Consider the following 134,516-nt stretch of genomic DNA (forward strand, 5'->3'; position numbering starts at 1 on the left):
TCCGTGGTCCTGCCCTTTGCCAGGAAACTCACACTATTCTGAGCCTGCAGAGCCCCCGGCATTCTCACACCCGAGGGTGCTGACGGTCCCCCCAGGGCAGCTTCTGCCTCCTGCCAGCTCAGTGCTGCTCAGTCGCCTCGGCTCACAGGCTGCTGTGCGTGGCCTGGTGGCCACTCGGGTCCGTGGGGCCTGTCGGTCCTCACAGCACCCGTGGGCCTTTGCAGCATTGCAGTAGAGCCTGCCGGCCACTCCGTGCGTTTGCTCCGCAGCCCGGGGTCGAGTGTGTGGGGAGGGGGCGCTCACGCGTGTTGGGGGAGCGTGGGGTATGTGTGTGCTGCGGGTTAAGAGTGCATGTGGGGTGCCCACACACAGGACACAGTGTTTGAGGGGGCATGTGTGTGTCGGGGTGCTCGCACGTGCGCCGATACGCTCTGGGGTTCGCGGCGGTGGTGGAGGGGTCCGCCCGCCCCCCTCCCCGCTCCCCCCTCCGCGGAGCCTTCCTGGAGGCCGTTCCGGACTCCGGAAGCTTCCTCCGTGAATACCTGGCTGTGCAGGCTGTGCGTCTTGATCCAATTTTTCTGATTTATATTTTCCATAATTCCGTTGGGTCAGGATTTTCAAATTTATTACACAGTGTGCACTGTGTTCTCTTATAACATAGAAAGAGCGGTCTGTCTGCCCGCTGCTCACACCGAAACGTGCTTTTCCGCCTGTTTCCCTCGGCGGGTGGGGCCCTCCCAGAGCCCCCGGCTGCGCCCCCCACCCGGTACGGATCTCCCTCGGCCCCCACATTTCTGGGGGACGTTTGTAAAGTCTCCCACTGGGTGCCGGGCCTCTCCAGTGGCAAACGCGTCGGCCCCAAACCGGCCTCAGAGCTGACCCAGGGGCCCAGGACCGAAGGGGCTTCTCGGGGTGGAAGCCACGGGCAGAGCCAGGCGGGAAGCCCAGGCCCCGCATCCATGCAGAGTCCGGCCACAGCCCCCTGGTCTCTCTCTCACAGCACCCAGTGTCCCCTGGGCCCCCGGTGCTTCTGTCCCCTTTTCACCCCCCACCCTGCACCCCCACAAGGAGCCAACGCACACCAGGTGGAGGGGAGTCTGACAGCTTTATTCACAGACCCCGGGGGACAGGGGCAGCGAGGACAGAGATGTGGAGGGTGCTCCAGAATTAGCCCCCCGCCCCCAGGCCTGGGGGCCAGACGCCACCATGGGGGCTGCACCGTCCTGTGGTCTCTGCCTCGGGGGCCCTCTCTGGCTGCTCTACTTCCAGCGCCCGCCGACTTTGCCCTTGGCCGTGGCCCCGGCCTTCTTGCTGCTGCAAGTGGGAAGCAAGTTGGTCTTGAGCGTCAGGGTGTCCAGGACCCTGGCTGAGCCCCCTCCCAGCCCCTGGCAGACCCCCAGCCCTCACAGCTCTGCCCACCCAGAGCGAGGGGACTGTCCTGTCCCCTGAAGCCCCCGGCACACATCCCTGGCTCCATCCACGTAGCAGCGACTCACCTGTACCTGGCCCGGCTGGGCCTGGGCGGCTTGGTGCCGAGGCAGTTAGTGTGGTTAGGAGAGGGGCTGGCACAGCGTGTGGGGGGCACCTTTCCCCACCTCCCTTCCTGCCCCAGGGGCCCCGCTTAGGGACTGTGCCCTGGAAGGAACGAGCCCCCTGGTCCTTCACTCCAGATCCACAGTCCCGACCTTATGGACTCAGGACCTGGGAGCCTCTGTTTCCCTCCAGAGTCTTGGTCACTTGGCCACTGGCTAGAGCTGGACCCTAGGATCAGGAGGTCACCACCCCTGAGGCGGCGGTCCTTAGGGGCCTACCCCTTCTGTCTGAGGCTCTCTGCACCCCAGTGAGCCAGGGGCAAGCTGGGTGCTGGGTTAGGCGAGGTGGGTGCAAGGACCAGAGTGTGTGAGCCTGGAGGCCCCCTTTTTGGACGACTGGCTGGGGAAAGCAAAGTTGCTCCCAAGGGTGGCTTCAGGAGAAGGCCGGGTGCTGGTGGCCGTGCCCATGTCCCGTGTCCCACAGGATCCAGCCTGCGAGCTCTTACATGCATGTACCCATCCACACACACACACACACACGGGTGCACACACACACATGCATGTGCACACCCAGTTTAGTGGCCCGCTCTGGGGGCCTGCATCAGCCCCTGCCCCACGCAACAGAGCCAGGGAGGAGGGGCCCATCCAGGGAGCAGCAGGAGGCAGAGAAAAACCTTAAGCTTCCCAACTCCAGGCCGTCCATGGGGCACTGCACTGCCCGGAGTGTGACTGCCCAGGGACCAGGCCTGGGGACAAAGCCGCAAACCAGCAGCAGCCAGGCCCAGGGGTGGGCACTGGCCCCTGCAGGTCTTCCCAGCAGCTGTTGCAATGGGACCAGTGGACTCGGGGGCTGATCTTACAGATAGAGATTCACTGTCCCGAGGATCCAGGGTTGCAGAGGACCTGGTGACAAGGCCCAGGCCGCCTCATCCCCTGTCCCAGGTCACCTTGGAAGTGACACACTGCTTGGACGCCCAGGAGCCCAGGCTGCCTTTTCCAGGCCACTCAGAAGGCCGCCCAGAACCGCCCCCAGGCCTGCTGCTGGCCTACCCTCCACCCCTGTGCCATCCTCCTGGGCTCTGGGGCAGCGTGGAAAGGAGACTGGGGGTCCCGGGGTGCAGGCCCCACATGCTGGCTCGAGTGGCTGGCGGTTAGTCCTGTTACTGCTCTGCTGAGGGCTGGCCGCCCCGGGGACTGGCTAAAATTGCCCCGTGGGCAGGGGCAGCCGTCCCCTGGGGCCGTGGCCCCGAGCAGAGCGCAGCTCGGGCAGGCTACTCACTGCTTCTGGGCCTGGTCGATGCGGCTCCTGAGGTTGGTGATCTGTAAACAACACGGACAGCTTACCGCGAGGAGTCCAAGCGGGGCCCAGCGGGTGTGGGCCGGCGCGCCCTTCCTCGCCGCGGGCCTCCTCGGCGGCCCTGGCGGGCCTCGATGCCACACGAGGGCCACTCGCTCCCTTACTGTGCCTGACTCCTGGCTGGCGGACACCGTGCCTCGGCCCTCGGGCTCTGACTTACTGTTGGTGGTGCACTGGAGGCCTGGGCTACGACACACAGCAGCTCCGAGCTGGCCACTTACCTTCCAGCCTGCGGCAGGATGTGGGGCCGAGGGCATGGGGCGGGAGGCGAGGCTCGCAAACAGAGCCCCTGGCCCCGGTAGCCCCTGAGCTCAGAGCCACCCTCCCGCTCCTTGACCCGCCTGCTCCCTCCTCCTAACGGCCCAGAGAGGAGGCTGAGGGGAGGGCAAGGCCCTTCTCCGTCTGCCAACAAGGATGGCAGGCCAGCCTCGGAGCCGCCGGGTCGCAGGCAGAGGGGAGCAGGCGAGGGCCGGAGGAGAGGGGGCGGCCTCCATCGCCTCCATGCCTTCTGCCGCCAGCATCCGCTACGACCTAGGGTTTTGCCATGCGCGAGGCTCACCGAGCACCACGTGCCACTAGCCTGGGCCTGGGTGGACCCGGCTACTTACAACTTGGCCAGCATCTCCACTCTGGCCCGGGCAGTCATGATCTGGAAAGACCAAGACAGTTACAGGGCTGGGTGGGTGGCCGAGGCCTAGGTTTGCCTCGCACTGGGTTTGCCTGGGCCAGGACCCTCATGGCTCTCCCAGCCCCGGGACCCTCGTGGGCTGTGCCTGGACGTGTCTGGAGGCCAGGGCCGGTCTGGTTCTGGGGGCCTGACGCCCATTCCTGCAGGCAGCCCACCCGGGAGTATCGAGAGAGAGCCGCTGTCCCCGTGCCCGGGCCCTGCTGGCCTGCGGAGAGTGTGTGCTCCTGGGGGCGGCCGGGAGGAGTGTGATGGTTGTCCTTCTGTTAGAGCTGAGGAAACTGAGGCACAGAAGGACTGGGCGACTCGCTCAAGGGCACAGGGCTCCTGAGAAGGAGCCAGGATTTGCCCGGTTGTCGGTCCCGGTCCCCCAACACCCTCTAGTCAGTGGCTGGCAGGGTGGACCGGCCTCCGGGGGCCCTGGGAGAGTGAAGGGCGGGCACTGGGCCCGTGGTGCTGAGGCTGAAAGTGCCTGAGTTCAGGAGCAACAGGTGTCACTGGGACTGGCACCCTCCCCAGGGCCCGTGTGGACTCCGGTCCGGTGTTGGCACAGGGATCTGTGAGCCCCTCTCAGGAGACTCCAAGTGGCAACCTCCAGGGAGGTACAGTCCCGGCCCCCCGGCCCGCCCTCTGTGAGCTGAGGAGGGGACCCGGGTGGGGTCCCCGGGGGCTCTGAGGAGGCAGATGTCTCGGGGTCTGTGTGGCTGGGACTTGGGTTTGCAGAGAAGGCTTTAAGGGGAGGACACCCCAGATCCAGGGGAACCTAGTGCCACCCTGGGGTGAGTTCGTGACTTTGGGGACTTTCTACCAGCCCTGGGTGGTTCAGAAACTGGACCCAGGGCCTCTGCCCGCTGCTCCCTGTGTAGCCCCCAGAGCAGAGCTGGCAGCTCAGGGCACCAAGGCCGCCCAGAGGAGCAGGGCCTGTGGGGACCTGGGGACACCGCTGGCCGATGAGACCCGGGGCCCGAGGGCCCAGGTGCCTGTACTCACGTCGTATTTCTGGCGTTTCAGCTTCTCGGAAAACTCAAACTTGTCGGTCTCCAGTTGGTACAGGGTGTCCCACAGCTCCTTGGCCTTGTCCCTGGGGAGTGGCAAAGGTCGGGCTTGGCCGGATGAGCCCTGGCCACCCGCTGTCCTGTCCCGAGACCTCAAGGAGACCCCGAGGCTGGCAGACTCGGTGAGGGCACCGCCCCCCTGCCCCCGGGTCAGGCCCCTCACCTGAGCTTGTCCTCGCTGAGGTGGTCGATGTTGAGCGGCTTGCGCCTCTCGGCCAGGACTTTCTTCTTCATCTCCCGGGCCGTCTGCTTCTTGCCTCTCTTCTGGTCGGCCTGGGGGGACACAGCCCAGCGGCCCGGCCTCAGGGGGGGACGCGGCACGGCCCAGCCCGCAGGCCCAAAGGCGGGAGGCCGGGGATGGAGACAGAGGCTGGCTGCCCCGGGCCTGAGCCCCTGCACTCACCTTGGCCAGGTAGCTGCTGTAGTTGGCGCCCATAGAGGACAGAGCTTTCTTCTTTTTCAGGTCGTCCTCGGCTCTCCTCTTGGCATCTTCCTCCTCCCTCCGGGCCTTCTCCTCCTGCGGAGACCCCGTCCCCACGGTCCTCAGGGCTGGGCCAGGCTGCCCCCTCCAGGCAGGCCTCCAGGACCCGCCCGGACCTGGCCCTCTCTCGAAGCTCCAGGCCCTGGCCGGGGTCTGCCCTCTCCCGGGGGTCTCTCAGGGCTCTGGTCATTGGCCAGCGTCGGGGTACCCTCAGGAGCAGGAAGGGCAGGGACCCTAGCGTTTCCCAGGGGTCTGGAGGGCTCTGGGTCCTCACCGCCAGCCGGTTCTGGCGCTCCCTCTCCTTCTCGGCGCGGATCCGCTGCTGTTCGGCTCTCTCAGCCCTGCGCTTCTCCTGCGGCCCGAGAAGCGGGTCAGCCCAGCCCGGGCAGCCCCGGCCCCTTGGAAGGCGACCGCGGCCCCCGCCCCCTCCCGGACTGCCCCACGCACGATTCTCTCCTTGAGCGCGATCAGCTCTTCCTCTTCTTTCTTGCGCGCCTCGAAGTGGCTGTCGATGAGGGCCTGCAGCTCCATGAGGTCCTTGTTCTGGCGCTTCTTTTGGATGTCCTGTGGGCGAAGGGGCCGTCAGTCCCGCCCGGCCCTCCTGCGCTGCAGCAGAGCAGCCCTGACTCCCCCGGTCGTGGCCGCGCTGTGAGAGCTGCGAGCGGCAAGGGATCCCGGGGCTACAGGGTCGGATGGGACCCCCCCACCTCGTGGGTGAGTCCCTGCGCAGCCGTGAAGTCATCAGGACCCCCGGGATGGACTAGCTCTGGCTAGGCCCTGTCACCATCCTGAGATGTCCTGCACGAGCCAGGCAGAGAGGAGGGACACCTGGGTGGACGGATGGGAAAGTGAATGGTGGGTGGATGGGTGGGTTGTGGATGGACGAATGGAAGACAGGACAGGTGACCGGCTGACGGATGGATGGGCGACGCATGGATTGGTGCCTGGGTGAGTGGATGGAGGGAAGGGAGAGAGATGTCCTGAGGGAGGACTTTCCTCTGGTCCAGGAGTTGCCTGGGGTCGGGAAGCCCTGGCTCTGGGTGATGGAGAGATGACCTTCTCAGGCCTGGGGCCTGGGGTCGGGAAGCCCTGGCTCTGGGTGATGGAGAGATGACCTTCCCAGGCCTGGGGCCTGGGGTCGGGAAGCCCTGGCTCTGGGTGATGGAGAGGTGACCTTCTCAGGCCTGGGGCCTGGGGTCGGGAAGCCCTGGCTCTGGGTGATGGAGAGGTGACCTTCTCAGGCCTGGGGCTGGGCCTGGGGCTGGGGACATGTTGCCCCAGGTCCCATAAACTTACATCGAAGTCTACTTTCTCCCCTTCCGGGATCTTAGGAGCAGTGAGTCTGAAGGAGAGAGAGAGGCCCGTGAGCAGGGACACGTGGGGACCCCACCGGGAGCGTTGCCTGGCCCCAGGCAGGCCCTCCCGCCCCCTTGCCCGGCCCCTGGTCGAGGGCACGTCGCCTGACCTTTGTCTTATCAGATGTATAGCCCACTGTCCCCCAGGGTGGCTTGACCCCTTCGGGAGGCTTTCAACCTCTTAGCGTCCCTGTGTTTTGCCAACTTCTGGACATCCCGAGGGCTTTTCCAACCCCGTCTGTCCAGGGAGGGCACCCTCGGGCTCCTTCTCAAACAAATAAGCACACGCCACGGGGTCAGACCAGAGGCCGGGTGGTCACCACTGGCCCCGCGGGGGGTCACGGGCCTCTGCGGGTCAGGAACGGCCCTCTCGGCCGTTTCCCTTTCTGTGGCCCCACTTTCATCTTTCTTTCTGGGGGCCCAGAGAAAGGGAGCTGAGCAGAAAGCAGCCCGAAGAAGAAAGAAAGGAGCCCCCTCCCCACGCTGGGCGGCGGGCCGAGGTACCCGGCCACCAGCCCGGCGCTCTCCCCTCCCCCGCCCCAATGCATTCCAGATGGAGCGAAGAGTTAAACCGACAACAGCGATTTTTAAAAAACGAGCCTTAGAAGAAAGTGGAACTGAGTATCGATCAAGCCGCTGGACCGGGAAAGGGTTTTCTGAGCTCAGAAGGTCCCGCTGAGGGAAAGATGGCAGATGACTTGCACGCAAATGAAAAACTTATGTATGTAAAAAAAAAAAAAAAAAAACGGCAAAAATTGAAAACGGGGTGGAGGGGTGGGGGGTGAGGGGGGAAGAAAACCCAATCCAGACTAGAAAAATATTTTCAGCAAATACAGAGAAGACTTATATCCTTATGCAAACGGACGATTAAGAAAACAGAGCCCTGCCTGCGTTAGATAAATGGGCAGAGGCCATCGGCCGCCGATTCCCGAGAAGAAAGAAGGCCCGTTCACAAGCCGGGGGGAGCTGGGCCTGCAGTAATCAAAGGAATGCAGGGAAAACAGCCCTGAGAGGCCCCTTCTCATCCATCAGCGCTCCCCGGGGCGCAGCGGTGTGGGGCGCAGACCCGCTCGCGTCCACGTAGGAGACCGCGCTGGCAAGCCCCTCGCGGAAAGCCATTTGGCAGGGACGCCGAAAACCTTAAGAGCGTTCATACTCTTTGACCCATTAATTCCAGTTCTGGGAACCGGGCCTAGGGAAATAACCCGAGAGACAGAAAATGCTTCCCACCCAGTGTTATTTATGATAGTAAAATACTGGGGGACGCCGGCAGGTCCTGCGCCAGAGGAATGCTTAGGAAAATTATGGTTTCTCCAATTGATGGAATATTATGTGGCCATTCTAAATATTTAAGAAGACTATGTAAAAACATGGAAAAATACTTATGAATGGTGCTACATTTTTAAAGAAAGCAGAATTCAAGGCTGTATAGACAGCCCGGGGTTTGAAAAACAGCTCGGGGGTTTAGATCTTTTTTTCCGAGCCCAATGCATGGAAAGAGCAGGAAGAAACGACGCTTTTCATTTCCACCCCCCTTTCCCGCAGTCTGGCTGGCTGGGTGGGAGTTATAGATGATTTTTTTTTCTTCTTCTTTCTTCAGTGGACTTTTATGTATTTTCCAAATTTTCTTTAATGAGGTGTTTTATTTTCATAATGAAAACACAAACATTTTTTTAAAACTAGAAAATATCTTGTGATCCGGCAGCTTTACTTAAAATTGCTGACAAATAAAGTGGCGGGGATGGGAAAGTGCTGGCTCCGGGCTCCTCCGGGGGGCCCGGCCGCCCCCGGTGGGAGCCCGCGCGGGCGTGGGGGCGCCCGGCATTCCAGCAGAGCACACGGGGCGGACGTGCAGTCACGTACCGAGGGCTGTGGGCTGACCTGCTTATCGCACAGAGAAGTCAGAACACTCGGATTAAAAAAACATCTCTGCTCGCTCGCAGATGCGATAAAGGAGGGAGGGACCCTCCCTACCGGGACGTGGCTCCGGCCCGAGGGGCTCAGAGGGCCCAGGGCATCGAGAGGTCACCGAGCCTGGTCTGGGCTTACCGCTGCTCCAAAGTGGGTCTCAGGGGCGAGACCCTCCTCCCATGCACCCCGCTTTTGGGTCTCTTTCCCATCTCGGGTCCTGGGAGACCCCACAACACAGGAGGAACGTAAGGGGGGTCCAGGGAGGGCAAGTGGAGGGCCGTGGGGCCCCCTTTCTCCCTCTCTGTGCCCCTCTCCCCCAGCTCCCTGTCTCCCTTCCTTCCTTGGACCCAGCTTTCTCCTGCCCGAAGTCCCCTTGCCCACACTGGACGACCCAGGGCAGAGCTGTACCCAACTGGACGCCAGAGTCCGGTTGCGCTAGGTGGGGTCCGGTCCCCGACTGTGGGGGAGGCACCGGCCGCCCCGGATAATCCCCTGCTCACAGAAGGCCTTCGACAGATACCTGGAATGTTCACCTCCGAGCAGCGACGTGGAGTCTTTCTCTCGGGGTTTTAGGGGCCAACTCATGCCTCACAGGGCCTAACGCAGTGTCTCCCTCTACGGGCCCCCGGGCCCCAGCTCTGGGGGTGTCGGTTTCCTGCGTGACCTCAGTCCCATCCAGCCCGCACACTTGCACAGGCCCCAGGCCCCACACGCCGGCCCACTTCCTCCCACCCTGCACCCAGACCTGCCCGGGTCCCACACTCACTTGGGTCTCGGCTTCTCCTCTGGTCACCACAGCGCCAGCCAGCGTGGGGAGAGGGGAGAGAGAGACCATGTGAGACTGGGGGCCCACTCCTGCCCACGGGGCCCTGGGGTCCACCTAGCTGGGGGCTTTCTGGGCTCCGGCCTGGTCTCTCTCCAGCTGAGCCAGCCACCCCCCCAACTGACCCACCAGGACAAGAGGGTCTTGTCCCCACTCTGGGCCCGCAGAAGTCCCCGTGGGGTCCGAGGAGGAGAGTTGGGGTGGGGGGACCAGGACACGAGGAGGGAGAAGGGGTGAAAGAGAGACGGAAGGAGCAGAAGCGGGAAGTACTCGGGGGTCAGGGAGACCTCGAGAGGCAGGGGCCAGCGCAGGAAGCCGGGCGAGAAGCGACGGTCTGGCCCGAGGGGCAGAGACAGGAAGGAGGGGGAGAGCCAGCAGCCCTCGCCCAGGCTCCCGGCCTGCTGGCCAGTCCCCGAGGCCACCCCCTCTGTCCCTTCCAGGAGCTTGGAGGGGACGGCGCCTGTGAGGCCCCACAGCCAAGCCTGTGACAATGGCCATGCCAAGCGGTCCGGCCTGTCCCTAGGAGGGAGACCCAGCGGGCAGCGGGCAGCAGGCAGGCCCGTCCTCTCCCTCTCGTGGGCACCCCCGCAGGGCACCGGGGCCCTTACCTTCCTCTTCCTCCCGCTCCACCTCCGCGGCGTCTTCTGGGCAAAAGCGCACATGCAAGAGAAAAGCCAGCCGGCGAGGCTGCGGGCGTTGGCGGGGCGAGGACTCGGGCATGGGGGGACGCGGGAGGCAGGCAAGGGCAGAGCCTGCACCCCATTAGTGCCCTCAGCTATCTGGGGAGGGGGTGCAGGAGCGGGGTGTGGCCATGCTGTGGGGCCGGGGTGGCCTGGGAGAGACCCCCACGCACCCGGGAGGCCTGGTGGCCAGAGGCGGGCCCTCGGTGGCCCGTGGGTGCTGGCCGCTGGCTGTTTTGAGCGTTTCCTCGGTGGCTGGCAGGGCCTACCCTGGAAAGCCGAGAGCTTCCCCCCCAGGGTGGCCTCAGCGCTGGGGGTGGGCGGTTCTGGGGGCCTCACTGCTGGGTTTTGCTGGGTTGAAACCCAGTGGGTCTAGCAATCAGGTTGAAAGAGCTGGTCGGCGCCTGGGGCCTGTTGGTTCCGGCCAGGGCCGTACCCCCTGAGGCTGGAATGTCCACTGTGCATCCCAGGGCCTTGAGCCTGGGCCTGCTCACCCCTAAGGGTGGGGGCCGCTGTGTCCCCAGGGAGCCTGCCCCTGACCTCGGGGAGCCTCCCTTTCCTCCCACCTCTGCCTCGCCACCCCGGGGCCTGCGGGTCCGAGCTGCCGGGGCTGCTCTGGCTACCCTCACGTGGGGCTGCTTCCTTTGACCATCGCCACCCAGGGCCCCCGAGGTCCCGGCTGGGCGGGCCTCAGCAGGGGGCCTGAAGCCAGTCTGGCAGCACCTGGTGCCTGGCCCTCTGTTCCTACCGGGGGCCCTTTATTGGGGCCTGCAGGGCAGAGAAGCCCGGCTGCGAAACCACCTCTGGCCACCAAGCTCCTTCCTCTGCCCTTGGCCCCAGCCAGCAGGCCCCTCTGGGAGTGGGGTGGGGGATCCAGCCTCTCCAGCCCCTGTCCTGTGTGTGCTCTGGGCAGATACCCCCTTCGTGTGCCCCCAGCTCCTGGATCACTCGGGTCACTTAGGAACCAGCCAAAGGCCTCTGCAGGTGGGCCTGGTGCACCCTCAACCAGCACCCTGGGCCGGGATGCAAGCTGTGGAGCTGAGCCAGTGGCAGGGGCACTCGGGGAGCAAAAAGCTGGCCAAGGGGCAGAAGGGGGGCTTGGGGAGGAGCGGAAGTGAGCTTCGGGGCGCCTGGCTTTCTGTGGGGGCCTGGCTGGGCCAGGGTCTGGGGTCTGGGAGGGCAGGGCCAGCCAAGAGCTGGAGGGAGAGCGCTCGTGCGGCCGACCTCCCCGGGCAGTGGGCGACAGTGTCCTGGCACCCCATCTCCCGTCTGCCTGCCTCGGCCTGGTTCGGGTGGCCTGGTGACCTGACAGCTCCTGCATCCTGTTCCCGGGACGCCTTTTGCCTGCTCGGCCACCACCCAACGCCCCTTTGTCTCAGAGGCAGCCTCTCTGAGTCCAGGGAGGGGAAGAGATCATGCTTGGGGTTCAGGCCCAGCTGGGAGGCCCCCGGAACCCTGACCGAGCAATCATGTGAATGGGGGGGGGGCAAAAAAAAGTCCACGTTGGGCCCCTGACTGGAACCTACAGCTCCCTCCCCGCCGGGGGCTCCTCCGGCCTGGGCGCTTCTGGCTCTGACCCAGGGGACGGGCCGGTCTCTGGGACCTGACGCTTGCTTAGTTTCACACAAGTGCCCTGGTTGGTCTGGGGCCGCCATCCCCACCGCGGGCCTCAGCCCGACTTCATGCTTCGCCTCCCTGTTCCCCCACCCGCCCTCCTGCCCTCCCCGCTCCGGTTTGCCATCTGGGACAGGGCATAGGCCACCTGCCCTGCCTCTGCCCCCTCCTCCCCACCCCATCCTGGCGGATCCAGGGGGCCTAAGGGAGCCCCAGCACCATCCTCCCAAGACCTTACCCTAGGCTTGGCCTCCAGACTGGCCACCCCCAACTCCCTGCTGGTGGCCTGGGAAGGGCCTCACCCCACCCCTGCGTGTTCTCTGCCAGGGGGGCCAGGAGGAAGCCTGCACCCCGTCAGCCAGCGCCGCCTGAGCCAGAACTCGAGGCCCGACCTGTCCCCACTCTGTCCCAGCCCAGCGCAACGGGGTGAGAGTCACACAGGCAGGCAGGCGGGCAGGCGGGGAGGGCGAGACAGGATGGAGGGGGAGCGGGCCGGGCTCGGAGGGAGCGACATACCTTCCTGGACCTCCTCTGCATGGGCGCCGCATGTGGGGAGAGAGGGGAAAGAGCCGCTGTGACTCGGGGCAGAGGCCGGGCCGGGGCAGGGCCGGGGCAGGGGCAGGGCAGGGCAGGGAGGGCAGAGGCAGGGGCCAGAACCACGTTGTGAGTAGGTTACGCGGCCTCAGGGCCGGGCTCCTGCTCCACCCACAGGCGGCCACGTGCGCTCAGGCGCCCACATGGGACTGAGGTCCCGGCACGTACCTGGTTCGGGAGCTTCGGGAGCTTCGGGGGCTAAGGAGGGCGGAGGGCGAGGACCGAGAGGCAAGACGCGGGTCAGAGGTCAAAGGAGAAAGGATCCGAGGTTAATGGACACAGCCGGTCACCACGCGGGAGGGTCAGTGGCCGTGGCCGAGGCCGAGGGGGGAGCATGCGGGAGGCGAGCAGGATACGGTCAGCGTTGGCCCTGGGAGCCGTCACACCCCAGGCCTAGCCCTGCCTCGCGCACGGGGAAACTGAGACTGCAGGGTGGCGTTTTTGACCCCTGGCTCTGGCTGCTGTTATGACATTACTGCTCTGGTCATGGGGACATTGGGGCTCCTGCCTGTCCTCAGGCCCCTGGGAGGGTCCCTATGCCGGGCACAGAGGCCATGCTCAGGGCCGAGCTGCGGGGGGCACTAGGCACCAGGATGGATGGGCCCACTGGGGCGGGTTGGAGGGGTGGAGGGACAAGGGTCCCTGCTTGGGGCCAATGGCACTGGCTGGGGGCACAGCCCTCACTCCAAGGCCAGGCTGCAGGAGCTGTTCCTCTGTGGCTCTCTGCTCACCCAAGATCTGGCCTGAGCCCTGACCCAGGTGGGGGGTCAGAGGTCATGTGGACTCTCAGTTGCCCACCCTGGGGCAGGGGGCTCTTTTCAGAGCCAGCCTTCATCTCACATCTGGTCCAGCAGCCCTCCAGTGACAAACCCAGGGGACTTCCCAGCCCTCAGGGTCTCCCCGGTCTGGTCAAGCGTCGGCTGTGGTTAGTGGGTTATGTTGGGGGCCACATGTGGGGGCCCCTTGGCTGGCTGGTGCCTCGCTATGTCTGGACCCTCGCCCCCACCCCTGCGTGGGCTCCAGCCAGGCCCCGGGCCCCACATGGGGACCAGAAGTCCTGTGTGTTCATACCTTCCTCATGGACTTCTGCGGGCGGAGAGGCACCGGACACGGGGCAGGAGGAGAGAGGAGAGGGTTAGGCCGGGAGCACACTGCACGTCCTTAGGGGTGGGGTCGCTGAGAGCGCCAAGGTCAGTGGGCACATGGGCTGGAGGAAGGCACCGGACCCAGCTTACTCACCTTCCTCCTGGGCCTCCTCCTGAGCCTCCTCTGAGCCCAGGGCAGCAGGGACCGAGAAGGAGAGAGAAGCATACACAGTCATTAGTGGGGCGAGCGGGTGGCAGGGAAAGGCTGGCACGAACCGGGGCTCGGAGCCCCGAGCCTCAACCCTGCCTCTGCGGGGCCCCCTCCTCCGGGCTCCAGGGGGCCCCGGGTCCCTCTCTGCCTGGGGACCTGCCGCTTTTCCTGGCACTGAGGTGCGTGTCCACCGAGGGCCTGGCTAGTCCTGCTCTGCGGGTCCCAGAATTGAAAAAAGGGGACAAAATCCTCGAGCTACGAGAGAACACCGACCCCAGGGAGAAAGTCGGCCTGGCTGGGGCACGTGACCTAAGGTAACGGCCACCCTGGGGGTGTCTTGGGCACGCAGGGGACCCTGCCCACGGGCCGCATTGCAGTCCAGGAAAGAGGTGGCCCCTGGGACCACGTTTCCTGCTCAGAAAGTCTTTCCACCTTTTCAGCAAAAAAAAAAAAAAAAAAGAGTGTTTTGCTCACGTTGTCAGGGGAGCCAAGTGTTTTCAAAATATTTTCAAAACATAGCACCCAGAGGCCTCCCAGCAGAGCCCTGCCCGTGAGGGTGCGTGAAAGTGTTCCCAAGGTTGAGCGGGTGCCAGGGCCTTCGAGGGCCTCCCATCCGAGCCTGAGAACCGCCTCTCCGCACCGTTCCCAGGTGCGCCTGCTTGGGCACGACCCGGAGGTTCCCACGGTGGCACGAGGGAGGGGGCTTCGGATTCCACCCGAAGGTTATACAGGGCAGGGGGCTGGGGGAAGGGGTTGCTGAGAGAGACAGAGAGACGGGGGGGGGAGAGACGCAGGCAGGGCCTGCGAGCCAGGCCCTCGATGTTAATGAGGGGGAGTGTTACCGGCCGGGCCCCCCTAACTGCACACAGCACGGGCTCCTCGAGGGTGAAAGATTAATGAATGATTAATGAGTGTCCGTCTATTAATCAGTTAAAGAGATGGGAAGTTAGCCGTGACCACAAATGGGAATTAATGGTGAGGAAGGTGGATGGTTAATTGTCGAGCTCCAAGGGGCCCCGGGGTTCCCGGGCCGAGCGGATGGAGCGGACCCGGGTTCACAGGGAGGCCCAGGCGGGGGCCTCCGGGGGCTGTGCACTCACCTTCCTCCTCGTATTGCTCTGGAAGGGGGGATAAGAAAGGACAGGAGCCTGTTAGCGGGGTGACCCCCACCCCAGGGCTGGCCGGGAAGGGAGCAGGACCGGTGCCAGAGGAAGAGGAACCTCTGGGGACGACAGCGGCTTTCGGGGAGGGTCTGGGACCCCCGGCGCCTCTGTCCTACTGGGGAGCAGGGCAGAGAGCGGTTGGGGCCTGCGGAGCTCCTGGGACCAGTCTGCCCCCCGCAACCTTGCGGAGCGGGCTGGGTGGCGTGCAGGGCAGGGCAGGGCAGGGCAGGGCACAGGGCTGGGCTCAGGTGGGACCACATCCCAGGGATGTCACCTTCGAGAAGGAGGAGACCTTGGGTGCAGGGGCAGGCGTGAGGAGCCCCTTTTCAGAGGGGTGTTGATCTGGGGCCCACTGAACAGGGCAAATCTAGGGCTGCCAGCCCGGGGTCCCCAAGGAGAGACGTGTGTCCTCTGTGGGACTAGTGCTCCCCCGGGGGCCACGCAGACAGAGGTTGTGGCTTCGACACTTACCCTCCACCTGTTCGCTGTGGGGGAGAGAGGGGGAGAGCGTGAGGGGCTTTTACTCGGCTCGGGGGGGGGGGGTCTCACAAACACAGCCGAGGCCCGGGGGTCTCGGGTGCTGTTCGGGCTGCTACTCACACTTCTTCGTCTGACATGGTGGCGGGCGGCTTCTGCAGGGGAGACCAAGACCCGAGTCAGGAGTTGCCTCGGTCCAGAGGTGTTGGGGTGGGTAGAGGCTGGGTGTGTGGGGGCACATCTGTAGTCTTAGACCCACGTCACCCCCTTTTTCCTGCCCTGGCTCCAGCCTGGAGCTTGGAACCCAGCGCTCGATGGGATGTTGGAAGGTCCGAGAGTCCACCCCCCGCCCGGGAGAAATGCTCCGCGGGGTTCCCCCAGGAGGGTCTGCTCGCCCAGGCCAGGGAGCGCCGTCCAGGCTGCCCTGGACACAGCAGTCCCGCTCTGCTGACACCTCTTGGTGGTCTTGCCTTGGGCCAAGGTGGGGGCTCCCTGGTCCTCCCGCCCCACTACCCCCACAAGGGCCCGCATTCCTGGTGTGAGCTCCAAGCTCCCTTTTGACCCACGGGCTCCTGCACGGACCCGCTTTCTCTTACGAGGGCCTGGGGTCCCCTGCGTGTCCCCACAGCCCTCTGCAGGGCCCTCTTTCCAAATCACAGGGGTGCACACGCTGTCTCCTTGTCTCTCCCTCATCCCACCAGGCAGCAGCCCGGGCTCCAAGCTCGGGGGCCGTTTCCCTATGTGTCCCCCCCCAACACACACGTGCTCTGCAGAGCCGAGCGGGGGAGCCCCGTCCCGCCAGCCCCCCGCTCCCCCGCCCGCTTTCCCAGGCCCTGCGCGTGCTCTTGAGTTTGTCAGTGTCTGCAGGGAGCTCTGCCCGGGCCGCACGTGTCCAGGTGCGGCCGGCCCCGGGCCAGCGCGCTCGAGGACCGTCTTCCGGTGAGCTGGCCGCCGCGCACGCCCGGGGCGGCCGGGGCCTGGGAACGCTCCGCGCAGCTGCGCGAGATTGCCGGCCGGGGGATTCAAACGGCCCAGTGCGTGACCGCCCATTACCGCTCGCTTGAAGACAATAGCTGTGGCCCCCACCCCCGGGGAGCTTTCTATAAGAAAAACACGAGTTCATCACCGAAAAATGCGTGCACGTCGCATTGCTAAGGTGGGAGCAGTTGTGCAAAGCCTCGGTCAGGAATGTTGATTTTCCCAGAGCAATTTCAGCTCCACGCATCATTAACTGGCGGAGCTCTGAGAACCCCTCCGGGCGGCGGGGCCCTTCCCATCCCCACGTCCCTTCCCGACCCCACTGCTCTCTCCAGTTACAACCTCCGGCCTCATCCACAGCGGGGGCCTCACTGTTCCCCTGGCCCCCCGGACCCCCGGCTTCCAGCCTCGGCCCTGGGGCCACGCTCTGGAGGGTCAGCGAGAGCCAGGGCCTCGCCCTGCTGTGCCCACCTCTCACCCAGGCAGCGCCCAACACCTGTCAGCCTCCTTCAGGGGGGCGGTCATAGCCCGAGCCTGGGTGCAGGTTATTTTTAAGGAGCCAGTGGCAGCTGAGGTATCTGGAAATAGGCACCCAGATCAGCCAAGACTCCTTTGCCCAGAAACCGAAGACGGCGGGAGGGGGGCTACGGGGCAGCTGCCGGCTCAGGTCTTAGCCAGGCCTCCCTGCTCTGTCCCCCCCTTGGTCTCCCAGGCCGGCTTGAGTTCCTCTGTCCTTCTGGGCGGGAGCCCAAGGGGCACCCAGGAGGGCTCCTGAACCCCCAGTCAAGGTGCCCCTAGGGGTCCCTTGCAGTGTGAAGTCCCCCCTCCAAGCGGGGAAACTGAGGCCCCTGGGGCTCCTGCACCTCCACCCAGCAAAGGGCTGACGGCAACCCCACGGGCGGCTCTGTGCCCCTCATGTCCTGTTCACCGGGAAGGGGCCGAGGGTGGGGTGTGCTTGGGGACAGGGGATGGCATTTGGACAGCTGAGGAGGAAGCCAGCTGTCCACCTAGTGTCCTGTCCTCGGAGGGACAGGGGTGAAAATAGCCTGTGAGGTCAGCGTTCCTTGGGAGACGCTCACCCTCCTTCCCAGGTGACAAGATGTGGCTGGGGGGGGGACACAGGAGGCCCTGCCACTCACTTGCTGTGGGGCCCTGACCACGTCCCCCCTCCCCCCGCCCAAGCCCTGTTCCATCCTGTCCTTGGGTCCTAACCGCCCGCCTAGGGGCTCGCTCCTGGGGGAAATTCGCTGTCATCTGTACAAATGGTGGCATGGCCATGGCCACTTGAGGCCCAGAGCCCCGGGCTCCTGGGAGGAGCTGGCCAAGGGGCCCTCGGCTTCGTGGAGCCCGGGGGGGAACCCACCGCTCCTGGCCACTTGGTCTCGAACCCTCAGTTCTCTCCAGCTCTGGCCTGGGGACGGCCCCTCCCACCATGGACCTTCCAGAAGGCCCCCCCTTCCTCCTCGGGCCTCCGCTGCCCCGTGTTCTGATGTGGAACGGCCTCTTCTGGGTTCAGCCCCGGGGGCCTGGGGATGCCGTCCTGGGGGCTGCCGGGCTCAGAACTGAGATGCGTGGGGTGTGGCGTCCCGGCCCCTCAGCACCGGGCCCCGCCCCCCAGGCCACTGCTCCGGCCGTACCCACCTGCACGGAGTCCGGAGAAAGGGCTGGAGCTCCCTGTGGACAGGACAGGACGGGTTCAGGCGCTGCCCTCCCGGCCTCACACCCTTATGTTATAGTGACATTTGATCTTTCGCAGCAGCCCATTGGCCAAGGGCTGGGTGGCCCGGGCCATGCCCATGCGGGTCCCTTACCAAGTATAGGAATAGCCGAGGAGGCCCAAGGAGGTGAGGATGGGGAAGCATCTGCCCAGGAGACAGTCCGCCCTCCGCCCCCAGGAGGTGTCAGCTTCTATTTTTACTCCCCCCACAGCAACAGCGGCACATTCTTGATGGCTGAGGGGGATGAAGGAGGGTATTGGGTGGCCCCAGGGACCCTGGCTCCTTGGGCCAGCCTCGTGGGTCCCCAGCCCAGGTGCCCCTGTGTTCGAGGTAACTGTGGGGTGCACTTTGCCCAGGAAAAGGGTTACACTGCGCATTGTCCCCAGCCCACCTGCCCCCCATCAGAGGAGGTGGCCGGGGCTTAGAGACCCCCATGGGGTGAAGGACTTGGAATCCTCAGCCAGGACCCTCACGTCCAGGCCACACCAAGGCTGACTGGGTCCTCTGGGTGCATGCCGTTGGGGAATGGGGAGTACACAGGCAAGGGAACAAGCAGCCACTGGGAGCTGGCATCTCCCCTCTGGCTGGTGCCCGCCAGGGCCAGGGGCCACCCTTCTGCCATCAGCCGGGATCTCCCAGTTTCGGGGTCCAGACCCTTCAGGCCTCTCTCCCAAGGACTGGGCTCAGTGTGCCACTCACAGTGGCCACCGATCCCGGCCTTTCTTTTTGGAATTCCAGGTAACACCATCCAACCAGTAGACATCTCGCTTGGGCCTCCGGTCGTCCCCACGCTGACCAGTGAGGCCACAAGCTCCCATAGTAGAGTAACCAAGGCACGGAGTAGGTGAAAGCAGCCTGGCACCTCCTTCCAGACGCCCGGGCTCAGACAAGGGGCCCGCCAAGCGCAGATGTGGGCTCCGTGGAATGAGCTGGTTCAGGGCAGCAGCTGGTAGGCTGGCACCCAGGGCAGGGCTGGGTCCTGGGAGACACGGATGAGGTCCCTTCTCTCTGGACCTTAGAGGCAGGGATGTGAGGCTGAGCTGCCCCGGGGAGTTAACCTGCCCCAGCTCCACCTGCTCCACCCCACTCTGGGTTCTCAGAGGCTCCTGGAAGACTTTAGTTGCACCTCACTCAATCCCTGCAAGTTGGACATAAGCCCAGGGACCCTAGAGGCAGGGACGTGCCCGTGGTCACACAGCAAGGGCAGTCAGATGGAGCCCCTGCCCTGCCCACCTCCCTCCAGTGCCCAGCAGTGGGAAGCCCAGAGACCGGAGCTGCTGGGGACATCCCTGCCCTGCTGACACCTTCGCCTCCACCTGTCCAGGTCTTGGGATGGGCAAGGGCTTGGTAGGTCACATGTAGTCCTGACCCTTGGCCACTTTGGGCCCACTTTATGTCCAGTGGGCTCTCTGCACACACCTGAATGGCTCATAGACTCCCCTGCTTGTCTCCCCAGGGGTGGGGGTACCACCCCTTCTTAGGCTGGTTCCCCTCTTTCTGCTTACAGAGACCCGAGGACCTCCCCAGAGGCACCAATGCAGGTACACACACGGGGACAGCGTCAGGGGCAGCTGGCCGTGTCTATAGGTCATGCCGGAGCTCGGCCTGGGAAGCCCTATGTACCCAGCCCCACTCAGACCCCGGGGTCATCACTCTGGGGAGCTGCGGGCTGCACCCTACCCCCTGCCAGGCCCAGGGTGCTCCCAGGGGCTACACCTGCAGTGGCCCCACTCGGCCAGCAGAGGAGGGTGGCTGCCCGCTCAGTGGCTTTGGCCTCTGGCAGGTGCTCCCCATGTTCTGGCTAAGCCAGAGAGCGGGCGCTGAGGTCAGAGGGACAGGGAAGGTTTTATTTCGGGTATCAGTGACCTCCCCCTCAGGCGCCAGGCCCTTGGTACAGCAGGGCACACTAGTGGACATTGCTGGACAGACGGCCGGCTGCTGAGGGCCTGCGGCAGGTAATCCACACCCGTCCCCCATCCTGGCCAGGCTGGGGTGGGAGGAGAGGGGGCAGGGCAGGGGCCTCGGCCGGGGCAGGGAGGGCACTGGAAGCAGGGGACAGGGTGGCCCAGCCTGGGCAGCAGTGGGGACTTTCACTCCAGGAAGAGTGTGAGAATTGACTGCATGGCCTCGGCCCAGCCCAGGGATAGTGGGGGGTGGGCTTCTGAAGTTGGTGAGGCTAAGCCGAGCCAGGGCAGGGTGGCCCTCTGAGCGTCTTGGTTCCAGCTGTCCTTGGGGGTGACCCCAGGATGGTGGGGAGGGCAGGGGTCCCTCAGTCTTGGCCCAGCACCAGTGTGTGTGGTTGCGGGGGTGGGGCCCAAGGAGCTTGCACATTGCCTGATGCCAGCCTGAGCTGCGTTTGCCAGGCCATGGGCTCCGGCTCTGCCAGGCCCAGCTACAAGCTGCCGACACACCACTGTCCCAGCCCCGTGCCCCACACAGGTTGCTCTGGGCAGTCCATTGATCAGGGTCCCTCTTCCTCCTGTGTGTGGAGCCCTGGTGCCCAGAACAGTGGAGCGGAGGCGTAGGATGAGGCCTCTCAGGTAGGAGAGTGGATGGGGGCCAGTTCCTGGCAGCCCCAGCCAGCTACCCCTTGGGCAGTGGTCCCTCTGAGCCTCAGCCTCTGTAATAGGTAGGCACTGACCTCCGGTCCCTGGTCACTGCAGGGGTAGGCGTCAGCAGCGATACTCACACTGGGCCAGGTGCCAAGAGGGGCTGGGGAGGGTCAGGGCAGCAGGGCTGGTGGCCTACCTGGCACCCTCCACCCCACCCGCCTCACCCCCCTTGGGTTGTCCACCCTGGTCCCAGCTCCCCGCCCAGATGTGGGCCTAGGCTGCCTCTGCCTGCTGTCTTCAGCTAGTGCCCCACCCAGTGCAGGAGGAAAGAGGGCACCGTGTCCCCTGGATGCGGCCTCAGAGGCGGGCCAGAGCGAGAAAAGGTGCCAGGCCCTTTCTGAGCTTTAACACTTCTGAGCCCTCGTGTTCACTCTGTCTGTTGGGTGGTTGGCAGATGTTGACCATGAAGACTTCGGAAAGTGGAGGCTCTGAGCAGAGCCCAGCCTAGAGCCTCAAAGGTCCAGGCCAGCTCTGCGAGGGAGGCTCCCAGACACTGAGGGCAGCAGGGCCCAAGTCAGACCCCAGTGCAGGTCCGGGGAGAGGAGGGGGAGCAGGGGAGGATCCCCACCCTGTCTCCCACTTCACACGTGTGCCCATTCACCCACGTACACATTTACTTTCATACATCCATTCCCACACCCACTGTCTATTTCCCTCCCTTCCTTCCTCTTTTTCATCATCTACCCACCCACCCACCCATCCACTATCCGCCCACCCACCCATCCATCATCCACCCATCCATTCACCCATCCATCTATCCATCCGTCCATCATCCATCCATCATCCATCTATCTATCCACTCACCCATCCATCGTCCACCCATCCACTCATCCATCCATCATCCATTCACCCATCCATCCATCCATCCATCCATCCACCATCCATCCACCATCCATCTATCCATCCATCATCCACCCATCCACCCATCCATCCATCCATCCATCCATCCATCCATCATCATCCATCCATCGTCCACCCATCCATCCATCCATCCATCCATCCATCCACCATCCATCCACCATCCATCCATCCATCCATCCATCATCTACCCATCCACCCATCCATCCATCCACCCATCCATCCACCCATCCATCCATCCATCTACCATCCATCCATCCATCCATCCATCATCCACCCATCCACCCATCCATCCATCCATCTACCATCCATCCATCCATCATCCACCCATCCACTCATCCATCCATCATCCATCCATCCATCCATCCATCATCCACCCATCCACTCATCCATCCATCATCCATCCACCATCCATCCATCCATCCATCCATCATCCACCCATCCACCCATCCACCATCCATCCATCCATCCATCCATCCATTCATCCATCATCCACACACCCACCCATCCATCCATCATCCACCATCCGGACATCTGTTCATCCACTGAACCTTCACTGAGCAACACCTGGTACTGGGATGGGGGATGACCCCAAGGCAGCTCTTGTTTTCAGGGGGTACACAGACCAGAGATGCACACTGTTTTGGTGGCTATGAAGTTTCTATCAGGCCGGTCAAGGGAGGAGACATCACAGACATTCAGGAAGAGGAGGGTTGAACCCCACCCCAACTTAGGACACCACATACCTCAGATCCCAGAGGCTAATCCCAGAAGCCATGGGAAGGGACAGGGTGCCTGAATTCAGAGGCCAGAGGTCCGAGTCCCACCACCAAGCTAGGGGATGATCGCCTTTGCCACCTGGCCAGCCCTGCTCCCTTGCCCATCCCCCAGTTAGTGAGCAGCAAAGGGCCAGCACATGGGGCATGGAAAGAGCTTTTATTGCACAAAATGAAGGGGCTGCAAGCAGGAGGTGGGGAAGGGCCTGGGGCCTGAGCATCCAGCACAGGCGCCAGCGGCTCTTGAAGGGATGTCCCCTGGCAGCTGCGCTCTCTCTGCACAGGCCGTCCCTTTCTCGTGAGCGTGTGGCCTCTGCGGGCTGATCCCCTTAGCCAAGCATCAGTGAGGATCCCTTTCCTCGGGGCTGTGAGAGGCAGAGCTGGTGGGTCTGGGAGCAGAGGGGAGAGGGGTCGGAGGTCCAGGGACAGAGGTGGCAGCAGTGGCAGGTGTTGGAGGGGCATGGGCAGCCAGGCGGGCAATAGGGAGCGGCTTCTTCGGCAGGGCTGGGTGGGCATCTGGCTGGACTCTCCCCGGGAGCATGGAGGGGGGTGTGGAGGGAGCCGCCTGCCTGCACCCGGGCTCAGGACCGCTGAAAACACAGGCGGGTGGGAGCGTTAGGCTGCGGTCCCAAGAGGTCCCCTGCCCCTCCCAGCCTGCAGCCCCTCGGGTACCACCCTGGCGCGCCCACACAGCTCTCCCCCACCACCTGGAGCAGCCTCCCCACTGCAGTCTCTAAAACCCTGGTCTGCCTCCACCCTGGAGGTCGGCTACCTGAGGCTGAGCTCGGCGCCCCAGGTCTTGCTCAGGACTCAAGGCCCAGGCAATGCTGCCCGTCGCTGCTGGCCTGGCAGCCCCCCAGACACAGACCTGGGGTTCTAGGGTGGCTGGGGTCCCAGCCGCCCAGAGCAGACAGCAGCCCAGATGGAGCCCCAGGGCAGACCCCTCGGGCCCCTCCCCAGGCTCCTCTGCTCCTGCCTGGCAGAGCCTGCGGCCCCCGGGCCTCCCTCCTCCCCCACACAGGCGGCCTCTGGCTCGGCCCAGACACCATTTGTCAACGTCCTTGCAAGCACGTGGCGCCCAGAAAGCAGGGCGGGCGGGCGGCTTGGCCGGGACCACCCGAGCCTGGAGGTCTGCGGGAAGACCCGTTTAGCGTAGCTCAGCGAAAATTGCTCCCACCTCCAGGCCACTCGACCTCTCATGATGCAGCCCGGCGCCCCGAGCCCCTGGCCGCCACCCTCACCGCTGGCTCGCAGCGGACGCGCCTGTGGTCGGGCCGGCGACGGCACGGCGCCCCTCACGCGTTTGCGGGCGGGCGCTCTTCCTGCCCTCGCGGGCGCCTGGCCCAGCACGTGCCCCCCACTTGGAGCTGGCCCGTGGGTCTCCCGGCCGCAGCTGTGCTCCAGCCCTCGTTCATCACCCACCAGTGACTGGGCCTCTGTAGGCTCGTCTCTAACCCTGGTGATGGCGCAGCCGCCCACAGAGTCGCTGGAGCACACAGACCTGCCTGGAGAGCACCTGGCAGGTGCCCAATGCGCAGGAGGCCAGGCACCGAGGGTCAGGCAGACGCTCCCAAATGATGGGGGGCCGTTGTTCGGGAGGGGGCCTGGGGGTGAAGAGGGCTGGCTGACGGCTGTCCCTCCCCACCCCAGGGTGCAACGATGCTCATCTCGGCTGCCTCGGTGCCCCATGGAGCGGTGGGCCTGTGCCCCCAGGGGCCCCCTGCGCCCCCACCGCCCCTGCTACCAAAGCCCGGGAAGGACAACCTGCGTCTGCAGAAACTTCTGAGAAAGGCAGCCCAGAAAAAAGGGATGGGGAGTGGGCCCTCGGCCCCCCCAGGAGCCTTCCGCACCTCCCTGTCCCCCGTGAGCGAGGCCAGTCACGACCAAGAGACCACAGCTCCGTGCTCCACCGAGGTCCCTCTCATGGCGGCCACCCTGTCCCACACCCCCAATGTCCCCATCACCCGCCGTGTGACATCACCCCTGCAGAAGTCCACTTTCTCCCTCAGCCTCACCCAGCACAGGAGCCTGACCACCCACGTCAAGACCCCAGGGCCGCTGCTCATGGCCCCTGCCCCAGAACCCGCCTGGTCCCCCAGTGGCTTCGCCCGCATCTCAGCCCCCGCAGCAGGTGACACCCACATCAGCCAGGTGCACATCCAGCTGGTGCCGTCCCCGGGGGCTCGGACCCCTGAGCCTCCCCAGATGGCCCCCGATGCAGGTTCTGGCGGCCGGTGCCGAGACACAGCCACTGGCCCTCATGGAGTCCAGCCCTTGATCCCGGTTGCCCACATCCACCCCCTTCCTACTGGAGCCCAGGCTGCCAGGCCCTGGCCTGAGGCACCCCCTGTGCCCAGGACACCCCCTGGTTTCCAGGCCCCGGGGCCCAGAGAGGCCAGTACCCGAGTCGTGGTGCCCGTAGCCCCCACCTATCGCTCACCAGGGCCCTCGCCATACAGGCCAGCCCTCGGGACCCCCGCGGCTGAGCGCCTGGAGGAGCCCCCCACTGCTGGCCCCGCCGCAGAGGCTAAGCAGGTCTCTAGCCTTCCAGGGGCCTTGTCCCCCGCCTCACCGCCAGGCCCCCGCCCTTGCCCTGTCCCCAAAGTTGCCCCCAAGCCCCGGCTCAGCGGCTGGATGCGCCTCAAGAAGCAGCTGATGGAGGAGGCGGAAGAGGCCCCGTTCCTGAGGCTGGAGCAGAGCCCCGAGCGAACGGAGCAGGAGAAGACAACCCCTGCCGACCAGGAGCCCAGGCCCCCCGCTGACCCGGAGCCCAGGCCCCCCACCAACCTGGCCCCTCAGCCCCCCACCAACCTGGCCCCCCAGCCCCCCACCAACCTGGCCCCCCGGCCGCCTGCCTCCCGAGCCTCCAAGCTGTGGGATGCTGTGTTGTACCGCATGTCCGTGGCCGAATCCCACAGCAGCCCCGCAGCGCCCAGGGACAGGGTGTGTACCCTGACCGGCCTCGGCCGCCTGCCCTTTATGTGCCGACCCCGCTTCAACGCCCGGAAGCTGCAAGAGGTGGCCACCCGGCCCCCTCCCACCATCCACTCCGTCCTGGAGCTGGGCCCCCAGCCCAAGAACTTCAACCGCACAGCGGCCGGCTGGAGGCTCCGGTGAATGGCCGGACGGGGCGGCCCCAGGGCCCAGGCCTGCAGGCGGACAGAGGAGCCACAGCCAGTGAAGAGGGTTGCAGGCCACATGGACTGGGAAGGGCCAGTGAGGACTGAGGGAGCCTCAGGAGGGGCAGGTCGGGTGGACAGGAGCACGAGGACCAGGGATGTGGGACAAGTATGAGAGCAGGTGGGGCAGGGAGGAGGCAGTTTCCACGTGTGGGAACTGGAGGGAGTGGAGTGGGGGGCTTGCAGCGGGAGGGAGAGTGCCCAAGTCCACTGTGGGCAGGGATTGGGCAGTGCCCAGTGCTTGCTGGGCCTCCTGGGAGGAAGGGAGCCAGGGAGGGAGAGCTGAGCTGAGCCCCTGCACACTCTGGGCGGCCACTCTGGGGTGGGTGGGAGAGGGGCACAGAGGGACTTGGGGACGCCTGCAGCCATAGCTGCTAGAGCAGGACTCAGGAAGGGGGCAGAGTCGGTGGGGGCCAGCTGCCCACTCACCCCAGGGCACAATGGGTGCTATACATGGATCCTGGGACCCAGGCCACTAATAAAAGTATGTCACTCCAAAGCACACTGGGTCACTTTTCTGACTATGCACCAGCTGATGGGAAGGGCCGTGGAAACCAGAGAGGCCCCCAATGGGACAGGAGAGCAAGACCAAGGTCCTGGCCCCTTTCAGACCTTCAGCCCACCACCAGGTGGGCTCTGAACTCCCAGCTCTGTCTCAACATCCCACTGACTTCCTCCAACACCAGCCCTGTAGGGGTCCCGGGCAACCTCACCTGCCCGAGGAGCCCGACTGGGACCTTGTGGCCCCTTCCTAGGAGGGAGGTGTGACCCCCCCCCTCAGAGGTGGCTGACCAGGCTGAGGCTGCAGAAGAAATGGGGTTTGGTGTGAGATGGGGGGGACCCAGTGGAGCTAGGGTCTGGCCAGCTCTGAGGCTGGGCACTGGGCCTGCACAGGCCCCTTTGCAGCCTGTAATATGGACAAGCAGGCCTGTCTACGCCACCACACTCCCGGGGCAGCCCCTTTCACACTCGACACAACCTGCTCCGCCGCTGCGCAGGACTCACCAGAGGGAAGGCTCAGGGCGCCGAGCCCTCGTCCATCAGCACCTTCTCGTACTTCCCATGGCCGGTGGCCACAAACTTGTACCTCTTCCCAGATGGGGTGCTCTGTTGGGGAAGGAGACCGACGGCAAAGGTGAGCATGGCCGAAGGGAGACGACGTTGCCTCCAGGAAGCCCTCCTGGGTGCACTGAGAATGGTCCCTCTTTGTTCTACCAGCATCAGCTCCAGTTAGACTCTACCTTAACTGTCGACGATGTCTTGGAGCCTCCTTTCTGCTCCCAGAGGCTCTTCTTGCTCATGTCTCCAGCTACAATATCCTGGGGGCAGAAGGGGGACACGGCACAGCTGCAGAGAGGGGACGGGGCGCTCGAAGCCTGGCCAGGGGCTGGGGCCTGCCTACCTGCCTGCTTGTATGAGAGCCCAGGGAGAGGCAGGGAAAGGCAGGCTGCACCTCCCACCTTCACCTGCACTCTGCCAGGCAACTTTCCCCACACAGCCTTCCACACTCAGGGCCAGCCTGGTGAACCCCAGCTCCCCTGGACGTCCCAGGACTCCGTCCACGATATAGCCTGGACGGTCTCACACTTGCCTCACCCGGGAGCCCCGCCTTGTCATAGGACGGGTCCTACCTTGCAGGAGGGGCTCCTGGCAGCAGACTGAGCCTGCACCTCTCCCGTCTCCCACCGGCTCTTGGTGCTCGCCACGGCCATGCTGGGCAGCTCGATGGAGGGCTGCCGAACTAGTTTGGGGTTCCGGCCAGCAGTCTACAGAGGAGACAGATGCCAAGACCACTTCAGTGGGGAGTCCCATGGGCCCTGTCGGAGAGGCCATTAGAGACCTTCTAGCACACAGAGGACATCCTCTATCTCTGCATTTCCCCAGCAGTGCGTTCCCCACGCAGGCAGGAGCAAGGCACTCCGAAAAGATGTGCGTTCCTCCATCGGTTACTTATGAAACACCCCGGTTCTGGTGACGTGGGACACGAGACAGATGTGGGGCTGTCCTCGTGCTGCTCATGTCATAGGGCTGGAGGAGCATGGGGTGGATGGAGAGTTGTTTGTTGGATGGAGGGGTGTTGGTTGGATGGAATGGTGTTGATTGGGTGGAGGGTTGTTTGTTGGATAGAGGGGCGTTGGTTAGATGAAGGGGCGTTGGTTGGATGGAGGGCTATTGATTGGATGGAAGAGTGTTGGTTGGATGGAAGGGTGTTGGTTGAATGGAAGGGTGTTGGTTGGATGAAGGGATATTGGTTGGATGGAGGGGTGTTGGTTGGATGGAAGGGTGTTGGTTGGATGAAGGGGTGTTTGTTGGATGGAGGACTGTTGGTTGGATGAAGGGGTATTGGTTGGATGAAGGGGTGTTTGTTGGATGGAGGGGCGTTGGTTGGATGGAGGGGTGTTGGTTGGATGGAGGGGTGTTGGTTGGAAGGAGGGGTGTTTGTTGGATGGAGGGGCGTTGGTTGGATGGAGGGGTATTGGTTGGATGGAGGGGTGTTTGTTGGATGGAGGGGCGTTGGTTGGATGGAGGGGTGTTGGTTGGATGGAGGGGTGTTGGTTGGATGGAGGGGTGTTGGTTGGAAGGAGGGGTGTTTGTTGGATGGAGGGGCGTTGGTTGGATGGAGGGGTATTGGTTGGATGGAGGGGTGTTAGCTGGATGAAGGGGTATTGGTTGGATGGAGGGGTGTTGGTTGGATGGAAGAGTGTTGGTTGGATGGAGGGGTGTATGTTGGATGGAGGGGTGTTGGTTGGAAGGAGAGCTGTTGGATGGAGGGGTGTTGGTTGGAAGGAGAGCTGTTGGATGGAGGGGTGCTGTTTGAAAGGAGGACTGTTGGTTGGATGGAGGGGTGTTGGTTGGAAGGAGAGCTGTTGGATGGAGGGGTGCTGTTTGAAAGGAGGACTGTTGGTTGGATGGAGGCCTGTCGGTTGGATGGAGGGTTGTTGGTTGAAAGAGGGAACAGATGCATGAATAGAGGAGAGACCCCACAGAACGGGGGGCCCGAGCGTACCTCAATGGCCTGGGTGTACTGTTCCAACCTCTCATCGATCTTGGAGATGGGCAGAGCTGGCTGGGACCTCTTCACACTGTTACTGGAGGGTAGGAGAAGGGTCACACCCCATGCACCCTCATTAGGCTTCTACACCCCTCCCTGAGCCCCAGGAGAGCTCTCTCAGGCCCCGGGCCTCCACCCCTCTCTCCACCTCTCTTGGAGACCTTGAGTCCTGGCCTGGAGAGGAGCCAGACATACCTCTTCTTGATGGAGCGGTTCAGGGACTCGGTTCTATCCATGAGCTGTGTGGGGCAGACAGAGACGTGAGCCTTGGGAGCCAAGCAGGGCCCACACTCCCCCCCTGCCCTGGTGCTGCTCCCCTTGGGTGCTGGGTGTGGGGAGGGAAGGAGGGACAGAGGGCCAGGGGAATGGCAGGGAAAGAGCAGGAGTGCTCCCTGACCCGGGGCTGAGGGGGCTGCTTCTGGGGTGAGGAGAGAAGAAAGGCAGCAGGCTTTGGGGCTCGACCTACTTTGATGCTGGGGCTCAAGGGGGGTGAGCTTGGTTCAGTGGTCTCCTCCAAGGCCAAGGGACTAGGTGTCCTGGGCTGCTGACATCTCTGGTGCTAGGAATGAAACATCTGAGCTTAGGGACCTAGAGAACCACCCCCTTTTCACCCCTCCTGCCCCACCTGGGACCTGCTGGAGCAATTCTCTCCCTGCCTGGGCCTCAGGTCCTGCCCAGCCCTGACGTGCTTTGGTTCTGGAATTCTCTGCAGCAGGGCTGACCATGCAGAGTCCTCAAGCCACACAACCCTCTGAAAATGTGGGGGCTACACACTGCCCACTGTCTCTGGGCGGGTCCCAGCAGGCCCACCGAGGGAGCAGGCCTCAGAAACAGATGCAGCCGGGACCCTGAGGGACACCGTCATCACCTCCTCAGGCTCCTCGGCCCCCGTCAGGCCCGGGCTGGCCCGGCCGGTCTCCTCTGGGCCAGCAGGCTCGGTCTGCTCTGACCCCAGGCCCTCCTGGGGCTCCGAGCCGGGCTGCAGATGCAACTCCTCCAGGCAGACTCCGGCGGGGCTCAGAGGGTCACCATCCTGGTTCCCACAGGGCCTGTGGGAGGAAGGGGGACGCAGTCTGACCAGGGGTCATTTGGTTGCTTGGTTCAAGTCCCTTCCTCAGTTTCCCCATCTATAAGACGAGATGGTCAGACCAGTGGAGTGCCGAGGTGCCCTGAGACCCAGCCCCTCTGGGGAAGCGGGGTCAAGGACCTACGAGCCAGCCCCTCTCCCTGGGGCCCCTTGGGGAGCAGTGCCCATGCCCCAGACCCACTGAGGGCCACCCATGCGCTGAGGCTGGACCCCGCCCCCGGCTGCCTGGACAGGCCCCTGCCGGTGTCCTGCTTGTCCCTGTCCACCCCACAGCCTAGGCTGCCCCGCTCCATGTGTGGCCAGTGGGCCTCAGGGAAAAGGCTGTTGTGTGGGGGTGAGGTGGGGTCTGTGGGTGGTCTGGGGGTTGGTCAGCTGGCGGCCAGGCAAGAGCATGTCCCCGCTAGGATGCACCCCTGAGGAGAGGGGCTGACTGAGCTGTCCCCGGGGAGGGAGGCCAGCCCGCTGGCAGCCGGCCGCTTTGCAGTTGAGTGGGACTGGACCTGGAGAAGGTGGGAAATTCTCGACTTTTCCATGATTTCAGGCCCCTTGGTGTTCCTGCCAACCAAGACCCAGACCCACCGCCCAGGGTGGGCCGGGGTCCAGCCACCGGCAGGCACACAGAGGGCCCATTCAGTGCGGTGTGGCCGCCGTGCCTGCGCGGGGCCAGGCAGGTGTGGGGGTGCAGGGAGGAGAGCCCTGGGTTCAACAGAAGAGCCAAAGCGCCCCCTGCTGCTGGGAATGGTGGCCTGCCTGCCGCTGGCCGGGGAGGAAGGCGCAGGGCAGGCCACCCTGCAGACCCCAGCCCCGCTTCAGAAATGCAGAGCGTGCCCCAACTCGCAGAGGCAGAGGGGGGAAACGGGGCCTGGAGGGGTTGCTGGGCAGAAGGCCAAGCCAGGACCAGGGCCCCAGCTCGGCAGACGGCTTGCAGGATGGAGAAGAGCTAGCTGAGCCCCGGGAGGGGTCTCAGCTACAGCTCAAGGCTGCCTGGAGGGGCCCCGAGGTGGCCCAGAGTGGGGAGAGATGGGGGTCTGCTCGCGCTCAAGGCAAAGGGAGACCCTGCCCCCCAGTTGGAGCTCCTAAGCAGAACTGGGACCCTGAGCACATGGGGGGGGCCCTTGAGCATGGCCTGCAGAGTCCAGAGAGGGGCTCAGACCCCTGAAGTTGGGTGAGGGGCACAAGGCCCTGGGAGCAGCCCCCAGCCCTGGGCCCAGGGGCGCTTTGGCCCCCACCCCCACCCGCCCCGGTTCAGACCAGCAAACACGTCTGCACATCTGGAAAGCTTGTCCCCCAGGCCTCCTCGCGGGCCCGCACATCTGGAAATACCTGCTCCCCTCCGTGGGAATGGAGGCCAGCCAGCCCCCAGGGAGGAAGGGGCGGCGCGGGGGCCAGAGCCTCCATTACGTAAGTGGGCTGCAGATGTGCGCTGATGTGGCAACACCATGGCCGCAGCTGGTCTGGATGGGGCCCAGGGCCCTGGGGAGCCCAGGAATGAGATTTCCTCACCGCCGCTCCCGCAGCCCCTCGCCGCCGCCTCGCCGTCTCGCTCTCTTCCTCCCTTTCCCCCTTTCCCCCCTCGCAGCCGTGGGGCCAACTCGGGGGGCTGGCTGGGAAGGGGAGCGGAGGCTATTGCTCAGGCATGTGTGGGGGGCTTGCAGAGCCCCTGCCTGGAGGCCCCTCTCCCGGCGTTAACCCCTACTTGCCTGTCGCCCTCCTGCTCCCTCTCCAGGCCCTGTCCCCAAAGGGGCTGCTGCAGCTCTGGCTTCTGGGACCAGTCCCCGAAACCCTCGTCCTCCTCTGGCTCCGGGGCCTCCGAGGCCGTCAAGCTGATGGAGAGAAGGGCACAGGGCTCGAGCGGGGCCAGGGCGCAGGACAGGGCACCTCCACCCGCCTCCTCCCTCTCGGACCCTGTGCCACGGAGGCTCCGCACAGCAGGGCCAGGTCTTCCCCTTGTCAGAGCTCCAGAGGGCAGGATGTGTCCCCACATCGCCTGGAGGTGCCTGAGGCCAAGGCTGCACCTCACCCCATTAAGGGAGGGTTCCCCAACACAGGGTGTCTCTACCCATGAGATTACGATTTCCTAAAAGTTGGGCTGTGTCTCCCTCATTGGTGTAGGGCTCTCTGAGAGCTGGGCTGTGCCTCCCCCCTCAGTCTAGGGCTCCCTGAGAGCTGGGCTGTGTCCCCCCATCGGTCTAGGGGTCCCTCAGAGCTGGGCTGTGTCTCCCCCATCAGTCTAGGGGTCCCTCAGAGCTGGGCTGTGCCTCCCCACTCAATCTAGGGCTCCCTGAGAGCTGGGCTGTGTCTCCCCCATTGGTCTAGGGCTTCCTGAGAGCTGGGCTGTGTCTCCCCCATCGGTCTAGGGCTCCCTGAGAGCTGGGCTGTGCCTCCCCCCTCAATCTAGGGCTTCCTGAGAGCTGGGCTGTGCCTCCCCCTTGGTCTAGGGGTCTCTGAGAGCTGGGCTGTGCCTCCCCCCTCAATCTAGGGCTTCCTGAGAGCTGGGCTGTGCCTCCCCCTTGGTCTAGGGCTCCCTGAGAGCTGGGCTGTGCCTCCCCCCTTGGTCTAGGGCTCTCTGAGAGCTGGGCTGTGTCTCCCCCCTTGGTCTAGGGCTCCGTGAGAGCTGGGCTGTGTCTCCCCCATCGGTCTAGGGGTCTCTGAGAGCTGGGCTGTGTCTTCCCCCTCGGTCTAAGGCTCCCTGAGAGCTGGGATGTGCCTCCCCCATCGGTCTAGGGGTCTCTGAGAGCTGGGATGTGCCTCCCCCATCGGTCTAGGGGTCTCTGAGAGCTGGGCTGTGCCTCCCCCCTCAATCTAGGGCTCCCTGAGAGCTGGGCTGTGCCTCCCCCCTCAATCTAGGGCTTCCTGAGAGCTGGGCTGTGTCTCCCCCCTTGGTCTAGGGCTCTCTGAAAGCTGGGCAGTGTCTTCCCTTTCAGTCTAGGGGTCTCTGAGAGCTGGGATGTGCCTCCCCCCTCAATCTAGGGCTCCCCGAGAGCTGGGCTGTGTCTCCTCCTTCAGTCTAGGGCTCCCTGAGAACTGGACTGTGCCTCCCCCCTTGGTCTAGGGCCCCCTGAGAGCTGGGCTGTGCCTCCCCCCTCGGTCTAGGGCTCCCTGAAAGCTGGACTGTGTCTCCTCCTTAAGTCTAGGGCTCCCTGAGAGGTGGGCTGTGCCTCCCCCCTCGGTCTAGGGCTCCCTGAGAGCTGGGCTGTGTCTCCCCCATTGGTCTAGGGCTCCCTGAGAGCTGGGCTGTGTCTCCCCCATCGGTCTAGGGCTCCCTGAGAGCTGGGATGTGCCTCCCCCCTCAGCCTTTGTCCCTGCATGTGGGCTGCCAGTGTCTTTCTGCTCTCCTCGTTGAGCCCCAGGGCTTTTCCCCACCAGGCTCCTTCTGTGGGCAGCAGGGTGAGCCCCTGCACCCCTTCTCCCATTGCAAGCCTGTGATTCTGGTGCTGGTGGGCTCCCCCTGCCCCCTGCCTCTGCTGGTTCTACCCAGGACCAGGCCTGAGAGGCCGTGACCGCTGCAGGACCCCACCCCGCCCAGAGCTGCTGACTCGGAGAAAATGGAACAAAACAGGCCTGGGAAAGGGGGCGATATTGGAAAAACAGCCCAGCCCAACCCAGCCGTGGAGGCCTCCTGGGCCTGGGAGGAAGCGAGTCGGCCTAGGGCCGGCCAAGTTGGACTTAGTCTGCATGAGTCATCGGCAGCAGGGAGTTTGGGCGGGGGGCTCGGGGGCCAGGGCCATGCAGCTGGGGTCAGATTCCGTGCAAGCAAGGGCCAGGACCACTCAGGGTGGCCTGAGCCTACACCCCAGGAAAGGGGCTGTATGTGGCTCTGGCCCGGCTTCAGCAGGCTCCACTGGCACCCAGAGTTGTGAAGACCCTCACCCAAGAACACCCAGCAGTCCTGCCCTGCTCTCCAATCTCATCGCTGTGGGACCCCCAGGGTAAAGCCTGACCCACAGTGCCCCCTTCCGCCCAGGGTGTGGGACCAAGTGAGCTGGTGGGGCGACTTACAGCTTCTCTTGCTCCGGGGGCTCCAGAGGGCACTGGCTGCCTCCGTCCTGGTCCTGGTCCTGGTCCTGGTCCTGGTCCTGGTCCTGGTCCCGCAGACGCTGGTCTCTCTCCCGCCTTCTCCGCTCCCGGGCAGCCTCCTCCTCATCTTCCAGGCTCCACTGTGTGGCAAGCCTGGGGGACACAGAGAGATGGTCACACCGCGGCCCACACCTCAATTGTACCCCAGCAGGCCACACCGGGGCTGCCTGGTGAGGGGCTGGACTGCCTGGCCCTCTCCAGGCCTCAGTTTCCCCATCTTTAAGGCAGAGGTCATGTGAGATGGTGTGAAGGTGCCCTCAACTAGAGGGAGGTCCAGGGGTTCTGTAGGCATTGGTGACAGAGGGACCCCAGGTCCAGGCCTGGAGAACCTGGGGACTCCCAGCCTGGCTCCCCAGGCCTGATCAGAGCCAGGGTACAGGCCAGTGTGGCTTTGGCCTTGGGCAGGGCCCTGGAGGACATGCACAGGGGCCCTGGAGGTTCAGAGAGCTGGCTGTGGCCACCAGACAGTGGTGCCCTGGGTCCCACCTGAGTCAGGGGGCTGTGGCCACACAGTAGGGCACTGCAGGGCTGGGGAGGAGCTCAAGCAGGGCAGACCCAGCTGGACAGCCACCTCCATACCTTGAGCACTATGGCTGGGGTGCTCCTTCCCGCTTCCCAAGAGCACGGTGACTTGGGAGAAAGTGGTCCCACAAGAGGGCCTGAGACTCAGAGAAGGGGGTACCTCCCACCTGGGTCTGACCCCACAGATGAGGGTCCAACACTGCCCCACCCTCTCAGAACCCTCCGTGGAGTCTCTCTGGGTTGTTTCACAGGTGGGAAACTGAGGCACACTGCAGCACCAGACAGAAGAACCTCCCCCCTCACTCAGGGTTACACAGGGCTGGCCTGGGATAGGGGGGTCCACAGCCTGGCTACCCCTGCCTTGGCCCAGAAGATCCCAGACCCTCAGTGTTCAGCTGGCATGGCCCTGTTCCCCACCCCCAGTCCCCTACAGCCTGGGGAGAGCCCCCGGTCCCCACTTCTGTAGGGCACACTGCCCCCCTACATTGCTCCACTACAGCCTAGGAGGAGCCCAGAGTCCCCACTTCTGTAGGGCACACTGCTCCCCCACCCGGCTCCCCTACAGCTCCGGGGGAGCCCAGGGTCCCCACTTCTGTAGGGCATGCTGCTCCCCCACCCGGCTCCCCTACAGCTCCGGGGGAGCCCAGGGTCCCCACTTCTGCAGGGCTCACTGCTCCCCCACCCGGCTCCCCTACAGCTCCGGGGGAGCCCAGGGTCCCCACTTCTGCAGGGCTCACTGCTCCCCCACCCGGGGTCTGAGCCCCTCCTGCCCGTGTCCGCTGCCTGACCCCACAGCTCTCAGCTCGCTATCTTCTGGGCCTCCGCCCCTGGGCCTCAGCAGCCAGCGTGATCTAATCTCTCCTAAGTCTCCTTGGAGCCTCTCAGACAAAAGCCAGGCCCCTCCACAGCTTCAGCTCCAGGCCCACTCCCCCCGCTGCGGCCGTGGGACTCTGGCCTCCGCACTCCAGTCCCCCGTCCCCCTCCCACTCCCGCCCCCGGGGGCCCCAGGGAGCCCCTGATTCCCCACACCTGGTCCCATCACGTGGCACCTAAGCCCTGCACCCCTTGCAGGCCCCAGGCTGAGGGCTGTAGCCTCCCTCTGTGTGGAAGGTTGAGCCTGGGGTGCTCTCGGGGTTGTTGGGGATCGGGGGGCTGGGGTCCCTCCTCTCCACGAGCCCCAACAGTCTCTCCAAATGGTGGGTGGGAAGGCGGCTCTGGGTCCCAGGCTGTGGGGTGGAGGGAAGGTGCCCCCCAGCACTTGGCAGCCTTGGGGGGGGCAGGAGGGTTCCTGGGAGGAAGAGACTGCCATTTTGTTCCCCTTGCAACGTGTCCACGCTGCCCGATGTGTTTGTGTTTCAGTGTTTTAGCCAATGTGTGGTGTTTGGGGGTGTGCATGGGTCTCTCCCACACAGGGGCCCTCTCCTGCCCCCCAGATCTGTCCCCCAATCCCTGGGCTCGGTTCAGCAGGGTGCAGAGACCACACAGTGTCCGGGTTCTGGACGTGGGTGAGACCCCTGGGTTCACCCTATGGCCACGTGTCCCTGCCACGGAGCCCTGTGCAGGCCTGTGTTCAGCTCCCAGCACACGTGGCCCGGCCGCCCTGCACACACAGACACACATGTCCTCCATGAGCCCCACACTCAGGCCCACGTAGGCACACAGACCCACACTCCACGTGTGGGCCCAGGCCCCCCGCACCACGCGCACCACAGGCACACACGCACGGGACCTGCACGTGCGGATCACGGGGAGCAAGGTGAGGACGAGGCGGCAGGTCCAGCCCCCCAGCTCTGTTTACTGTTTTCCTGCCATCTCCCTGACAACGGCCCTGGGAGAGGCCAAGGCTCATCTGCTGAGAACATCCTCCCGGAGGCCCCTCCAAGGGTCACCCCCTGCTCCTGCTGCTGCACAGGACCCCCTGAGCCCCCCTCCTGGGCAGGGAGCTTGGGGGGGGCAGAGTGAGAGTGCAGGGTAGGGGTCCCCCGGTGTCTCCCCGAAGCCCCACGCTGGGAGAAGCCACCCCAGCCACAGCCCCTGACCCAGCGAGCGGCCCCAGGACTGGGAGCCAGCGAGGCCCCTTCCCTCCCTCCGCCTCCTCCCCCCTCCAGCTGCCCCAGGATGTGAGTAATGCGGCCCCTCCTGGCCCCCTCCCATGACCTCAGCCCTCACTGATCCACAGCTGGGCTCAGTTCTGGGAACTGAGGTGGGGGTGGCTCTCTTGGGGTGGGGTGGGGGCCTCTGGCCTGGGAAAGGCGCCCCCGGCCAGAGGCCCAGACCCCTTGGCACGCTCAGCGGAGCTGTCAGGACGCTGGCGACAGCCGGCCGCCTGTGGCCCCAGCTCAGCCGCTGCAGCTGCAAGGGATTTGCTGTTCCTGAGCAGATGCAATTAGGCGATTTCCTGTGTCTGTTCTGGCTCCGCGCTTGAGGCCCAGGGTTCAGCCCGGGGGGCGCGGGAGTGGGGCTTGGCCCCCTCCCAGCGTGAGGCTCCACCGCGGGGGCCCAGCGCCACCCTGCCCCGCATGCGCAGACTGCAGCCGCGGGCTCACCGCTGGCTCTCTGCTCTGAGTGGGGGTCCTTGCATTCAGGGGCTGCCCCGCTGGCAGGATCCATTGCCTACTGGCCCCCAACTCGAAGCACTGCCCCCCCTTCCTCCACAACCCCCAGTCCCCACGAACTGCTGACAGTGCCTGTCCTGGGCCAAGCCTGGCCCTCCCAGCTGTCCCACCCCCTTCCTCCCCTGCCCGCGGGGCCCGTTCCAGAAGGGGCTTCAGGCCTTGGTCCTGTCTCGACTCTGCCCCCTGCAGGCGGCTAGTGGGCTGCCCCCTGTTTCTCAGCGGTGCCCACAGGCCAGCTCAGAGGCCTGGGGAGGGCTCGGACTTGGCTGAGGGATGGGGGCCACAGCGGGGACAGCCCAGCTAGGCCCATCGAGGGGGAACTTCTCCTTTAGGCCCACAGGGACCCTCCTGGCCACAAGGCCTCTGACACAGTGGGCAGGAGGTGGCCGGGGGACCTAAGGAGCTAGGCCGGGCCCCCCCTCCTTGTGCCCAGCCTCCCTGGGGTCTCACACTCCATGGCAGGGGTGGACCCTTGCAGAGTGACAGGCCGTGAGGGAAGGAAGGGACAGAGAGTGGAGGGAAATGACCCACTGAGAGGCCTTCCTGGGACTGGCACCCCATGCACCCGTCAGAGCAGGCTCCCAGGGCAGAGGGTGGGCCTCCTGGGGGGGAGAGGGAGGCAGCCCCGCCCCCACCGCTCCGAGGTGCCCCTCGCCGGCTGGGCAGTGCAGGGTCCTGGCCCCGGACGCGTGGTCTGCCGGGGTGCTGGCTGTCACTCATCACTACGGGGGCAGCTAGGGATGCAGCTGGGAGGGGGTGAGGGAGGCCGGAGCACAAAGAGCCCAGAGCCAGCTCCGAGCAGGTGGGTGGTAGGTGGGGTGCAGGAGGGAGAGGTTCCCCGGGGGGGGCGTGGGCTCGGCTGCAGCTGCGGGGACCCACCCCCACCCCCTTGGCTCTGGTCCAGCAGCCTCCCCCATCCCAGCCCCTTTCTGAGAGTGCCCGTGCCTGGCTGGGCCAGGGGAGGCACCCCCGTCCTGGTGGTCACAGCCTCACGAACCAGGGAGACACCCTACCGGGTTCCCCGCTGCCCAGGGAAGCCCAGGCGACCTTAGAGGGGCCTGAAAGCCAGGCAGTGGGTTGTGGGCAAAGGAGATGGGAAAACAAGAGCACTGGCAAGGAGGCCAGGGGCCCGCAGACCCCGGGGGACTGAGGCAGGTGGGGCAGCTGTGGGGAGATGGGCGGAGGTCCCGCGTCCCCCCACTGCGTCCCCCCTTGGGGCAGAGCAGGCAGGGCCCAGGCCAGCACAGGCACTGTCAGGTTCGAGTCTGGAAGGAGGCCCAGCCGGGACGTGAAGGAGGAACAGGCCCACATGGTCCACCCATAGCTTGGGGAGCCCAAGGGAGGGGGTTTGGGAGAGGCACAGAGTTGAGCGTGGGGTGCGTGGGGACCCCCGGGAGACGGTCAGCGGGGAGCGACTGCAGGCGAGGAGGGGCAGAGCTCTAGGGAGAGGGAGTCCACGGGAGCAGGGAAGGCCCAGAGCACCGGCCGAGGCCCCTCTGCCTCCCTCTGTGGACTCCCTCCTCCCTCCGGAGGCCCCCAGGTCAGAGCCAAGGCCCGGCGGGCCCTGGACAGTGACATCCCTGGGGCCCACCTCAGTGTCCCCACATGTGAGGCCGCTCCTCCTGACTCCCCCAGTGCAGTCACTCCCAGAAGGGGCAGCAGGGTGGGGCAGGACCCTGGGGCCAGGGTGGCTCCAGGTTTTGGGAAGGTTCAAGGCAGATGGGCTAAGATGAGGGCTCCCGGGTCAGGGAAGGCTCTGAGTAGGGAGGAGTGTGGGATGGACGGTGACTGGAGGGGGACTCCAGGTGGGGGTGGGTGCAGGGAGGGCTGAGTGGAGGGCGCAGCAGGGCCAACGCCAGGCTGCCACCACTCAGTCACCCAGGAGGGAAGGCCCAGCTGCCTGTGGGGGGCGGGGGGGCTCGGGGAGGCCTGGGAACAACAGCTCGTCCTCTCCAGGAAAGACAGAAGCTGGGCCCTGGCGGGGCTGTGGCCTCTCTGACCCACCCCCTCCCTAGAGTGAGACCCCAGGCCTGGCCTCTAGCTCCCCATCTATAAAGGGGGGCACTGACCCTCAGCCGGGTGATAACAGGCCTTCCCAGGCAGGCCCGCTCCAGCTTCCCCGCGGCTGACACTGCCGGCAGGCCTTCCCGTGCCCCCAGAGGAGGCTGAAGCCCGTAGGGGCAGGCCTGGCCCACGCCCCGCACCGTGGCCCTCTTGGCCTTGGTGGGCCGGCCCTGAGAGGGCTCCCGGAGGAGCTGGCTGCCCCCACAACCAGAGCCGCTGGCACTCCAAAGGGCTCCGTGGGAGGGGGGTGCAGGCTGGCCCCAAGGAGCCCCGCCCTGGGCTGCTGGGCCCTCCGGGTCACCCAGCCCTGCGCCGGGGAGACGGGGCCACAGCCAAGGCCCCTGGGAACCCAAAGCTGATGGGAGAGAGGCTGCCTACAATGGGGCCATGTGCCCCGAGGGGCAGCCTCCGAGAAGAGGGGTGGGGGGGCGGCAGCCCCTCCCCAGCCTCTGGGGTGGAGGAGGCTGTGTGGCCTGGGCAGCCAGCTGCCCCTCTCTGAGCCGCGCCTCAGAGAGAAGGCCAGGCAGCCTGTGTATGGGCTTCTCTATATGAGCAAGGGCGTCAGCCCGGCCGGCACGTCCCTCAGCACCTTGGTCTCTGCGGGGCTCCCCAGGGCCTCTCTGCTCAGCGCCCCCTCGAATTCCCAGCAGGGCAGTGTTTGGGGGCCTCTTGTTTGGAGGGACACCTAGCTGCCCTACCCAGGGCCACCAAAGCCAAGGAGCCCCCTTCTGCAAGTCTTTGGCCCTGGGGAGCCCCGAGGGCAGACCTGGGTGGGGCAGCCCCCGGCCTCAGCCTCTGGTCAAGCCCCGGCCCCCATCTCGCCTGGGCCTTCACCCCACCGGCCCGTGGTGGCCACGTCCCTGGTTCCCCACGCCGCTCAGCCTGGGAAGGCCTCATCACCAGTCTCGAGGTGCCACTAGTTTCTCACCCATCTCACGGGGGGTCACCCCTCCCGGGCCGAGCTCCCTGCTCCCCCCAGCGACACCCGATATGCACCACCTGCTCCATAATCTCCTCACAGCCCGGGAGGCTTTGAGGTCCTCGAAACCCCTCCTCCCCGGGCCTCCGTCTAGGCGGCCCCCCCGCCCTCTGCCAGGTGCTAGGAACCCAAGGTGGGCGAGATGCCTCCTGCCCTTGCAGATCGCAGTGTCTCCCCAGGACACCGGCAGCACGGCGCCGACCCCGACACCGGACACCCGTGGTGTGGCTCAGGGGCCAGCTGGGAGGGCTGTGCCAGCCTTGATTTGGGGAGGGGAGTAGCTGGCAGGAACTTCTCTCAGGAGGGGCCCCCCGCCTGTCTCCAGCTTGGAGGGACAAGGGGAAATGATGTAGAGGGGAAGGGGCTGCAAACCAACGTTCGGATATCGGGGAGACTTTGTGAGAGGGACCGCGGCCCGGGGGAGGCAGAGATGGACCCTCGCCACTGCCGCCTTCTCTCCCCACCCTCCCCAGAGCCCAGATTTGAAGCCCCCCCATGACCCGCAGTCCCAGCACCTCCCCCCAGGTGCACCTAGGGAGACAGTGGTGTGAGGGGACACCCATTCCTATGGTCCCCTGTCCCCAACATCCTGCCCACACGCCCGGTGGGAGCTGCCCTCGAGGGCGAGCAAGTCCTCATCCCGGACTCTGGGGTGCGAGGGTCCATCCCTTGAGGGTGGCTGACCCTGAGCCCCCGTGATGGCCCTTGGGTTCCCGCCAGAGCCTCCCCCCACACCTGGTGGCCGCCTTGGGACCCTCGAGGCTCTGAATGCCGGTCGGGGTGACTGCAGTCCAGGCTTGCCCACCACACCACTGGCCCAAAGGCATCTAAGTGGCCAGTGGACCCCACATCTGCCTGAACAGCCCGAAGAGAAGGGTACCCAGGTGGCCACACCCTGGTGGGGAGGTCCAGCCCCTGGGAGTCTGTGACCCTGAAACCTTCTCAGCGGCGCTTCACCCACTTGCGGGTCTTCCTTCCTTTACAACGTGGCTCCACCAAGCTGAGCCCTGGGCCCCTGAAGACACTGCCAAGGCTGGACAGTGGCACTCGGGCCTCCAGCCCCTCCAATCCAGCTTCCCCTGGGCCTCAGGGCCTGGGTCAGCGACCGTCCACCCTGTCCCAGAGCAGGGTCCCGAGCACCACTGACTGGCTGGTCACCTCGCTCTGGCCGGGCATCCTACCTCTTGTGACGTGCTCCGTGGTCAGTCTCTTCCACACCTCGGCCCCCATCTGCCCCAACCAGCTGCCCATCGGGGCTGGGGGTCGGAGGTCAGGGCCTCCCCCGCGCGCAGGTCTTTCCTCTGTTTCCCTCCGTGTCGCTGACCACAGCGCTGCAGGGCCCGGGCCAAGTGCCACGCAGCCCCGGAGACTTCCCCGGGCGTCCCGCCTCTGCACTCAGCATCCCTCACATCAGATAGTCACCCCTGCCCCCTCGGACGCCCACACTTCGCACTGCTCGGCCCGGCCTCCCGGGGACCGGGACTGGGGGCTGACCACACGCGCCCCGACTGACCGGCAGCCCCAGCCGGCCGCACCTCCAAGCCCAGCCCAGCCCCCGGGAGAGCGGGCGCTGCCGAGCGGGCCGGGACTGCCTGGCACAGCTCTCGGGCGCTCACGAGGCCAGGCCTTGGCACGTTCCCTGACACGCGACTGGTGGCTGGCACCACTGGAGCCTCTCCATCCCTCTTTCCTTTCTTCCTGCCCCGGGCCCAGACCCACCGCACACCCGGAGGCCCCACGCGTGGCTCTGCACACGGGGATCGCCGACACGGCTCTAAGCGGGTCCAGCCCCAGGGTCTGTGCGCAGCGGCCAAAACCTGGCTGCCCACCTGGGCGGGGGCCGCAGCCTGGCATCGGACCGCGTGTCCGTCCGCTCCCGCTCTGCCCTCCTGGGGAGCCCTCGACCCCCCGAGTGCACAGAGCAGCCAAAGCCTCTGCCAGATGCCTCCACACCATGCCTGGCCCCAGAGTCCCTGCGCCCTGCTTGGCTCCCAACCCTCTTCTGAAGCCACCCTTGCTCCTCAGTGCCTCGGGCTGACCATTCCGGGGGGTGGGGGTGCAGAATAGAGAGATTCGGGGCTCTGCCACCAGCCTGGCCCTGTTCAGTCTCCATCGAGTCACCTCCTGTCTGTGCGTCCTCTCACTCTGCAGACCCTGCCGCCTGCCCCCCCAGAGCGGGGGGCGCAAGACCCCAACTTCCCAGGCCTCCACTCGCTTGTGTGCACACCCTGGGACGCGGGATTGGCCTCGGTGGCCCCGGGTACCCTGGATGTCCCAGCGGCTGAGGCCAGGTGGAAATGCCCTGGTCCCCTGCCCCCGGCCAGGAGCTGAAGACTCAGCTGGAACAGCCCCATTTAAAGGAGGGAAGGGACCCTCCACAGCCAGCCCGTGGCTCCTCGTGGCCACCCTCCCATCAGCCCCTTACAGACGAGGAAACCGAGTCTTAGAGCTTTAGCATCTTCCTGGGGCTCCCGCAGCCCCGAGGACTGCTCGCAGCCCCCTAGAGCAGGTGGGGGACAGCGGGCAGTGACAGGGCCGGGCCCCCAGGTGGGGGTCCCGTCCAGGCGCAGAGGCGCCACGCTCAGTGTCTGCCCCTCACGTGCCTTTCCCTTCGCCCGCTCTCTGGCCTCCTGGCTTCCCCTTTCTCCTCCAACCTCCCCAAGACGCTGCCCACCTCCTGGGGTCACCACCTCCCTGCGCACCCCTCTGGTCTTCCCTTGGCTGCATGGGGACAACCTGGGGGGACCGGCCAGCATCGGTGGCGCCCGTGGTCCCTCAAGCAGCCCATCTCCTGCCTGGTCCATTCCTTCTCTTCGTTGCTTTCACCCTCCCCCTGACCACCGTCCTGGCCCCGTCCTGGCCGTTCCAGCCTGTGGAGTCTGTCCCTGTCCCCACACTGCCTTTCTGCCGAAATGGCGGTCCCCTGTGCCATCCTCTCCTCCCTTCTCCCAGCACCTGGGGAGCCCTAGGGCACACAGCACCGTACCCCAGCCGCGTCTCAGGACCTGTGGCAGCCACCATCTCTCACACCAGGCTCTCACCATCTGGGGTGCACCCGGGCCTGGTCTCAGTGCCTGGTGCCCCGTGCCCTTCTTCCTGCGCCCCAGGGGCTGCCCGGGGCTTCTCACCCCTGAGCTCCCACCTGTAGCCTGGTGCCTTCCTGCCCCTTGGACACCTGTGTGGGCCGAGCCCCGGCCACCAACCTGAGCTGAGCGGCTGTGAGTGTGATGAGGGTTCCTGGGCTCTGTGCCCCTCCCACCATTCCCTGGGGCTGGGAGCCTCGGGGTGCCCTTTTGGGGCTCTGGCGAGGGTATGGGGTCGGCCCCAGGTGCCTGGCGCACCCTGGCCGCCGCTCACTCACCGCGCTGCCCTGCTGGTGTTCCCAGGCTGGAGCTGGAGCCCGGCCTGAACCTCAGCACGCTGGGCTCCTGCCCTGACACCCTGCCCAGGGGGCTGGGCCACTCGGTCCCTGTGCCCCCTGCTGCCGGCTCGCCCAGGCTCCCGGGGCAGCACCCACTCTGGCCGACAGACCACCCGATCCAGAGGCAGCGCCTCCCACCAGACGCCCAGCCCTGCCAGGGCGGGGGGCCACCCCACCCCCAGATCCGGGCCTTGGGTGGGCCCGAGGCAGCCACGCCCCTTTGGACACTGTGGTTTGGAGGCCTGGCTTCCCCCAGCCCCTTCGGGCCAGCCCGGCAGGCTGCCGGCCCCGATCCTTGCCCTGCTGGCCACATTGGGGTCCCCAGAGGCCTCCGGGCATGGCTGCCCCTGGTGAGAGAGCCAGGCTCGGAGATTGCCACAGTGTCCCGGGTGGACGGGTGCCTACCGCGGTGGCAGAGGCCCCCGCCAGGGCTCTTCCCGCTTCTAGAGCCTCCCTGGGGGGCCGGGAGCCCGAATGCCATAAGGACGCCAGCAGGGTGACCTCGCCAGCCTCCTCGCTCTGTGCCAGCCCAGCCCCCACTTAACAAAGCCAGGCACCCAAGGACTGTAAGGCCAGACAGGCAGCCCAGAGTTCGAGTGATTTCAGAAAATGAGCGGGCCTGGGGTCCCCTGCCTCCCTCGCATCGTCCCTAACCCTGGCTGGGCCTGAGGGGAGCCTGAGGGGAGTCTGATGGGAGCTTGAATCACGCAGGGATGGCAGGAGGTGGAGGGAGATGTGGAGCTTGGCGTGGGGACACTGCTGGGGTGGGGCAAGCCCTGGGGTCCGGCCTGCTAGTCTGAAGCATCCAGCTGGGCAGATGGGACAGGGAGGAACCGGAGTCCGGGTAGCCACACAACTGGCCGCAGCCCCAGGAATGAGCCAGATTTAAGAGTCTCGTGCTCTACCGACTGAGCTAGCCGGGCACCTAGGAAGGAGCCAGATTTAGACCAGAAATATGCTGCGGGTGCCTAGCTTGTCACGGAGGAGGCCGAGTCCCCTCTGGCATCCCCTGCCCTGCCCAGTGCCCAGGCGTGGGAGCTGCGAGAGCCCAGGCGGCTCCCAAGGAAGGACTGGGGTGAAGCCCTGGGCAAGGAGGCGGCCCCCCACTCCCAAGGTGACCTTGGGAAGCCAGCAGCCTCTCTAGGCCTGGCTCTTTCCCCTGTCACAGGGGCTAGGGATCAGTCCTTTACATATGGAGAGACATTGACCACATGAGGGTGTGGACTGTCACCAGCCTGGCAGGGCCACAAGTCCCCGTGGGTGTCACTAGGGTGTCAGGAGCCTGGAGAGTGTGGGGTCAGTGCCGGCCTTGGGCACCTCCATCTGCAGTTCAGGGGATCTGCTCGAGGTGAGGGACTCTCCTGCTCCCAGCTGTCCCACAGCCGGAGTTCCCAGGGAGTTCCCCGGGACACTTCTTCTGCCCCCACCCCCTGGCCTGCCACCGCAGGCCCCCCTGCCCCTGCCCAGGTCCTCAGGGGCTCATACCCAAACTTGCTCCACCCTCGGTGGAGCCGGAGCTGCACTGTCTGCACTGTCCTTGCCCCAGTGTGCCCCTTGCTCGCCCAGGCAGCAGCCTGGTGCCGGGACTGGGTGACAGAGACAAAGCCACAGCTGGGCCAACACGTGTGGCCCCGCCAGGCCCTGGGGCCTTCCTAGCATTCCTCAGAGGGCCTCGGTTCCCCAATCCCCTGGTTAGCCCCAGGATTGACCCCGGGCACTGCCCCTGCCCAGTCCCTGGGCCACGAAGCTCCCTGGAGGGCTACAGTGGCGACTCCTGGGAGGTCACATCCCAGCCTGGCAGATCCTGAGAAGGATTCGTGGGGTCCCCCTCAGGAGTAAGCAGGGTGGGCTGCCAGGAGCAGCCAAGCAGGAACCCTCAGACCCCGGCCCAGGTCCCGGTCCAGCCAGGGTGACAGTCCCTGGGCCATGCAGTGTGGGGCGGGGAGAGAGCCACCACTCCATGTCTTCAGGGACCTGGGGAGCCGGAGCCGCTGAGCCCACGCGCACACCCTGCCTCTCCTCCCTCCCAGATTTAGGGCTTCAGTGGGCCTAGGGGTGCCAAGAGGTGCCCATCCAAGAGCTTGCCCAGTATGCTCCATGCCATCAAAGGAGGCAAGGGGCCAGCTCATGGCCTGGCAGAGGACAGTCCTCCCAGCTTGGGAGAAACTGAAGTAGGCTGCCTGGAGGGGTCAGCATTTCATCTGGGCCTTAGACGCCTGGAAGGGTTGAGGAAGAGGAAGGGCATTGCAGGCGGCTCAGAGGAAGGTGGTTATGGGGCCCTTGTGTGGAGCAGTGGCTCTCAGCCCACCTACGGCTCAGCTCCGCGAAGCCTCTGGCCCTCTACCTCTGAGCCCTCTCCGGGGCACTGGGAGGCGGGTGTCATCACAACACTACTTTACAGAGGAGGAAACTGAGGTCCGAGGCCCGAGGAGGCAAGAGGCAGGATTTGGGCCTGGAAGGGTTGTGAGCCCGAGGCTGAGCAGTCCCCACGGCCCGCAGGGCTGCCCACGCAGGGCTGGGGTGCTGAGGGCCGCGTGGGACGCTGAGTCCAGTTTCCTTGTCTGCAAAGTAGGGGTGAGGGATGGTCCCAAGGTGGGCGGGCCGCAGGCGAGGCCTCAGAGCCGTGTGAGGGTGTTTCCTGTCCCGGGAGCACCGAGCCCTGCGGAGACCCCTGGGCCTCCGGGAGCAGAGTGGCCGCCTCTTGAGGCCCAGGGGTACAGGTGGGAGAGGGGGGGCCGCAGCCCACGGGCAGCCACCTGCGCGCACCTGCGCCCGCCGGCTGGGCACACCCCTCACGCTGCCCGCAGGGCAGGGTGGCGCCAGCCGGGCCGGGCCGGGCCAGGACGACTGGGAGAGCCCCTGCCCGGGGCTGGCGTGGCACAGCCACCTCGGCCCGGGCTGCGCGGGTGCCAGTCGCCCGTGGGTGGCGCCGGCCGGGAGGGACCTACCTCGGGAGGCTGTCCAGGCCCTGTCTGCCAGAGTTCCTCCTCAGGAGCGCCGCGCTGCCCATGGTGCTGGTGGCCGCTGCCTGGCCGGCGACCTGGCCTGACCCCGCCCTGGGGACACTGTGGCTCTTTCTTCAAAGGCCCCGCTGGCCCTCGGCCTGCTGCCCTCCTGCTCCCCCTCCTGAGACTTGGACCCCTCTCTCCTTCCTTCCTGCCTTCCTGCCTTCCCTCCCTCTCTCATACCTTCTGTGTCTGTCCCTCCATCGCCAGCTGCCCCTCCTCTGTCTGCTCTGGTCTCTCTGGCCCCGGTGCCCCCTCCCTTGTCTTCTGTCTGCTCATCTGTCCTGGACCCTATAGGCCCTGGGGGGTCTCCTGGGCTAGCTCCCTGTGGGCTGTCCCCGGGCTGCCTAAGTGCCCCTCTGTCCCCCGTCTCTGGGCCTCTGGACTCTGTGGGTCTCTGGGTCCCCTCCTCCTTCAGGCTTAGCAGCTGCTTCCCTTTTGTTCCCCCCAGCCCCCTACTCCGCCCCCCTCGGTCTCCTCCACCTCCACGGCCCCCTCCTTCCCAGACTAGTAAAAATGTCAGAGAGGAGCCCTCCCAGCACAGCAGCCGGGCTCAGTGGGACCTGGTGGCCTGCTACGGGCAGGAGCTGCCTCCCGCGCCCTCCTCTCCATCCCCTTGGCCACCTTGCCAGCTGCTCCCTGCCTCCCTCCCTCCCTCTTCACCACCTCTGCTCCCCGAGCTCCAGGGGTGCCTGGTCCCCACATCTGCCTCTCCACCCCTTCGAGCCTTCCTCCTCGCCTGGCCTGGCCTGGCCTGGCCTCGCCTGGCCTCGCCTGGCCTGGCCTGGCTTGGCCTGGCCTCGCCTGGCCTGCTCTCGGGCCCTCCTCTCTTCTTCTCGCATCTGTGTTTCGGGTCCAGCTCCCCTGCCCGCCTCCTCCCCCTGCCTCGCCCTCCTCTGCCCTGCCTGCTCCTGGGCGCTCTGCACCTTCCCTTCTCAGTGCCCTGTCTCCCTGGTCCCAAACGCAGCCCCTGTCTCCTCTTTTCCCTGTGGTGTCTCTCTGTCCCTATCTGCCGCCCTCCCTCCCGCCCTCCCCTCCCTTCCTCTCCCCTCCCTCCTCCCTCCCTCCCTCCCTCCCTCCTCTCCCTCCCTCTGGGTGCTCTACTTCCCTTTGTTTATTCCCAGCCCTCAGCTCCTTTTATCACCTCAAGGGGGAGGCCGGGCACCCCAGGGATCCTCTCTGCTCCCCAAATGGGAAGGCTGCTGCCCTCCCCAGCCCCCACCCCCAGACTGCACCCGGAGGTCTGAGCAGCGAGACCCCAAGAGGTAGACACCAACCGACCTCTCTGGGTTGGTGTCCACACTCCCTAGAAGTGGCCACTGGGCACAAGGTCAGAGTGGTGCCCTGGCCAGCCGGCCCGTGGCCCCTGGCCCTTTGGCCAAGGCCCCAGAGAAGCAGCCCAGCCCATTGTTTCTCTGGTTGGGCTTAGTCACCGTGACTCACTGGAGGCTAGTGGCCGGACAAGGGGAGGGACTGGACTCGCTCGAGGGGAGTCACAAAGGGCCCACAGTCTCCCACCCCGGGCTTGCCCTTTGGCCACGCTCATTGCAAGCACCCCAGAGGTGGACGCCACTGTGCCCATGTCTCAGATTGGAAAATCGAGGCTTAGACTGGATCCCAAGGCCTAGGACCCAGGGCCCGGCAGAGCCAGAGCCACAGGCCAGATCCACTGACAGCTGGCCACCCCAGCACCGGCCCAGAAAGGCCACCTCTATGCCCATGGCCGGCCTGATCCCCCAGCCCCACAGCCCCTCCTGGGGGACATGTGCATGGACAGAGGGCAAGGCTGTGATCAAGCCGGCAAGCGGGCAAACACGCAAACCGGTGAAGGCAGTTGTGTTGGAAGCAGCGGCAACACTCGGAAAAATTCCACGTGGGCCCATAGCTGGTCCGCAGTGACTCAGGTGGCGGCTGCTGGTGGAGACGCCGCGGGGGTCAGGAAGTCTGGCTCACATCCCCCCGCCCACACGCAGGCTGGGTCCCGTGGCCAGTCCTGGAGGGGAGCCCAAGCATCTTCCCTTCCCCCCTCCGCACACAACCTAGGAGGAGCTAAGAGTGTGGGGAGTGCTGTGGATGCAACGGTGCCCACTGCTGTCCCCAGCATCCAGCCAGAGCTGTGGGGACCCCAGGACCCTGGTGGAATGAGGAGGAGGGGGAGCACAGCAGGGCCCGGACACAGCAGATCACCCGAGGAGGTGAGCCTGGGCTCCACGCTCATCTCAACCGGCCCATCACCCCCTCGCCTCTTGCTCTTAGTTCTGGAATCCTAGTCACAGCCAGGAATGAAATTTGCCAAGGCATATTTTGGTTCAATAGAAGGAAAAATATTCCCACAGGGGAGAGGGCTGTCTTGGGATTACGGGAATTCCCTGACACTAAGAACTTAAAACAGAATCACACGGCTTTCTATCAGAAGTACTGACGAGTAAGAGGTGGCAAGAACAGATCTTAAGTGCAGTGGCCAGGATTCATAGTTCTACAACGAGGGCATGTCCTAACAGGGGCAATAGAGTAGAGTATTTGACCTCAACTCTACCATCATTTATCCACCCACCCATCCATCCATCAATCCACTCATCCTCCCATCTATCTTACATCCATCATTCATCCATTTGTCTGTCCATCCACCCACCCACCCATCCACCATCCACCCATACTCCCACCCATCCACCCATCCACCCATCCACCATCCATCCATACTTCCATCCATCATCCATCCATACTCCCATCCATCATCCATCCCTCCATCCACCCACCCATCCATCCATCATCCATCCATTCATCATCCATCCATCCATCACCCATCCATTCATCACCCATCCATCATCCATCCATTCATCATCCATCCATCCATCCATCCATCCATCCATCCATCCATCCATCATCCATCCTTCCATCCATTATCCATCCTTCCATCCATCCACCCATCCATCCATTCATCCATCTATCCATCTATCCAACTATCCATCAACTCATCCTCCCATCCATTCACTCACCCATCATCCTTCCACCCTTCTATCCATCCTTTATTCATTCTTCATCCATGACCCAGCCATTCATCTGTCCATCCACCCTCCCATCCAGCCATCATCCATCATCTGTCCATCCATTTATCCATTCCTTTATTCTCCCATCCATCCTCCATCCATTATTTATCTTTCATCCATCATCCATCCATTTGCCCACCTATGAATCCATGTGCCCTCCATCCATTTATCTGTCTACCCATCCATCCATCATCCATCCATCCATTCATCCATTCTCTCTATAAAGCTTTATTTGTCTTTCCATGTGTCATTTACCAATCCATCAACTTCTCAATTTATCTAGCCAGCCAATTGTTCATATAAACACAATATATCATTCCATCAATTTATTAATTCAAGCATCCATCAATGCATATATACCCATGTTCATCCATCTCCCTTTACAAGTCTTCATTGAGCAAGTAGTCATCCATCTGACCATCCACCCATTCATACACACACACACATACACACACACACACATACACACAAGTACATACATTCATACATACATCCAACCATCTACCTAAATGTCTTAATATATATAAAACACTTGGACAAAGCATTCAGCTAGTCATCCATCAATTTAGACCATAATAACCACTCAATATATGTCAATATATGTCAATTTCTATTATCTATATGTTCATTCATCAATTTGTGTATCTACTTGCCCAGCTACCCAAACAGTGAATTATCTATTCATTCTTTAATACATCCTTCTGTCTCTTCAAATAGTCTTCTGTCCTTACTTTTATTTATCTCTCCAAATATTCTAGTATTTACCCATCCCATTCCTACATCCACTCATATGTCTGTCTCTCCATCCACTCATATGTTCACCCATCTTTCCATCTAGCAAGTCATGCATCCAACTGTGCAAAAATACATATATGTTTGCCCTTCCTTATATATATTTGCCCATTAAGCCATCCAAAGGAGCTAACATTTAAAGCAGTTGCTGATACATAATAAACTTTGAATAAATGTTAGTTACTATTATTTTCATCCATCCATTCACTAATCCATATCTCATGCAACCATTTATCTTCACATAATCACCCATCTATCCATATATTTTTCAACAAATTTATTAAACACTTACTGTATTCATTTTTTAGGTGCAAGGAATTCAGCATTAACAAAGTCCCTGCTCTCTCACAAGGCTGACATTATTGTGGGAACAAAAAAAATGTAAATATTTACTGTACTATATCAGGTGATGGCAAATGTTATAGAAAATGTAATTCAGGGTATGAGGATATGGGGTTTGAAAGGGATTTACATATTATATATAATAGTCAAAGGAAGCCTCACAGGAAGGAATCAGCCTTTCCCTATTTGAAAAGAGACTTGAGAGAGTGAAAGACAGTTATATCCATTGGTGGGTGAAAGAACAGAGAGTGCAAAATTCCTGACTTAGGTGTGTTCATTCATCACTCTGTCTCTTCAATAGTTTATCTAGCCTCAGCCATATGTCTATTTATTCACTATCTGTCTATCTTTCCATTTGTCTCTTTCTATACTTGCCCAACTCTTCATCTAAAAATCCATCTGTTATTCATATCAACCCATATGTCTAACTCACCTGATAACCTTCTATTCATCTGACTAGTCATTTATCTGTCTACATTTTATCTATCTACCAATCCACCCATCCTTATTTCCATTCCATGTGTCCATCTACTAATTCATCCATCCATGTATCCATCTATTCATCCATCCATTCATCCATCCACCCGTACCCATCCATCCATCCATCCATCCATCCATTCATCCATCCATCCATTTATCCATTTATCTATCCTTCCATCCATCCATTTATCCATTTATCCATCCATCCATCCATCTATCCATCCATTCATCTATTCATCCATTCATCCATCCATCCATCTATCCATTTATCCATCCATCCATCTATTCATCCATCCTTCCACTTACCCATTTATCCATTTATTCATCTATCCATCCATCCACCCATCCATCTATCCATCCATAAGCCCATTCATCTCTTGGTATACCTGCTCATTCATCTGTCCAAGGCTGATAATTAGCTTGATATACACAGGTCAAAAACAGTTAAATGTATGAATGTAAATATATTAGTATACTCACATATTTCACTGATTAAAGTACCATTTTATAGACTAATATTTGTGTCGTACCTGTCTTTAAATATTATAAATATCATCTCTCTGCTTATCTATTCATCCATCCATCTGTCCACCCATTATTTATTCATATATCCATCCATCATTCCATTTATCCACCCATATTGCCAAACATCTATCCATTTGTCCATCTAATACTGCTATTTCTACCACCACTACAACCACCACCATCACCACCATCGTCACCACCATCATCACCACCATCACCATCACCATCATCACCACCATTACCACCACCGCTAGCTAAGATGTATGAGGAATTATGTGCCAGAGACTTTTCTAAGGGTTTTCCTTACTACCCTCATAAAACCCCTATGGGGTTGGTAGTATACTATTTTAATGAGGAAACTGATATATATTTAGTTAAGTAATTTGCTCAAAGTCACATACATCCATTTTCATTACTTTCATAAGTCAACCATATATATTTTATCACTACTTTCTGCCATCAGTTTATCTATATTTGTCCATATAGTCAACTGGCCATTCATTCATTGATCTAAACATTCATCTATCCATCCATTCAGTCATCTAAACACACATACATATGTTCTCCTATCCCTCCACTTGTTCTTTATCTGTCTATTTATCACTCTGTCCACACACCCATCCATCCCTTTACTCACCTATCCTATCCTTCCATTCATCCACCCATCTACCCATCCATCCACCCATCCATCCATCCATCTATCCATCCATCCATCCATCCACCTATCCATCCATCCAGTTGTTCCTATTTCCCACTTTATCCATCTTTTCTTTAATTTATACTTTTCTCCATCACTGAGTCTTTTCCTTTTTTCTCTCTTTTGTGACTAAGACAAGGTTCATAAGCTTGTGGCCCAAGAAGATAAGAGAGCAGACCCTTATGGCCCAGTAGGCTGAGTGCCACAAGAGAACCTAAGTGGGGACTGGAGAAGTAGAGACTTGTCCTCTCGTTCAGGCATTCTCATCGCCACCCACACCCACACCCGCTCACAAATATATGCCCACCAAGCGGTATCCAGTAAACGGCACAGTGAGCAGGGAGAGCCCATGGCAGGGAGGAGAGTGGGTCAGGGCTAGTGGCTTCAGTGGCTCTTGGGTGACCTCAGGGAGAGAAATGTCTCTGACTTACAGAGGAAACAGCCTCCAAGTGGCTGAGCACTCCTCTGCCTTATGTGTGCCTCGGTCCAGCAAAAGACGGGGGTCAAGGGGGCAGGCGGTGGATGTGGTGATGCACTGAGATTGGGTTTGGAGCTGGGGCCAGGAGAGAGGCTACAGGCTTTTTTCTAGATTCTTCTGAAAAGAGCTGGCCAGATCCATCTGTCCCAAGCCCCATTTCTTTTTGTGAGGAGGCAACTGGGAGAAGAGGGGGAGGGGGAGGCAGCCTTGAGTCACCTCAGAAGCAAAACCAGCAACAGGGCAGGTATGTGTAGGAAGGAGGGCTGTGTCCTTCCCCGGTGCCCCTCACTGTCCTCACCCGCAGGCCCTCTGGCAGCTGGGAAAGTCAAGGCTCTGGGAGAGGGGGAAGTGGCTGCACCCACCACCATCTCCACTCTTACTGTCACCCCCACTCTAACCCCTACAGGCCGGGTCTCCTGCTTGTGCATGTGTGTGCACGCATGTGCACGGCCCCACGTAAGGGCCCCTCCCTTCCCTCAGCCGCACAGTGCCTGGCAACCAGGGACACGGGACCCTCGAGGACATGCAGGGGTCATGTTGTTTAGGTATCAGTGGGGGGATGGCTGTTCCTGCTGCCCCTGCTCCGCGAGGCCAGAGTCCCCCCCACACACACTCCTGTGCAGAAAGGTGGGTGCCTGGGAGGGGGCACAGGCATTCCCTGGGCACCAGGCAGTGGGCCCTCCCCACCAACTCCCACCCCACCAAGCCCCAATTTCCCAGCTTGGAGGCAATTAGCGGATGGAGTTTGGACAGGACTGGCCTGGCCCCAGCAGAGGGCCAGGGCCTTTCCTCCCCCACCCCCATCTGCCTGTGTCAGGCACCACAGGGCTGTGCTGGCCGGCAGGTGGGAGGCTTGATTTTCTCAATCCCTTAACCTCCTCTAAACCCCACATCCCACAGGCCCCAGCCTGCTCACCAGGTGGTGCCGGGGAGGGGTGAGGGGGCCCTGACCGCACCCCCCAGACTGTACTTTCTCCTCCAAATCTCAGCTCGTCATGGGCAGAGAGGCCCTGACCCTAGCTGCCTCGGGAACCTGGGGTTGGGGAGCTTGGGAAACCCCCTGCTGGTTGCCTTGTGGCCTTGGCCCCTGATCTCCAAGAAGCCCTCGGGAAGCCCCTAGGAAGAGCATCCCTGACGCAAAAGGGCTGGGGGCTGGGCTCTGGGAGGGGCCGGCCTGGAGAGAGGCTGACGCCTCTGGAAAGAACCAATTTGTTCTGACGGGGCCAGTATCATTTCTGCGTCCTGGGCAGGTCCCTGGGTGTTTCCCGCTGTGTCTTCATCTACATGGGCCTCAGAAGCGCCACCCTCACCCCTGTGGGCACCTCTGGGTGCAGAGCCGTCATGATGCTGCGTGGGGTTATCGAACACCTACAAGGGGTAGTCCAACCACTCCTGGGTCCCCCCGAGGCCTTACTGGGCCCCTGGCACCCTGACCTGGAGCCCACAGAGGGTCCAGGTTCTCCAGAGAGAGTCTGCAGGAAAGCAGTATCGGGGAGCGGTCTCTCCAGGCCAGGGCAGTGCGGGCCTGTCCCGGCCCCGCTGCTGGTCCGCCACCCTGGGCCCTGAAGCCAGCGTTGCTGCTGTGAAATGGGGGTCCTAGGAGCCGCCTCACTGGGCTCCGCAATGACAACTTCGGCCTGAAAGGTGTGGGGAGTCCGGCATGGGGACGGAGCTCACAGTCCCAGTTGCTACGATTCCCATGGTACAGATGAGGAAACTGAGGCCTCATCTCAGTTGACGCTAGTTCAGCTGTCAACCCTGGAAGCTGGTCATGCCCCTGGACTCTGCCCACCCTCCTCCTGCTGGCACTGGGGTCTCGGAGCCCAGGACAGCAGAGCCAATGGAGTTGGCCCCACCCCTGCTGCCAGGACTCCAAGGGGCCTCTTCCCACGGCCACACACAGGCCCACTGCTCCGGCACCCTCTGAGGGAAACCAAGGCAGAGGCCAGCCAGTAGAGTTGTGGAGGGCAGAGTGGCACTGGGCCAGCCCTCATGCCACCCGGGTAGGGGCTGGTCTGCCAGGTCAGCCCCCCTAGACCCTCTGGGCATGGCCCCTGTGTGGCTCCAGGGCTGTTTAACGAAGAGGCAGATGGGACCCAGGAGAGGGCAAGGGTGTGGGGAAGGATTTTCGATTAGCCAGGTCAGCAGGGCCGGGGGCCTGGGCCATCCCTCCCTCTCCCCACCCAAGGCGGGAATGCAGAGGGGTCCAGATGGAGGACGGGAGAAAGCCAGGACCTCCGCAGCCTCACGAGGGGAAAGGCATCTATCATCCGGTCCGAGCTCAGCCGCCCCTGCCCTGGGAAGTTCCCGGGGCCCCCAGACAGCTGGCCTGTGGGGAGGAGCGGAGGGGGCCTATCTGTGGGTCCCGAGGCCTGATCCCGCTCTGACTGGGAAGGACCCCCAGGACTCAGACCCCCAATTCTTCCACCCCAGCAGCCCACCGCCAGGGTGGTTCTGCCCAGCTCCACCCTCCCTCTCGAGTGGCCCTGGCACTGCCCGCTGCTCCGGGCCGTGTGCCCTTGCTGTACCAGGTGGTGTCTGGTCTTGCTGGGAGGTCAACGGGGTGAGAGGGCCCTCTGGGGGCCAGGCAGCACAGGGGGTTCCCACCCTTGGGGCAGCCTGAGGGCGCCGGCCTGCAGGGAGACTTCCTGAGGCCTGCAGCCCCTCCGCGGGCAGAGTGCGGCAGTTTGGGAGCAGGTCTCTGCTCCACTCCAGCCCAGCAGGCCCCGCAGACCTGGGAGCTCCCGAGGGGGTTCCAGCTGTACACTCTCCCCGGGCGCGGGGACTTCTCACCCCCACAGTAAAACCCCCAGTTCCCCCAGTCACCTCATGAAAGGAGAACCCACCACACCCTGAGTCTTGGTTTCGTTCTGAAAAGTCATGTTGCACACACACCACATGGGGGCGGGGAGGAAAGGAGGGAGGTGCCCTTGGGTGCCACGCTCTAGGGGCCGGGGTCCCTTAGGCCAGCTCTCCAGCTCAGGACCCCACACGGGGGCAGCCCAAGCCCCCGGGGACAGGCACCAGGCACCAGGCACCAGGCACCAGGACGACCTGGGCTCAGCCACACGGCCCCCCTCCTGCCGCCTGGGCTGAGGCTGCCTTGGCCCGCCCTCCACCCCCTCCCTCGGCTTGAATGACAGCTGGAAGGGGGGGGCCAAGGATGGGCCAAGGAGGGAGGCAGGGTTGCCCAGCCAGGAAGCTCAAGCTGTGCCCTTCTATGGGCATGAGGTGACCAAGGAGCAAGGGGAGCCGAGGGTTTGGATGGCGCTGACGTGAGGAGCCATTTCTGAGCCGGGCACAGCTGTCCCCAGTCACCTGCTGGGTGTCAGAGCACACGCACCCTGAGCCAGACCCCCCCAGGGGCCGCTGCCCAGCCTCCTGCCCCATCCCCATGCTCAGGCCCCTCAGACCCCGCACCAGCCCCGTGTGGGACCTCAGGTATGAGGCGGCCTCCACCTCCCTCCCTCGCACACACCTGCGCACACCTGCACACACGCACCTGCGCACGCTCACACAGACACTCCTCATTTCCCTCATTATCAGTAACAGCATCGCTCGGCGTCAGGTATTGCAGCCTGCAGCCTCCAGCAGAGGAGCTGGGGTCGGGATCCACTCTGCAAGTCAGCCCTGAGGCTCCTGGTCCCTGCCCGTGGGTCCCCTGTCTTCCCCGTCCTCCCTCAGGCCGCGGCTGTGGGCGGGTAAGATCAGCCCTGGGAGGTCCCATCTCCCTCCTGAGGACTTGGGGCGTCTCACCCCCTCTCCCTCTCACCTGGGGCCCTGCTCCTTCCCTCCTGCCCATCTGGGCAGCAGCCCGACTGTCCTCCTGGGCTGCTGGTCTCCATCCCCACATGGCTCTGCATCCCCCATCAGACATCCACCTGCCCCTGGAGCCCCACCTGTCCCCAGACATGCCCACTCCCATCTCCTCTGGTACTTGCACCGGACCCCCAAGGCGCAGCTCAGCCTGGGTGCCTGCCCTCCGACAGCCTTCCCCCCAGGCCCTGGGCCTTCCCGCCTGATTCCGCACAGGCCGGGGAGCACGGCTGCTTCCAACAGGCCTGGGGCCATGGGGTTTCTCAGCCCAGGTCTAGGGGGCAGCCAGGGCACCGGTGAACTTTGGGCCAGCAACCCACACACAGCCTCTGCCCTTGTCCCTCTACATTTCACCCCAACCAGCGGTCCTGCCTGGCATCAGATTGAGTCCCTGCCAGCATCCCCAGCCTCCATCACAACAGAGGGGGCCGCCTGGAGGAGGGCTTTCAGCTGAGCCTCAAGCTTGGGCTCTGAGGGTCCCAAGGGGAGCAGTCAGGTCCCCAGGCTTGGTCCAGGGTCCTCCCCACCCCACCCCACCCCCACCTCTCCCAGCACCAGCCCTGCCTGCCCAGGCCCAGGCCCAGGCTCCTGCCCAGCTGCCCAGGCCTCATCCTGGGTCCGCTCTCGGCCTCTCCCCGGGGAGGCCCAGCCGCAGAGGCGCAGAGAGGCACCCGCGCGGGGTCAGGCGGGTCCCAGGAAGGTGCCCCGTGGCGCCTCGACTTCAGGGTGGAGTGTGGCCGCCGGGTCAGTGCTCAGAACGGAGCGCCCGGCCCCTGGCCTCTGCGGCCCTTACCCTGCGCCTTCTTCGTGAACCAGGAGCTCCTCCTGCTCCTCGACGCCGGGGTGCCCGGGAGCCTCCGCCATGGGCCTGGTGCTCGGGTGTCCTCGCCGTGTGTGCTGGGTGCCGGGCGCTTCCTGGGGCGGCGGTCGAGCCTCCGCCCCCAGCCGGGTTTCACTTCTCCCTTCTGCTGCAGGTTGAGGTTTGGGCCTGGGCTGGGGTGTTGTTTTTAATCTGTTGCTGCGAGAGGAGGGAGAAGAGTACCAGCCGCCAGGAAGCGTTGAGCAAGTCTCAGGAGCTGGGTGACAGGCCCAGGAAGGTGGAGGGGGTGCTGTGGGGCTGGGACACCCTCGGGTGGCCCAGAGTCCCAGGGCCCACACAGGAGCCCTGACGCTCCTCCTGGGACCCCTGGCAGCCGTGGCCTCGAAGGCCCTGTGTGCAGAACGCTCTGGCTGCCCCCAGCTCCGGGGCGTGGTTCTGGTCCCCCAGCCCGGCCCGGCCGGCGTGACTCTGTTGGTTAAGCATCGTCCGTGCACCAAAAGGTTACCAGTTCGATTCCTGGTCAGGGCACCTGTCCAGGTTTCGCTTTTGACCCCTGGTAGGGGCCCATGCAAGAGGCAACCAATCAATGTTTCTCTCTCTCACTCTCTCTCTCCCTTCCTTCCTCTAAGTATGTCCTCAGGTGAGGGTTAAAAATAAATAAAATTTTTAAAAGATTTCAAGTGAGACACAGGGGAGTGTGAAACCAAGCGGGGTCCTTCCAGGCCCCGGGGGGGGGGGGGTGAAGCTCCCAAGCCACCTGCCCTGCTCCACTCCCCTTTACCACCTGAGACAGAAGGTGCCTGTGACCCCCAAGCGTCTGCCAGACCCCAGGGCCCTGCAGATGGGCACCCCTCTCCCCTCCGTCTGTCCTTCACCCACAGTCCCGGAGGCAGCCTGACTCCTCCTACTATGGGTTGAGCTGTGTCCCTGAGTCACAGACTGGAGTCCTCACCCCGGTACCTCCGAGTGAGGCCTGACTTGGAAAGAGGTCACTGCTGCTGGTGGAGCCGAGGTCACTGGGGTGAGTCCTAACCCAACATGTCCTTGTAAAAGGGGACATTTGGGGACAGACTTGCACACAGGGAGATGCCACGTGAACATGAAGGCAGAGACCAGAGTGACATGTCTACAAGCCAAGGAGGCCCACAGATGCCAGGAAACCTCCAGAAGCTGGGGTGGGGCTGGACCAGCCTCCCTCATGGGCTCCATCGGGGACCAGCCCTGGGGCACCGTGATCTGGGACATCCAGCCTCCAGGACCAGGGACAATGCCTTTCTGCTGTTTAATCCCTCATCTGTGAGACTTGTCAAGGCCGCCCCAGGACACGCACGCCCCTCCTTCCAGCTGTGTGTCCAGCAAACAGGCTCCCATTACTTGCTGGGGCCAGAGTGGCAGCCACCTGTCTGGCAGGAGCACTCTGTCTCCATGGAGACACACAGCGGCCACGTCAAGGACACGCTGGGGGCTCTGGGGACCCACAGGGTGCTGTGCAGGTGCAGCTCCCCATGGTCACCCCGACTACCCTCCTGTGCTCATCTCCCACTTCACGGAGAAATGGAAGGGGGCTCCTCCTCTGAGGTCAGGCCCTAACCACTCCGTGCTGAGACTCTGCCCCCCAGCACTCAGCTCCCCCCGAAGCCCAGCCACCTCGCTGTTGATCAGCCCCTCTGCCCATCCCCCAGCCTCTCCATCCCACTATTGTGTTTGTGCTCAAATTTCTCACATCTTTCAAAAAATCAACGTGAAGCTGCCCTGGACGGGACCTTCTCAGGCCTTCCTTCCCACCTCCCTCCCTGTTTCCCTCCCTCTCTCCCACTGTGGGACCAGCTGTGCATATTGGGGGGCTGCCTGGGCCCCCCGGACAGCAAGTTGACCAGTCTGGGCCCTACCTGTGAGTCACCCCTAGAAACAGGTGCCCATCGTTCATTCACTTGGTGTCATTCACCCAAACTCTAGGGTGGGGTGGGGTGCAGAGCCCTCCTCTTGTCTGTCCCTGTGCCCCCAAACCTGCTGTAGTGTCCAGGGACGTGATTAATGCACCAGCAAAGCAACAAGGTTGTCAGAGGTCAGGACAGAGTATGCTCTGTGTGAGGCCAGGGGGAACCCCAGGAAGGCAAAGGGGACCTGAGCCAAGGGGTGCAGGATCCTGACAGGCTGGCTGGGAAGGGTCTGTGCGAGGCAGGGGGCAGAGGGACACTGACTGTGCTGCTATGGGGCCTCACACAGACCGTCCAGGGGCAGCTGGGCACCTGGGCACCTGCAGAAGGTGGCCTCAAAGGCCCAGGTGAGTCCCCAGGGAGGGCAATGTCAGGGGCACACGCTCGTGACATCAAGAGATGAGACTCCAGGGAGGGGGTGGGATGAGTGGGGGGAGTGATTGAAGAAAGTCCGGATGGGAAAGTGGTCAGCACCCAGGGCAGGGCAGGTGGGGGGGGGGGGGAACAGAGCAGGTCTGGCGGGCAAACCGGCCGGAGCACCGAGGTCCTAAGTCATAGGCGTGAGCACCAGCCAGGCTGCCCAAGCAGGCGGGGGGGTCATCACCGGCCAGCACTCGGGTCAACACTCGGGGTCCCAGGGCCAGAGCAGGGCAGAGGCTGCCCTTGGGGGTGGGACAAAGGCCAGGCAGAGTGGCAGGGCAATTGGAAGGCTCTTGGGTCGGAGGCTGGATGACGGCGGAGGCAGAAGGCAGCCAGTGCGCAGGGTGTTTGGGGATCCAGGAGAAGAATGTTGGGGGTCAGGGGAAGCAACCATGTGGGCTGGAGAGAGAGGTGGTCTCCGAGAGGGTCATGGGCCAAATGGTGTCCCCTGAGAACTCCCACATTCAGGTCCTACCCCTCAGGACCCTTGAGCATGACCTGCTTAGGAAACAGGGAATCTACATGCGATCGAGCGGAAATGGGGTCACCAGGGTGGGCCTCGTCCAATGTGACTGGTGTCCCCATAAGAAGAGGAGACCAGGACACAGACACGCAGAGGGACGACTGTGTGGGGACAGGGGGAGAAGACGGGCGTCTACCCGCCCGGGAGAGAGGCCTCGGGGGGAGCCAGCCCTGCCACGCCTGGATCTCGGACCCCAGCCTCCGGGACGGGGGGACAGTACACGTCTGTGGTTTAACCTGACGTCTGCGGGACTTTATACGGGGACTCAGGACACTGACACAGGGATCCCGTCAGCCAGGGAAGGCATCACTGCCCCCTCCATGGATGGTCACGGAGGCCCCGATGGCCCGAGTGCTCGGGGCTAATGGACATCATGGTCGGCGGGGGGCTCATGGAAGGTTTCCTGGAGGCGACTGCAAGGGGACCTGACGGTGGGGAGAGGTGGCTGCGGAATTGCCCAGGACACGCTCTGGGCCTCGTGCTCGGGTGGGGATGGTGGGACCAAGAGGGCCGGGACCAGGGGGCTGGCTCCCAGGAGGTGCCGGCCGTCCCGCCTCGCCTGTCCGTCCCTGGAGGCAGGTAAGCCCATCTCCACACCCATTTTATAGTCTGGGAAACTGAGGCCCAGCAGCTTATCGGATCCATGAGGAGAAGTGAGTGGGGCCAAGGAGGAGGGGGCGGGGCAGCCGGGTGACAGGGAGGCTGCGGACTGTGGGTCACGGGGCCCAGGCAGAGCTGGTGCTTGGAGACCAACGAGGGAGCAGAGCCGGCCAGGTGGCCGTGCTGTTTGCTAACACGAGAGGTCTCCTGCCACCTGAGCACAGCACAGGTGTCCCAGTCAGCGCCTTTCACACGAAGCCGCGCTTTATCTCGACCACCGGTCTGCGTCCTTGTCACCTGCTCCCACCGGTTTCCTTTATTTACTTCCGTTGGTTTTGCCCACCTGTTTGCTTTCAGGCCCGGCTCGCCTGGGCCCTCTGCCCCAGCCCTGCACGGCGTCATCCGGGGAGCCCCGGTCCCTTCCGAGGAGGGGGGTGGTCAGGCACCCAGGCTTGGGGGCTCCTCGTGGGCTTCGCAGGGGCAGGGGCAGGGCCCAAAGAGCTGCGGCCCCGCCCGCACCTGCGCCTCCCCGCACAGGTGCGCCCCCCCCTGTGAGCCCCGCCCGCCCGCATCCCTACCTCCACCTCCACACCCCCTCCTGCGCTCCCCACTTCTCACCCCCCCACCCCTGTCCCTGCAGCCTGCCCTCCCTGCCCTGGGGCTTCGGGCGGCTGTGTCCACCCCCCACCTCCAGCTCCATTTGGAGGCCTTTTCCCCTCCCCTGCCCACCCGAGGGCATTGCCCACCACTCACTTCTGAGGACCCCGCCTCCCGCCCAGACTCCTGTACCCACTTCTGTCGCTGGGTGCTCCAGCCACCAAAGCCCATTCCCTGAATCCACTGCCCACCCCCGCTCTGGCCCCGCACAGAGGAGCCCCAGGTGGCCCTCAGCTGAGGCCCGGATGCTCTCCCCACGCCTCTGGGCCTGGCTGCACTCACTGGGCAGTGACGCTGTGGTCATCTGTGCTCTCCTGGCCCCAGGGGGGAGCAAGGGGATGTCCCCGGAGGCCTGGCCTTTCCCTAAGGTGGCTGGAACCGGCAGCAGGCAGGGGGCCCCGGGGTGATAAGCTTGGCCCAGAGCTGCAAGGTCACCTGGTTGAGGCCCGTGGGAGCTATTCAGAGGACACAGCCGGACCCCAGGCTGCAGCGGGTGGGAGCGGGACTCAGGGAAGGCCACGGGGCACCAGCTGACGTCAAGCCCCGCGGTCCCTCGAGGCGGCCAAGGCTGAAGGCAGCTGCCCCCCGTCTCCGGCCCCGGCAGATCAATCGCTGGGACCTCCGGAGGGCGAGGGCAGCTCGACAGCCCCTCCGTCACGGGGCCCGGCCATGGCCTCCCGGGCTCCCCATCAGAGATCTGAGCAAAGGGACCTTGGCGGGCGGGCTGCTGCCCCATCTATCACGGGGAGGCTGGCAGCCGCGGCCTTGCTGTGACAGCCCCCATCCGGCCTGGCAGGGACACGGTCCCTTGATGTGTGAGGTGGGCCAGGGCCTTGGGGCTGAGCAGAGAGGAGTCCCGGGCCCTCCTGCTGGGCCGAGTGGGGCCAGGTTGGCCTGTCCTCCATCCCTGGGGGAGCTCGGTCCCCAGTCCCTGTGAGCCCCTACCCCTGGGCATAAGCCACACTGGGAGGGCCGCCAGAGCAGGGCTGCCCCGTGTGACCCCTGTGGAAGGCTGTGGGGTCTGGGGAGGGCAGCCTGGGAGGAGTGGGAGTTCCCACCCTGTACACTCCAGCCACGGCCACGGCCTGGACTTGTGTCAAATTGAGATGCTCTCTGGGCGGGCAGGACCCCTCATAATGGCTGTGCAAACCGACAAATGATCTCATTTTGAGGACCTCTGCTCAGACATGACTCAGGCTGCCTGTCTCCAGACCCTGAGGGGTCAGGATTGCCCCGAGCAAGCCCGGGGAGCACCCGGGAGCTGACCCCTGGGTGCGGAGTGCAGAGGCTCTCGGCCTGTGGGCAGAGGCTGGGCTAGACCACAGCAGACCGGTCAGGGGGCTGGAAGCCTTTATTGACGGCTGTGCTGAGCGGGCGCCCCCGGCGGCTCCCCGGGCCCGTCCCCGGCGGCTCCGCTGGGCGCCAGGGCGCCCGCAGGCCTGGCGGCGCTGGGGGCCTAGGACTCGGACTCGAACATCTTCTTCCGGCCCTCCATGCCCGACTTCTCCTCGATGTTCTTCCTCCAGTCGCCCACGTCGCGCAGGTCCCGCTCCTGGGGGTGGGCGGGAAAGGCTCAGGCCCACCGCCCGGCCAGGCCCGGTTCCCCTCTGTGACGGGGTCCCCGCGGGGAGGGGCGGTACCTTCTCGGTGTCCTCCTTCTTGACCTGCTTCAGGTTGGCCCTCAGGTCCATGCACACCTTGTGCTTCGAGCCCAGCAGGGCCTTGAGCATGGCGTCGGCCGACATGCGCACCCTCCTCAGCGGCGGCCTCTTGAACTTGCCCCTCAGGTCGAACAGCTTCTGGTTCATGTCCTCCAGCTGCGGGGCGCAGGGGTGCGGGGCTGGGCGGGAGCCGCGGCCAGGCCGCCGGGACCCCCCAACGTGCCCCCGCGCCCGCCCCCCCCCCCCGGGGGCGCCCCGGCCTCACCTCCTTGGTGCTCTTCTGCACCTTCACCTCCATGTCGTATTTCTCCTCCTCGGCCGCGTCCACCTTGGCGTGCAGCTGCTTGCAGAGCTCCTGGGGTGGGCGGCAGCGGGCGGGTGGGTGGCCGTCCTAAGGCTTGAGCCCTCCCTGCCCTGGTCCCCTGCGCGCCCCCTTGACCCGCGGGGAAACCGAGGCGGGGCGGGCGGGCACCTGCAGCTCGGCCGTGGAGCCGGGGATGTGCAGCGGGGGGCAGTGCTCCGACAGGTAGTTCTGCTTCTCGGTCTCGCGGCGACTCTCCTCTTTCTCCAGCTCCGTGGCCGCGATCTGGAGCATGACGCTCTGGGGGGGGCGGCGGGCGTGAGGGGCTGCATTCGGCCGCCCGGCCTGCCGGGCCCCCCGGCCCTCCCCAGGGCGGCCCTCCCCAGGGCGCACCTACCTTGAGGTGCTGCCTGCGGGCCGTGATGGCCCTGTTTCGCTTCTGCAAGGCAGGGGAGAGAGGCAGAGTCAGGGCCGGGCCTGCCGGGCCAGCCGCATCCCGCCCCCTCGCCGCCTGGCCACGTCCTGCTCAGGGGACAGCTGGGCCCGGGGGGCTCCAGGTGCTGCCCAGGAGGCACACAGGGCGTGAAGATGAGGCTGCAGGGGGTCCCTGCAGGGCCAGGGGGTGGGGTGTAGTAAGTAGACAGAACCATTTCCAGGGTGACCAGGCCACAACCCCACTTCCCCTGCCCCGTGAGGCAACGGCAGCCACTTCCTCTGTTGCGTCACTGTCTGCCGGGTGGGGTGCGGTGTCTTCCTGGGCCTTGAAACTCTGACCTCTGACTTAACCCCAGTGGGGGGGGCTCCCATCCCTTCTGTGTTTCACCCCCAAAAAGATACTCACCTCATCACTGTCCCAGGAGGGTGGGCAGGGGTGGGGGAGAGAAGAGAGAGGTTAGGGACCGGTGATGCGGTGGGAGTGATGGGACAGGGGAGGCCAGGGTGGGCAGAGACCCCTGCCCGGGGTGGGGGGGGGCAGGGGCACTGGGCTTGGGGACATCACTTACTCCCCCATCTTGAGGTCCTGGGCTTAGAGCCTGTAGGAGAGAAAGTTGGGGCATCAGGGCTTCGGAGCCATTGGGGGTGCAGCACCTCACCTTCCCCGGGCCCCCTGCCACCCGACCCCTGACTCCAACCTCCTGGGTGTGGGGGGGGGCTGCATCTTGGAATTCCCTGGGGTGAGAAGGAAGGGGAGAAAGTGTTCCCAATATGTCCCGGGCGGGGCCCCGGGTGTGCAGCTGTCCCCGAGGGCGGGGCGGGACGGGCCAGCGCAGGTGGCCGCCAGAGCCACCCTACTATTTTTATCTCTGCTCCTTCGGCTTTGGGCCCAAGTGCCTGCGAGAAGCTGCTCCCCAGTTCAGCCTGGGGTCCCTGGACACAGAAAGACCCCTGCCGGTGTTCCGGAAACAAGGCCTGGTCGTCGAGAACTGTCCGGGCCCCCCCGCCTTACCCCAGCCCACCTCCCGCTGGGTCTCCATCTCGCTCCCAGCTCCAGGGAAGCCCCCCAGGAAGGCTGTTGGTGGTGACCCGCAGCCCCCAGACCCCCGCCCAGGGAAGTCCTCCTGCGAACTAGCTCGAGTATCGCCTGCCCCGGCCTGGGCTGGCCCACCGGCCTCACCTAGCTTCCGGGCGGCTGCACTGGGAGCGAGGTCAGGCTGGCAGTGTGGAGTTGGGCTGGTGGGCCCAGGGGGAGGGGTATAAATGTCCTCCCCCAGGCTGGGCCCCTGCTCAGAAAGGACATGGAGCCCTCCTCAGACCAATGGGGGCACAGGGACCTTCCCACCTGCCCGGGCCGCCTGGTCCGGCCCAGCCACATGCTGCCGTCCAGTCCAAGAAGTCTTGGGGGGGGGGGGTGCCGAGGTTGGGTTGCTCTATTTAGGGATCAGTGACGAGCTTGAGAAACTCCTGGTTCTTGCAAGGAGCCCGTGGGCAGCTGCGTGTGGCCCTGTTGGGCTGTGGTGGATGCACGGCTCAGGGGTCACCTGAGCAGTCCCTCGGAGCTGGGCCCCACTGGGTCCCACCGCACAGTTTTCTCCTGGGGACCACCACTGCCTCTCCTGCAGCCCACGGTTCCCCTCCCAGCCCAGGGGCATCTCTGCCACTAGCTGGCCATGTCCCCTTTCTCCAATCCAGCTCTGGAGCAAGGCCTGGACCCCCTAAAATGGCCTCTGGGCCTGCGGCCGGGCCCGGGGTCTCTGGGGTGGGAATGTGATCATTCCTTCCCGCCCAGAACAGGCGAGGGGGTGCGGTGGACGTGCAGCCATGCGGGGCGCCCCACCCGAGGGCTGTTCGTGCACAACTCGGAACACGCCTTCAGCCGGGGATGGCGGGCCCCTGCCTGGAACGCTCCCTGACCCGAGGGGCTGGGGCCCAGGCGGGCCCCCACCCAGCAGAGGCATCCGGAGGACCATGACTTGGCTGCCTCTGAGCTGGGGGTGCGGCCCCCGCCTCCGGCCGTGGGGAGGGTCTGGGAGAGTGGAGGCCTCCAGATGTGGGGGATTAGAGCTGCATTCCTTCCCGCCAGGCTGAGCCCCCAGAGGCCCCGGTGGCGGCAGCTTCCGAAGGCCTCTACTGCCCCCTGCTGCTCGCTGGCGGAGCCCGGCAGCCGCCGCCGCCCCAAAGTTTTGGGGCCCTGAGAGGAGCTGTGGCAGCCCCTCGGCTTGGGGTTCCATCCTTCTACCAGCACCACCCCCCCAAAATGCCTCCCAATTGCCCACCACACCCCTGTTATGCCATCTCCAGCTCCCCTCCCCTCACTCTGCCTCTGTTGCTGCAGCCCCCTGACAGGGGGGCTCCCCACTTCCAGTATTGTCCTCTCTGGGCTTGGAGGGGCCCCCTTCACCACACCCAGGGGCCAGGCATTGGTCAGAGACTTCAGGGCCTGGAGGAGTTTAGAGAGGAGGCCTTCTCCTTGCCCTGACAGGGCCCCGACCTTACGCTGCCCCCGAGGGCTCAGGAAGGACTCATAGCTGTGGTGAAGGGAGGAGACATTTATTGCAGTGGCCCCAGGGTGGCCTGGACAGGTGCCCACAGCTCAGTCCGGGGAGACTGAGGCGCAAGGATGCTCTCAGGAGCCAGGCAAGGGCAAGTGCAGGAGGGACTGCAGGGCCAGGGCCCCGTCTACCTCCCTGAGGGGTTGCAGGCGGTGCCACTGGGCAACTGGCCGCCGGGCATGGGCCAGCATTTCCGCCCAGTGCTGCAGGGGCTGACCAGAGGCCCGGGTACCCAGCACCACCTTACCCACAGGCTCGGCCCGAAGCCGCAGGCTCCCGGCCCAGACGGCCAGCACCAGGTCCACACTCTGGGCAGGACAGGCAGAGGTGTGTGGGGGGAGCTGTCAGGTTGCACCCCCCCCCCCCGTGAGGACTTGCCCTCCCCTTCCACCAGGCAGCCTACCTGGATCTGGCTGAAGGGCAGGCCTCGTTGAAGTAGGGGGTGGCTGTGCCCTTCCTGGCAGACGTCTTTCTTTTCTTCCACTCCCTCCTGTTCAGCGTGAGCTGGGCCTTCACGTAGGACTCTGGGCAGGCGAAAGGGGTCAGAGGGCATCCCAGGTCTGACAGCAGAACACTGGGCCCCATCTGCCCACATGGAAGGGGCAGGGGTGGCTCTCACCTGCCGGCCCCAGGCTCAGGCCCCAGGCCTCCAGCATGACCACCGTCAGCCGGCCTGAGCTGGGGACATACTGGAGCAAGAAGCACAACTCACCCATCTGCTGGGCCTGCAGGCACAAAAAGGGCCTCAGTCTCCCCGCTGGCACACCAAGCAGGGCCTGGGTGAAGCCAGGGGGTTGGCAACCTCACCTCGGCAGTGCCTGGTGGACCCAGCTGATGCCAAAGCTCCAGGACGTGGCCAGAGAAGCATCTGAAGTCCAGCACCTGCACCCGCAATGTGGTTCCTGGCAACTCCGCTCGTGGAACCTGCAGGTGGGGGTGTGAGCCGGGCCCCTGCCACACTGGCCTGGCCCCCACTGCCCGCCTGTGAGCCCAGACTCACGTGGAAGCAGCAGGTCTCCTCGAACACGAGGCAGAGTGCACCTTGGTCTCATGTGTGTCCCTGGCCTGGGTGGACAGGCTGATGCAGGCGTAAGGTCTGCTGTGGCCCCCGGGACACGGGCCCTCAGGTCCACTGCCTGCTTGGGGCCCACCCTGATCTGGGAGCCAAGGGTGGCTCAGTCAGGGGCTGCCCCTGGTCAGCCCCACACCCAGCACCTCCCCTCCAGCCTGCAGGTCCTCTGGGCCTGCACAGTGGGGCCCTCACCTCCTGGCTTCCAAAGTCGTACTCCAGGGAGAGCCGCAGGAGCCCCCACTGCTGGGCTCCCCCAGGGCTGGACTCCACATCGTCCACCTCTGGCTGTACCTGGGGTGGGAGGGACGGCGACCAGTGCCGCTGGGACCAAGCCCCCACCAGAACCCTAACTGCCCACCCCCAGACCGGGCCACCAAATGGGCTCCCACCCTCAGCTCAGCTCTGAGCCTGGCCGGAATGATGGGTCGGCCCCAAGTCCATCACTGGCACCACCGCCAGTGGCCCCCATGGTGCATGGCCCAGCCCTGGGGCTGGCACTCCCAGTGCTTGGGCTCTGGCCCCACCCACCCGTCTTTGTCACTGTCTCCCCCTGGAATGGCCTCTGGCCTCTTCTACGGGGCAGACCAGCCGCCCTGGGGCCGAGCTCACCCCAACCACACTGAGCCCCCCTGAGCCCCTGAGCCTGGGCCTCGAGCTGTGGTCTGGGACTGGCCCAGCGGGTGCTGGGCACCGGGAGCACCGCAGCCTGCTCCTCACCAGGTGGGCGGTGGTGGTGCCTTGGGCACTGCCCAGGCCCACGGCCTCTTTGTCTCTGGGCTTCCTCCTCCGGGCTCGGCGACAGCAGCAGCAGAGGACACCGAGGAGGCAAGAAACTATGAGGACCCGGCGATGGCAGCAATGGCCGCGAGTGCCCATCGGGGCCCTGGGTAGGCACAGAGATGGTCCTGAGAGGCCCCCACGGACAGCCCTGCCCCCCACCCAGCTGGGCCAGCCCCAAGCCCCTCCCGGGTCCCACAACTCACAGGGGATCCTGGCAACGAGATCTGGAATGAGCCCGGGTTCAGCCGTGGTGCTCACTGGGGCTGGGGCAATATGGGGGCCCCATCTCCCCACCCTGCTGGCTTGGAGGAGATGGCCGGGGCAGCCGGGTCACCTGTGGGGATGGCCCCTCGGGCCCCTGCCCACCCCCCCATCTGCCCAGCAGCAGCCAGCTTGGGTCTGCCTGGGCGAGGAGGCAGCCTGGGGTGGGCAAGGGTGACAGTTCTGAGTGGAGCCAAGTGGAGGAAGGCGCTGGGCTTTGGCCAAAGTGCCGGCTTAGCTGCCACAGGCCCGGCCTCCTGGCTACCTCCCCAGCCCCCAGTCCTAGCCAAGCAGGCCGGGCCTCCCCGGGCCTCCCTGCAGAGCCTCCCCCTCGGTTCAGGGCCTCCTCCTGCAGGAAGCCCCTCAATCCAAACTGGGGGTCATCGCCTGGGGTCCCACCTCATCCCTGCCGGACTCAGGCCACGTGGTTCGACTGTTACACAGAAGGAGCACTTTCACATGTGAGCCCGGACCTGGGGGACGTGGGAGCATGGCGGCGGGGGCCCCAAGGGGCCAGGGCTCTGCCGGGGTCACCGGGGGAGCAGGTGCGGTGAGGAGCGGGGCTGGCTGCGGGTGGGAGCTGGTCTAAGCAAGCTCGGGCTGAAGGTGCGTTCCTGGTACGGGCGCGGGGCCAGAGCACCTGGGGAGGAGGGCGAGGTGGGGGGAGGCAGGCGCGGGGTGTAGCTGGGAGCGGTCAGAACATTCCTTGCAAACTGACTCAGCAGCTCGCCCGCCCAGACCTGTCTATCCGCCACCCTTAGGCGAGGGGGTAGGGAGGCGGCCGGGCGCTCGGCTCAGCCACCTGCCCGGGGCCTGCGGAGGGAGCGCACCTGGCCAGGCTGGCTCCTCCCACCCACCGCAGGGACCAGGATTCCAAGCGGGGTGCCCTGCGGGGTGCTCTGTGACCCCAGGCCCACAGCGACTCTCTCTGGCTCAGATCCTGCTACCCAACCCTCCTGGGAGCACTGGCAGCAAAGAGGCCCACTTCCTCCAACATGGGGCTTCCCCTTTCTGCCCACAAGAGCCTTAGGGGCCCAGCCAAGGCCACCCCCCCTCCAGAAATAACCAGGCATCCGGGCCAGGCCTCTCACTCGGCAGCCCCTACCCAGCTGGTGCTGAGCACACCGAGAGACAGGCAGGAGCCCACCGTGGTCCTGAGATGCACCCCCAAGCACACAATCTTCCATGCCCCACTCCCAGAGCCAACACTCCCCCTCAGCGCTGAGAGGGAGGTGCCCAGGGCCAGCGTCCTGCCTCCCAGGCCTGGCTCTGTCACCCTCCAGGGGCTATGTCCGAGCACAAAGAAGGGATATGGAGGCCCCGGGCTTCCTTTAACGCCCGCCGTTGCCATCTTGACATTCTAATCATTTCTGAACAAGAGGCTGTACATTTTCCATACGGGCCCCCCAAAGGCAGGGTGCCCTGGTGGCCTCTGGAGGCCTGGGGTTGGCCGGAGAGCCCGAAGGGTCCGGCAGGGTCCTTGGAGCAGCACCGGTGGAGGCCAGGGGCAGAGCGGCCCCCGCTCCCCACGTGGAGCTTCAAGTCAGTGTCTCCTTTATGGGGAGCCGATGTGTATTCTGGGCTCCAGGCTGCTGCATCGGGGATTTTTATGGTGGAGAAGGCGGGCCCTGAGGCCCACGCGGTCTCCATCCGTGTGCGTGCATGCGTGTGCGTGTAGGGGTGTGCACACTCCTGCGTGTGCGTGCGCGCGCTTGTTTCACCCCTGCCCTGTTTTGCCAGCGTCCTGGCCCCACTTGGGGCCGGGGCGGGGAGGGCTTGGAGTCACGGGATTTGGTTTCGCTCGTCAGGCAGGATTCCTGAGCCGGCCTGCTGACGGCTGTCCCCTCAGGACCACGGAGATGCCTGGAAGCTGGCCCGAGAGGATCACGGGACCCTCGGGACACTGGCCACAAGCTCAGAGGGCCCCGCAGGCCTGGGGAGGCGCAGGGCCCCTCAGGACCGCAGGGTCTGCATGGTGGTGAAGGTTCAGGCAGGCTCCGGGCCACCAGGTGGCGCCGTCCGCTCCTCGGGGCTCGCCCGCCGCCCAGGTCCTGCCCGGGGTCCCCGGGCTTGGGGACAGTGCGCAGGGGCCCAGGCAGGCAGCTGAGGCGACCCTCAAGGGCCCGCGAGGTCTGCTGGGCTCTTCCTTCCCGAGCCCTCCCAGGGCCTCCCTGCCGGGCCTGCCTCGGAGGGATCTTCCCTGCTCGCTGCTCAGAAGGCAGAAGCCCCCCCTGCAGCCTAACTCGGGGTGACTCTCTCCTGTGGCCTGGCCGGGGGAACCCTCTCCAGGTGCTCCAGCCGATTTTCCCAGGAAAGGGAGACCGGCCCCCTCCCTCCGTCCAGTCTCCTTCCAGCCACGCTCTCCGGAGGCCCCCTCCCAGCCCCTCAGACACAGGCTGGTCTATCCCAGCACAGGCCCGCTTGCTCCTGCTGCCCCACGCCAGGCTCTCCCTCCCGTCCCGGTCCTCCTCCTGGACCTTCAAGGGGTGCACGAGCCCCTCTCCTCCAGGAAGCCCTCCCTGGTCACACCTGCCCTGGGACCTGCCTTGAAGTGGACACTGAATTCCACCCCGTGTCCTTTCCCCGTCCAGGTCCCAGCTCCCCAGCAGAGGGCGGCTGGGTGCCCTCCTGTGGGCTCCCAGCCAGCCTGGTGGGCACCTATTACAGCTGAGCTGACTAACCCTCAGCCTTCCTTCCAACCAGGATTCTTCGTGCTTTAGTGAGAGTGCCTTTCTGGGGCCCTTCCTCGGGTGAGCAAGGCTCCCCCAAACTTTGAGGTGGCAGCCCCCCAGGGGTGGTGTGCTCTCACCTGGAGCCTGACTGTGACCTGCCTGGCCTCCAGGCCCTCCTCCGAACCCCAGCGCCCCAGACAGTGCTCAGAGGCTGCGGTCCAAGCTCAGGTTCTCTGCCTCTGGTGATAAGAAAGGTTCTTGGTGGGTGAGAGGGTATGGAGGCCGGGCTTCGGGGAGCCCCACCTCAGGACCAGAGCTGCTGGCCCTCGGAAGCCAGGAACTCCCTTGGGAGGAGGCTGCCTCCCAAGCCCCAGGCACTGGGCACCTGGGCCCAGCCCACCTGCAGGGGTCTCCGGGGCCTGGGCATCTCCAGTCCTCCCAGAGGACCTGCTAGAGGGGGTGACAGCCCATTTGGGGTGACCTTTAGGTGAGACAGTGAGAGGAGGGTGTCTTGAGTCAGGAGGATGTCGGGGTTGGAGGGACAATGGCTTTTTGGTGCCATTGAAACCTAGGGCACCGGGCCTGGTGCCAGCAGAGTGAGCTGAGGGTGCTGCTTTCAAAGCTGCCCTGGGGGTGCGGGGCAGGGTTGGGGACGGCACCCCCTTGGGGCCACTTCCTGGGCCTGCTGCTGCCTGGGCTGCCAGAGCCCAGGGAAGCCTCCTGAGGCATTTGGCATGTATGCCTCTGCCTCTGGCCAGGCTGGCTCGGTCCCCAGGGTTCCTGCCCAGCCAGTGGGCCAGAAGTCCTTGCTCCCAGCAGGGATCAGTGGGTCCAGCTCCACTCTTGGCTCTAGCCAGTTTATCCGGGTGAGGTCCCTCCCCGGGCCCAGCGCTGAGCGCCCTCCCAGACCAGGGTGTCTCTCGGAAGCCATTACAGGCTAGTGGCCAGACATGGGTTGGCCAAGGTTTAACAGGAGGGCCTGTTGCTGGCAGGGCTGGGGGGGCAGGACTCCCTCTGCGGCACAGCAGGTGGCAGGTGCATGCCAGTGCCCATGCCTATCACGAGAGGCTCTGGGGCACGTGGGGCGTCCCCCGCGCAAGCCCAGCCTTCCTCCAAGCCCCACCCAGAGATGCAGTTTGGAAGAAGCATCTAAAGGCAAAGGGGCCAGGAGTGGTTGGCACAGCTAGGGGCCACAGAGGAGGCCTGTGGGACAGTGGGACACGCTGTGAGCAGGCACCCTAATCTAGGGGGAGGCGAGTGGGTGGGCACAATGCCAGTCCCCATGCTGCTGGGCCCTAGGATGCAGGCAGGCACGTGTGCCCACGTGAGCGGTTCTGCCCGCTTGTGCCTTTCCCAGGATACGGGCGTCCCCGTGGCGAGACGGGCGGCTGAGGTTCCTGGGCAGGAGGGAAAACTAAACAGAGCTGGCGGCCCCAGGCTGGTGGCTCCCCGAGGGCAGACTGGCAGCCAGCATCTCGTGGAGACCCTGGCGGGGGGGGGGGTCCTGGACCGGCTTCCTCTGAGGTGGCCTGGGGATGTTTGAGGTTGGAATTCGGGGCAAATGCTGGCTCAGGGAGCTGGGAGCTGCTGGCGTGGGACCATGAGACGTGCTGGGACCACACGTGTGCACCCTGTCCACGCAGGCCCCGGCCACCAGCACCCTGCTCATGTGTGCCCAGGGCAGCTGAGGATGGGGTGCTCCACTTGCCACAGTCCTCCATGGACTGGGGAACCCTATGCCCATTGCCTGGTCTCAGCCTGTGTGTGGGGTCATTCTTGATTCAGGCTACCTATGCCCTCTTCATCTGGGAGCCTGCACCCCATCACCCGAGCACCTGGGGAACTTGCACCCCATCATTTGAGCACCTGGGGAGCCTGCACCCCTCTTCCTGGATGTGCTGGGTTCCGGGCCTCACTCAGCATCTTTTCAGTCTGTGTTCTTTTGTCCGTAAGTCTGGATTTCTGGGGAATGTGAGCCTCACTCTTTGGAGTTTCTGGGTGCATTATAACAAGTTCACCTGGAAATCGAGGGGACATATCCCACCTTCTGACTGCACGTGCCATGTGTAACCCACCCACCCAATGCTGGTATTCTAGCCCCCACGGCAGAGAACTGAGGCCCACTGTGACTCAGGCATTGGGGTCCCTCCTAGGGCGGTCTGCGCCCCACCCCACCCGCCTCTGCATCTCCAAGGGCCTCTGGGACCCTGGTGGCCAGAGAATGGCTCCTCTGCAGCTCTGGGTGGGCCCCATTCATCCAGGGCACCCCCATCATGGGAGCACCTCCCCCACTCCTGTGAATACCTGGGGACACGCCTGACCCCCCAAGTTTCCATGCAGCCTTCTCTCGTTATAATCAAGGTCTGGGCTGCACACTCCCACCAGTCGGGCTGGGACTCCGCTCTGGGGTCAACAGGGTGCCTGGACAGCCGGCACCGCTCGCTGGGCCCCTCGGTGCCTCACTCCCCCACTGACACGTCCCGCTTGGCTTGTGTGCCAGGCCAGGCCGGTGGCCTCCGGCCTGTGGTTTGGACGCCCCCACTCCATCCGCCCCTCGCTGCCTGTGTGGGTCCCATTCATTCCCGTCTCCAGCTCTCTATGTGCTATTCATGTGTGTGCTGGGCTGGCTGCCCACCCCGCCGCCCAGGTGTCTAGGACGCCCGACCTACGTCTCTGAAGGGGTGCCCCCACCCAGACATGTCTAGGTCCTGTACCCCATTAGTCAGTGTGGGGTCCTGTACCCCATTAGAGTTCTGGGGTCCTGAACCCCATTAGCCTGAGTATCTGGGTCCTGTACCCCATTGTCAGAGTGCCTAAGTACTGTACCCCACTGCACTTAAGAACTGAGTTGGGGTCCACAGCCAAATGCACCTCCGTTGAGCACTAACAGGCTGTTCTTGGGGCTCTGGGTCCCAAACTCCACTCCCTGGAGAACTGGGGTGACCTCTACATCGTCCAGTTCACTCAGCCTTTCTATAGCCCGGATGGTATAAGCTCTGTTAGACTGCAAAGCTGGGGACCTGGGACCCCGCTTTTCCAGGCATTGTGGCAACACCAGCCCCACACTCTGAGTGTCTGGCTGCCCGGCACCGTGGGCCTGGGACACATGGTGCCGCCGGGAGCCACCACCTGGATCCTGAGGGGGTCTGGGTGGCTGTGCACAACCCAGCACCCTGCTCACCTCGGAGTCAACAGACCAACCTTGGCCCCTGAGCAGACAGAGCGGGCCCATCACCCTGAACTGCTGGAGTCCAGAAGCAGGTCCGCCCTCCAGATCTAAGGCAGCCCGGACCCTCCTCACACGCAGGCTCGGGCCTCGGGACCCGAGCTCCAAGTCCTGGGGTCCTGGCCCACAGTTTCAGAGTATCTGGGTGGCCTATACCCCACTCCTTCGAAGGCCAAGCTGACGGGTACTTTGCTCCCCAGTTTCCAGGGCCTCTGGATGGTCTGACCCGTGATCACCTGAGCGTCGGTGGCCCCTGCCCACCAGTGTTGTCCGGGTCTCTTGCGCTGCTTGAGTGGCCACACTCCCCTTCATCGGGGTCTTGAGCAGTGTCACCCCCCCCACCCCGCCGCCTGCCTCTCATGTCCAGATCTGGGGCCCTCGGTGGCCAGTTCCAAGTCCCACCACGTCTCTGGGTGCCCAGTGCCCTCTCATTGTGTCCGGGCCCATGTGAGCCTGGGTCTCTGCGTGTCCACGCGTGGCACCAGGCCAGCTGCCCCTCCAGGTGTCCCGTGCCTCTGCCCCCTCCTTGGGGACCCGAAGCCCCCACAGTCCCCGGAGCACCTGAGGGATCTGACTCCCTCGCGCGAAGCCCTCACTACCCCACCCATGACGGTGCCGAGACGATCTAGCACCCAGGGCCCAGGGCCCAGGGCCTGGGCATCACACGCTTCCACTATCCGGGTCTGGACACTCACGGAAACGTCCGGGGTCTGGACTTTGCACCCCACTCCCGAGTGCCTGAGTCACACGTAGTCTCAGCTTTGGGGTGCTTTGTGCCCCACTCACCGGGGACTTCAGCAGTATGTCCCCTCAGCGGCCTGCACCCCCACGTCTCGGCGGCCTGCGTCCAGGTCCGGGGCCCCCGGTGACCAGTTCCAAGCCCGCCTCGTGCTTGGACGCCCGGCGCCCATTCAGGGGTGTCCCGGCCTGTGTGAGCCCATTCATCCCCCGCCCCCGGCCCCGGAGCCGGGCTCCTGCGTGACTCCGGGCAGGCTGCGCCCCGTCCGCCCCCGTCTCCGAGACAGGCTGTGCTTTGTCGTTCCCGATCCAGGAACAGCCGCCCCGGGCCAGCAGCACATTCCAGGGTTTGGCCGGGGGCCAACGCAAACCGGGCTGCTGGCAGAGCAGCCAGTGGGGGCAGGGCGGGAGGACGTGGCGGGGAGAGGGGGACCCTCGGGTGGGGACCTGCGATCAAAGCCTTCCCTGCATGGAGCGTGTCCTGGACGGGCTGCCGGCGGGTGGGGAGCGGCCGTGTGCACATTCCAGACCCTCCACCGCCACCCTCGCCGCCCCCACCCCGCCCCGCCGCCCCCACCGCCCCACCGCCCCTCCGCCCACCCTGGACTCCAGGCTGCAAGACTTGTCCACATCAGCTCGGGGCAGGTCCCACGTCCCAGGCCAGGGGTGGGGGGCAGAAGTGGGTGGCGGGGGATTCTACCTCGGGGGTCCACAGACCCCTGCTCCCTGCTGCCAGCCTGGCCAGCCCGTTTCCCACCTTGGCCGGATGCCGGCCCCAGGGAGATGGGCCCCGGCTCCTGCGTGCCTTCCCCATCGGGCGCTCTTTGGGGCCGGCCTGGCTCTGCCTGCACTGTCCCCCACCTCCTGCCAGGAGTGTGGCAGTGTGTCCCTGTGCACTCTTCCTGCCCAGGGGTCCCTGGGCGTCAGGGAGTTGTTCCCGTGGGAGCCAGGACAAGGGCCCACCCTCTAGGGTTCTCTTGGAGGTGGGGGCTGGTTTGTATTCTCTGGGGTGTCTCTGGATGGGCCAGTCCTGCGGAGTCCCCTCTCTCAGGACCCTGGAGGCCCAGAGGTTCCCCACAGGTTAGAGGGTTCCTGGCCCCCACCCCTTGCTGTCCTGGCCCACTCTGTTCTCGGTGGGCCCTGGGACTGCCCGAGTCCTGGGTCCTGCCCCCTCCTACTCACTTGGAGCTCAGGGCCTGGTCGCCAGCCCTGCTCCCACCACCCCTGCCAGCTGGGCCCCTCCCCAAGCCCCCAGGTCTGTGGCAAGATGTACGGGAGCCCCGTTCTAGCAGGGTGTGAGGTTGGTGGGGCAGCCGAGGAGTTCCTGCCCCTCATGGGCCAGGTGGGCTGCGCTGACCCCAGCCCAGGGAACACTGGAGCCCGGACCACCAGGCTGGGCCGGGGCCTGTGAGTGCTGACCAGTCCTGGGAGGGTGTAGGACCCACCCTGCAGCAGGGGGCTCCCTTTCTTGGTCCCCTCTGGGGTTCCTGAGCTGTTGGGTGGAACCTGCAATGTGGGGACAGTGGGTGGGGGCCCTAAGCAAGCATGTGGAGCTCACAACAGAGAATTAGGAATAAATCAGGGCTCCCTTGGGCCCCCCATTCTGGCCAGAGGGTCCCTGCAGCTCAGGAGAGGGTGTCCCATTCTGGGCTTGCAGCTCTCCCATCCCACCCCCCACTCAGGTTCGGGGTGTCCGTGAGGCTAGTCAGGTCTCAATGGCCAGTCTCTGCAGGGCCCTGGCTGGGCACCCGCCCTGTCCTGCTGGTGTCTGCAGGTGACTGAGCTGAGCACCAGGTAGCCCAGGGCCCATCCCCATACACACCCTGTCGGGGGCCTTTCTCACCTCCCCGGTGGTCACCCCCAGGGCAGCAACTGGCCTGGGATAACTGACCAGCCCCCCATCACAGGCCTCGGCCCAGGAGGCTGAAGCAGCAGGGCCAGGCCCCAGGTGGCCAGGTGACTGGGCCAAGGACAAGATCAGTCAGGTTCCAAGCTCCCCCTGCTGTCCGCTGGCTGCTGCTGGAGGCTGCCTGACCTCACTCCCGCGGACCCCCCTTGTCTCCCTGCAGCCCAGCCTGGCTCCGCCCGCCCTGCCCAGCCAGCAGCCCTGGCAGACATTTGGGCTCCCCCTTCCGTACACAGGCCTCTCCCTGGGCTCCCTCGGCAGGGAGGGCCCATCCTGGGACCCCTGACTGCTCAAATCTCTCTGCCCCGAAGCCCCTCTCCACAGAATCACCACACTGGGACCCCCTTCCTGGAAAAGAGGCCCCTCCCAGGACCTGGTCTGCATAGAAGCCTCTGAGCTGAGGCCCCTGCTGGGTAGCCCCCCTTTTTGGTCTCCCCAGCTCCCTTGGCCCCTTTACTGGGGTCCCGGGAGGGAGGTGGGGATCATCGCTGAAGAGCTATAGCTTCCTGACCTCAGACCTCCCCCCAGACCCCAACCCAGAGGGTCACCTGGAGTCCTGGTCCTCAGGGCGTCAAAGGACCCTGAAGGAGTCACCATCTGTCACCTATGTGTCTGGGAGAGAGGGAGGCACAAGGGCATCTTCCAGTGCCCAGGGCCCAGGACAGGCCAGGGACAGGGGGTCCAAGGGCCATCAGCTCCCAGATGCATCCAGGGAAGTAGGGTGGGGCCGAGACAGAGAGGGACAGAGGGGTGGGGCTGGAGGAACTGTGGGGACAGGGTGTGGACGGGGAGGGGACTAGGCAGAGGGGGCTGAGTGGGGACAAAGGGCAGGGGCTCGGGCCTCAGGCTGCTGTGAGCCAGGACTGGGTGCCCCGCAGGCCTCCCTCTCCTCAGTGATGGGGCAGCTGACCTGCACCCGGCCAGGGCCTCAGAGCAGCCATTCCTCCAGGTCCCGGTGCCTCCCTCACACATGTGCACACACACATGACCACACGTGAACACACACGCCTGTGACCGCACTTTCTCACTCTCGGGGCTGACGCTCAGGAGACCACATCAGCCCCCAGGTGACCCCACACTCCCGGACAGCGCGTCTCTCTACCCTCAGACTGTCTCGGCCACGCGACCCTGCCCTGGGACGAAGGAGTCTTGGTCCCACAACAGCCTCTGGCTCCTGCCCACCCCACACGCCACGGCGGGTGCTGAGCGGCTGTGCACAGACAGCTCTCGGGCTGGGCACCAGCAGGCAGGGCTCGGGACAGAGCCCAGTGTCGGGTCACCTCCACCCCCACTGCTAACCTCTGGGCCACAGCCCTGGGCCCCAAGTGGAACACGTGGGCTCTGACGTGGCTGACACCTGGTCCAAAACTAGCCTCGTGCAGGGGGACAGGGAGAGGCAGGCACGCTCTTCCCTGGGCACCCTCTGCCCAGCCTGCTCTGGGCGAGGTGGGGTTGGAGTTGGCGGGAGTCCCGGGGTCTGAGAAGCTGGGCTTCCCAGCAGGAGCAGGCCCCAGTGTGCCTGGCGCAGGGGCGGTGCTGTGGGTTTGGGGGAGCCCACCCGCCAGCATGGCCCTTCCCCTACTGGGGACCTTGAGCGGCCTCGCTGCCCTCCCCACCCTCCCCACTGCTCGTCCCCTGTACCCACAGTTCAGGGGCCACAGCACAGGACTGGCCAACAGCAGGCGAGCAGAGCGATAGGTCCTGATTGGGAGGCGCTGGCTCCAGGGAGTTCAGGATGGGACCTGGGAGGAGTGGGGCCGACTTCAAACCCCTGTCCCCTGCAGGGTGCTCAGGTCTGTGGCTCCCAAGCCTGGCAGGAGTGGGAGCGGGACTGCCTGCTGCTGGCCTAGGAAGCCAGCCCTGTCCTGGTCACTCTCAGCCACCTCCCCCTGGCCCGGGGGTGGCAGAGCTGGGTGGCATGGGCTGTGGGGCTGTGGCGGGTCCCCCGCAGAGCACGCTCCCAACCCGCTGGAGTCCTGGGAACAGACCGGCTGAGGTGTGGGGCCTGCACGTGTTAGTCCTGCATGGAGGGCCCCCTGCCTCGCAGCCAGGCAGCGCTGGGCAGGTTGGCTTAGGGCCCCACCTGTGTCCTGGGATGGAGCAGCGCCCACTGTGGCTGCTGGGACAAGAAGGAGCTGATGTGATGACCATACGACGTCTCTGGTGAGAATTCCTGTCTTTTGAACACGAGAGCAGACGGGCGGCAGGCGACGCACACTGGCACACTCGGGTGAACGAATCGGCGAGAGGGAGCCCAGGTGGCAGGGAACACGATGGGCTGCGACGGCTGAGTCGGCAGCAGCGGGCCCTTCTCTCTGCCGGAATGCGAGGGAAACTCTCCCAGAAAAGAGGTAGAAATGTCTGCCTCCCAAGCACACCGCGAGGTCTCCTGCAGAAGGCAGGTTGGTGGAGAGACTCTTGGAACTGTCGGCAAAGGGTTACAGGCCGACAGGAGCCAGGCTGGTATGCCTGGCACTGAGCAGGGTGGCTGGAGCCCCTGGACCCCCTCTCGGGTTTTGCTGAGAGTTTGTGAGCTGGGGCAGCAAGTCTCAGGGACAGTGACGGCCATGGGACCCCTCCCCTCCATGTGGCCCACACTCCCAGGAACACCCGACAGGTGCTGGAGCTCGACAAAGACACCAGGGACAGGGGGACCCAGGGCAAGGGGTGAGAGCGAGCCCCACACCTGCGGCGGTGGCGGCTCCAGGGAGCAGGCAGACCCCCAGCCAGGACAGTAAGCTACCCCCACTTCCTGTTGGGCCTCCCCCACCCCCCACCCTCCACCCCCACCCCTCCCCTCCCCTCCCCGCAGGAGCTGCCTCAGCCTCATGGAGGGGTCGGAGGTAAGGTCGGCCAAGGTCACAGGTGGCTCTGGCATCCTGCTTTCTCATGAGCTGACCTGGATACCCTCAGGACCTTGTCACATCCCACCTGTCCCTTCCATGCAGAGCCCTGACCCAGCTGAGGCTTAGGGCCTGGCTGAGGGCAGAGCAGCTGTGGCCCACAGAAGCTAGGTCCCATGTCCCCTGAGCCATGCTGTCCCCTCCAGGGTCAGGGGCTTGGTATTTCCTTTGCCTTGTCTCTTACTGAGCTGCCCAGGGTCTTGGGCTGGTCTCAAATCTGTCCCTTGGCCTCCAGGACCCCGCCCCCTGTATCCCCACCCCACCCACCCCATTCTGCCTCTAGGGGTGCAGAACTGTCTGGGGGCTCTGCCACTCTGACTTCTGCACTCCGGGGGTCCTTGGTGAGTCCTGCAGCTGGCTGAGCTGGCCTGAGTGTGTCCCCCAGCATCCGGTCACAGGGATACCTATGGCCCCTTCCATCCACAAGGACCCGGTATCTTACCCAACAAAGTCGTGGGGAAAGTGACGCATCGGGGGACCCACTTTGGGTGACAGAGGCTCCTGGGAGAAGCGTGTGGCAGTGGTCACCTCCGTGGGGGCCCCGGGCCAGCAGGGTGCTGTGTAAACCAGCAGGGTGCTGGGCCACCCGCAGGGCCCAGCCTTCGGGCCCAAAGTCTCCAGCAACTCCCGTGGCTTCAGGACGCAGATGGTCATGACCCCTGGGTCAGCACGACATCAGGCCTGTGGACGGGGCCTCCTCTTTCCCCACGCCTCATAATTGGATTTTAAATGTGGTTTCCTCAGGGCAAAACCCACATGGGACTCACAGGGCACTGTCCTGTCACCGAAGCCCCTTTCTATTGATAAGCCCGCCCCCCAACTGTCACCACGTGTCTGCTCCAGGGCGAGCTCAGGGGGTGAGGGAGCTCACGGATGGCTTTCTCCAGCTCTGGACGGCTCGTCGGACCTGATGGGTTTGAGGTCAAGTCTTTGGGCAAACACGCTTCAGGGGAGGAAACTGTGTGTCCTATTGCACCATGGAGGACAGCACCCAGTGCCACGTGTCCTTGTGAGAACCCGACTGGTGGGTGGTGCTCGCCAAGCTCCCAGCACCTCTCTCAGCAGCCACGGGTGACATCTGCTAGGCCAGGGGTCAGCAAAGTGGCGGAGAGCAGCTGTGGCGGAGAGCCAGCCCCCTGGTTTTGTAAATAAAGCTTTATTGGCGCCCGGCCCTGCTCCTCTGTCCACGGACCACCTGTGTCTCTTTGGTGGTCCAGTGGCTAGACCCTCAGGTCTCCCCTAATTCCTGCCCTAATTCCCAGAACTGTGGAACCACAAGGTGTCCTGGGGAGGTGTCCCCATGGCTGGCATGGAGGGGACACGTGGAAGGCGCTGACAGCCCGCGGGAAACGGGACCCTCAGTGCTGCAGCCACCAGGCACTGAAAGCTGGGGACAACCTGGACGGGCTCGGTGGACCCCCCACCCCAGCCCACCCCGGAGCCCACAGCAGTGAGGCCTTCGAACCTGTGAAGAATTTTTGTGAGTTTATTTGACCCAAATTGTCGACAATTCCCGGGGAGCAAAACTTTCTCAATGGACTGAGAAAACGCTCCGGAGAAGGGCAGGTCTGCACCTTGTTTGATGCGTTACGATGAAGAGGAGACGCAAGTGGGTTCCGTGAAATCCACGGGTGACAGGCTGGGAGGCGGGAGAAAGCGAAGCGGGGAAACCTGGGACCGGAGGTGGGTGCAGGAGAGTTAACAGCCAACAATTAATAACAACGAGGGGATGTGTGGCCTCCGCAGAGCGCGGCCTGTGCCCTGAGGGATCCGGAAAATGGGAAATTACTCTGACATTCCAGCAATATGTTATCGTAGATGCTAAAGACGATAACAGGCTCGGTTCAGGTGAACACCGACCTTTGTCAGGGAAGGTCCCGGCCTAGGACAGGGCTGCCCGGTCCTGCTCTCAGGGACCGACCTGCGCGCCGTAGGGCGTCCACCTGCCGCCTGCCCCTCACCGGCTGATGCCAGGGGCCCGTCACAGGATCAGGAGTGTCTCTGGACCTCGCTGGCTGCCTGTCCTCCGGGGACGGTCACCCCCCGCTGAGAACCGCTGCCCCAGAGCCACCATGTCACCGGGCTTAAAAAACGGCCATTTCCCAAATCCAGCCTTTCCTCAGCTTTTATTTCTAAGAATTCTTCTCACTTCCCCACAGCACAGATTCGGAACAAGGGAAAAGCTGACTGTCTCAAATATATATATATATATCTATCTCATCATGAACTCGCGAAATCACACATTCGTCCGAGTACAGTTCCTGTGTGCAGTGATTTCCCACAGCTGGGTGACAGTCATCAGACGCTTCGAGGCTTAAAAGCCCCCGAGACGCGACCCTGCATTTCCGTGGGGCAGGCGTCGGGGTGGCTCGGCCGGGCCGAGCTCAGGGGATGCGGGCTGTGTCCCTGCCTGGACGCCAACACCGGAGAAGGTCCGGGCAGGTCGTTGGCAGAGCTCGTGGCCATGCGGCCCCAAAGCGCGCAGTCTCCCGCTCCCTCGAGGCCGGCGCCGGAGCAAACGTCTATATCGCAGCCCCGGCCAGTTTGGCTCCGTGGTGAGGGCGTCGGCCGCGGACCAGAGGGCCGCAGGTTCACTTCTCAGTCAAGGGCATGTACCTCCGCCGCCCCACCTGAGAAGGGCCTGCCCAAAGGCCACGTCCACCAGGAAGCCCTCCTGGACTAAGCCAAAGTCTGCTGATGAGGGACCTCAATTACCTTTGGATGCTACCGTGACCTCTGCCCTATTGGTTAGAAGCGAGTCACAGGGCCACCCACTCGGAGGGAAGAACGTGGGTTGTGTAACAGGTGACTCACAGGGGCCACTTAGGGCGTGTCCGCCACAGTGCACCTCCCGTCACAGCACTTATCCGAACTGGTGACCATGTCGTCACGTCTCTGACCTTGATGGGAGCATGTGCAAGGTGACTCGTGTGTCCTGCTGACGCGACGCCCCGTCTGGGGTAGTTCCCGTGCGCTCAGACAGGGCCGGGGTGCCAGGCTCGGTGCGCCCGGTCCTCGACCCGCCTGCGTTCCAGGGCCCCCGGCTTCCTGCCAGAGGGGCCTCGGTGGCGCTCGGAGATCCCGATGGACGCCAGCCTGCTCACGGCAGCCGGTCAGCTCGTTGCCTCCCGTTCTTTTCAGTGGACAGAATTAGGAAATTTATATTTTTCCAAATGTCTATTGTGGTAAAATACACATAAGGAAATTTCCCGTCTTAGCCACCTTAAGTGCACAGCTCAGTGGCACGAAGCACATTCACACTGTTGTGTGGCCGTCACCACCGTCATCTCCAGAAATTCCCATCTTCCCAAAGGGACACTGTCCCCACTGAACACGGACCCCCTCCCCTCCCCCAGCCCCTGGCACCACCGTCTACTTTCTGTCTCTGTGGATCTGACTCCTCCGGGGACCTCCCAGGGGTGGGGTCACGGGATGTGTCCTTCTGTGTCTGGCTTAGGAAACAGATATTTATAAAAATAAGTATATCCTGGAGCCACACCGCTACTTCCAATCTGGGCGCAGGATTTCACATGGCTTTCTGACTCGCTAGATTGGTGCAGGGGCTGGATTAGGGTGCATTATATGCGGGCTCAGGGTCCCCCTCTGGCGGCTCCCTCTGAGCTGGGGTTTCCTCCTTCACCCCACATTCCACCCCCTGACCCCTGAACCCACGGAGATCCGCACCTTTTGCTGGGTGCAGCTGCTCCTCACAGACTGAGGGCACTCGGGACCCCGCGCCCCGCTGTCGGCCCTGACCTTGAGCCCCCATCCTGCTTCTGCCCGGGTGTGGCTGCTCCCTGGCTCCTCTAAAGAGTTTTGAGAAACATTTTGTTCAGAATTAGCACCGTTTTCTGGAGAGAGAGAGGCTGACGCCAGCTGCTTGCAATTTCTGGAACCCGAGCTGTACGGACAATTTACCGAGGCCGTGAACAAGCCTGACCTGAGACTCCCGTGGCCCCTGTACCCGACGACAGGAGAGCGACCTCCTCAGGCCACTTCCGTGACCCCCGACTCCCATGCACGTCCACAGGTAAGTCTACATTTCAGGGCCTCCGCGTCCTCCCGGCCCCAGTCCCTGGCGGTCTGCAAGTCAGAAACCAACAGCAACAGGACAGCACCTCAAACGCAGTGTGACCAGGAAGGGAGACCTTGTCCTGGGGTCGCAGAATCGCTCGCAATGGGAATGAGGCAGAATTCAGAACCAGGCAAGTTAGGAAACGGAAAACACTGGAGGTCAGAGGCACAGCAGTGCTCCTGGGAAAGGCAGGCGCTCTCCTGGAGGACAGACAGAGGTCGATGGGGTGACCGCCAAGGGCAGGACGTCAGAGGTGACCACCGAAGGCCGGGAGGAAGGGGCTCAGTCTACAGTGAAAAGCAGACAGATCGGATGCGTCCACAATTTCAAAATAAATGTCCCTCCAGCCGGTAGCTCAGCTGGATAGAGCATCGTCCCAATAGGCCAAGGTTGCAGGTCTGACCCCTCAGCAGGGCACATACAAGAATCAACCAATGACATATAAATAAGTGGAGCCACATATCGATGTTTCTCTCTCTCCCTTCCTCTCAACTTTAAAATTTTTCAAATGATGCAAGAGCCAAGGCCACTGTGAGCCCCGTCGTTTGAAACTATGTTTGAAATGAACAGATAGGCTGCCTGGAGAGGAAGGGGAACTTGAAGGATACAGGGACAGAGTTACAATGTAACAGGGGAGACTGGGGCGCTCCTCCCTCTGTGAATGGGCTTGAAGGAGAATCTGAAGGATACAGGGACAGAGTTACAATGTAACAGGTGTGGGGGAGACTGGGGGGGCTCCTCCCTCTGTGAATGGGTTTGAAGGAGAATCTGAAGGATACAGGGACAGTTACAATGTAACAGGTGCAGGGAGACTTGGGGGGGGCTCCTCCCTCTGTGAATGGGTTTGAAGGGGAACCTGAAGGATACAGGGACAGAGTTACAATGTAACAGGGGAGACTGGGGGGCTCCTTCCTCTGTGAATGGGTTTGAAGGAGAATCTGAAGGATACAGGGACAGAGTTACAATGTAACAGGTGTGGGGGAGACTGGGGGGGCTCCTCCCTCTGTGAATGGGTTTGAAGGAGAATCTGAAGGATACAGGGACAGTTACAATGTAACAGGTGCAGGGAGACTTGGGGGGGGGGCTCCTCCCTCTGTGAATGGGTTTGAAGGAGAATCTGAAGGATACAGGGACAGAGTTACAATGTAACAGGGGAGACTGGGGGGGTTCCTCCCTCTGTGAATGGGTTTTCTTGAAACAGGTTTGAAATTTAACTTATTGCTGTTTATAACGGTCATGTGCCCCCCCCCCGCCCAGAAGACTCCGGCGCAGCCTGGTTTGTTTGTGTTCACTCTGAGATCCCCAGTACGTAACACATTAAAGCGCATGCATTTAACTCTGCTTTTCCACACAGGCTCTTCCATGGACCACAGTCCTGTTGCGCAGGTGTCCCGTTTGTTTCTTCCTTACAACGTGTCTCGGAGACGAGTCCCCGTGAGTGCGTGGGGACCTTTCCCATTCCTGACTTTACCGTCCCACGTGCACCGCCCCACACAAGGCTCCAGGATGCCCGTCCAGCCCCTCGGGTGGGGCTTGAGGGTCTCGCCTGTCGTGCATGGTGTGGCCACGAACGACACTCCAGGCACAGTTCCCCCTGCACAGCGTGTCTCCCACGCAGAATCCCCACACGAGAAGGGCTGTGCCGCGAGCCGCGTGCACCTGAACCCGGGGAGGTGCTCAGGCTCTCTCCAGAGGCGCTTTCACAGATGTTCACACCCCCGGGATGCACCCAGGACCTCCTGTGTGTTAGTTAGAGGCTCTGCCCTGAGGTTCGCTCATCTGGCAGGTGACTGACGGTCTCAGTGGCCTCGTCCGCATTTCTCCTCTCGGGGCCACGGCACGTCCTCGTGGGTGCGGGGCCGTGTGTCCCCTTCCTTCCCGGAGGTTTGCTGATCTCAGCTTGCGAGGTTTCTATTGGGCTCTTTCAACAAATGACTCACGGGAGTTCCTCATACATTAGGGAAATGGACCTTCTCTGAAACTGTCAGTCAGGGATCACGCATGGCCTTTTGACTCCAATTTCTCTGTCTTCCAGGCTTCCGGCCCCCGGGTGTGGGTCTAACTCAGAAGGGCCTTCCGTGCTCCGAGACACTCAGGCGGCCAAGCAGCAAACAACAACCATAATAGTAAGGTCCGGGTGCCTCCGGGTGTCAGGCCCCCACCACACATCACCTCCTTTGTTCCACAAGGCAGCTCTCTCATAGTCCATCCCCCAGGCAGGGCCGGGAGGCACAGAGCCGCGAGGCCTTCCCAAGGTCACAGAGGTCACAGGCAGATGTGAACTGGGACCGTTGACCCAGAGCCTGACTCTCAGCCACCTGCTGCCCTGTCGCCCACCGTCAGCTGTATTCTTTCCAAATCCCACCTTTTATTGTTAAGTCATTGGTTTATCGGGAACTGTTTTGCACGGGGTGCGAGAGAACTCGTCTCCCCCGGCTGTGAATTAATGGCCCGTTGCCTTCCCCCCCCACCCCCCCGAAATGCCACCTGTGCTCAGCCCCACCCGCTCTCCTGGCTCCCTCGGTCCCCACGGAACTAATTTATTCCAAGGGCTTTGAATTCCAAGAACATGCGGCTCCCACATCCTGCAGTGCAGCCCGGACCTGCTCCCGGAACTTGGAACCCGACTCGAATCCTGTTCTGTACTCCGCACGGTACACGGTGCCCTCACCCCCCCCCCCCCCCCCCGGCCTGCTCCATCCTCGCAGGTCCCCTCTGCCCTCAGATGTCCCAGCTTTGCCGGTGGCAGCTCCACTTTTCTGTCCCTCTGGCCTTGGCCTGGACCCCTGTCCTTCCCTCACACCCACACCCAATCCGTTAACAGACTGCGCAGGTTCTCGCTGAAAACACACGAACGTGTCCAGAGTCCGATGGCTCTGCGACGAGCTGTCTGTCCCACGCGCTCCCTCCAGGTCTCTCGGGAGCTGGGGGCCGTGCCCGCCACCGGCACTCTGCAAGGCTGGCGCCAGGCCCTTGCCCTGCCTTCTCCAGGAGCCCGGGCCCGCGCCGCGGGACGCCGCAGCCGGTGAGGTTTGCGCACCTCTCCCCGGGCCACCGGCTTGACCGCAGACACGCGGGCCCAGAGCCGCTGCCGGCTCCGGTTCAGGGGTCCGGACTCGCCCGGACCCACCGCTGCCCTCGCTCGTGGCCCCTTAGGCTCCGGGTGTCGGGATGAGCCACACAGGGCACACCGCAGGAGACGTGGGGCCCCGGGCAGGCGGCACCTGCACCCGGGGCTGCTGCGGGCCGTTGGGAACCATCCCTCCTGCTCCTGGACACACGCCATCCACGGGCGGGACCGTCCACCTGCCGGACCGTCCCCGGTGGGCCCGCCGTCCCGTCTCATCTGTAAAGATGCCTCTCTGTGCTCGTTCCCCGTAAATCTCACTGAGGCCCAGAGGCAGAGCCGGCCGGACGCCGGCTTCTTTGTTCTCAGAAGAGCGGCGGCCTAAACGTCAAAACCTTTGTTTCTAAGGAAGTAAAACTGGGAAGAGAAACGTCTGGGGGGCAGCTGCTTCCGCAGACATGAAGTGTCTGGGACCACACTTCCCTCCATCCGGAAACTAACAGAAATATATGGAAAGTAAAACAGGTCTTTGGACACCTGGCAGCAGGGCAGAGGTGGGGCACAGAGGATGAGAGGGCGGGGTGCACCCTCGCCCACCTGGGGAGGGTTCCAGGCGCAGGTAGGCACCTGGCGTCTGCTGAGCTGGGACGACACGGGAGCTGAGGGAGGTCACCCGGCTGGAGCTCACACGGCAAGTCCCAGGGAGAACCGAGCAGCTGGGAGAGCCCGGGGCCCGCGAGGGGCCCGCTCACATTTTCAGCTATGATTGGCGAATGCATTAGGGGGAACCGCCGCAAAACAGGGAAAGAACCACCCCAAGGAGAGGAGGGGGTGACCCTTGGAGCTCACTCAGCACCGGGAACACCGGGCGCTCGACCCAGCGCTCACAGGGCCTGGATGGGGCCCCGGAAGGGCCCGTCTCCGCCGGAGGGAACATTAGCTCTGAACTAAATGCCGCGTTGCTTCTGCACGTCTGTCCACTGAGACACACACGCCCCAGAACAACTACCAAGGACACGGGCAGGGATGTGTGACGCCCGCCCCCAGCACGTGCCGCTCACACGCCCGCCACCAAATCAGAAAGCGCCGGGGGTGCCAGGCGGCAGGGAAACCTGGTCGCCCCGAGCGGGAAAGCAGAGCCCCAAGGGCAGCTCATCAGGGACGAAGTCAGGATCTTAAAACTTCACCCACCCGGGGAGGGTGGGTGTGTTTGAGAAGGAAGGGAGAGGGAGACGCAGGAAACCGGGAAAAGGCCCAGAGACGCCGCCTGAGACGAAAGCTACGGCGTCCGGGTCCAAATCACACTGAGCAGGACCAACGGCGGGTCAGCGAACCAGCTTTCCGCATGGCGCCGAGAGAGACGGGACAAGGACGCGGACAGCGCCAGGCAGAAGAGCGCGTTTAACTGGAGCTCCCCAAGGAGGGCGCAAAGGATTGTTGGGAGAAATACCAGCTGGCACTTCTCCGGATTTCATAAACCTGCCGGTCCACAGGCCCAAACATTTCGGGAAACCCCAAGCACGGTAACAAAATCTACAGGCAGGCACATCGCAATGCGATCGCTCCAAACCGGCCGCGGTGACGGGGAAGTCTCGGAAGCACTGGCAGAGAAAGACTCGAACGCGGATGTGCAGAACCCACGCACACAGACGACAGGGCGGGGACGGCCGGGGACGGCCGGGGGGGGCGGAGGGGCTCAGTGGGGAAAAGGGGGACGTAGGTAACACTTTCAACAATAAAGATAATTTTTTTAAAAGTCCTAGTTTAATTAAACCTGTGAATAAACCATATATTTAAGACAAAAGTTCTTGTTTACTTGAAACAGCCCCCCCCCTTGAGTACCTCTTAACTTTTATTTTTTTTAAAAAAATGACACATAACTACAGGGAATTAAGCAACTACAACAGTGAACTTGACCAGGGACAATGCTACTTAGGACGAACAGAGCAGCGCCCTTGAGCTCCGACAGAAACGTTTGAATTTCTATATCCAACAGGAGTCCTTCAAAAATTAAGGCAAAGACAAGGCTTTGTTCTTTCAGGCAAGAAGAGCTGAGGGAGCAGTGACCAGCAGGCCTCACGACAAGACCCACCTAAGACGGGACGATGGCACCCGGGGCACCAGCATCCACTCCAGGCAGGAAGGACATGTCTGGAGGTAAAAATTACTCTGTTAAAAGTTGCTTTAAAAGGCAACTGGCTGTTTAGAGTAAAAGCTGTAACGCTGTGTTGTGAGGGTTATGACGTGAGATGTGGAACAGCAGGGAAGGGGGGGTAGGAGTTTATTATCGGAAAGATCTTCTAGGGTACAGGACACAGCGTAATATTCCCTGAAGGTGAACAGTGCGAAGTTAAAGGTGTGCCTCGCAGGCCTGCACTGACCAGCAGAACAACAGCCCAAGGGGTCGCCACGGATGAAACCGTCAAAGGAAGTAAAGTGGAATCCTTAAGATACGCGACAGAAAAAAAGAGAGGAACATGTGGGACAAATAGAAAATCATAGCTAGATACTAGACAAACTCAGCCATGTCAGAAATCACACTAAACGTAAACAACCTAAAAATCCCAATGAAAAGGCAGAAACTGTCAGATTGGATTTATAACAAAGACAAGCGAGACCCAACTATACGCTACATATAAGAAACCTTACACGCCCTGATCAGTGTACCCCAAAAGGTCGCCAGTTCGATTCCCAGTCAGGGCACATGCCCAGGTTGCAGGTTTGGTCCCAGGTCGGGGTGCAACCTACTGATGTTTCTCTCTCTCTCTCTCTCCCCCACCTATAAAAATCAATAAAAACATATTTTAAAAAGAAAAAAAAAGAAACCTTACAAGGTAGAGACACAAATAGGCTAATAACTGGAACAATATACCACACTAACAGTTATCCAGAGAAAAGAGTGGCTTATATGAACTTCAGACCAAGTACCTTCTGAGCAGGAACATTACCAGGCACAGAGGGGTCATTTCATAATGATGAGAAGGTCAATTCATCAAGAGAACATCACAATCCTAAATGCTGTGCATGAAAAAGACATGAATCTACCTGGAAGGCACCTCGCGGGGTGATCTGAACATAAGTCTCTAACTGGGCAGGTCCTGGTGAGTAGTCACACCCCAGGCCTATTAAAGGTTCACCTTAAGCCAGCCCTGCCCGTTGTTTCTGTGCATCTAGGTTAACACACCTTTAAAATGGCTCTTTTCCAGACCCCTTGGAAGGGAAGCCACCCTCCAGAAATTTAGGACACAAGCTTGTTAACTATCCTGTAATCCAATCACAGAGTTTTTCCTGGCTAGCTTTCTCCCACCTCCACGCAATCTTCCTTGGTTCCCCCCTTAATTCCAAATGCATGAAAAAAACTGCAAACTCACACTCTCCGGACCATCTGAGATCTTGCTTCCTGGCGATGTCCTCAGTTTTGGCTCAAATAAACTCTTATAAAAATTCTCTACAGGTCTGGACGTTTCTTACATTGGCAATGTCAACGCACCTAATAAGAGCGCTTTAAATACGTAAGGCAAAAATGAAGAGCACCGAAGGGAGAAATAGACAAGAGTGCAACTATGTTAAGAGAATTCAGCAACTCTCTGTTAATCATGGAGAGAAAATATGGTAGGAAGTCAGGAAGGCTATGAAGACTCGATCGATGCTATGGATCAAATTCACAAATGGGCTTTGATGGAGCACGCGACCCTAAAACAGCAGAATTCACATTCTTTTCAAGTCCGTATGAAGCATTTACCTACATAGAGCATGTTCAGGGCTGTAACACAATTCTCAATAAATTTAAAAGGCTTCTAGTCATACAGATTCAGGCCACAATGGAATTAAATTACAAAATGAAAAAGAGAGCAATACCCAGAAAACCTGCAAACATATACTTGTGGTGGGCAGGCTGTTAAGATGGCCTTGTGACCTCGGTCCTCTGGGGTTCCTCCGGTGAATGCGAATAAGGTTACTAATCAGTTGACCTCAAGATAGGGAGCCTATGTGGTGGGCCTGGCCTAATCAGGGGATCTCTTTAGAAGCAGAGAAGTTGCTCCCGCTGGCAGAAGGAGAAGTCAGCAATTGGAAGCGTGGGACGAGGCTCTTGGTTACTGAGACAGAGGGGCCATGGAGCAAGAACCCAAGAGGGACCTGTAGGTGCTGAGAGGAACCCCACTCCAACAGCAGGCAAGAAAACACAGAGCTCATTCCCAGGACTGCAAGGCACTGAGTTCTGCCAGCAACAAGAGCGATCGAGGAGCCTGAGCTCCAGGGGAGAGTGCAGCCAGCTGCTACCTTGATTTCAGCCTCACCAAAGAACTGTGGATGCAAAAGGGGCCACGCGCTAAACCCGACACGCTCAGGGGAGGCCTGCGTGGCGGGCGGGCCCTGCAATCGCAGAGACCGAAAGTAACCACCCAGCATGGTGTGAACATAAAAATTCCTAACTAAGAGAGGGTCACGTCCTTGGCCTGCAGCCTCCCTGACAAAAGTCGATCTCTACCGTAGGCGAGGCTGTCTGTTGCCTTTGTGCGTCTAAGATAACATGCCTTTGAAAGGTCAGAGGAATCCCCTTTTCCAGACCCCAACAGAGCAGGAGACCACGGGGCCCCTCACTGTTATCTCATCCCCGCATACCATCTCCATGTGCTATAATGTTCATTAACTTTCCTGCACCCACCAACGTCCAAGAAGTGTCTCTCAGGCTTACTCTTTACTCTCTGTCCAATCCCAGAGGTTCCCCTGCTTTGCTTCCTCCCTGCCCCCTTCATCTACCACCCGTGGATTTCGGGTAACCCCCACCTGTGTCTCCCCCTTTTGTTCTAATGTGCACCACAGCTGCAAAACCGTCGTTCTCGGGAGCGATTCCTCAGGCTGCTGAGAGTTTGTCCTCAAGCCCCCAGCAGATGTAGCCAGTCTGGCTCTAAGAAACGCATAAAAATCCTCTGTGGGTTTGGACGTTTCTTGCCTGGACAGAGCCGGGGCCGCGTCTTGCTGGGTCTGACCGGCGCTGGGCGATACAAGTCACTGTTGTTTAAGCGGCTGCACGGGTCCTTCTGCGATGGAAGACTCACGCGATACAGAAACAAAGTAACACAGAAGCAAAATACCACAGAAACAAAGTAACACGGAAACAAAGTAACACGGAAACAAAATAGCAGAAACAAAATAACACACTTTACAATAGAATCTTGAAATAAATGAGAATGAAAATGCGACATAAAAATTCCCTGGATCCCAGCCGGTGTGGCTCAGCGGTTGAGCATCGCTGCGACCTAGGATCCAGGAGATCAAGGTTCGATTCCCGGTCAGGGCACAGGTCCGGGTTTCGGGCTCAATCCCCAGTCGGGGGGGTACAGGAGGCAGCCGATCAATGACTCTCATCACTGATGTTTCTCTCTCTCTCCCTCTCCCTTCCTCTCTCTGAAATCAATAAAGACTTTTTTTTAAAAAAATTCCCTGAACGTGCTACGTTCGAGAACAAGAAGGTTCTCAAATCTGTTCCCTCGGCTTCCACCCTAGAAATTAGGAGAGAAAAACAAGTGGAGTCTAAAGTAGGCGGAAGAAAGGGGGTAAAAAATGCAAGAGGAGGAACCTATGAAATAGAAAACAGAAAATCAATGAAACCAAAGATTTTTTTTCTGAGCAGATAAAAAAAAGTCCAATGAAACCCTATCTAGTCAGATTGATTCAGGAAAAAACGAGAGACGACACAAAGCATCACCACCAGGAGTGAGACAGTGGCGATCACAGCAGATCCCACAAAACAAAAGGGTGGTGAGAGGATTCACCGAACCAACTCTACGCCCGTGTCTCCAACCGCTCGGAGGACACGGACAGCCCGCCAAGCTCGCTGCGGGGCACCGACCAGCCGCACGGCCCCGCACCTCCCGGAGACGACGAGGGTGCGATTTAAAACCGTTCAAGAAACAAAATTCAACCACGTAAATGTGAAGATGCAATTGGCTCTATTAAGCGATTCATGAATCTGGCAGCATCCCACCCCCCACCCTGAATGAGGGGTTTATAGCCCAAAAGAGGGGCTTATAGACAGAGAAGCTGGCGGGTTATTTCGGGGAAGACACCTCCCCTTGAGCAAGGCCGGGGTCTTATCAGGCCAGGACCCGGCTGAGTGGGTTGAAATTCCCCTCCCGGGAGAGGCTGCAGGTGCCCTGAGCAGGCTGTTGAACCCAGGTTTGGCATCCTGGGCTTCGATCGAGGGACACCTTTGCTGGCCTGCGGCTTTTGTTTTTAATAAAACCTCCCCTCGAAGAACATTCAGGACCAGGTGTCTCCACTGGTGGATTCTACCAGGAAGCCGGAGGGAGGGCGGCATTGCCGCTCGCCGCCCGACACCGCAGCCAGCCGGGCAAGGGCCGAGGAAAGAAAACCACAGACCTGAACGCAGGGCAGACATTCCTGACAGAAGGTGAGCAAATCAGATTCCAGAGGAGTTAGCCCGGGAACACCAGATCTTTATTTAAAAATATATATATATTTTTTTAATCCTCACTGGAGGGTATTTTTCCCATTGCTTCTTCAGAGAGAGTGGAAGGGAGGGAGGGGAGAGAGAGAAACATCGACGTGAGAGAGACATATCCACTGGTTGCCGCCTGCAGTCGCCTCGACCGGGGCCAGGGACGGAGCCTGCCACCGAGGTGCATGCCCTTGACCGGGAATCGAGCCTGAGACCCTTCGGTCCACGGGCCGATGCTCTAACCACTGAGCAACACCGGCCAGGCCACCAGATCATTTTAACATCTGAAAATCACCGCATCTCATGCAGCACGTGAACAGGCTGGGGGGGGGGGGGGACCACTGTCCTCAAAAGTGCAGAACAAGATTCTCACAAAATCCAAGCTCCCTTCCTGATATAAATTCCCCGAAGTCCTGGCCAGCGTGGCTCCGTTGGTTGGTGCGTCCCGGGCGCCAAAGGGTTGCAGGTTCAAGTCCCAGCCAGGGCACACACCTAGGGTGCAGGTTGGATCCCCAGTCGAGGGGCGGACAGGAGGCCACCGGGCGATGTTTCTCTCTCCCATCGGTGTTTTCCTCTCTCTTTCTCTCCCTAAAATCAATTTTTAAAATTTTTTTCAAAGGACCAAAACTCCCAGAAAACAGAACAAAAGGGAATTTCCACAACCTGCTAAGAGGCACCTGTGGAACCCGTCCGGCCGACGCCCTCTGTCGTGGGGAGACCGGGGCTGTGCTCCGACGCTCAGAAGGGGACGACGTCGCTCTCACCGCCCCGTCCATCGCCGCCCGGTAGGGTCCAGCCAGTGCAGCTAGAGAAAAAAAAAAAAAATCAATAAAAATAAACTTAAAGAAAAAAGAAAAATGCATTCAGCTCTTACAGGGGATCAGACGTAACCACCTGTGCAGAATCCTACAAAATCAGAGACTGACCAGGCTACGTGAGCGGCACAGGTGTGGCACAGAAGGTGGACGCGCGGGGATTTCTACCCGCCAGGCCGAACGTTCGCAAGGGTCACTGGCTAAAGGGGCTCGTTTGCCCGCCCACCAAAGCCCCATCAATCCCGGACAGGCGTTTGCAGCCAAGAAGGTGGAGGTTTATTCGTAAGGAGATGGCACCAAACCGGGAGTGCCAGGCGAGCTCGAGCTCACAGACCTGGCTCCCGACGGTCGGGGCCAGGGCTGGGGTGCGTCCAGCCTGCGGGCTGCGCGCCATGTGGTCTGGCCCAGCCGAGGCCTCCCCCAAGAGCAGCAGTTCCAGCCATCACGTCGGGGTGAGATCATTAAATGCTTGACCCAATACAGCTAATTTTTAAGTTGATAATTTTGTATGGCCCTCGAATGATGTTATAAACATCCAAAGGGCCCTTGGCAGACAAAGGTGGCTGGGCGTGGGCTCTATAGGGGACAGTCACTCATCATGCTGGGGTCGGGGTCTCTCCTGACCGGTCTGGCCCCTGTCCATCGCGTCCATCGGCTGGTTTCCCAAGGGTGTGGGCACTGGGATCATCGGGCTTTTCTGGGCCTGGAGCTGAAACACAGCCGAGGCCGAGATGTCATCCTGCTTTGCCTGAGACTCTGTCTCCAAGGTCAACAGACCTGAGGCTTTGTTCCCGAGATTATTTGATGTGACGGGAACCACATTGTCCTGAGGGCCTGATGATGACGGGAGTGGCCGAGCAAGGGAGGAGGGGACAGGTGAGTCAGGTGCCAGGCGAGGACAGAGCGACCGGAAGGTCTGGCTGAAGCAATGAAGTTTCTGCAAGTTACAGAAGCTGACGGCTTAAAATACCGCTCCCAAGAGAATCAAAATAGGAAATATTTAGGGATACGTTTGACAGGAGACGCCCAAGACCCGTACTCTGAAAACTAAAAAATATTACAAAGAGAAAGTAAAAAAACTAAACCCGGGAGGGACACGGTGCTTACGGACAGGAAAGCTCACCTCCACCGAGACGCCAGTTCCTCCCAGCTGACCTGCGGGTTCAACCCGATCGGGGCCAGACCCCCGAGAAATGTTTCGCAGACACTGACAAGCCAACGCAAAGACGTACGTGAAAACGCGAAGGACGTGAGGTGGGCGAATCGGCTTAAAAGAAAGGGTCGCGCTGGACGACTTCCCCTGACCGCAGGGCTCCCCGCGAGCGGCAGGGAGGCCGCGGCCCAGCTACTGGCGGGACGAGCCACGTGGGCGGGCGGACGGGTCGGAACAGAGCCGGGAAACGGGCCACACACGTGGTCCCCGGACTTCCAGCCTCATTACCCAGGCAACTCAGCGGGTTAATCGTCACTCGAGGACATTTTTTCCACTGCTTTTCGGAGACAGTGGAAGGGAGGGAGAGAGAAACATCGACGGGTCGCCTCCCGCACGAGCCCCGACTGGGCCTGGGAATCGAACCTGCCACCGAGGTGCCTGCCCTTTACCAGGAATCGAACCTGCGACCACGGAGCGAGCAACACCGGCCAGGCCGGGAGAGGACTTTTTCTCAGACAGGAGGCTGCTGGGACAGGGAACAGCCATGAAAGGGAGCACCAGCCCTCCCCTCGATCGTGACCGAAAATTAACTGGAACACAGCACAGGCCTTGCGGAGAGATGAGGCCGAAACTTCCAGGGAAAAAGCACAGGTGGGGACCTCCCTCACCTCGCTTGGGTTTGGCAAAGATGTATTAAATACAGCATTTGAAAAAAAAAAAAATCAATACATTCAACCTCATTAAAAAATTTTTAAACTTCTCTTTGAAAGACACAGTCGGGAGAAAATACTTGCAAAACATACAGTCTTTGCAAAAAAATAAAAATTAAAAAAACCACAAAGAATTTATATCCAGATCACATACAGAACTCTCTCCACTCCATCATGAGACGAACAACCCAGCAGAGAGACAGGGAGCGCTGGCCGTGGCTCAGCTGGCTGCACTGGTGTCCTGTGCACCCAAAGGTGGCGGTTCCATCCCCGGCAGGGCTCGTGCTGGGTGGTCGGGCGGCCAAACAATGTTTCTCTCTCTCTCTCTCTAAAAAGAAAAAAAAAAGCCAGGAAAAGGTCTGAAGGGACAGTCCACAGGTAAGCTGTGGAAATGGTCCATAAGCAGGTAACACGTGACCAGGGAAAGGCAAATAACCCCCGGGGGCGACACCGCGCAGCATCCTTGGGGTGCCAGCAGCGAGGGCCGGGCACGTGGAGCCGGGCAGGCGGGGAGCACCGGCCTCCTCGGCTGCGGGGGTCGGAGCCGGACGCCCACAGTGCGGACGCCGCTTGGACACGTCCTTACAAACTGCCCACAGGCCTGCAGGGGAAGGTTCCAGCAGCCAGAACAGGAAACCCTGGAGCCCACCCAGGCGCACCCACTCCAGCGGGCAGGGGGGTCGAGGCGCGGGCGCAGGGGGTGCTGCCGGGCTGTAGGGAGGGGACGGCGGTGCTGGAGGGCGGATTAATGAGGGCGTCTCGGAGACGCCCACGTCCTAATCCCTGCAACTGTGACCGCGCTCCGTGACCAGCGGACCCGAGACTGCAGGCGGATCTCGGTTGCTAGGCCGCCGACTTGGAAATAGGGAGATTATCCGGATTACCCAGCCGTGAAATCACAGGTGCTCGAGTGGGCGCGGGACCTGCGGCTGGCCCGCTGCTGGCCTTGGAAGGGGAAAGAGCCACCAGCCTGGGAACACGGGGCCTCCGCGGCCCAGGAAGGAACAGGGAGGCCGGCGGGCGGGGGAGCGCGGTCCCGCGACCAGGAGCCACCCAGGGACCGGGAGCCAGACTCGGGACCTCCAGGACTGGAAGGGAGCCTGTGTGTGTAGTTAAGCGCTGGGCACGGTGCCCCACGCAGACGCCGAGAGCGATGCTGAGATGCCGGCAGTGAGCCGGCCAAACCTGGAACAATTCCGCTGAGGGACAGTCGGGGGAATGAGCGCCTGCTGCTGGTTCCTCCGCAGGACAAGGGAGTGGTGATCACAGGTGGCCACGGCCTGCTTGTCCCCTTCCCCTCGGAGAGTGCACCACCGCAGCCTCGGCCAGACTCGACAGTCCAGACGCCAGGGCCCGTCAGTCACACACACGCACAGAGAAGACTGTCGCAGGCAGACACCGGACGTCCCTGCAGAGGCTCAGCACCCAAGGCTCCCTGGGGTGTGCGGGGCCCACGGGGTCACATGGGACCTTGGGGGCCGGGGAGCCGAATGGAACTTGGTCCCATTTCCAAATGCGCGGGGGGTTTTCACAGGACAGGGAGAGGGTCGCGGGCACCTCCACGAGCCCCGCGGGCTGTGAGGGAGGGCGTCTGGGGGCTCCGGGGGCAGAGGAGAGGGGACTGTGGGCCCGGGCGGGCCAGGGAGAGGGGCCGGGAAGCTGCGATGCCTGGGGGGACGGGAGAAAGCTGAGCCTGCGTTCCCCGCGGAGGCGAGTAGGCGTCTGAGGCGGCCGGGGACAGACTCAAGGTCCCCATCAGAGAAATGCAGGTGCTCAGACCAGGAATCCAGGGGCTGTGTCTGGGGGTCGAGCGTGGGGCTGGGCGTGGGGCAGAGGGACCTGCCGGTGGAGGCTGAGTTGTGTCCCCCGAATCCCAGTGTTGGAGCCTGACACCAGCACCCCGGAATGTGACCGCCTGTGCAGGTGATTAAGCTAAAATGAGGTCACTAGAGTGGGTCCTAATTCAATATGACTCGTGTCCTCGTAAGAAGAGGAGACCGGGCCCTGGACACTGTGGCTCGGTTGAGTGTCATCCGATGCCCAGAAAGATTGTGGGTTCAATTCTTGGTCCGGGCACATGCCTGGGTTGGGGGTTCAATGCCCGGTTTGGGGCCAGTATGGAAGGCAGCCAATCGAGGTTTCTCTCTCCCTCTCTCTAAATCGATGAACATACCCTCGGGGGAGGTCAGGACACAGACACACCCAGAGGGACACGGGGAGAGAGGCCTCAGGAGGAGCCAGCCCTGCGACACCTGGATCCCGCCTCCAGGACAGGGACAGGGAGCGTCCGTGTTTCAGGCCCCACCTGTGGACTTCAGGGGCCGCCCCGGACACTAACGCGCTGCTTTTCTGACAAACCCCCGAGAACGGTCAGCCTCCTCTCTCAGGTGGCAGGAAAGTGGCAAATCAAGTCCAGCGTGTCCCTTGAGTCCGGGGCGGGGGTCCTGCGGCCCTGGAGGCTGCGTCAGGGGCGGTGATGGTGGCAGGAGGGGGCAGTGCCCCAGCCTTTGTCCCCAGCCTCCAGGCGAGTGGCGAGGGCAGGAAAAGGGCCGGCAGGTTCCTCGCCGCCTGCCCCCTGGGGCGGTAGGTGGGAGCGGGGACCCCGGGGTTCGAATCCTGACTCTGCGTCCTGGCCGGTGTGGGTCAGTGGTTAGAGTGTCGGCCTGGTCAAGGGCACATGCCCGGGTTGTAGGTTTTATCCCAGGCCCCGGGCGGGCGTGGGCGGGAGAAACTGGCTCTAAAAATCAACGGGAAAATATCCTCAGGTGAAGATTAACAAGAACAACAAAAACCCTGACTCGGCCGCTTCCTAGCCCCTCAGCCCATCCACGCCCCTGGCCTCTCACCCGTGACGTGGGTGGTGGCTCTGCCTCTCCCGGGGGCAGGCACTGAGGTGCCCGTCCTGAGGCTCTCCGGGCAGCGTTCCGCTCCGCGTGGTAAACACCGGGGGAGCCACCGTCCTCGGCCTGCGACAGCAAGTCAGGGGTTCGCACACGAGAGGCCAGCAGGGCGCCTGGTGTCCTGCTGGAGGAGCCAGGAGGAGAGGTTTCAGGGACAGGACCTTCTCTTCCGAAACAGGAAAAGCCCGGGGCCGACTGGGACGGTCGGTCACCCTCGCAAGGTCACCAGGATGGTCGGTCACCCTCACAAGGTCACCAGGATGGTCGGTCACCCTCACAAGGTCACCAGGATGGTCGGTCACCCTCACAAGGTCACCAGGATGGTCGGTCACCCTCACAAGGTCACCAGGATGGTCGGTCACCCTCACAAGGTCACCAGGATGGTCGGTCACCCTCGCAAGAACATCATTCAACCCAGCACAAGGTCAAGGGGATCGGCGACCAGCAGGGTGGCACATGGGGGGTCAGGGAGCCCCATGTCCCAGGAGGGTGATGCTCTCTCGCTCTCCCACGGGGCTGAACTCCACTCGCCAGCGGGCAGGTCCCCAGCGCCGCCCTGGCCCCCCGGGGCTTTGGGACACCTGCTTCTTCCCAACCAGGGGGCTGTGGGGGGCTCGGTAGCACGAAGCTGGTGTCTCTGCAGCTGAGGACCTAGAAGGGAGGCTGCCTCGCCCAGGATGGGGGTCACGTAGGGGCGGGGAGCATAAAACCCAAGGCCAAAGCCAGCCTCACATGACAACCAGACACACAGGCGGCGGGCGCCTCCCGTCAGGGAAGGAAGTCGCTGGGAGCTGCTGACCACAGGACGGGCCCCATCACGTGCTTGGAGGTCAGCAGGGCCCGGGCCTGGCGGTCACTCGGGACGGAGCCTGGGGACGGCGGCCTTTCCAGTCGCCCCACAGAAGAATAGAGCGGGTCCCGTCCCCGCACCGGGGCCGGCAGTCTCCTCGGGGGCCTCCTCGGTCTGTCCCCTGCAGGGCCCTCTGGGAACACGGCTTGTGTGTCATGACCAGCCGCCCCCACCTGCGTCACTCAGGCCCCTCTCAGCGGCCTGGGCCACCACCCTTCTCTGTTCCCTCCCAGCTACACAAGGGGTGGGGGGTATGGCGGGCAGATGGGGGCTCCCTTGCCCCCGTCTCTGCTGAACCCGCCCCGTCAGCTAACCCCACTCTCTGCTCAGTCCAGGGCCTTCCCGCAGGTCACCTGTCCCTCTGCCTGGGTGCTGGTCCCTGGTGGTCAGGAGTTTTCCTTCCTCCTTGGGTCACAGTCCTGTACGTCCTGATGTGGCCCCTCCCTCAACTGCTCAAGTCACTGTCCCCTCAAGACTTACTGTATTTGTCACTGTCATTGCCCATAACCCCCCGCAGCCCATCCTTCCGGGGGGCAGGGGTGTGTATCTCTTCTGTTCATCAGTGTCCCCAGTGCCTGGCCCTCAGGAGGCATCATACCAGCACCTCATCTCTGACTGGGGTGGGACAGGACCCGATTCCTGCTCCGGGGACAAAACTCAGGCTGGAGAGTCAGGGGATTGTTCATGGGACACAGGAGCCACCTGCCCCCACCCACTGTCCCTGCCCTTCTGAGTCACTGCTCCAAAGAGAAGGGGCATTGCAGCCCCAGGCCCATTTGCCCAGCTGCCTGGGAGGGGCTGGGTGCCACCGGGGGGGCCTAGCATCCTGAGAGCCGGTGGGCACTGACCACCAGCCACTGGCCCACCCCGGGAGGCCCTCCTGGCCGTGGGCAGAGGGGGGGCGGGGTGCAGGAAGGCCGATAAGGCCTGTTCCCATAAGGCCTGTTCCCATAAGGCCTGTTCTGGGAGCTGGAGCCACAGCCACAGCCAAAGCAGAGCAGGTTCTCCCGGGAGTGGAGGGCGAGGCCTCCCCTGGGCTCCACCAGGACCCACCTCTGCACCCACTCCTGGGAGGTCGTGACTAGGTCACAGTGGCCCTGCCCTCTGGGGGACTGCCATGTGGCACCCTCTTCCCTGTTGCTCTGCCCTGACATCTCTGGGTGGCAGAGGGGCACTGAGGCGAGAAGGCCCGGGTTCCGCAGAGCAGCGGGCCTGCTGCACGTCACGGAGAGAAGTCAGCTGTGGCCACGCCGGGCGAGGAGAGTGCAGGGGTTTGGGTGGAGCCCTTCACGCCATCAGCCACTAGCTGCTGAGGCACAAATCACACCTTTGTTCTGTAGGACAATCGGAGGGCCCAGGAGCACTTAGGTGCAGCCAGGACATTGCTCAAATCCTGACACTCCAGAGCCTGCAGGAAAAACAAGCTGCCTGCCACCCGGCCCAGCAGACCAGGCAGAGCGACCCAACCACACAGCCAGCCGGCCTGGCCAGCCCAGCCCACCCAGCCAGTCCCTGGGGCCCAGCCCCGCGGCCTCTCCTCCCACAGCCCTACAAGCCTCCCCAAGTCCAGCCACCCACCCACCCCACCCCAGCCCCTCAACTCAGCCTCCCTGGGGTGTCTGTCCCCAGCCCCAGGCTCCATCATGGGCCACTCGGACGCTGGGGCTCCAGGATGCCTCCCCTTCCCCTCCTCTCCTCACCCTGCCCACCTGCCCTGGCTTTTCTGCAGGTTCCAGGCCAGGCTCTGGCCAGCTGACTCCCATCTCTATCCCTCCCCTGGCCTTGTCCGGACTTTACGCGGATGTCCAAGCTCCTCGGGGACACCTCTCTCCACAGTCCAGCCCACCGGCACCACACTCCCTCTAGGCCCCTCAAAAGAAGTCCTGTCTTCACCCTAACGTTCTCTGTGTCAACAAAGGACAGTGTGGGGGTAGCACAGTGCCCCCCAAAAACATTCACGTTCTGATCCCCAAGCCTGTGACCATGTCACCTCACAGGGCAAAGGGGGCTTGGCAGGTTCAGCTGAGGACCTTGGGATACAGGACGACCCTGGATGACCAGGGGGGTCCCATGAAATCACAGGGGTCCCTGCGAGACGGAGGCAGGTGGGTGAGAGTCAGAGATGGGAGGCTGCTCTGCTGGCCCTGCGGATGGAGGAGGCGCCACGTGCCCAGGACACAGTTTCTCTAGGAGCTGGGAAGGCAGGGAGATGGACTCTGCTCTGGAGCCTCCAGAAGGACCAGCAGGCAACACCTTGGTTTAGCCTGTGAGGCGGGTTTCGGAGTTCTGGCCTCCAGACCACGAGAGAACGACTTTGCCTTGTTTTCAGCCACCCTGTCTGTGGTCCTGGTCACGGTGGCCACAGGCCACTGCCAGGCAGCTCCTCTTTCCCAGTGACTCACTCCCGAGCCAGGAGGAGCAGACCCGGACCAGAGACGCCGCCCCTCCTCTTCCTCACCCCCCTGCGCCCTCCCTTCCTATCTGCTGTGGCTCCCTTTGTCCCAGCTGAAGGTCGTGACCCAAGTTCAGGTGCATCCCCTTCCCCCCGGAGGACCTGCTCCGGGCTACTGGTCACTTACAGGAGAGTGAGGCTCTGAGTTTGGGCCCCTGTCCTCTCCTTTGCACGTCTCTGCTGTAATTAAGGCCTCGCCCAGGGCCTGCACACCGGCCTCTCAGCCACCTGCACCCCCACAGGCCTTCACCTGGCCTCCTCCCTGCACACCCTGACTGGTCACCACCACCCCACCCCACCCCCGCCTGGTGACCACCGATGCCTGGCTCACACCCCTCGGGGCACCTCTCCGCGAAGCTCTTCCTGAACCTGCCTGTGTTAGTCAGGGTTCTCCAGAGAAACATCCATCCATCCATCCATCCATCGATTCCCTCCATCTATCTATCTATCTATCTATCTATCTATCTATCTATCTATCTATCTATCTACCTATCCATCTATCCATCCATCCACCCCATCCACCTGCCCATTCATCCATCCATCCATCCATCCATCCATCCACCTATCCATTTACCTATCCATTTATCTATCCATCTATCATCTATCTATCTATCTATCTATCTATCTATCTATCTATCTACCTATCCATCTATCCATCCATCCACCCCATCCACCTGCCCATTCATCCATCCATCCATCCATCCATCCACCTATCCATTTACCTATCCATTTATCTATCCATCTATCATCTATCTATCTATCTATCTATCTATCTATCTATCTATCTATATCTACCTAACTATCTACCTACCTACCTATCTATCCATCCACCTATCCATTTACCTATCCATCTATCTATCTATCTATCTATCTATCTATCTATCTATCTACCTACCTACCTACCTATCTATCCATCCACCTATCCATTTACCTATCCATCCATCCATCCATCCATCCATCCATCCATCCATCCATCCATCTAACCATCTATCTACCCATCCGCCCATCTGCAGGGGTGGGGACCTTCTGGCCCACAAAATCATTTGGTCTGGCCCTGCCAAGACCTCACCGAAGAGAAGCAGTTCCAGCCATCACATTAGGGTGAGTTAATTAAATGTCTGACCAAATAGAGCAGGCTAATTTTTAAGTTGATAATTTTGTACAGCCCACAGATGATGTCATAAACATCCAAATGGCCCTTGGCAGAAGAAAGGTTCCCCGCCTCTGATCTAGAGAGAGATTTATTTGAAGGGATTGGCTCACGTGACTGGGTCCTGCAGGCTGCAGCCCCCGGGATGCTGATGTTGCAGCTCAGTCAGAAGCCTCTGGCGGCTGAATTGCTGCATCCCTTCCTCCTCAGGGACTCGGTCTTTTCTCAAGGCTTCAGCTGAGTGGACGATGCCACCGCGGTCTGGAGGGAGGTCTGCTCCAGTCCAAGTCTGCTGATTGTAAATGTCAATCACATCTAACACAGAAACACACAGACGTCTGACCTAATAGCCAGGCACCAGGGCCTGGACAAGTTGACACCCAAGTGACCCCCCACCAGCCTCCCCTTGTCTGCACTTGGCCCTGGGGCACCTCTGTCCCCCACCTGCAGAGCAGGGCGGCCTCAACCTCCCATCTCCAAGCCTGTTGCCGAGCAGCAGAGAACGCAGGCCACAGACGTCCATGCGCCCCCCGGAGCCCCAGCACCCCCCGCACCCCAGGCTTCAGGCCTGTCCCAAGAACTGCCCTTTTGGGGCCCATAGGAGGGGTTCTCTAGGTGCCTGGTTTGTCTCCCCAGTGAACTGGGGTGGGGGCAGCTATGCCCTCCTGAGCCCCCCACAGCCTGGCCAAGCGCACATCTGCTCTAGGCAGACTGAAGGAAGCAATTGTCCCCTGTAGCACCTGGGCTCCTCCAGACACCCCAAAAGCACCAGGCCTGCCCACAGCTCCCTGCTGGTCTGCAATGGGCCCCTCATGAGGCACAGAACTGGGGGGTCGCTTATGGTTGGGGTGCAGGGAAGAAGCAAAGGTCCCCGCAGGAGGGCACACGGGCCGGGCTCCAGCCGCTATGGGCCCTGGAAACTGTTTCTCCCTGCTGGGCATAGAGCTGGACTCAGTTGCAGGGGGCAATGGTGAGGGTGGGAAGCCCTGAATGACCCTGCCCCGAGTGGGGGTCAGGGAGCAGAGGGGGTGCCTGACTCTGGTGGGGAGAACCAAAGGGCATGAGGCACCTTAGCCAAGCCAGGTTCCTGTCTTGCAGGACTCCCAGGATCCTGGACCAGCTGAGCCTGGCGTCGCGCCTCCCTGCTCCTTCCACCTGTGCCTGGCACCCTTCCCCCTGCTCTCACTGTGCCAGCCACTCACAGCCACACCCTCCCCCACCAGCTCAGGCCCCGTCCAAGGCAGCTGACCCAAAGCTAATTCCCTCAAAGGCCTTCCTCACAGCAGAACTATTAGTCTGGGCCTGTGGCCGGGGCCCCAGGGATCTACACCCCCACTTCCTCCTGAGGAGCAGGGGGGCCTGGCTCCAAGGACCTGCAAGTGGGGTGACTCAGGCCCAATTGGAGGGCAGGGCAGGGAAAGCAGCCCAGCAGGCGTGACTCAGCAGCTCTGCTGTTCCCCCACCCACCTCCTGGGAGGAAACCACTTCCCGCCCAACCCCAGAGCAGCACCCAGAGCAGCCCCGACCCCAGGCCTCCCTGCAGCCGGGCCCCCTGGGCACCCACAGACCCTTTCTTTCCTTGGGTCATTGGGAAACCACCTGCTCAGAGCTTGAGTAGATGGGCGTGGCTGTGCCCTGGGGGCTGCTGGGGGGTCTCAGGGCCTCCAGGTGAGACCCAGGCCCAGAGCAGCGGGACCGGGGCAGAGAAGAGACTACCTGCCAGTTAGGACCCATCCCTCCTCCCTCTGCACCTGAAGGGGTGGAGGCGACAGGAAAGAAGGCCCAGCCCGGCTGCAGCCCCAGCTCCAAGTCCCCAGGGTCCCCATGTCCTGTGCGCTGGCGGTTTGTCCACGCTCAAGGCCTCCGTTGCGTGAATCTGCACCAACGATTTGCTCTCTCTACAGTCGGGGGGCGGGGGCCTCTACAGGCTCCGGGGCCTTCTGTCCGGGGCTATTGTCAAGGTTGCTGCCAAATCTGTACCTGGCCCGGTGGCCGGGACACTTCTGTTGTGTGAGTCCCTCCAAGAGGTGCCGCTGGCCTGGGACGGCTCTGGATCCGCTTTCGTGGACAGGGCCACACGGTGTCCCAAAGTGCTTGTGCCCACTGGCCGGCCAGCCAGCCCTGTTCCAGTCGCTCCGCGTCCGCGTTTCCAGCGTTTGCACTGCAGCCGCTCGGGCGGGTGTGTCGGCTGGGACGGCTGCCACCTGCTCCTTCCCAAGGACGCAGATAAACACCTTTCCACACCTCGATCTGCACCTGGGCTTCCCTTTCCCTTGCCTGTTTTTTGTTTTTTTTTCCATTTTCTTTTTCTATTGGGTTGTCCATCTTTTTATGGGTTTGTGGTTCTTTTTAAATTTCAGATACTAGTTGCTTGTCACATATAGAGGGTGCGCCCCAAAAACGTACACGTACTTTAACAGCCGGTGACTCAGTCAATTTTCACTGCTATTCAGGTTTAACTGATTTGAACTAATGGGTGAAGCCAGACGAAGCTCAAAGAAAATGTATCCTAAAGGGCCACTGGACTTTTTTTATGGGGACACATAAAACACAAAGTTTACGGTACAAAACCGGCAACGGTCGACGCACTGAAGGCGACAAATACCGTGCGAAACGGTTCCTGACGTCGGCGACTCCGCTGCTTCGCTTTAGCGGCAGGGCCCGGGCCGGACGGTCGTCGGTGTGACACAGGCCTTGACAAAAAAATATCATCCGTTTCTGTAGATGCTTTTAAACTCTGAAAATGAACTGTGTTCATAAACACTGACTTTATAAGCACACAGAGTGCGCACACAGCCCGCGTGAGGAATGGTTCCCGATCGCGCCGGCTGAGGCACGGGAGTCGGTAACGTCTACGGGCTTTGAGAAACCTATAGTGTCCTGTGTCCATCCTTCCAGCCTCATACAGAGCAGTTTCATTGCCCTAAAAATCCTCTGTGCTCCACCTGTCCACCCCTCCTGCCACCACAGCCACTGATCTCTCACTGTCCCCATCGTTTGTCCTTCTAGTGCCCCAGGGTTGGAACCACAGCACGTGGCCTTTCCAGCAGCTTCTTCACCCAGGAATATGTAGCTAAGCTTCCTCCCCGACAGCTCGCTCCTCTTTACCGCTGAGTAATATTCCACTGTCCGGATGGGCCACAGTTTATTTATTCACCCCCTGAAGGGCATCCAGGTTGCTGCTGAGTCTTAGCGATTATGAATTAAACTGCTGTAAACATGCACATGCAGCTTTTCGTGAGGACGGACGTTTCAGCTCCTTTGGGTAAACACCAAGGAGCACAAGCGCTGGATCCCACGGTGAGATATGTTTGCTTTTCTGGGAAACCACCAAACTGCCTTGCAAGGCGACCACACCCCCCGCGCCCCCACCAGCAGTGAGAGAGGTTCCTGCGGCTCCGCGTCCCCCGGGCACTGGGTGTCGTCACTATTTTGGATTTTGGCCATTCTGGTGGGTGTGCGGTGATGTCTCACTGTTGTCTTAATGCGCACTTCCCACAGGACACAGGTGGCTGTTCACGGCCTTATTTCCCTCTGCGCTTCCTTGTCTCTGACGTGTCTATTTAGGCCTTTGCCCATTTCTTAATTGGGTTTTTCACTTTCTTACGGTTGAGTTTTAAGATCTCTTTGCACATTTTGGAGACAAGTCCTTGTCAGGTGTGTGTCTCCCAGTCTGCGGCTTGTCTTTTCAACCTTTCTGTCATTGTCACAGGCACCTGGGTGTCTTTTGTGTGCTTCCCGTTTAAACAACAAATCTCTGTCAGTTCCATGATCACGAAGACGGTCTCCTTTGTCTTTCCTCCCCTCGAGGACGCCCCATCTGCATTTCTCTCTCTAACCCCCCGGGACTGAGGGGGGGGGTGCGCTGTGATGGAGGACCCAGCCACTTCCGTCCACCTGCACCAGGTATCGAGACCACCCGCCCCCCCCCCCCCCACACACACACTACACGTCAGCGAGACTCCTGCTCTGCTCAGCTGCCTTCCTGCCTATCCCTGCACCACCACCCCACCGTCCGCACCACTGGCTCTTTACAGGAGCCATGCTTACACTACACCCCCCACGTCACTGGGCTGCTCTCCTCAAGGTCAGATGACCAAATCCAATGGCCAGTGGGGAGCCCCACCTTCAGGGGACTGCTCCCCGGCGTCCTGTGTCACAGCGGCCACCCCACGAGCTGCCTTTGCTCGGCCTGCAGGGCTCCTCCCCTGGTCTCTGGTCCCCCTGGCCACTCTCTAACCTTCTAAAGCTGGGAGGCCCCAGGCCTCTTCCAGTCTGCTCCAGCCCTTGGTTGCATCCAATCTCATCATTTAAATACCATTGACCATTGAGGACTCTCAAGCCTCTACCTGAGCTTGGATCTGTCCCCTCAACTCCCAACTCCAACAGCTGCTGCCCCTCAACAGCCACTGTACATCCCCTGGGCCCCCCTGGGCATCATCTCAACAGGTCAACCCAGAACTGAGCTCCCGGCCTTCCTCCCGGGCCCTTCCTCCTGCATGCATCCATCTCAGCCAATGACAGGCCATTGCTCCGGCTATTTTGGACAGACCCCTAGTGAGTACGGACCCCTCCATCACCCACCCTTTGTCCCATCCATCAGAAATCCTACTGGCCCTGCCTCAAAAGTGTGCCCCTAAACTGACTGCTCCTTGCCCCAGCCTGGTCCCAGCCCGGTCCAGGCGACAACGGCCTCCCAGGCCGATCCCGCTCTCTCCCTGCATCCAGCACAGCAGCTAGAGCGATGCTACCCAGGCTCCTCCAGCTCATGCCTCTCAAGAGACAAACTGGGGTCCTTCGGGGCTCCTCTCTGACCTATGTCTGACCTCTTCTCTTCCCCCCTCTGCCCACGCTCTGCTCAGCTGACTACCCCCCTCCAGGAGGCCCCCATCTCCAGCCTCAAGCATTGATCCATCACCTCCCCAGTCTGCTCACATGAGGCCTCTCCCATTGCAACACCCGCCCTCCTTCCTGTCACCCTGTGTCCCTCCCCTGCCCCGGTTCCCCGAGCACTTGTGTTCCTCCAGAAGCCTGTGTGGCATCTATTTCCCGGTCTGGGTATGAACGCCACAAGGGAGGGAGTCCTGTGTGGGTCCCGTGATTTCCCAGCACCCAGGGCACGTGTTGGGTGTTGGACTATTAAGTGTGGGAGGGATGGGCCACCAGGCATCCGAGGGGAGGTCGAGAGGAGTGGCAATTAACCCCTGACTCACCAGGCAGGCAGTCCTCCCCACCTGGGCCTTGGCTGCCCCATCCCCCTGGAGTCCCTAGGCCCTGGTCCGCACCCATGAGGAGCCAGAGACCAGGAGTTGTGCCCTGGGTACCCCACCAGCTCAGACCTCTGGGTTGGCACCTGCCCAGCTGACTTGGGAGCCCTGTTCCCACCAGGCCTCCTTTGGGGCCCCTTGGCCAGTAGACAGCTGAGCGGGTCAGAGAGGCCCTGCAGTTCCATGCTGGGCCCACTGCCTTTGGCCCGAGGGGCACCTCTTTCTGGCCCTGCCCCACCTTTGGGAGGGCTGCTGGTACAGGGCCCTCTGGGACCCTCTGGCCAATCACACCATGAATGGCTCTGCTGGGGTTACTGACTTGGAGGGGCCTTTGGCCTGGGAAAGAGCAGAGACTCCCTAGGTGCCTGACCAAAGCCACGGGGCGTCTTGGGGAGCACAGGGCCCAGGCCAGAGCAGCTGCCCACGAAGGGGACGTGGGCTCTTTCCGGTGCTCAGCGGCAGAGGCCGGGCCCAGCCCCTACAGGCAGGTGCCATGGTGCGGCCCATCAGGGAGGGACCCTTGAGCCTGTGGGTCAGTACCTCTGGGACCTCGAGCACCCCTCTGTCCCACCCACATGTAACTGTTGAGCACCCACCACATGCAAGGCACTGCTCTGGGTGCTGAGGAATCCTGGGAACAACATGGAGAGAAGGTCCCACTCTGTGCTGAAAGGACTGACAGGTGGTTTCTGGGGGAAGGGGGCCTCTCCACCCTTTGGGACAGAGAGGTCCCTTGTCCCTTTTCAGCTGCTATTTTAGGGGAAAGCCCAAGAACCTCGGCCTGGCTCACAGCAGCCCCGGCCAGATACAACCGGCCACCTCTGCCCTCCCACCCCAGCTGTCCACATGGCCTCTCCTGCCCACACCCTCCGGTGACCTTGCTGCCATCACAAGCGGTCACTTTCCAGCACATTTCTCCACTTAATTCCCTTTTTTTTTTTTTTTTTAAATCCTCACTGGAGTTTCCATTGCTTTTTAGATGGAGTGGAACGGGGTGGGGGGGGAGAGGGAGAGAGGGAAGCATCGGTGTGAGAAACACATGGACTGGTTGCCTCCTGCACATGCCCCAGGTGCCCCGACCAGGGCCGGGGGGGAGGGGGAATGAGCATGCAACCCAGGTAGGTGCCCTTCCTGGAATTGCTCTCACCACTGAGCCAAACCAGCCAGGCTGATTCCCTTCCGCACACGACCTTTTAAAAGAACCTGTTGGCACTCCTTACCTCCTGAAGGTTAAGGCCAGTCCCTCCTCTGGCCGGGAATAGGGACTGAGGATGGAGGTGGCCCCTCCTCAGCCCCCGAACTCAGTTCCACACACCACACGTGGCAGGAAGGGGTGATGGGTGAGGTCCTGAAGGGCAGCGGTCACCGTGGCCTCAGCAGAGCTGAGCACTGGCCGGAGCGGATGGGGGGGGGCCCACTCCCCCAGCAAGTGGCTGGAACTGGGAGACCTGATTCTTCATTTGAGTGGAGGCCTGGGGAGGACCCTGCGAGGGTGGGCTGGGGGTCCCAGAGGAAGGGGGGCCGAGGTGGGAGGGCCAGGCCATGCTAGCTCTGGACAGTGAGATGGACAGTGAGGAGCGGGGCGCCTGGTGGGTTGGAGAGGGCGGCTGAGGGGGGCTGGAGATGCCCAGGGCAAAAGAGGAGCGGGAGGGGCAGGGTGCTCGGTGCAGGGCGCAGGTGGAGGCGCTGCAAGCGCCCTGGAGACAGGAGAGCGCGGGGCCTCCTGGATGCACGGCCCGCGGGCCTGGGGAAGGAGCCTGGGCTGGGGGCGGCCCGGGGGGCGCAGGCCCGGGACCCCTTGGCTCAGGCCCGGTGGCTCTGTGCCCGCCCGGGTCCCCGCGATTCTAGGGGTGGGGGTCGCGCCCCAAGGGGGGGACAGGCCCGGGAGCCCGCTGCCGGGCGCCTGCACCAGGCCCAGTGGGCGTGGCCTCGCTGGCCCCGCCCCGCGCCGCCGGCCGCGGCGCACGTGACCCGCCCGGTTGCAAACAAGCGGGTCAGCTGACCCGGCCCGACTGCGCCGTCATCCCGACTATTAAGCCCGCGACCTCGCTCCGGCTGCTCCGACCCGGCCGCCGCCGCCATGCAGCCCCCCAGCCTGCTGCTGCTCACGCTCGGCCTGCTGGCCGCGCCCGGCGCCGCGCTCATCAGGTGAGGCCGCGGTGACCCCCGGCGCCCGCGCCCCTGCGCGCCCCCTGCGCCCCGCGAGCCGGGGTCCCGCGCGGCCTCCTGCAAGGATCCCCCACCCTCGGGCGGGGCGCGCGCTCTGCGGGCGCAGGGTTCGCTCAGGGCCCCCTCCCGCGCCGCATCCGCGTGGGGGTCGGAGGGAGGGCGGCCGTGACCCCGGGGGACCCAGCCTCCCCAGGACCCGTGGGACGGCGGGGCGCCTGTGTCAGGGCCCCCGTGTGGAAGTCGGGAGGCCCCGGGTGGTGGCCCGGAGGCCCCTGAGCTTGGGCAAGTCGTGTTCCCGCCTGGAGCTGCGCTTTGCCACCTGTGACAGGGCGCACCTTCCCCTAGTCTGTCACCTGGAACCTGACCACCGGCCGTGGGCTCAGAGACCCTTGGGGCCACCCTAGGAGTCCAAGTGCCCAAGAGACAGGAAGGGAATTAGCTTTTGGAGAGGGTCCAGGTGAGTGGCCTCAGGCCCGGGAACCTGCACCCCTATGCCAGGTGAGGTCACCAACTGCCGGGCCTGGACTGGGCTGTGCCAGGCAGGCTGAGAAGGGTCCCCTCACCCCCCATTCTCCCATCCTTTCCCAGCAGGCCCACCCTTTTATGCTTCTGCCCCCACCCATCCCCAGGGGCCTTTGTCTCAGGCCTGGGCAGCATTCTTCCACCTCTGCTGTGGGCCTTTTGCCCGTGGGCAGGTGGGTGAGGCCATAAGGCTGGGGAGCTGGCTGGGGGCCCAGTGGGGCTGAGCCTTGCCAAAGGGCTGCCCTGCGTGGGCTTCTCTGTGGGCTGTGTCCTGGGGGTGAGTAGCCCCAACTGGATTAGTTGTGGGGAGCAGCTGCAGGCCTGAGCCTGCCCCAGCCCCACCCCCACCCACAGACCTCCCCCCAGGAATAGAGAGCAGTGGGGGAGGGAGCCTGGGAACTCTTGGGGGGCAGCTGAGCCAAAGCCCCTCGCACCACCCAGGTGCTGTGGGACTCATGGTGCAGCTCCCTGGATTACTAGAGGGCACATCCCTCCCCCACCAGGCAAGAACCTTGCGAGGCTCTCCCAGCCTACCAGCTCTTAGGCTGGAGCCCCACTTTCTTGGGGCACGCCCTTGGCATGCTAGAAGTAGCCAGCCATCATCTTGAACTCCCGAATCCCAGGCTGGGAAGACCTCTCACCCCAGTGTTACCCTTGCTCGGGTGTCCTCTCCTGCCACGCCCCCTGCACCATGGCAGCAGGGAGCAAGCTCAGACCCAGGGGAGCCAGGGACCCCTCACTCTGCCCTCATGGCAGAGCCCCCTGCACAACACAACCAGGACACCTGACCTCAGCCCTCTGTGCCCCCCTGCTAGCCGGGACCCCCCTCTCTGGGTGCAGGCCTAGTCCTCGGGGTCTGTATCTCAGTGAGGAGAGAGTGACAGGTCAGCAGCAAATGGTGGAGGTCACTGCAGTGTGGGGCGAGGGCGATGGAAGGAGACAGGGTGATGTGAAGGGTGACTGACGGTGGTCAAGGAGGGCTCCTCAGAGGTGGTGGCACTGAAGTCCAGTCTGATGCCAGGAGGTGGCCATTCCAGGGAGGACAGGCAGAAGACGAGGGGGGTCTTTGAAGCCTGTGGTGGCTGAGGAGGGAGAGGAGCAGGCACCAGCTGCCTCCAACTGGGATGCTTGGCTGTGTGGGGAGGGCCCAGGGGGGAGGGGAGGCGAGCCGAGCTGCACCCTAAGGAGCCCTGACCCCCCCTCTCCACAGAATCTCACTGCACAAGTTCACATCTATCCGCCGGACCATGTCGGAGGCGGGGGGCCCCGTGGAGAACCTGATCGCCAAGGGCCCCATTTCAAAATATGCCCAGGAGGTGCCCGCTGTGACCGGGGAGCCCATCCCCGAGGTGCTCAAGAACTACATGGATGTGAGTGTCTGGGCGGGGTGTCCGCTTGGGGCAGGGCCGGCTGACCGGAGACACTGCTTTAGGGAAAGTTCTGTGTGAGCTGGGGTGTATTTTGGCAAAATGCTCTTGCTTTCAGCAGCCAGCAGTGTTGAGCCCTTACCTGTGCTGGGGGGGGGGGGGCTTCCACTCGGCCACACCCCCTATCAGGTGGTGGACTCGCACCTCTGGGGTCTGCACAGCCCAGGGCTCTCCTGCCTGGCTGAGAGGGAAGGTTGGGGTGGCCTCAGCACCCCTGAGGCATCTACTCCTGTGAGCCACTGACCGTGGGCTCCGAGCTGGGTGGGTGTCTCTCCCCAAGGCCAGCCTGGGGGAGTAGGGACAGCGTCACCCTCTGCAGATGAGGGAGCTAGTCCCAGGGCCACTGGCTGGGTGTGGAGGAGCCTAGAATCAGACACAGGCCTGCCCCTCGAGGGAGGCTGCTGTGGGGGCCCTGGGGGTGCTGGAGTTGGGTATCTGGGCCTGCCTGCTAGGGCGTAACTAACTGCCTTGGAGCCTGTGTCCCTGCCCAGCCTGCAGGGAGCCCTGGGGCAGCCTGTGACCCAGGCTGTGCCACCGCTCCTTGAGCTGGATAGAGGCTCAGAGGTGAAACATTCTGAAAGGCACACAGCCAGCAGGGGCCCGTCAGCCTACTCCCAGCTCTGGGAACATCCTCTCTGTGTGCCCCACCACTGAGCCTTAGGGAGCCAGCCTCTCGCTGCCATCCAGCCTCTGGGGCACCTGGGACTGGGACAGGTGGCTGTGTCCTCTGTCCTGACTGGCTGGAGCCCCGGCCATGCTTGGAAGCCAGAGCCTAACAGGCATGTGACTGGGCCAGTGGAGGGGGGCCGTCTGCCCAGGTCAACTGACCAGTTCCTGAATTTCCTCAGTGCCCACACGCTCGGATATTTGCTGAGTCATCCGCCACCCCCAATCTGGGCACTTCTTTTGGGTCATGAGTCAGCAGCTGCTGGTCCTCCCTGGAGCCAGGCAGCCAGGGAGAGATGCCCCAGGGGGCTGGTGCCAGACTCCAGTGGCGACTGGTGTCTCAGGCTCCTTCCCGTGATGGGGGGGGCGGTGCCAGGCAGGCAGGGCCCAGGTGACCCCAAGCTCAAGAACGCCCATACCCTCTGACCCAGGAGAGGGCCAGGAATGGGGCTTCCCTTTGAGGCTCAGAGGGGCACATGCCCCCCTCGTGTTCAATGGAGCACCCCCAGCTGTCCCTGCTCCCCATGTGCACAGATGGGGAACCAACCCCCAGAATAGTGATCCTCCAGGGTGTCCCTCCTCCCCTAGGCCATCCGTACTCCTCTACCTGGGAGCCCTCCAGGCTTGGCCCCATGGGGCAGGGGCAGGGTAGGAACTGAGGCCCCAGAGTCAGGTCCTGACTTGGTCCCTACCCTGGAGAGGCAGTCTCTCCCCTTCGGGGGCTCTGGACCCCTGGACCACAGAGGTCCTTCTGGCCCGAGGCTTAGGTGGTAGGCAGAGCCAGTCCTGACTCTGACTGGACCACTGGTTTCACGTTTCAAATGGGGAGGGGGGAGTCTTCCCTACTCTCACCTTGGTCGGTGGGGGGGCTATACCCCGGGGTCTGGGGGTGGCAAGTGGCTGTGAACAGCCTAACGGGTCCTGGCTCTCAATACAGCTGGTGGCTTCTCTGGCCCAGTGGGGAGGTGGGGTGTCCCTCCCCTGGCCCTGATAGACCCTGCCCTCTCCCCAGGCCCAGTACTACGGGGAGATCGGCATCGGGACCCCCCCACAGTGTTTCACTGTCGTCTTTGACACTGGCTCCTCCAACCTGTGGGTCCCATCGATCCACTGCAAACTGCTGGACATTGCCTGCTGTAAGTCCTTCCCGTCCGTCCTGCCTGAGCTCCCACTGTTCTCTAGCCTGGGAGCGAATCTGAGGGACCTGACCCCAGCTCTGCGCTGCCGGCTGCCCGGGAGCTAGCAGGGAGGTCGGGGCCCTGGGGAGGGGTACGCAGCCCTCGTTCACCTCACACCCACGGCGTTGGGGGCCACGGCCCAGCCTCCCCCGTCCCCTCTAGTCCTGGCAGGTGGCTGTAGGCTAGATGCTGGGGAGGAGGGCAGCTGAGGCCCTGCCTGGGCACCTGGGGCCCTGCCTGGGCACCTGGGCAACATGCGGCTCCCAGTTCTTAGACACACCAGGCAGTTTCAGCCCCAGGGCACTGCTTTCTGGGCAAACCTGTTCCTGCCAGCCTGGTTTCTCAGGGCTGGGCCCGTGGTAGCCAAAGATGGAGCCAACCATGACCACCCACCCGCGAGTTGAGACCAAGGCTGGGTGCTGGCCCACTGTCCCCGGCCCTTGGGAGGGCGGCTGGGTGGCTGGGGCCTGGCAGGGGCAGGGTGGGAGTCGAGGGTCAGAGGGCACGGTGGCAGCAGGCTGACCGCTCCCCGTGGCACAGGGATCCACCACAAGTACAACAGCGGCAAGTCCAGCACATATGTGGAAAACGGTACGGCCTTCGACATCCACTACGGCTCGGGCAGCCTCTCCGGGTACCTGAGCCAGGACACCGTGTCGGTGAGTCTGTCCCCCGCCCGGCGCTCACTGTGGTGGGGATTCTCCTTCCGTGCGCGACCGGGCTCGGGCACCCTCAGCCCCATCCCAGGGCGGGGGTCTTGGCTGGCTTGCTGAAGGGGCTGTTGAGTTGGGATGGCCAGCAGCTGCCAGCCGAGCGGAGGCCTGGAGGTGAGAAAAAGCCCAGAGTGCTCAGCAGTGAAGGGACAGCAAGTGTGGACAGGGACTGGGAGCCCACCCGGCCGAGTGCAGGCCCGGGGGTCGCCAGGAGGGTTAGAAGGAGAAGGTGGGGCAGGGAGCGGCTGGCCTGGTGAGGGTTTGGACACCTGAGTAGTCCCCAAGGCCGGGGCACACAGGTGCAGGTCTGGGACCAGGACCTGCGGAGTAACGGGGAGGCCCCCGCCCAGGCTCCTGGCAGGTGCACCCCTGGGAGGACTGGCTTTCATTCTGACGCTTGGGTTTGAGGTGCCAGCTGGGTGCTCCGGGCCAGCCCTGGGGGAGCTCCCTGCAGCTGGTGAGGCTTAGGGAGGGCAGAAGAGTGGGGGAGCCCCTGGGGCAGCCGACAGAGGGTTATCTACAGAGCACACAAGGGGGTAGAGCTGACTTGGGGCCTGGCCCGGGAGATCTGGGGGGGTAAAGAGCAGAGAAGATGGTCCCCCCCCAGCCTCAGCGTCTGGAGGCACAGGGAGGCAGCAAGCCTCCTGCAGGTCTGTCACTCGTCCGGGCGACAGGTGGGCTCGGGGAGCATGAGGACCAGCGGGCTCCTTCCCACGGTGCTTCAGCTGCTTGTGGGCTGCCCTCCTCCCCCACCCCGTCTCTGCTGGGCGCCCCCCGAGTTATCTCCGGGCCCGAAGCAGGATGTGGCCCAACACGCTCCCCTCCTCCGGTGTCACCCGCACGCGCACAGCCGTTTGTCCCCACATCCTGCTCTGTCGGCAGCCTTGGCCCAGCGGGGGAGGGGGAGCGTGGCCTTGACTCTGGGGGGGGTCGGGTCATAGGGTCTCAGTCCCCTGGGCCAGCCCGAGGACTGTCCCACATGCCAGGTGATGGGCAGTGACCAAGCTGGATTTTGTAGCTGTGGCCACCCACACTCGGGGTCCATGGGGACAGCCCATCTGGGGCCCAGGGGCTGGCTCACTGGTCCCTGTGACCCACTGACCCCCCCCCACATACGGCCCACAGGTGCCCTGTAAGGTGGATGTGTCCGCCGGGGGCAGTGGCATCAAGGTGGAGCGGCAGGTCTTTGGGGAGGCCACCAAGCAGCCTGGCGTTACCTTCATCGCGGCCAAGTTTGACGGCATCCTGGGCATGGCCTACCCCCGCATCTCCGTCAACAACGTGGTGCCCGTCTTCGACAACCTGATGGACCAGAAGCTGGTGGATAAAAACATCTTCTCTTTCTACCTGAACAGGTGGGTGGGCCGGGCCCCCGTCTCCCCGTAGCCCAGCCGTGCTAAATGCAGGGGGGAGCGGATGCAGCTGCGGCGGTCATGTGTCCTCCCTGTGGGCGCTGGGCCACAGCCCCTGGCATCTGGCTGAAGGCAGGTAGAGCCGCCCTTCCCAGGAGGAGCCAGCACCCCCGAGAGAAGGCTGTGTCTCCCCATGGGAGGCGCTTGGGCCGTGTGGCCAGAGTCTTGGCTTGGTGGGCCTTGTTGCTGCGAGAACCAGATCTGGGTCTAGTGATGGGCAGATGTGGCCCCTGGGTTGCTAACAGTCCCGAGGGTACAAGGCCATGAGCCCCGGGGCAGGAACGAGCTGGCTGAACTCTCAGGGTTGTCAGTGTCTCCTCCTGGAAGCCCTCCTTGGTTCCCTTCCCTATCTGCCCCCCAGCCTGACCCTGGCTGTCCTCAGCTGGCAGGCCAAGAGGCCCTGATGCCCAAGCATGGTATCTTCTGCTGGGCACAGGGCTTGGCCTGCAGTCCACACAGGGTATAGGGTCGGAGCCCCTCCCCTGCGGGAGAAGGAAGATCCATTTCTTCTTGTGCCCCTTCTGGGTCCTTCCATCAGTATGGGCTCAGGAAGGCCCCTGCTCTCGCAGGCCTCTAAGGTTGCCCCACCTACCACTGACCTCTGACCTCCTGGCTCCACCCCGTCCTCAGGCTGGACATAGGGTGGGCAGGAGGCTGACTGTCCCTCTTTTTCCTCCCAGGGACCCTACTGCGCAGCCAGGGGGTGAGCTGATGCTGGGCGGCATTGACTCCAAGTACTACAAGGGCTCCCTTTCCTACCTCAACGTCACCCGCAAGGCCTACTGGCAGGTGCACATGGACCAGTGAGTGCCCGCTGAGCCCCACCCGGCTCCCTGGGGCTGCAGTGGGCTTTCTCCAGCTGCCCATCAGCAGGCCCTCAGGGTGGCGACCGGCCTGGTGGGGGTTGGGAGGGAGTGGTGACAGTGGGACGGGCCTGGACCCTGTGCCCCGCTGGCCCTGGGCGCCTCTTGTCCTCTCCTGGTGTCATCTCCACGTGGCTGTGCAGTGGCTCTGAACCTACGCGTGGCTGCTGGGTCCTGGCACCAACTCTGCTCAGGGCCCAGTCCTGAGAAAGGAGGAGAGAATGTCCTGCCAGGGCTGCAGCTGGGCACGGTGGGGGCTCCCGGGGACCCTGGCAGACACGCCCACTTCCCCTGTAGGGTGGACGTGGGCAACAGCCTGACCCTTTGCAAGGATGGCTGCGAAGCCATCGTGGACACGGGCACCTCCCTCATTGTGGGCCCCGTGGACGAGGTGAAGGAGCTGCAGAAGGCCATCGGGGCCGTGCCCCTCATCCAGGGAGAGGTGAGTGGGCCAGGCAGGGCCGGGCGGGTGGGGCCGGGTGCCCAGGCTGCTGTCCCTCCCCCTGACACTGCCCGCTTCTTCAGTACATGATCCCGTGCGAGAAGGTGTCCAGCCTGCCTGAGGTCTCAATGAAGCTGGGGGGCAAAGACTACAAGCTGGGCGCTGAGGACTACACACTCAAGGTGGGGGACAGGGCTGGGGAGTGGGGGTGGAGGCCCAGGCTGCTGGCTGGCTGGCTGGCTGGCTGGTAACACTCTGGCCCCTTCCAGGTGTCACAGGGCGGGAAGACCATCTGCCTAAGTGGCTTCATGGGCATGGACATCCCCCCGCCTGCTGGGCCGCTCTGGATCCTGGGCGACGTCTTCATTGGCCGCTACTACACCGTGTTTGACCGTGATCAGAACCGCGTGGGCCTGGCCGAGGCCGCCAGGCTGTAGCTGCCCGCCGCTGGCAGGAAACGAGAATCAGAGGAGGCGGTGCCCGCCCGCCCTCCCAGCTGCCCCACACACACACTCACACTCACACACTCACTCACCTGTGCACAGCCGTCTTTCTAGGCAGCTGGCATGACAGGCGCCGTTTGTTCTGTGGTTTTCCCTTCCCTGGTTGCAGAATGCTGCCTGTCTGTCTGTCTGATGAAGGAACGGGGCCCAGGCAGCCAGTCGGCTTGTTAGGGCTCAGAGCCCTTGCACTGACCTGGAAGACACTGCTCGGCTCAGCAGCCATCTGGTGTATGTCCCAGGATTCCCTCTCCCCCACCAGGTTTCCTGCCCCAGCCTGGGCCTTGGGGTGCTGGCTGCCCGGGCGGTGCCTCTGGGCTGAGCCCCCGCCCTGCGCCAGGCTGCCCTCCTGGTTCCTTCTCTACTCAGCCTGGGCCTGGAGCTGGGCACCGCTGCCCCCCCTCACCCGTTCGTTTGTCTCAGGCCCAGCAAAGAAGGGCCAGCTGAGGCCCAAGGACCAGCAGGAAGGAGCGGGAAGGGAACAGAAGCGAGCCCTGTGAGGCCTTTAGGTCATCCTGGGGCCTGACGCCACCTGGGAGAGCATGGACTCCCCTGGGGTGGGGCGGGAGGGGTGCTGGCACCGGCCTTCCCTGAGGCTGCCCCTTCTGGAGTGGCCGGGAGCCAAAGTTGACATGAAAATAAAGTTGTTGGGGCTCTCTCTTTGTGTGGGCATGTTTTGTGCTTGGTGAGGCAGGTGGGTCTAGACTGGGCGTGGGGAGGGGCTGGGAGATGCCGGCATTTTGGGGGCTTGGGGAGGGGCACTCTTTGGAGATGCCCTGCAACTGGAACCGTGGAGGCTTGAGCTAGCTGCCCTGCCACATGGCTGGCGGGAGCTGGCTTGTACCGAGGCCTAGAGCAGTGACCAGCAGGATGTGGCCTGGGCCCGAGGCCGCAGGGTGGGGCTAGCAGGCTTTCTGGTGAGCGCCAGACTTTCCTGGACACGTTCCTGCCCTGGGAGGAGACCCCAGCAACAGGGCCCCCAGTGTTCCCCAATACCCCTGCACACCCCACTTGGGCCTAGGAAGGGAGCCTGTGTGGGGGCAGCCTGCCTCCCAGCTGGGCTTCCTTGTTGCCAGCTCAGGAAGTGGCCTCTCCATGTGCATGCCAAGCAGTGTTGGGCCCACCTGGGGACCCGGGGTCACAGGGCTCAGGGAGCAGAGTTAGGAATCCACCCCCGCACCCCAATTATGGCCTCTATGGAGGAGTCAGGGGCAGGAACATTTGCCCAGATGCTGCTGTACAGCCAGGAGATTTTGAGGGATGAGTAGGAGTCTGAACACCTGGTGGTGGGGCAGGACTCCCTCTGGGACTCTTGGCTTGGAGCCCAGCCCCGTCAGGTGTAGGGTTGGGCACATGTGGCATTTGTAACTGTCCCGGTTCCTTTTCAGCCTGCGGGGCTTTGGCTGCCATTGGCCTGGCCTTGGGCCTGGGAGACAGCACCCCAGAGCCGAGCCTCGGTGGCATCTTCTCTAAAGAACATTTAACCAGAACGGCGAGGCAGCCGGCAAATACATGCCCAGTGTTCTCTGCACATGAAACATGAGCAGGGGACAGGAAGGCTCTGCAGCGCCTGGCAGGGCTTCTAGGGAGACAGTGTCATCATAGCCTTTGTTCACTGAGAGGCTGAGGACAGAGCCTCCGGGAGGGAGGTGGCCCCTCTGCCCTCGCTCAGGCTCACCCACCAGGCTGGCACTGTTTGCGGGGCCACGTGAACAGTGCCCCCAGCTCCCCAGCTCACCGTGCATGTGACCCTCCTGCTGGTAGTCCCTGCTCTGGAACATGGTGACCAGCACAGCCAGACCCCCTGACACCCGCTGGGGCCGGGCCCCCAGCCCCAATCCAGGTCCTGCAGTTGCTGATGCTCCTGTTCAGAGTCCAGGCCCTGCGGCCGCCCCGGGCTCAGTTCCAGCCTCCCCCCAACCCCACCCTTAGCCTTGAGTCTCTGTCTCTGGAAGGTGGGTAATATCAGGGTGCTCCTCACTGGGACCTTCTCTGCACCCACCCAGCAGATCTGTGGGCAGGGGAAGGGGTGGCCTTTCCTGCCCCACACCCCTGCCTTGAGGACACCCAGGTGGAGGCCAGTGGGGCCCTCGGAGAGAGGCAGCCTCGCGGTGGTCTGAGGGAGAAAGGCCTGACCTCCCTGTGACCTGGAGCAGGCCCCCGTGAGCCAGTGCCCCTGGCCTGCTGCCCAAGGACTAGGTGGACTCGGGTGCAGATCAGGCCCCGTTGGTGGCACCTGCAGCCCCTGTCCAGAGCTGCCGGGGCAGAGCCTGAGACAGGTGAGGCAGTGCCTTGCTGGGGAAGCCCAGTTTGGACACCACAGGCCACACGCAGGCTGGGAGGGCACCTTAAGTGAGGCTCAGCCCCAGGAGAGAGGTCTGGGTGCCCCCATACCTTCTTAGGCCCTGGGCCTGGGCTCCTAGAGGGTGTGGCTGGCATGGGAGGGGGGTGCTGCTTGGGAAGCCCTCCCACACACAGGTTTTATCAACACCATTTAAGTCTTTGTGCTGCGGGCTCCTGACAAGGGTAGATGAGGCTGTGCCAGGGCTGGGCAGGGGAGGAGCTCGGAGAGGGGGTGGCACCTGTCCCAGGATAGGGAACACACACAGTTCCCTAGAGAAGGGGGTTCAGAGAGGACCAGGCAGAGGCAGGCAGCACTCCGAGGAGAGAGGGGACCCTGAGGACACAGGCCCAGGGGAGAGAGGGTCGTGGGGAGAAGGGGGGACAGGCTGAGAGGGTCAGAGGGAAAGGGGGCTTCATGGGAGGAAATGCTCCGAGCATGGCCGGAGCCTCTGGGTGGACAGGGGCTTGGAGGGACATGAGAGGCCAACGGGTTGTCACACTTCATGGGGGCAGGGGCTTTGGAGGGTGTGGGTTTGGTGGGGGCCGGTGGTGGGAAAGGGGACGAGACTCAGAGAGGCACCTTCATGGTTGGAAGGGGGGCTCCCCAGGATGGAGGGGATCACTGGGGCTTTTGCAGAATGGGGGTCAGCTGGGGACAAGTGAGAGCTCTAGGCAGTGAGCATGGTGGGGCCGATGAAGGCACTGGGGCTGTGCCGGGCAGGCGCTGGTCAGGGCAAGTGACTTGTGGGGACGGAGCAACTGCCGGGGACGGGACCCAGGTGGGACAGGCCAGGCTCACAGAGAGGCGAGGGCCCCTGAGGGGACTGAGCTCCCAGGAGACTGTCGTTAGGACCTGCTGAAGGACAGCCGGCCCCATGGGCGGAGGGACCGACCAGCCAGAGGTCATGGGCTCCGAGACTGGGTTCTGTGACGGACCTGGATTAGCAAGGGTGGGGTTCAGAGGCTCCCAGCCAGTGTGGGGGGGTCAGGTTTGAGGAAAGGAGAGGTAGGAGCCCTGACAGGGGTGGGCTCAGGAGAGACAGGCCGTGCGGAGGCCTGGACTTGGTGGGTTTAGGAAGATGGAGCTGTGAGGGTGGCCGCCGGTTAGGGACAGGATGGCGCAGGGGTGCCACTCGGGGAGGGCCCGGTGAGATCCCTCCTGCCCGGAGAGGGACTGCACTTGGGGGGCTGCATGGGGTCAGATCAAGGACATGGGCCCGAGAGAGGCTCGGGTGGCCGCAGGTGCGCGCAGGGGAGGAAGGGGGTCTTCGGGGGACAGCCGGGGAGCCCAGGGAGGGCTCAGCAGAGGGAGGGGCAGGGGGCGGGCTGGGGTCCCGGGGACGGGGTGGCGCAGGCGCCGGTCGGTCGCGGGGGGAGGGGATTGTCCGTCCCTGGCCTCCCCGCACCCCGAGGGTCCGGCTCCCGGGCCCGGAGGAGGCGGGAGGCGGCCGTGAGTCAGGCTCTGCCCGCAGCCGCCCGGCTGGCGCAGCGCAGGGCGCGCAGGGCGCGGGGAGGCAGCGCCACGGGCCCCGCGCGCTCCCCGCCCCGAGGCTGGGACGCCGGGACGCACCGCGGCCGGACAGACCGCGGCCGCGGGACGGCGGGAGGACGCGCGGACGGAGCGCAGGGCTCGGCCCCCGGCCCAGGATCGCCCGTAAGCGGCGGGGCGCGGTCGGGGGCCTGCGGCGGGGGGGCCCGGCGGGGGGGGGCTCGGCCGGCCGCAGACCCCCGGGTGGCGCGGGGAGCGGGCGCGCCGGTGCCTCGCTGGAGAAGCGCTGGCTTCGCCGAGTGACATTGCGCGTCTGTCGGTGGCACAGGGCGGGTGGCGCCCGCGGGTGCGCGCGCTCGGGGTCCGGGCGCCGCGGGGCCGGGGCTGGGGGCGGGGACGGCGCTGCGCGCGGGTTTGGGGCCCCCCTCCCCCCGCAGCCTCGGGCGACGGTGTCCCCGCCGGGCCCCTGTGCGTGTCCACGCTGCGTGTCTCGGTGCGGAGCCGTGGACCTGGCGGCACCCACCGCGGGGCGCGCGGGGCGCGCGGCGGCGTTCGGGCCGATGTGTCAGCGGGATCCGGCTGCAGGTGTCCGGACGGCCCTGCGCGCTGCCAGGTCGCGGCTGAGGCACCGTCATTGTGGGTCCCGTGCCCTGCGTGTGCCCCTGGGGCCCTGGGGCGCTGGCACGCGGGGTTTATGGCAACGCCCGTCAGTCGGGGCCTTGTTGGCTGGGTGGGGGTTGCCGCTGTTGTGTCTGCCAGCGGGGGAATGTTTGTGCGCAGATGGCAGAGCCGTGAAAAGCCCCCAATGTTCGTGCCAAGGCTGCTGTGAAGGGCTTTGGTCTGCCAGCCGCTGGGCGGTGGGGGAGGCAGGTGGCAGCCGGGCCGGGCAGCTGGCTGCCTCGCCGGGGACTTCCAGCTCCTTCGGGGCTGCCGCGGGGCCGCAGGGGAGATGCTGCGGGGAGCCAGGGGGCACCCAGCGCGCTGTTCCTCTTCCCTCCCCTCAGGCCCAGGGCCCCTGCCAGTGCCCAGCCCCGCTGGGAGCCCCGGCCAGCACCACGGACGGCGCCCAGGAAGCCCGAGTGCCCCTGGACGGGGCCTTCTGGATTCCCCGGCCCCCGGCGGGATCGCCCAAGGGCTGCTTCGCCTGCGTGTCCAAGCCCCCTGCCCTGCAGGCGCCGGCGGCCCCGGCCCCCGAGCCCTCGGCCTCGCCCCCCATGGCGCCCACCCTGTTCCCCATGGAGGCCAAGAGTGGCAAGACGGACAGCTTGCGGGCCGCCGGCGCCCCCCAGGTCTGCAAGCACCTTGCGGAGAAGAAGACCATGACGAACCCCACGGCGGTCATCGAGGTCTACCCCGACACGGGCGAGGTGAACGACTACTACCTGTGGTCCATCTTCAACTTCGTCTACCTCAACTTCTGCTGCCTGGGCTTCATCGCCCTGGCCTACTCCCTCAAAGTGAGTGGGGGGGCGGGCGGGGCGGCCGGGGCTGGGCCTCTCTGTCCCACCCTCCCCGAGAAGCCCCGGTGGCTGAGGAATGGGACAGGAGACCACACAGAGGGACGCGGCGAGCCCCGGCCGCCCTCCCCGTGCTGGGCCGGGAAGCTTGGGGTGTCTTGGTAGGGCTCGGGGCCCTCAGGGCCAGGTTCTCCACGTGGCCAGCAAAGTCGGTGGGGTGGGACTTGGGGCTCAGGGTCCTGTCCTCTGGCTGGGGGATGTGGGAATTAGACCTGGACACGGCTGCCCCTAGGCTTACGGGGACGGAGCGGCATGGAGGTGAAGAGGCCCTGGGGTCCTTCCCCTGCTGACGCGAGGAGGGCGAAGGCAGGGACCGCTGACACCTGGTCCAGGCCCCTCGCTGGGGAATCCGACACCAGGCAGACACTTGGAGGGCGGCCACGACACACTGGTCACCGGTCACAGCTTTCCGCCTCCCCTCCCTACACACGGTTCTAGACAGTCTGTCTAGGCGGCCGGGAGCCGGGGGAGAGCTGTGCGCACACCCCGTAAACTCGGAGCCCACCTCCCGCCCAGGTGGGTGGACGTCCAGAGCCCCTCGCTGCTGAGAGAGGAGGGGCCGGAGCAGACAGCCCCCCCCAGGGCAAGGTGGGGTCAGATCACAGGAGGGAAGCTGTGGTAGCTCACACTTGGGGTGGAGAGACCCAGACGGCCGTGTGTAAGGACAGAGAGCCCCACCCGCGGGAAGAGGTTCCTTCCCCTCCCGGCCCCAGCCCCCTGTCGTCCGGGGAGGGCTTGGCCCAGGTCTGGCCGGATCATCCCTCTCCCCAGATTTCAGTGTCCAAGGTCAGCGGGGTTTCGTTGATGGTGTCTGACCAGAAAGGCGGAGACAGCGGGGGTGGGATAGGTGCCGGACGTGGGGCTGCCGGGCGAGGAGAGGCTGGCGGGTGGGAGGGCTGGGACAGCTCTGCCGCTGTGCATCTGCGAGCCCCGTCCCCACCCCACCCCACCACCCCCGCACCACACACCCTGACCACCTGGCTTTCCCTTCCCCCTGACTCACCCTCGGCTTCATCGTCTCCGACCCCCCCTCGCCCCTCGTGTTCAGGCCTGTGTACCTGGTCCTGGACTTCCCGTGTGGGAACTGTGTTGTGTGAGTGAATGTGTGTAGGTGTGAGTGTGTGTGTACATGTGTGTGAGCACATTGTGCGTGAGCATGAGTGTGTGTTCTTAGAGGTGAGTGTGCGTGCATGTGTGTGTAATTGTGTGTATGAGCATGTGTGCATGAGTGGTGTGTGTACATATGTGTGAGCATGTTGTATGTGAGCATGAATGTGTATATGCATATGTGTGAGTATGTAAGTGTGTGTGCCTGTGTGTGTTCAGGTGTGTATAGGGGTGTGTGTGTGAAAATGTTGGAGTACATTATGTGTGAGCGTGTGTGTGCATGTAGGTGTAAGTATGCATGTGTGTGAGTGTGCATGCATGTGTGCATGAGTGGTGTAGATGTGAGTGTGCATATGTATAATTATACATGTGCGGTGTGTGAACGCATACGTGTGCATCTATTTGGGAGTGTGCATGTGCGTGCCTGAGTATGTGCATGCATGTAGGGGTGAGTGTTCGTGTGTGTGCGTGTGTGTGTGTGCACTGAGTGCATAAGGTATGAGTGTGTGTGTCTGTGTGAGTGCTGTGTGTGTGTGCTCGTGTGTGTGTGCATGTGGGGGGGGTGCGTGTGTGTGTGTGCTCGTGTGTGTGTGCATGTGGGGGGTGCGTGTGTGTGTGTGTGCATGTGTGTGTGCGCTGAGTGCATAAAGTATGAGTGTGCGTGTGTGCTCACATGTGTGTGCATGTGTGTATGGTGTGCGTGTGTGAGTGCTACATGTGTGTGTGCCTGTGTGTGCTGCAGAGGCAGCAAAGGGGACGGTCCCTGGGAGCTGGGGGTGGAAACTGCCAGGCCGACCTCAGCTCTGCCTCCCCTGGTGCCCACAGCCTGTGGATATGGGTCCAGCCGCATGGGCTCCTGTCCGGAGCGTCCCTTCCTCCCCTTGGCCCGGCTGCGGGCAGCCGGCTGGCGTGGGCAGGCCCATCTGCTGTGGGCTGTAGGTAGGTCATGGACTTCTGAGTGGTGCGGGTAAGAGTGGGTGCTCCTGAGGGGCAGAAGGGAGCCCAGACGCCTCCACCCTGGGCTTGCTCCCCTGTGTTCTCCCTGGAGGGCAGCAAAGGTGGAGAGGCCGGGGCTGACCTGGGAGGGGCGCGTGAGGTAAGCTGCCCCGCGCGGGGTAGAGAGGACAGTGCCGGCCGACTCGGGCTCTCGCCCGGGATTCATCCATCTGTCCATCCAGCTGCACAGCTCCTGGCCTCCTACACCCACCGCATTTGCAGCCAGTCACGGGCATTTCCAAGGGCGCCCGACAGACTTGGGTCAGGAGGCCATGGCCACATCCCCAGCTCTGTCCCCCGAGAGCAGTGAGCTCTCGAGATGCCACCTTGCTTCACTGAGCCCATCCCTTCATCATTCACAAATCAAACAGAAACAAAACAACACTCATGTAAACACACGTGGGCAGGGCAGAGGCTGGCAATCTGTGGGTATGAATAAAGGTCGTGTCCCTGCCCCGTCTGTTTATCCATCCCGCCTGCCTGCCCCGTCTGTTATTCACCCTTCAAGCCACTGCCTGGCCCTCCACCCACGCTGGTCCGCTCAGTTCTTTGCAGGCTGGGTCTGGGATGCGGGGTGCAGCTTGATGTTGCTCAGCCCCGCGTCCTGAGGAGGCAGACAGACAGCAGGTCTCCACCTGTGCCACCGCCCCCTTGTCACTGCAGGAAGACCCGACTCCTCATCTTGGCATTGAAGGCCCTCCAAGATCCATTACAGTGCCCCCCCTCGGCCTCAGCAAACGTCCCCACCCCCTGCCATTCCATAAGCACATCTCAGGTGGCGACCTGCTGCTCCCCCAGCCCGAGGGCTCGGATGAGATCCGGGTCCCTCTTCTGCAAAGGATTCCAGTGACTCCTTCTGGCTGAGCCCCTTCCCCAGCAGATACCCCACTCCAGCCATGGCTGTCCACCCACCAGACCTGTCCCTTCTTCTTCCTGCCATCAGTGTCCAAGACAGGGCTGGCCAGCCTAGGGGTCACAGAGTGCTGGCTGAATGGACAGATGGACAGAGGACACATGGCAAATGGAATGAGCAGCCCAGTTTCAGAAAAAGCACTTGAGGGGGAGGCAGGATTGATGCGGGACACTCCCGGGACAAGGCAGCATTTCCAAGGGGCCTTGAAGGATGGATGAGGGGACAGGTGTTCCCGATGAAGAAAACATACACTAGGGTGAGGCAATGTGGGGGAACAGCAAGGCCCCCACCTCTGTGGGGAGCAGAAGAAGATGGTCATGGAAAGGCAGGCTGAAGGCGCGCAGTGAAGGGTTGGGACAACCTGCGGGGGTTTGCATTTTGTCCCACGGAGAACACAGAAGGGAAGGGAAAGGTGTGATCAGAGCTGTGAGGTCTGCAGCCAGTGTGGAGGAAGGGATGGGAGAAGCCCAGAGTCAGAGAGGAGTTAGGGGCCTGGGCAGTGGTCCAGGCAAGAGAGCCTGTGGCTTCACCTAGTGCAGGGATGGTGACAGGAGAGGAGGAGCAGCGGTAATGAGGACGTGGCGGCAGCTCAGTTTGGGCCCAGGAAGCTCTGAGACTTCCCAGCGATGGAAGTCAAAGAACAGATTAGGAGGGAGGATACTTTGTCTATTTTTGTGTATACGTATTTGCCCATTCCTTCCTGTCAGAACATCAACACCATCCATCCACCATCCAGCATCCATAATCCATCATTTATCATCCATCGGTCCTCCACCACCTATTTATTCATCCACCATCCACCCTCCGTAATCCATCATCATCCATCCTCCATGTCATCTATCATTCATTCATCCATCTATCCGTCATCCTTCATCCATCCATAATCCATCCATCTGTCCATCTACCACCCATCCATCCCTCCATCCACCCACCCTCCATCCATAATTCACCACCCATAATCCACCCATCCTCCATCATCTGTCATCCATCATTTATCCATCCATCTATCCGTCATCCTTCATCCGTCCATAATCCATCCAACTGTCCATCTACCACCCATCCATCCCTCCATCCACCCACCCTCCATCCATAATTCACCATCCATAATCCACCCATCCTCCACCATCCATTCATCATTCATACACCTATCCATTCATCCACCCATCATTCATCCATCTATCCATCTGTCCATCCATCCACGCACCCACCCATCCATCCATCTATGCATCCATCCATTTATCCATGTTTTTACATGTTCATTAAGCTTTCTCCTCCCTTCCCCACTCTCCCCATTCCATTCCTACCTATCTTAAATATAAATTCACTTAACTATTCATCTGACCTCACTTTCTCAGTAACTTGCCCCATTTTGCTTACCGACTCCATCCCATCATCCAACCCAACACGTCAATGCCTCCATTCCTCCTTCAGGCCATGCACCATCCCTTCTCCCCACTGCTCTTCTAGCTGGGCCTCACTTATCCACGTGTGCCCCACCCATGCACCCCCCTGCTGCTCTCACTGGTCTTTTTCGATGCCTCTCATTTCTCCTTCCCATTGTTCCTGCTCCAACGACTCATCCACCCAATGACCCACCAGCTCTCTCTTCACCCACTCATCTGTCTTCCACACCCCAGCGTACATGGTGGCTCTGGCTTACAACACGGGTTTGAGTCCTGGAGCCTTGAGTTAGAAACCACATCCATCCGTGTTGAGTTTTCCCCCTTGTGGAAACAGGGACGGACCTACCTCAAAGCGTCGTCGAGAGGATTAACCGAGGTGATATCAAGTGATGCTCTTAACGCCGTTCCATCCCATAGTTGTTTCTTTTATTATAATTTTTACTATTATTTCATGCACCCATTCTCCTGCCCCATGTGTGGTTTTACCTAGTCATTCCTTCCTTCATTCATTCATTCATCGATCCACAAATCCGTCAGCTTCCTTCAAACACCCACCCCTTTCCTAGTCCCTGCCTCTCTAATGCCATCTCCCCACCTTCTGTTTCCTCTCCCCTCCCCTCCTTCCCTTACTCATGTTAACTGTGTCAATTTATTAATCCATTTATTGATGAAAATATATTTACCTACCCTCTCTTCTCAAGTGTTCATGCTTCATCCCATTTCCCCAACTGTCTACTTTATACTTCTCGTAGCCCGTTTCCTCCCCAGGAGCATTCATGCTTTCCTGTTATTGCATCACTTTTACTTACCGACCGGCACCACTAACTAGTCCATCCACCGTCTTTGCCCGCCTCATTTACCCACACACGGACCGTGGGCTTGTCCTGTCTCCTCTTCTCTCCTGTCTCTCCTCACTCACCTCCATCCATCAGTGTCCCCCAACTATCTGCCCACCTTCTTCCTTCAACCGAGCCCCCTGCCTTTGTCCGTTTGTCCATCCGCTGATCCACAAATACATACTCTTCCTGCCGCTCCAGGTCTCCATCCTGTCTCCCCTCCCTCCTCTGAGCCTTTGCTTTCTGCTCGCAGCTCAGACCTGCACTCCCTTGGTCTGTGTGAAAGGAGAGGGTTCTGGGGGGGCTGTCCTCAGATCCCCCTGCCTCTCAGGTTCACCTCTGTCCACTGCCGCCCAGGACTTCCAGAGAGTAACCCTCTCCCTCACCGCAGTAGCCCCTTCCCAGAGCCCTGGGGACTGCTGCTCGCCCTGTGTGTGGTATCCATCCTCAGGGAACCCCGGTTAATTTCAAATTAGCTGGGACCCATCAATCAAGGACACACATCATCCAATCGTGGCCTCTCTCTGAGACCAGCTTCCTCTCTAGTTAGAGGTAACTGACACGTGTAACAGTAACACACGCAGGTGTAGGGTATACAATGTAGCGAGATGATTTCCCTGAGGGTTTAGTTAACTCACCATCAAATGATGTGATTATCTTTTTTTTGTTGTTTTGGTGGTAAGAACACTTAAGATCTATTCTCGTAGCCACTTTCAAGTACAGAGCAGTATTATTAACCAGGTGTTTTATTTTAAATCAGACTAAAAAGATACAAAGAATCCCGTATGCCTTTAACCCAGATGCCCCGATGGTAACATTTTACCATATTCGCCTTTTCCGTTTCCCCGTCTGTAAACGCACAGTATTTATTTTATAGACCGTCTGAGGGTACATCTGGGAGCAGTGCCCTCGCCCCTGACACTCCAGCACGTTGCCCGCGGCAGGGACACCGTCCTGCGGGACCCCAGCTGGCCGGCAGGAATGGGGGGCTGGCGGCTCTGCTCTCCGCCCTCCCGCCCGGCCGGGTCGGCTCCTCGCTCACTCCTCCTTTGTGGCTGCAGGTCCGGGACAAGAAGCTGCTCAACGACCTGAACGGAGCCGTGGAAGATGCCAAGACCGCCAGGCTCTTCAACATCACCAGCTCCGCCCTGGCCGCCTCCTGCATCATCCTGGTCTTCATCTTCCTGCGGTACCCGCTCAGCGACTACTGAGGCCCCGCCGCGCAGACGGGGGGCTGGGAAGGGCTCATTTTCCTGACTGATGGGACACGGATGCCGCAGTCCGGGCAGAGCGGGGCGGCCGCCCTGGGCCCCCGAGGCCGTGACCCGGGCAGCAAGGCCGGCAGCAGCTCTGCACAGCAAGGGGCAGGCAGCGAGCTCCGTGCAGCCTCCTGGTCCTCCGCCTCCCGGTCCTCCGCCTGCTTCTGGGATCCCGGGTTCTCCCTGGGCTGCCGCCCCCTGGCTTCCAGTGGCTGCACCCCCGCCCTCCTGCGCCCTCACCCAGGCTCCTGGGCCCCTCCCACCTGACACCCAGCAAGAAGGGCTTCTGTGGGAGCTTCCCCAGTATGGGGGCTGCCGGCATCTGGGGACTCCCTCTACCCTCCCTGACCCAGCCTCCTCCAAGCTGAGACCCTGCTCAGAGCTCCTGTACCTGTGAATTTTCAATAAAATTCCTGCCCAGCACTGATGGGCTCAGCCTCCTGTCCCCTGCATGGCTGGGGGGGGGGGACAATTTGGAGGCTTTGGGACCCCATTCAGACACTGCCTGGGGGGCCAGGGCTCAGTGTCGCACCCCCGCCGACTCCGATGGGAAAGTCTGCTTCTAACCCAGGAGGTCTGTCCGCTCTGCAGGACAGGGGACCAGGGGGCCTTTCGGCCGGGACTGCGCGGTAGGGGGAGCGAAGGTGTGCGGAGGGAGCGGCCGGCCGGGGCCCGTCGGAGGCAGCGCAGGCCCACAGCTAGGACAGGTGAGAACCCTGAGTAAGCAGGAAGCCACCGGGGCAACTGGGACTGATGAACTAGCCGACAGGAGGTTCCGTGAGCGCCAGGCTCTTAGTTCCCAGAACCGTCCTGAAAACAGTTCTGGCCCCGACCGTGTGGCTCAGTGGTTGAAGCCTCGGCCCAGTGACTACATTTTTAAGCCAGGGGGCTTTCCAGGCTCTGCATCTTGTGTTTCTAGCCCCGAACGTGTCCAATGGAGAACTCGGGTCTGGAAACGCCATGTCTATCAGGCGATGCCAGCAGGAGTCCTCTCCCTGGGAATTTACGCCCTGGCTCCTGCTCAGGGCTCCAGCGGGGAAGACGGAGGCATGTGGGACACGGGACTCTTGGGGCCAGAGGACTCACCCTCTCGCTCCGTCCCACCTTTCAGTGAAGCTGGCGGCCTCTCGTGTGGGCGATTTATTGTTTCGTAGCGTCCGTGGCCTCCTGGCAGCCCTGGCAGCCCGCTCCCCAGAGAAGGAGGCCGTGGGGCACAGCAGCACCCGGCTCGGCCCAGGCCCCGGTGTGGGCCCTGCACGTGGGGGACCCGCACAGGTTAAATGTGGGGCTTTTCCGAGGGGAGGTGTCCTTCCCAGGACTGGTCAGTTGAGTCCCTTGCTGGCCTCTGGCCTCCGCTGTCCTATGGGGGCACCGGGAGGGCTGGATCCACCCACGTGACCCAGACGCGTCAGTGGGGGGTATCCCGCAGCCACGGGGCAGTGTGCCCGTCGGGCTGTTCAGAGAGAGCCCAGAGCCTACAGGATGTGACCCGAGAGAAAGAGGCTTATTTTAAGGAACTGACTCAGGCCACTGGGAAGGTTTGCAGAGCCCACGACCCAACGGGGAGGCCGGCAGGCTGGAGACTCGCAAAGGGAGCAGCAACTAGCGCTTATTTGAAATAAGAGACAAAATCTGTTCAAGGGCCAGTGACTTGGGGAGAAACCCAGTCGGCCTCTGAGCAGGAGGCAGTGGCATCCATGGGGGGGGGGGACCACGGCATCCACAGAAGGAGGCGTTGTCATCACCGCCGATAAGTGGCAGGGTGACGCTGGATCTAAACTACACTTTTCACCTTCAGTCCAGTGGTCATCGGCCCCGTGGTCATCAGTCTGGTGGCCATCGGTCCCATCGTCCCCAGCCCCGTGGTCATTGGCCTGGTGGTCATCAGTCTGGTGGTCACTGCCCGGTGGTCATTGCACCTACTTTTTTGTCATCTTTGCAAGCAGTTGTTTGGGACACAGTGCTGCCTGGGCCCCGAGCAAAGGTTATTTTGCTCTAATATCCAGAGGTTTGAGGAGAGATGCGCAAGGCAGACCCTCTGGGCTCACAGCTCCGGCTCCGTGTTGAAAGGCTCTGTTTATATTATTTCTTTCATAGTCCTGAGAGCTGGTCCCTGAGGCTCATGGGCGGCCATGAGGACCCTGTACCCCGGAGGCATCGTCTATTCAGGGCCCCTCATTCCACGTGACCCTTCATCTGAAATGGGACCGCGGTGCCACGACCAGGCATCCAGGCAGGAAGGCGGGGCTTCTGGAGATGGGCTCTCAGCCCTCTGACCCTCCTGACCCCTCCGGCCTCCGGGTGGGTGGCTTGCACAGGGCAGTGGCCTTGGCAGAGCTAAGTTACAGCCCAGGACCTTCCTTGAGCTGCCAGTGTCCCGCACAGTGTGTAGCCACAGAGCCCGCAATGCTGGGGACGCCAGGGCTTTCCTGCTGCGTGGCACCCATGTGACTCGGGGCAGGGAGGGGGGCCTGCGGCCAGCCCACGGGAGGCACGGGCATCCCAGGTCCAGGTCGAGTGGCCACCAGCGGTCTGCCTTCCCCACACCCAGGCGGCCTCGGGGGCCGCGGAAGGAAGCTGAACACCAGTCCCTGATCCTGTGCCTCTCGGAACGAATGCGTCCCCTCCGAGCTGTGCGCCTGGAGAGCCCGGGAGGTACTGAGAGTCGGTGGGTGCCTCCCGGGCCATCGGGGTCCCTGTGTGCGGAGGCATCGTGGGTAGGATGCCCGTCTCCCAGTACAGAGAGCGCACGCTCCTGAGACCTTGGCCTCTGCCGAGCCCTCCCGGATTCTGCTGCCAACTGAGGCCTTGGGTGCTGGCTGAGCATCTGGTTGTGGTCCCAGCAGGACCTGCAGCCCCACCGAGGGTGATAGTTCCCTCTGTGCCGCCTGCCCAGGTGTGTGCCGTTCTGTGCCCGGGGCTCAGCCACTGTAAAGGGCAGGAAACAGCAGGGCCAACCTCAGGGGTCTCTGGAGGAGCCCACCCCACCCGGACATGAACTCCAGCAGCAAAGGTCTTTATCTCCCTGCTGCTGTGCCCCCGGGGGAGCAGGGAGCCTGAGACTCAGAAGGGGCCCAGGAAACCCGAATGCAGACACCACAGGAGCAGGATCCAATGGTGAAGGCCGCAGGCAGAGCACCGTGAGGACTCGGCGGTGGGCGCTGGACCTGCGCTAAGTCACCGCAGGCCCAGCGGGACACCAGGAGTCTCGGCTGCCACTCAGATCCCCCAGCTCTGACCTCACTGCGGGGCTGGCTCAGGTGGGACATGGGGGCGGGGGGGCGACAAGAGGGAAGGTCAGTAGGAGGCTGGACCTGGGGAAGGGCTGGAGCCACAGCCCCCGGAGCAGCCACAGCAGCTCATGGTTCCGGTGGGTGAGGGTGGAGCAGGTCAGAGGAGCAGGTAGAGAGGGGAGGTGGTCAGGTGTGGAGCCTCCTGAGCCAGGGGCCTTTATATACCCGCCGGGGTCAGGGGTCAGGGGAGATGCTGGGCACATGGTCGCTTCCTGGCTCCATGTGTGCTCCTTTCTTTGGGGAATTGCATTTGTCAGTTCGACCCTGCAACAGCCTCGGTGGGGTCCCAGTTCTGCGCTTTCTCCTTAGTTCACAGTCGCCTGTTCCCTGGAAAACAGCAGAGCCCTTGTTTCTGTGAGTCGAAGGGCACTAGAAGGGTCCTGGGCCCAGACCCGGAGCCTGTCTTTGCTGCCTGGGTCCGTTGCCAAGGCTGCGGGGACAAAGGACCACAAACTGTGGGCTCTAAAACTAGACCCCTGTGTCTCACAGTCTGGAGGCCAGATCTCTGCGTCAAGGTGTCCCAGGGCCACACTCCCCTGAAGGCTCAGAGGGTCCCTCGCGCTTCTTCCCGCGTCCGTGGCTGCCAGCATTCTCCGTGTCCCTTGGCTCCGACTGTCCCTAGATATTGTCTCGTGGCCTTTCTCCCCGGTGTCTGTGTCTCCACTTCCTCTCCCTTGTCCTTACAGGACACCAGTTACTGGATCAGGCCCACCCTAGACCGGCACCACCCCGTCTTAACTCGATTACATTGTAAAGACTTAATTTCCAAATAAGCTCATATTCCGGGGTTCCAGGTGGATGTGAACTGGGGGGGGGCTCCTCCTGATCCTGATGTTGCCCCAGATGCTTTCCTGGCTCTGAAAGCCCCAGGGGGTGTTCACAGAGACACAGGGAGGGGGTGTCCATGGACCTCCCTGGACCAGGCCCTCCCATCCTGCCCTTCACCTCCGGGGACA

The 134,516-nt window shown here is 62.7% G+C and overlaps 7 protein-coding genes and 1 long non-coding RNA gene across 39 annotated transcripts; 3 read left to right on the top strand and 5 right to left on the bottom strand.

Moving 5' to 3' along the window:
* Positions 1-1,086: 1,086 nt before the first annotated feature.
* Positions 1,087-17,825, bottom strand: TNNT3 (troponin T3, fast skeletal type). 25 transcript variants are annotated; one of them, XM_081154482.1, is made up of 13 exons: positions 17,643-17,697; positions 15,143-15,178; positions 13,327-13,356; positions 13,159-13,173; positions 12,231-12,285; positions 6,407-6,452; positions 5,558-5,674; positions 5,385-5,462; positions 5,033-5,146; positions 4,793-4,902; positions 4,565-4,655; positions 3,498-3,538; positions 1,087-1,314 (listed from the first exon to the last, which is right to left on the bottom strand). In XM_081154482.1, exons 7-13 carry the CDS (start codon positions 5,639-5,641, stop codon positions 1,260-1,262), a joined length of 573 nt encoding a protein of 190 aa, XP_081010608.1. In that variant the 5' UTR covers positions 5,642-5,674; positions 6,407-6,452; positions 12,231-12,285; positions 13,159-13,173; positions 13,327-13,356; positions 15,143-15,178; positions 17,643-17,697; the 3' UTR covers positions 1,087-1,259. The 25 variants fall into 25 exon arrangements, with proteins under 25 accessions (XP_081010608.1, XP_081010611.1, XP_081010613.1 ...); XM_081154485.1 differs by lacking the exons at positions 3,498-3,538; positions 13,159-13,173; positions 15,143-15,178; positions 17,643-17,697 and adding exons at positions 2,812-2,852; positions 9,143-9,161; positions 9,808-9,843; positions 12,010-12,024 and having other exon boundaries at positions 12,256-12,285; XM_081154487.1 differs by lacking the exons at positions 15,143-15,178; positions 17,643-17,697 and adding exons at positions 9,143-9,161; positions 12,010-12,024 and having other exon boundaries at positions 12,256-12,285; positions 13,327-13,343.
* Positions 17,826-19,591: 1,766 nt separating this feature from the next.
* On the top strand, positions 19,592-25,639 carry PRR33 (proline rich 33). The gene is made up of 2 exons (XM_081154494.1): positions 19,592-19,674; positions 23,616-25,639. Exon 2 carries the CDS (start codon positions 23,625-23,627, stop codon positions 25,080-25,082), a length of 1,458 nt encoding a protein of 485 aa, XP_081010620.1. The 5' UTR covers positions 19,592-19,674; positions 23,616-23,624; the 3' UTR covers positions 25,083-25,639.
* On the bottom strand, positions 21,835-57,340 carry LSP1 (lymphocyte specific protein 1). Of its 6 annotated transcripts, none has more exons than XM_081154495.1 (11): positions 56,937-57,340; positions 33,283-33,453; positions 30,984-31,106; positions 29,065-29,245; positions 28,663-28,755; positions 28,392-28,435; positions 28,152-28,233; positions 26,776-26,910; positions 26,386-26,463; positions 26,150-26,251; positions 21,835-22,555 (listed from the first exon to the last, which is right to left on the bottom strand). In XM_081154495.1, the coding sequence occupies exons 1-10, from the start codon at positions 57,005-57,007 to the stop codon at positions 26,162-26,164; spliced, it is 1,068 nt and encodes a 355-aa protein (XP_081010621.1). In that variant the 5' UTR covers positions 57,008-57,340; the 3' UTR covers positions 21,835-22,555; positions 26,150-26,161. The 6 variants fall into 6 exon arrangements, with proteins under 6 accessions (XP_081010621.1, XP_081010622.1, XP_081010623.1 ...); XM_081154496.1 differs by lacking the exon at positions 56,937-57,340 and adding an exon at positions 45,910-46,380; XM_081154497.1 differs by lacking the exon at positions 56,937-57,340 and adding an exon at positions 42,744-42,917.
* Positions 57,341-62,433: 5,093 nt separating this feature from the next.
* TNNI2 (troponin I2, fast skeletal type) lies at positions 62,434-63,910 on the bottom strand. The gene is made up of 5 exons (XM_081153888.1): positions 63,460-63,910; positions 63,234-63,362; positions 63,027-63,116; positions 62,741-62,917; positions 62,434-62,652 (listed from the first exon to the last, which is right to left on the bottom strand). The coding sequence occupies exons 2-5, from the start codon at positions 63,354-63,356 to the stop codon at positions 62,557-62,559; spliced, it is 486 nt and encodes a 161-aa protein (XP_081010014.1). The 5' UTR covers positions 63,357-63,362; positions 63,460-63,910; the 3' UTR covers positions 62,434-62,556.
* Positions 63,911-66,126: 2,216 nt separating this feature from the next.
* SYT8 (synaptotagmin 8) lies at positions 66,127-80,264 on the bottom strand (the record flags this gene model as incomplete). The annotated part of the gene is given in 14 exon segments (XM_081154918.1): positions 66,127-66,360; positions 66,456-66,475; positions 66,478-66,576; positions 66,672-66,777; positions 66,860-66,976; positions 67,053-67,081; positions 67,084-67,149; positions 67,152-67,209; positions 67,317-67,415; positions 67,842-67,966; positions 67,969-68,007; positions 68,108-68,206; positions 76,247-76,307; positions 80,094-80,264. Coding segments are annotated over 14 exon segments (1,323 nt in total).
* Positions 80,265-93,167: 12,903 nt separating this feature from the next.
* LOC308564536 lies at positions 93,168-110,456 on the bottom strand. The gene is made up of 4 exons (XR_013999962.1): positions 109,733-110,456; positions 103,359-103,534; positions 93,893-94,020; positions 93,168-93,803 (listed from the first exon to the last, which is right to left on the bottom strand). It is a non-coding gene; the product is annotated as an uncharacterized lncRNA (long non-coding RNA).
* A 24-nt stretch (positions 110,457-110,480) lies between these two features.
* Positions 110,481-119,062, top strand: CTSD (cathepsin D). 2 transcript variants are annotated; one of them, XR_013999963.1, is made up of 10 exons: positions 110,509-110,660; positions 112,414-112,573; positions 114,309-114,432; positions 115,015-115,133; positions 116,313-116,542; positions 117,280-117,402; positions 117,760-117,904; positions 117,988-118,086; positions 118,174-118,772; positions 118,834-119,062. XR_013999963.1 is itself a non-coding variant. In XM_081152902.1 (9 exons), the coding sequence occupies exons 1-9, from the start codon at positions 110,593-110,595 to the stop codon at positions 118,339-118,341; spliced, it is 1,236 nt and encodes a 411-aa protein (XP_081009028.1). In that variant the 5' UTR covers positions 110,481-110,592; the 3' UTR covers positions 118,342-119,062. The 2 variants fall into 2 exon arrangements, 1 of the variants encoding a protein (XP_081009028.1); XM_081152902.1 differs by having other exon boundaries at positions 110,481-110,660; positions 118,174-119,062.
* Positions 119,063-122,245: 3,183 nt separating this feature from the next.
* On the top strand, positions 122,246-130,693 carry IFITM10 (interferon induced transmembrane protein 10). 2 transcript variants are annotated; one of them, XM_081154225.1, is made up of 3 exons: positions 122,246-122,401; positions 123,241-123,693; positions 130,070-130,693. In XM_081154225.1, exons 2-3 carry the CDS (start codon positions 123,451-123,453, stop codon positions 130,217-130,219), a joined length of 393 nt encoding a protein of 130 aa, XP_081010351.1. In that variant the 5' UTR covers positions 122,246-122,401; positions 123,241-123,450; the 3' UTR covers positions 130,220-130,693. The 2 variants fall into 2 exon arrangements, with proteins under 2 accessions (XP_081010351.1, XP_081010350.1); XM_081154224.1 differs by lacking the exon at positions 122,246-122,401 and having other exon boundaries at positions 122,762-123,693.
* The last annotated feature ends 3,823 nt before the right edge of the window (positions 130,694-134,516 follow it).

Source organism: Miniopterus schreibersii, assembly GCF_964146895.1.
Source record: "Miniopterus schreibersii genome assembly, chromosome: 12".
NCBI classification, from domain to species: Eukaryota; Metazoa; Chordata; class Mammalia; order Chiroptera; family Miniopteridae; genus Miniopterus; species Miniopterus schreibersii.

What these genes read in the sequence shown, in the direction of transcription:
- TNNT3 (XM_081154473.1), bottom strand. Translation starts at nt 5,641, where the DNA reads ATGGAGCTGCAGGCCCTCATCGACAGCCACTTCGAGGCGCGCAAGAAA. An exon ending in TCGCGCTCAAGGAGAGAATC is followed by an intron (nt 5,463 to 5,557) that starts GTGCGTGGGGCA and finishes CTCGGGCCGCAG; the next exon opens with GAGAAGCGCAGGGCTGAGAG. An exon ending in TGAAACGCCAGAAATACGAC is followed by an intron (nt 3,539 to 4,564) that starts GTGAGTACAGGC and finishes TGGTCTTTCCAG; the next exon opens with ATCATGACTGCCCGGGCCAG.
- PRR33 (XM_081154494.1), top strand. Translation starts at nt 23,625, where the DNA reads ATGCTCATCTCGGCTGCCTCGGTGCCCCATGGAGCGGTGGGCCTGTGC.
- LSP1 (XM_081154495.1), bottom strand. Translation starts at nt 57,007, where the DNA reads ATGGCGGAGGCTCCCGGGCACCCCGGCGTCGAGGAGCAGGAGGAGCTC. An exon ending in CCCCCGGAGCAAGAGAAGCT is followed by an intron (nt 31,107 to 33,282) that starts GTAAGTCGCCCC and finishes TCTCTCCATCAG; the next exon opens with CTTGACGGCCTCGGAGGCCC. An exon ending in AACCGCTCCATCAAGAAGAG is followed by an intron (nt 28,234 to 28,391) that starts GTATGTCTGGCT and finishes CCTACCCTCCAG; the next exon opens with TAACAGTGTGAAGAGGTCCC.
- TNNI2 (XM_081153888.1), bottom strand. Translation starts at nt 63,356, where the DNA reads ATGCTCCAGATCGCGGCCACGGAGCTGGAGAAAGAGGAGAGTCGCCGC. An exon ending in TGCAGAAGAGCACCAAGGAG is followed by an intron (nt 62,918 to 63,026) that starts GTGAGGCCGGGG and finishes TGCGCCCCGCAG; the next exon opens with CTGGAGGACATGAACCAGAA. An exon ending in AGAAGGAGGACACCGAGAAG is followed by an intron (nt 62,653 to 62,740) that starts GTACCGCCCCTC and finishes GCCCACCCCCAG; the next exon opens with GAGCGGGACCTGCGCGACGT.
- CTSD (XM_081152902.1), top strand. Translation starts at nt 110,593, where the DNA reads ATGCAGCCCCCCAGCCTGCTGCTGCTCACGCTCGGCCTGCTGGCCGCG. An exon ending in ACTGCTGGACATTGCCTGCT is followed by an intron (nt 114,433 to 115,014) that starts GTAAGTCCTTCC and finishes CCCGTGGCACAG; the next exon opens with GGATCCACCACAAGTACAAC. An exon ending in TTCTCTTTCTACCTGAACAG is followed by an intron (nt 116,543 to 117,279) that starts GTGGGTGGGCCG and finishes TTTTCCTCCCAG; the next exon opens with GGACCCTACTGCGCAGCCAG.
- IFITM10 (XM_081154224.1), top strand. Translation starts at nt 122,797, where the DNA reads ATGTGTCAGCGGGATCCGGCTGCAGGTGTCCGGACGGCCCTGCGCGCT. An exon ending in CCCTGGCCTACTCCCTCAAA is followed by an intron (nt 123,694 to 130,069) that starts GTGAGTGGGGGG and finishes TTGTGGCTGCAG; the next exon opens with GTCCGGGACAAGAAGCTGCT.